We start from the raw sequence: 144,179 nt of genomic DNA on the forward strand, positions 1-144,179 counted from the left end.
ATATATTTCTGGCTCTTGTATGTCATATGACATTTTAACAGAAACAACACTGGTACATGTGAACTGTTTGTGTAATAGCTATACAAATAAAGTAAAAGATTTGCTTGTCTCCAATGACAAGAATGAATAGAACCAGAGGGTACAATGGCACCGTTACTCTTAAGAGAAATGGTCATCCATCCAAAATTACTCTAGGAACTAGACATTAATTATTCCAGAATAACCGCAGCCCTCTGTGACATTGGGTTATGTAAGTAGTCATTAATCCACCATAACAAGAATCAAAAGGAAACTACTATCCCCCCTCCCAAAAAAAAAAAAAAAAAAACGTTTCTGCCTACAGTATGCCGAGATTGTCAGGGACCTCCGGAATGACCCAGAAAGCTGGATAGTATGTTCTCTGGATGTTTTACGGATGCATTTTTCAAAAAGAAATATGTTTGGCAGTGTTGCCGCTCAACAGCAGAACTTCATGCCAAGCATGTGTGATGGTGGGAGTATCGCGGCTTTTGGGCTGATTCACAGGCTCACGACCCAGGCAACTTACAGTCTTGGAGAGACCCTTAACTTCTGCAGGGTACCAGCAGTTTCTGATGTGAAAGTGTCAGCGCATCCGTCCATAAGCTAAAGCTTAGGGGGAAGTGGGTCATACAACACGACAGTGATCCTCAACATATAATCAACAGGATGCATGAAGCAGGAGAAGTTATATATTTTGAAACAGCATCACATTAGAAACAATGTTCTTGTAGTATCTTACGGCATGACCTGCAGTGAGTAAAACAACAAGTATTGATGAATCGAAAATATTGTGGAATGGATATCAAAATGCTTGCAAATTAATATGTGGAATTTAGCGGAATGGGGTGGAGGGGGGGGGGGGTGTAGTGGATTGGCTGGCCCAGCAATCGATTTTGGGAGGACGCTGCCACCCCCCTCCCACTTATAGGCACGCCTTTTATGGGATTTAAAAACAATCACCACAGGTCTTTAATAATGAGAGTGACATCAAGCTATGACCATAATGACTCTTACATTTATCCCAATGGGGAAATTCTCTTTTTGCCTACCCCATCTTACTCTCCATGACACACATGCAGGAGAGAGTAAGCCTGGCTGCAAAGGGCAGCCACTTGCTGCCGCACCCATGGAGCTGGGGGTTAAGGGCCTTGATTAAAGGCCCACAGACATGTGACTATCGTGCTGAAACCAGGCTTGAACCAGCAACCTCTAACTCGCAGGAACAGAGGCTTAGCCCACTGAGCCTCACACTCAGTAGTAAGGACTTTTGGTATATTTCTCTACTTCCACATACTTTTCTAACCAAAAAATGGTGAACGATGGATCAGTAAAAGCTCAAAGGGTCAAAAAGCACACTTCTTTGTAACTCCGTTGTTTAATCATATTCTCTTTATTACGACTTAGATGAAGATCAGATTACATTTCAGGTCAAAATAAAGCAGGAATACCAAATTCTAAAGGGTTCACAAACTTTATAAGTCTTTAGCTTTGTTCATAATCACTGCTGTATGGAAAAGACAAGGAGGCCTGGTGTGACTGTTTCTTTCATGTCAAGCCTTTCGGTTGAAAGCCTTTCTCACACTCTCTGAAGTGGAAACATAAGATTAAATTGCCAAAGATGGAGAACGTGGGCTGTATTTAAACGTTTTCACTTATTTGTGCCCTTGGCAATGACGGACCGTTTTTTACTTCTCCGAGTGCCTCCCCTACTGCAGTGTGGTCCTTATCCTCCTATTATTCTTGTCCCAACACCCCAGGCTCAAGGAAGAGCAATAATCTGAATGTCCTTATATATATATATATATATATATATATATATATATATATATATATATATATATATATATATATATATATATATATATATATCCCATTTCCACATTATTAGCTTTTGCAACTATCTTTTTCTTTGAGGTTATCTTCATATTCTGCATAATATAATTAAGATACCCAAATCTATTAAATCTCTATTTGCAGCACATGTAAAGGTCATCGAAATGAGGGATAATCACCTATTCTTTTTTTTTGTGTTATCAGAGGGATCTCTGATATGCAGAGCTGGGCAAATTATACCTTTCTTCCACTGCTTTCATTAACCAATTAGTTAACATTGACTTTGACTTGTTAAAGAAGCAAATTAAATACACTAAACAATATTTATATTCCGATTCCTCTGAAACCTGCTGAAAATTTAATTACTGTCCGTTTATCATTTTTGTGTCAACTATAAACATAGGCATGTTAAGGAAATGGTAATCTGTTCTTCACTGTGAATATAGACCTATAATTATCGGCACAATCATCGTGAACTGCATGTAACTGTGTTCCGAGCATGAAACTCCTGCAATTATAAAAACGCGTTACAGCATCCGCGAGTCTTCCGAGCGTCATCATACTCTGACTAATGACGTCCACGTCCCCAGAGCCCTCTGACCAGCGCTGGAGCGCCTTTATCAGGTTTGATGGCCGCTTCAGCACTGTGCGCTAGAGGGCGCTGGTCTCGCCGGCGTGTCGGGCGACGCTCCGCGTAGCTCCCAGGCGGACAGTGGGGAACCAGCGGAGCTGATAGCGCTGCGTGATCGGACGCATCTTTGCTGCATTTCCTCTTACTGTTCATCTTGACCCACTTAACGGGCTACAAATGACGTGTTACAAGTTACGCTTTTTAGTATTATCAGAATTATTTACAAAAGTACATTTTGTTTCTTGCAAAAAAGTACCAACTGAATACTGTGGCTTTATTTACTCATTTGTACATGAGTGACTTGTACCTCGTTTATGTATAGCCTACTTCTAATTACATTACAATACATAACTTAGTGTGTTGCGCTGACGGTCTCTGATGTAATATGTCGGTGTTTGATAGGTTATAAACTTCCAGGGATGAGGATGAAATGTAATTTTACGACGCGAAGTGGACTTTTCGCTCATATCAGGTTTAATAGAGAGATCGCTATATATTTTTAAACTTCTTTCTTTCCTATTTCGCCGGGGAAGATGGTGCATATGACATTAAAATTGAATTTATTTCATTTATAGTCATTTACATAGTCATTCTGCAGCTTTTCAAAGGAACACGTTCACGGAGGGCCACATATGGACAAAGTGCAGCTTTTTATGGATACTTAGCGGTTGTTTGGGGCATTTACGCAAACTACTGAACGACAGTCATTGAACGCAATCAATAGAAACTCACTTCCCCCCCACCCATTTTCAATTACCACCATGGCAAAATGCAATACGTACGACACCGCTTTTGTCCAATTCTGTTAAACACCCAGTCGGCGCACTACATACGTCCCCCTCATAACATCTTGAACAAAGACGGATGGGATCAGATTGAAATACAAAGCAAAGCCCGGTCACGGAAGCCTTGCCTTCACTTCTGCTTCTCCCTTCGTGATTAAACTAGAAAAAAAACAGGGGATAAATACAACTGTGGATAGGAGGACGCAGAACTCCCGACGTTTTCCTTCACAACGCACCGTCAATGTAGCGCCCTGTTTTATTTGTTTCCAAGTGCTCGATGATCAAAGGAATGCAAATAGGGCTCTGAGAGCATCGTCGCAACATGCCCATAAAAGTTATGTATCCCCTTGATATAAGAGCGCCGCGGCTGCCTGCTGCTCAGCCCAATGAGCGCGGCGAGGGGCGGGTGTGAGGGAGCCTCCCAGCTCTGACAGCACCAGGCAGCCGTGCCGGGCTCCCAATGCACACACAGGCGTCTTCTGGAGGCTGGCGAACCGCTAGGAATCTCCTACATCCCCCCCCCTTGCCTAACCTTTCTTTGCGGAATTTTCTCTTTTGCTCTCTCCAATTCTTTTTTAACTCCCATCTAAAGGACATGAAGTGAGCGCTGCCCATTTAAAGGTATATCTCTCTTTTTTAAAGGCTTGCGATGATACAAACACCTGGATGCAAGAGAGTAAGTATATCAAAAAAGAAGGAAAACTAACAGGTGAATTGATGTTTGGAGACAGTGGCCTTTAGGTGCGGGTCCGTAAAGTTAGCTTATGCTGTTATTATTGTCATCATCATTATTATTGGTATTATGTGCAGAATTTGAAACGCGGCATCCCTTGTTAACGGGGCTTGTCAGCCAGGACGAGTTTTGCCGTAAGTGACGGGAAAGTCCGTGCTGCTCTTATACTGCGAAGTATTAGTGACTGGCGAGAGTATTGACGGGAATAGACTGGCGTAGTGTATATAATATATAACCCATAATAGAGGAAGGGTAAGAAAGCGCGCTGCACGCTGCAGGTAGCAGCCTGAAAGCCGCCGGCACTATGCGCCGTCTTCAATCCAGCAAAGCGATGCCGATACTTTAACATTTTTTTTAGACGACAGACATACGGAGTGTTGTTGGCTCTTTCTCCTTGGTTCCCGTTGTCGGGGTCGCTTTTTGTAATGCAAGGGGCTGCGCTGTTTGCGCCCGCATGGATACGGAGCGCTTCTGAAATACCGCAAAAGTGCGCCTGTCTGGGGGAGCTGGCCAGTCCGTGTGGTCCTGAAACGGGCTGGGGGGACATGATCGCCTCTAAGAGCCGATTGCCTTGGTCCTGCCCCGGCGACGACTGTGTCAGGTTTCTGAAAGAAAAAAAAATACCATGTTTAGTTGGATTTGTTCTAAAAATGATATATATATATATCATATATATAGCATATATATATATATATATATATATATATATATATGCAATCTAATGAATAAACGTATATTTACGAGCCTTGAATGTGTATACAGTGAAGTAAAAATACATTTAATTTACCGTTTTCTAAATATAGGCTAATTTTTAATACATCAAGATACATTAAGTACTGACGGGAAAAGATGAACACGTTGTAGTTCTACGGTTGTTGCTATGGATTATTTCTTAATAATCCATAAAGCATAAAATAGCATAAAGAGCCGCTGTACATATCGGAGAGGGAATTAAAATGTACTGATGAATTTGTCCGAAAGTGGTTTGCCTGAATGCTTATTCTTTATCAGAGACGCGTTGCTTTGTGTGATTTATGTACTTTTATATGATGCATATTTAATAATCGCTTTCAGCTTCACCTATGGACTAGAACATCGGAGGCAGGTAGAGCCGGTTTCCAACTTGCCATTTGCGCTAATGCATGTCACGGTGGGCAGAAGTTTATTGCGAGCATTAGCCACGCTTGTCTGTTTTTGACTTCACGGTTACATGTTTCAAACACACTCCTGTTGATGTTTGTACGTTTCAGTTATGTTATTAAACTAGACTTCAAAATTATAGTCTGGACTCTTAAATGTACGTTTTGCTAAAGTCTAAGAAGAAAGATGCAATCGTAATATACAACCTTAAAGTTGATGGTCAGTCAAGGTTGTCTAGGGAAGATAGGAATAAAAATAGAAATACAATTAACTAAAATGTTGAATGTGGGACCCGTATATATATGAATTTATTCCTTATAACATCTAAGAGGCCTATTAAGTATCGCTGTCATCGGTATGTTAACAGGATTTGATTTGAACGACTGTGTTTAGCCCAGACATTTATATACAATATACTCATGCGCATTTTACCACCAAAAAGGGCTTTCAAATTGAAGCCTTCAGACCGGCTTGCATGAATGTGATCAGCCATTTTACCTGGCTAATAGATAATAATAATAATAATAATAATAATAATAATAATAATAATAATAATAATAATAATAATAATACTAATAATAATAACAACAATTGTATTTAATAATATATCATTCGGATGGATCTGATTGGATGTTCTCCGATCAAGAGTTGCATCACCACGTTAATTCGAGTGCTGTAGATTTTATTTATTAATTTATTATCATTTTTTTAAGCATGATCTCGTGCAGGCAATACAATCATAATATACTTTTAATGGAAGCCTGGAAGGGGATCGCCATTATTCATAAATATAACAGCGATGGTGATGATTACGATGAGAACTTTTTCAAATAATTCAGTCGTGTTCAATAAAATCGTATTATTGCATCATTGTTAAAGTTTGACATTATGGAGCATCCTATAAATGGAAAATGATACAAATATTTTTAAAGGAAATACAGGCAAATGAAACGGATTGTGCAGCACACATGCATCCTGTTTGTTTAGTTACAAAATGGGATTCAGGGTAAGAGTGACTAGGGAATAATCCCAAAGAAGGTTGTGATTCTCCCGTCTATTAAATGACTCTATGCAGGTTTCTGCACCATTATATTGGATGACAGAAAGTAACATTTATACTACATTATTTAAAATGACTTGCATGTTTTTATTATTTTTTTAATGGATTCTTTGTTTTGATCAATCTCTCCAGTGACTATGATTTCCACAATGAAAGGTGTTTGTATGTCATTAAGAATTGAGGTGTATATTTTTCTTGCTTCTGTCAGAATTCATCCAGCTGTTCTTCTCAATGGTGCCATCTGGCATTCAGCCAAAGCTCTTTTGTCCATTGTTCTTTAGGTCTTGCATGCTGACAAACCAAAAAACTGATGGCCAGTGAGAAGAATGTACCATTTCCGCCACCTCTGGAGACTAACATAGCACAGACGGGATCTTCAGCACGCCATGAACTCTAAGGTTGAGCTCAGACACGGAGAGAAGTAACCAGCTTGTCCACAGGAGAACTGCCCCTCTTTGGAAATGACGCCGAAACGACTGGAGGAGATGCGGACAGATCTTTGGACTTCCATGTTGCTCTTGTGGATTATATGCGTTCCTTGTGCCTTCATGAATCCCTTGGTCAATCGGTCAGAAAGTTTGGATCAGACCGTATCTGCAATGGGCCTGCATGGTCCTGCCGAAGGACACGGACCTCTAACTCGTGCCAAAAGGGGATGGGTTTGGAATCAAATGTTTGTGCTGGAAGAGTTCTCTGGACCAGACCCAATTCTTGTTGGCAGGGTGAGTATTCAGGCATTCAAATTGTCAGGCTGATATTAAAGCTTGCTTATCATGAGGAAACATTAATTCACTCCTTTGAATATTGTCATTTCACTTCTTTTCTTTTTCTTTCTTTCTTTCTTTCTTTCTTCAGTATTTTCTAATAGGGACAGAAGGATGGATAGCTTTTCAGAAAATGTGCGGGGAATCAAGTGTTGGGTAGTTGACGTAATTACCATTGGGTGGTTCAGGAACAGGCATGTGTGTGTGTGTGTGTGTGTGTGTGTATGTGGGGGGGGTTGTATGGTCTCAGCCCAGTGATGAGGACAACCTCAATTTCCCCCAGGTGTGCTGTAGTGATTCATGACCTGTTTGAATGCAATTGAATGAAATCTGCCCTTTTCCCTTGCGCCAAATCTCCCCCTGCCCCTCTGCCAGGGAATATGGATATGGGATCATCTGTCACACAAACAGCTCCGAGTGACACAGGTGGACGAACAGATTGCAATTTTTCAGGCATTTTCTTTTCCATTTTTTACTTTAGGGGATGGTATTATTTATTTAATTTGCTCTTTATTTGTGGTTGAAATGTCAAGAGTGGCCCAGATAAAAGGTGGGCTAGGCTTTTGCGCTTCACGGTTCCGTGTAGGGGAAAGTCTGGACGGGTTTCTGTGTATCTGGGCCAGGGTGGACCGTCTGCGGTACATTGCCAGAAAGTACCCAGGCACGTTTACCCTGAAAGTGATCACCTTTGACCTTTTTCCACCCTTCTGGGGCTATTAAAGCAGTTTGTTTACAGGCTGATGAGAAAACCTCACAGTAGATGGCAGACAGGAGAGCTTATAAGTCTGTAAACGAGCGTGTCAATGCGAAGAGCAGGCTGAACATGTTGTACTTGTTTTAATGTCTTTGGTGTTCAGTAAACTTGAGCTCATCATATTTTATGTATGAACTGTCTGAGGTGCCCAGGTGTGTGTGTGTGTGTGTGTGTGTGTGTATCATCTCGCATACACTCTACTACAGCTCTTTGAATTAATTGTAGGGAAGAATATTAGCAAAAAGTAAATCTGAAAACAAACAGACTTACTATTGAGTGCTCTTGTGTCTTCTTGATGTATTGATGGTTTAAAAGTAATTAACGTACTGATGTACATAACCATCTAGAAGTTATTGACTGGTTACCTGTATTGTTATGTTTTTTTTTTTAACTTAATCTGAAAACGCAATTAATACATTTCTTTGCAGCTGCAACTACTGATTCACCGATTGTGGCTTATCCCTGGCAAATGTATATATCTTTTAGCAATAAACTCTGAACTTCAATTCCCACTGCATATAATCTACTTTCATTAGAAGCCGCACATCATGTTTTTCCATGGAAAATATATTAGAGAAAACAACGCTATAAAGCTTGGCAGCCTGCTTCCTGGATCAGTATCTATGGAATGGATTTGTGCTGGACTATTGCAAATTGTTCACTGATTCTTTCAGCCCGTGACATGGTACTGGGCACAGCACTGCCCCTAGCAAATTGTAGCAGGGCAGCATTTTCATCTGGTGTTATTCAAACATGTCAGTGTTCTGACAAGCTTCTCTATTTCCTGCACGTTTTTGGTGATGCCCCCCTTTTTCTGCTTTCCTGTTTCCGTCTCTTTATTTTTGAGATGGTGCATTTACACATGTGACCTCCAAGGGGCCCCGTCCCATATCACAATTCTGTTTTGGGGTGAGTAGTGGGTCACCAAGGAATTTGGCTCATCCGGGCACGGTGGCACTGATTGAGTTGCACTTCTATTATTTTGCAAGGTTAAATATTTTGCAGGAGAAGCTGCAGGAGCAGAGATAAGTTCTGTGTTGCCCTGTGATAGCAGGCCGCAGAGACAGTTTAGATTGAGAACCCCCTCTCCAAATATTATGCACCCCATCACAGACACCAGAGCTGCAATTTCCTCTCTTGCGCTTAATTAAAAAATGAATCAAGTGGAAGGGGGATGTTTGATTAAAATGGGTCATACGTTTCAGATCTCCATGTTTGTGGGCTGGTGGTTTTGGGTAGATTATTGAGGATCCCGAGGCCAAGATTAGACTCATTCCATCTTGCGCATTTTATTGCTTTACCCTCTGATGTTTAATTATACATACACACCTCCTGTCTTGTCAGTTACCAAGCCCCCCCCCCCCCCCCCCCACCAACGAATTCCGACTGGCAGTAGTTGGATTCCATTAGCATATATGGTAGAGCGTGAGAGGTAGTGTAGGAGAGAAGACAGCAACCGTGCATGACGGTATTCTCTCTGACAATATTTGCCGTCTCAAGCTTTGGTGGTATTGTGGGGGGGCGGGGGGGGGGGGTGACTCAGAAGGCAGCGTATCTGCGTCTTGGAAAGCAGGCGCCTAGAAGCCTCACATCTGTGTGTACCGCTCATCTGCGCAATGGTGCTTAGTGCTCGCGGAAGGTTTGCAGCAGAACCGGGCCCTGTTTACAGAAGCGGGCCCTCGGATTCGGAGGGACCGCCAATGATGCCGTTACGTAACTGTAATCCATTTACACTTCGACATGAAGTCAAGAACACTTCTTTCTTTGAAGGTGCTGTAGCAAAGTTACCGACGAGAGAGAAAGTCTCGGCTAGCTTATTGCTAAGTTCTTTATTTCTTTCAGCCTAACGACATATGTCAGCAAACTTACAACCAGCTTTAATCATGTTAAAATGTCCCACATAAGCTTTCTAAAAAGTATTTCCAGATCCTGACATCTGGGTCATATGTGAAACAATCACCAAAAAAAAAATCATTTAAGCATAATTTGTGGGCCATGACGGATCGCAAAGTCTATTTTTAACCAGTCTGTCCAGCCCTTTGATTTCAAAATTTAGCCCTTAAGCGGTTTTCTTGGAATGCGATTTGAGTGCCTCACTGTTACATAGTGCTGTGTTATTTGTACTGAACAAATAATACTAAATAATAACCAAATAAATCATGAAAGAGGAGAGAACAAACTGCTGTCTAGGTACAGCAAAGAAGAATGAAGATCTGTTTACTTTGTATAATGTCTGTTTGGTTATAATGTATGATGAAATTTTATATCTGGGATGTTACTTTCATTTTCATGTCTTTTGTGTGTCAATTTGTGTAATAATTTATCAGAATGAGTAATGGCACTGCCTATTCTAACACTGAAGTGCTGAAACACACAAATGAAATGAGTTTGTGATTGATCCATCTTCTTATTGTCCATTGCTTTGATTTCAAAGATCATTGTGTATACATTACACAAAGACCATTGATAAGAATCCATAAATATTTAGTAATTCATATTACAGCCCAAGATTACCATGACTGTCAGTGCAAAGGAGAAAATTGCTTTGATTATTTATTCAAAAATGAAATTGATATGACTACAGACTGAAATGTATCAGAAAGACAACTGTTTCCTTTTGTTTGTAGATCTTGTCGAACAGATAAGAAAAAAATTTTGCTGGATACAAGATGATGCTTTTTCTTTGCTACCTGGTATTTGGAAGGGGTCCTTAAATTGGCCTACAGTAAATTTTACTGTCTAAAGAGCACATTTCCACATAATTAACCCTTATTTAGAAATATCTTCCATCATTTGGTCATTTGTATACATTATTGCCTTATAACAGGGGTAGGGAACCTGATCCATGGATCCGGTGTAGGTGCCGGTTTTTGGGATGGCCTCTCAGTCAGGGTTCCCTACCTCTGCCTTATAACATCAATAGTAACTGTGATGAAGCATCAACACATCTTTCAAACATGTCTTACTACAACAATCGCTACCACTACTACTACAGCTATTGCTGCTACTACTACTAATACATAATAAAATAAATAAATAAATAACAACAACAACAATAATAATAATAACCATAATAATAATAATAATAACAATAATAATTTCTTTATTTTAAGTAGGCATCTTTTGTCTTAGAGGAAACTGCTCCAAACTGCTTAGAATTGTGCTGGAAAAATTATTACCAGACAGTGGGACACAGATTCTGAACATCTCACTGAATTGATAATGACAAAGGCTGAAGTATGAATATCATCATCAGAAGGACGTTCCACAAAGAAGGATTTCTCAGTTAGCTGGCTTAACTTAAGCTAGAAGGCATGATTGTCCAATATGAATGCTCCTTACCTAAACTCTCATTGAATGACCATTGCTTCTAACTTAAGTTAACCCAGTTAACTTAGATATTCTGTTTTGAGGAACACCCCCCCCCTACCCCCCCCCCCCCCCCCCCCCCCCGCCAGACCATTCATGAGCAAAAAAAAACAGGATCTCAAAAAAAAAACATGCAATTTACAAAGAAATTGAAATTAAAGCCCTAGCATCTTGCTATGAAGCTGTGAATTTCCTTCTCATGGCGAACGGTGAGGTTACTGCAGTGCTGAGACTTACTTACAGCTTGCATGTCCGTTCCTGTGTTTCCGAGCAGAACACTGGAAGGTTTCCCCCAGCTTCTTTTTTATTAGTATAACAACTCTGCTCAATCCAGTGGTGCCAATTATTTTGTCAAATATAGTTCTTCTTAATACTGCTTCTGTTAGTTTTAGTTTGAAATGCCCAAAACGAAACGCCTTGCAAATATGTAATATCCATATGAGCACATATTTGTTTCAGTGAAATGTGAAATGATCCTCATTTGAAGTGCGATTGGTCTATATCACTGTTTTTCAACCCAGTCTTTGTAGACCCCCAGACAGTCCACAGTTTCGTTCTCTCCCAACTCCTACCACACCTGTACCTGATAGTCGGTGGTCTCCATTTGTTTGGTACAGCTGTGCTGGAGCTGGAAGGGGAGCAAAAATGTGGACTGTCTGGGGGTCCCCGAGGACTGGGTTGAGAAACACTGCTCTATGATAAAAGAAATTACCTGCAGGCTGTGCAACTCGAGGTCTAGTCAGGGAAAAAAAACAGCAGGCTGCTTTCAGTATTGTTGTTGGAATACTCTACTGGACAACCTGGTTGGAGTCAAGCATGGATAACCTTTGATTTCTCCATGGGCAGCTCATGTTGGTGGAGCATGCGTACCCATGTGCGAGGCAGGGTGTGGAGGCCCGGACGTGGTGGCGCGTGCCCTCCGGGGACAATTAGGCAGCAGCGGTGGGGTGCGGGGGGGGCGGCGCCTTCGAGTTGCGGCGCTTCTGCAGACGGCTTCATCCCTGGGTTTGACGAGCATGAGCCGTCTGACGGGGCTTTAGCGGATCAAAGGTCTTCCCTCCCGATCCCTCCTGCCAAGTCACACTCTGATCTGGGGGGATCTCGGGTGTTAATCTGCATTTACCCGGGTTCGAGCTAAGGCTGGGGCAGGGCCTTATGAATATCGAGCATCCGAGTTGATTAAGGTTGCAGGGCGTGTGCAGTTACTATTGCAGGAGAGCAGCATTGCAGACAGAATGATAAATGTGATGTAGTGGGTCATCCACCTCCATCCATCCATCCATCCATCCATCCATCAATCAATCCATCCATCCATCCATCCATCCATCCATCCATCCATCCATCCATCCATCTATCTATCTATCTATCTATCTATCTATCTATCTATCTATCTATCTATCATCTGCCTGTCTGTCTGTCTAATTTGCTAGGTGCTAGGAACCTTATTTTCGACAATGATAAACATTATAACGAGTATCTTGCTATAAATGCTCCCCCCCCACCCAAGGCAGAAATTCTTTTGATTGCATGTCCATGTAAGAGAGATCTCCTCCACAGTGGCTGTAGCGAGTGTCTGCACCGTGCTCACTCCAGTTGTACGGTGACATTAGTGGCATGTGAGACCGCAGGCAGTCTGAGGCTCCCTGTCATCGTTTTCCCACTCTGACAACAGGACGTTTGTTTACATGTTCGTATGATGTCCGAATGAGCTCTCATCCCGTGGATTCACGGGTGTGTGTGTGTGGGGAGCCACCGGAGAAGCAGACTCAAAGCGGCGAGCATCTCCACCAGCTTCTCGCTAACCGTCCTATTCATTAAAAATGCATGCAGTGCCGCAAATATACAGATAAACAAACAGTCAGTTCCTTTTTAATGGCTCTTTTGTTCTGCTTTTGTTTCCCTCCCGCTCCCTTGTTTTGCATCTGCTGATGTATTCACGGTAGATAATGACCCGCTCTTACAGAAGAGAAACAGCAGTCGGACACCTTTGCCTCGCCTCGTGCCACCGCTACCCGTGCGACTGAAGTGGCCCCTGTGCCAGTGTGCGATTCCCCATAGCGATGATTACACAGAGAGGGGCTTTGTTCCGGCACCCCCCAGGCCCGCTCTGGCCCGCGCCCCCTGCTCTGCATGCAGACAGAGGCACGCGACAGCTGGGACCGCCGAATCTGCACAGTGTCAACTGCTATTCATTGTTCTCTTCGGGAATGTTGCAGGAATCCACAATGAAGACTGTGTAAATGTTTTCCATGCGATGCTGGAGAGGAGGTGGGTCAAGGGGTGGGGGGCGAGGGGGAGTTGGGCACAGAGTGTGTGTGTGTGTGTGTGTGTGTGTGTGTGTGTGTGTGTGTGTGTGGGTGGGGGGGGGGTTTGCGCGAACCGTCCCGAGTGGCAAACAGGGACATTTGTGACGCGAAACAACAATGAGAGTCCAGGTCATGGGGCCAGTCAGAGTAAAAAGCACAAAGGAACTGCCTTCTTAATCCAAAAAAAGAACGGATTGCTCTAATGCTTTTAATGTAACACAATCTGAAGACAAAGTCAAGAATGATTACGAGTACTACAACTATTATTAGTATAGTGCAACACAATAGTAATAACAATAGAAGCAGAATACAGAGTGTTGAGGGAGGTGTATTGAATCAGCCTGCCAGGATCCCATCAGCAAGCTTTGCTAAAACTTTGATCATCTGATTAAGCTCTTTAGCTTTGATGTACAGCTTTTCCCAGTCTTATACTGTAAAGGGTATCTAACAGGCACTTAATAGCTACCAAACTATACCAAAGGAGCCTGAATTCAAATGAAGGAAGCCGGTAATATTTGTGCTTGTTGCAACAAGTCCTTGGCAAAGGCTTAAGGCAAGGAAGTGGAATATTGAGTAATTGCGCCTAGCGTGACCCCGGCTGATGTGTGGAGTCCGGGTCACAGAGTGGGCAGACACGCCGCGCTCGCCATGAACAGAAGTGAGCTGTTTTCCATCCTGCGAGCCCTGCTAATTGGCCTCCTGTGCAGCCGGTGTGGGGAAAAAGGTGAGCACGTCGCTCCTCGACGTTTGGATTATCCTCCATCCCTCGCCCACGGATGGCCCTGTCCCTTAAAGCCGCCACGGGCCCCGGCGCCGTCTCCATCCAGCCCGCACGCCAGACCGCGAAAATAATCTCGTTAGAGAGCGGCTGTTGTTATTGTGCTACTTGATGTGCGTTTGACTTCTGGTCCGCTGGGAAGCACACATGGGCTGGCAAACGGCGGCGGAAGCTGGTGGGAGGAATCGCTATTTTTGGAAATTGAAAGAGCGGCCGCTTCTTTCCCGCTTACGTGGTGGAGAAGAGAACAGCGACAACAACATTAGCAGTAACCTTTTGAGGGGGGCTTTCAGAAAACATACCGGAACCAGAATGTTGGTGGTAATCAAGCCACAAGGATAAAATAATGTTTCAGTGGGTCTGTGTTCTATAATTAAATAGAACATTTCAATTGATAATCAATCAAATACACAATTTGCTGTCACTATGTCTCAATGTAAGTATATAGTTCAACAACCTTTGACCTTAAGTAAAAGTAAATAATTCTAGTTAATTGACTCTGTTTCAGCAAGCATACTGTAAATATACCTTGTGATGGACTGGCATCCTACCCCGGATGTACCCCTGCCTTGCGCCCTGTGCTGGCTGGGATAGGCTCCAGGCCTCCCCATTACCCTGTACTGGATAGGTCATTGGAGGATGGATGCAAACTGTTTGTCAGTCAAGTTGGTAAGCAGTTCTAATAATAGGTATAATTGAGTTAAATGGCAGAATCAAATATGAATAGGCAATATGAGCTATAGACAGATTGTACAAGCAAACTCAAGCCCAATAAAGTACTTTACAAAATAATAAAAGTAGTTGTAATTTCCATCATGGATAATGGAACATGACAATTTTAGAGTTATACAGTGCATGATGCAGATGAATCATAAATGCTTAATGAAAATCAGGACTGGACATGCTGGACTTGGATCTGTGCAACTACAGAACACAGTGCTGTTCTTAGCCCTTTATATAATCTTTCTGTGTTTGGGTGCGTCAATTGTTTTATATACGTATACTGAACATGAAAGGAAGGGAGAGACTTGCGAGAAACAGAACTAAATGTGTACAATAGAATTTCAGCCCAGGGCTTTTAAGGAACACCAAATTATCTTTAAATTCCCATACCAGAGGGAACCCGAAAAATCTCCACTTTAATAATAAATTCCGTGCCTGGGAGGCTTTGTCCTCCTCTTGCTTGCTTCTTCATTCTGAGTTCAGTTGGCCCTGGGAATGAACTTCCTGCTTTCTTTTTTTCTTCTTCTTCGGATTGACCGGTAGGTAGCTCTCTTGGCTCATACAGTACCTCCAGGATTTGGGGTGTCTAATCCTGCCCCCCCCTTGTATTAGTGGTGTATGCAGATGCACAACCCCATATCCTGTGGGATTACTCCAGTTTCCTCCTGCGGTCCGAAGTTGGTATCCATTATTTTGACTGTGTGTGTCCTTTGTTGGACTGGCATCCTGTCCAGTGTGCTCCTCTGCCTTGTGTCCTGTGCTGCCTGGAATAGGCTCTAGGTTCCATTTGATCCAGTACTACATTGTTACTACAGTACTACACCTACAGTACTACTGATGATGGTGATTATTATTATTACTAGCAGAAGTAGTAGCAGTAGAATTAGTAACAGCCATATGTGTTACTCATAAAGGGGGTGGGTACACAGCCCACCCAATATTCAATACTATGAATATATTTGTCAGGAGAATTCGGAACTCATGTAGCCTACTGACAGAGGGGAAAAAGCTTTTAGGCAACAAATTCCGTTGCATACGCATAAACGTTTGAACACAATTAATACTGAAATGGACAGGTAGCCTATACATAGGTATACATACGAGGTCATAAAGGATAATGTGAGAGGATGGGTTAAAGTCCCTTAATTGATCTGATCCATCCTCTCCCAATACTGAAAACACTATGAGGCCCTTGGTAGTAGCAGTAGTAGTATGAGAAACCCGAGACCAAACTCCACCTTCTATGTGGAAGTATCTGTTACATAAGAACCTTGTACAGCTGTTTACTGCAACAATTTAAAGCAATTTCAGTAAAACTCATTTCACAGGTTTAAAAGTTGGTCAAAAAATGCTGACAAAAACCTTGGGAAGAGTATCACAGAGATATGTAATACGGTAACCTCGAAAGCAGATTTACGGTCAGGTTTACCCCTCTTTCTATAAGTCAGGACTTTGTTCCTGCTTGTTTTCCACTGTGTGTAGTTATGGACACTCTTCCTTATTTTAGAACAGAATGTCATGTTTCCTTGTCCCGCATTCACAGACGCAGAGAGCATCTGTTAGCGAATGCTAATATCTCCACTGTGTCTATCTGAATGACCTTTTTCGCTTTTGTTAACGCACAATGTTTTTAGCAATATCACCCCAACATCTCAGGCTCTGTAATTACTTGTGGACAGCAAAACGAGTCCTTTTTAATTTGTTTTGACAGTGTCTCACCACACAACTACCATATTTTAGCCCACTTAATGCTAATTTGCGTTTTCATTCAAAAGAAATAATTTCATTCAGTATCATGGGAAGTTATAATATTGTCAGTAGCTCAATTTTTTATTTTATATTCTACCTCTTTCAACATTACAAGGAAAAATGGTTATTTAGTTTGCATTTGATGCACATAGTCATTACATCTGACACCTAAAGCACTAAAGCAGCCCTTGGACGCAGGTTTTTGCAGCATACTCTGTATGTCTACTGCAGGTTTACCACTAGTGCCATGTATGGTTGGCACAAGCAACCTGCTAATGTGATTGGATAGAATGGATGTGGGAGTGTCACATAACTGTAGCCACATGACTATAGCTAAAGTGATTGCTTGCCACTCAGACTGACTTTGATGTCAGTGCACATAACCCACAGCAGTTTGCCCACTCAGGATGATGGAGTGGTGTCTCCACTGTGTGGAGTATAGGGTTGGGGTTGGGGGTTGGGGGGGTGGGGTTTGAAGGGGAAACAAAATTGCCGTTTGCATACCTGAACAGTTACGTAAATCCAGTGCAAAATCCAGAAGAGCTCAACTGGAATAAGATGAGGGTATAGGCAAGATACCTGTTTCAAACCCAGGCTTAAAGGGAAAATAATACAAGATACAAGTAATGCGAGGCACACTGGAGGGATGATTCAACACTGCTGGTTGCCAAAAAAAAAAACATTTTTTCTTCCTGTTTCATTTTCAAGTGACTTTGAGGTTTAGTTCTCAGTAACCATTTTTGTAAAAACCAACAGAAAAGTAATGCATATTTATGAATCAATCCATCCATCCATCCATTTTCCAAACCGCTTATCCTACTGGGTCGCGGGGAGTCCGGAGCCTATCCCAGAAGCAATGGGCACGAGGCAGGGAACAACCCAGGATGGGGGGCCAGCCTATCGCAGGGCACACTCACACACCATTCACTCACACATGCATTCCTACAGGCAGTTTACTCCAAGTAGCCTCAGCATGTTTTTGGACTGTGAGGGGAAATCGGAGTACCCAGAGGAAACCTCATGACGACATGGGGAGAACATGCAAGCTCCACACACATGTGACCCAGGCAGAGACTTGAACCCGGGTCCCAGAGGTGTGAGGCAACAATGCTAACCACTGCACCACCATGCCGCCCTATTTATGAATCATTTTTATATATATATATATATATATATATATATATATATATGTATTATTTTTAATGTAAATAAAGTAATCCATAAAAACGGCCATCATAAATGCAAATGTTAACTAGCACAAACATAAATACTACTTAAATATATTACTAGGAAATGGTATCAATAAACAGAGGAGAAATGGGCACATGTAGTTTTCGACATAGATGATATACAGGTTGATTCTTTGTGTCCTCCCACACACTAGAGGGCAGAAGATTATAGTCTCTGTAATTTTAAGGGATGTATGTCCCATTATTATTATTATTATTATTATTATTATTATTATTATTATTATTATTATTACTATTATTATTTTAATGGTACACAAAATAGCACCCAGAGATATGAATATGTGATTTTTGGATGAGTGCATGAACTAATAATACATTTATATGTAATAAATCAATTTTGTTTTAATTAAATAATTATAATAAATGTATTACTGCATTACTTCACTTTATCTGTTTAGTGTAGTGAAGGTATCATTGCATCCTGGCTCTTTTTACATAAATTATTCTACCCCCAACAGGCAATTAATGTATTGGCTTCAGTGCCGCCACTTTGTGCTCTGTTTCATACAGAAATAAAACATGAAAATTGCATATTACAATATACAAACGTTCTCTGTTTCACTTATTTTACTGAGTTGGGTTGGTTAGTGGAAATTCAAAATCTGAATTTAATAAAATTAGATATTTTGTTTAAATCCAGGAAATGCCATTTTTCTTCTCTGCATGTGGTGCAGCTCTCGGCCCAGGAGATGTTGGCTGCTCAGGGAATTGCCTGTTGATGTAGGTGAGACCTTCTCCATTCCGGCGCTTCCAGAATTTCTGTCCCGATTAGGGCCAATGCTCTCTGTGCATGGAAGCTACATAGATTTGCTGCTTATGAAATGCAATTATAACTAATGAACATTAAAGAGGCCCGTCTCATGAGTTGATTAGTGTAAACAGAGTCCAAATCCTAAATGTTATATAAGCCGAATGGGAACCGTCTTGTGTCACTTAGGGAAGACTGTTGGATACTCCAGAAACTGATCTACCATGAGGGCCAATCCATGCATTCTCCAGAGCTAAATGGATAATTAAATACTGTACATTTTAACATGTTACCTGAACAGAAAAGAATTACTAGGGTAACAACTATTATTTCTTGCTGAGCCTAGTTCATAGGATTGTAAAGGCATGTTGTATTATCTTTTAAGTTTATTGGTTTATTTGTATACATGAAGTGACTTCGGATTTGTACAAGCTGCTCTCTAGCAAAGTAAATGGCAAAATGCATGGCATGTAATTAAATATTGACTGAATAATATTGGAAGAATTATCATATGGTAAAAAAAATGCAAGGATAGGCTGAAAATTCCTCTTTAATCGATATGAGAACAGAGGAAAGTCTGTAAAAGAGCATTTTTCGCGAAGGCTTTGACGTGTATGGATTAGCGATCAGATAATAAGCCTGAGCTCCACGTCCTGGTGAAACAGCCCATTTGCATATTACAGTAAACTTGCCTTTGAAGAGACTCCAGTAATCTTAACCTGTAATGTCCCTAATAAAAACACAGGGCTGATTTCTCTCCTTCAAACTGATTTATCAAGGGATTAAACTGCTACCATTGTGTTATCCTTTTGGCCTTTGAAACCCCTTTTTCATAAAACGCCGTATATAAGATATTAAAAGCTCCCCATATCATCTGTGTCTGTCCAAGGTTTCAAACACTACTGGACAAAATCACACGGTTTAGTTTTATTATGGAAACTGTAAAACATTCAAAGCAGTTAGTGAATACTGGATGTTGCATGTTTTAAAAAAGGGTTCCGGGTTGCAAGGTTATATTGAAAAAATTGTACATAATTAGATCATATTTTTTACTGGCTATATTATTATAGTAATTAATTTCCTTTGGTATAATTGCTCCACATTTTGTGTGGCCTATATAAAGCGTCTCTGTATAAATCTATATTTATGTTAAGTCAGCTTGACATTTTTATTATATAGTATTTTCCTGCTTAAGTTGCTCATTCTATGGGCTTTACACACATTTTAATGTTTGCAGGCATTTTCTTGTTTATTTCATCACATAACATGTTTCTTGTTTATTAGCTCACCTGCTGATATACAGCAGATTAATATCAGGATAGGAATGAGAAAATGGAAAAATGACCTTGTCTTCCTTACTCTCTCTCTCTCTCTCTCTGTCTCTCTCTCTCAAAACACAGATACACATGTGGCCATACACAAACACACAAACACACATACACACACACAGACACACACACACACACACACACACACACACACACATTTGTACTGTATTCATATCTTTGTGGGGACCATCCATACAGTACATTTATATGGGCAAAACCCTAATCCCAACAATGACAACCTTAACCGCTACCCAGCCCTAACCTCAACCATAAGTAACCAAATATAAGGCTTTTGGCATTTTTAGTTTTTTGATTTCAGCCACAGATTTTTAGAAAATTGAGATTTCCCTTCTAGGGACTGAAAAAATGGATCCTGCACTCTCAAAATAACAGGTTTTATATCACATTGTGGGGATATTTGGTCCCTACAATGTAATATATACATGATCCCCCTCACCCACATACAAACATACACACATGTACAAATTCCTATGCATGGAACTTGCTGGAGTCAATAAGCAATTAATATAGTCCATAAAGTTCCTTTATTGTGCCTTTAGCACTGTTGGGCCGCCTGTAATGATGTCATCCATAATCCTCTAGCACACTGACCATTGTCTGATTAAATGTCGGCTCATAAGTGGGAAGCATTTTCTTAGTGCGTGTACCATGTCTGGTCCCTCTTTAATATCTTTCAGCACAGGAATTTGGTTTTCATATAAAAAACATGGCTGCAGATTCTACACAGTAATCAGATCTCTCAAGCAGGTCTTCATTTGTCTTCATCTCTCCGGGACTATATGAACCTATCAGTGGACCTCTGCACCAAAGCAAGGCATCGTGGGAGGCAATTATAATTACAATAAACTCATAGGGAAAATGTAAACAGATAGCTTGCTGTAAACACGTAACCCTTGTTTTCCCAAAAGATGGGTGCTAAAGTAGAATAGATGTAACAGTCAACAGAGGTTTTCATCTCCCTTCTTTTGGAAACGCAGTAGCTGATTGGATTCTGGAAGGGGACTGAAATTGTAGGCTCTTTACAGGAAGGTAGGGCTCGCTATGGTCGTGATATTATTTGTAAACAGACTGTGATATATTTGTTTGGGTAAATGAAAGCAGTGTTTACCAAATCGACATTAATGCTCTTTCATAAATATAGTGGATGATTGTTGTCTAGGGCTCCTTTTCAATGTGGTTGACTTCCCGCGTCTAAAAAAGGGAGCGAACAAAGACTGACCCTCGGGATATTTCTGCAAGAGCAAATTGGTGGCAAACTTTGATTTGTATGAGATCATGTTGTAAATTGGCAAAACTTGAATACTCCGGGCAAGAAAATTTTATATCGTACTGTCCTCCTCTGAATATTCTGTTTGTGGTAATCTACCTGGGGGAGGGGGGGGGGGGTGTTGGTATTTGTTAGATTTTTTTTTATTAGCATTTTTTTTCAAGCTTTATAGTAAAAACAAACAGTGATCTGCTTGTCATCATTTTTCTGGCAGTGTTAATAACTGTATTAAGGATGATGCGCATTGAAAGTAGGCTAACCAATTAGAGTGTGAAGGCCTTTGTAAACGGATACACTGAGTGGTTGAGGCCGTTAATTTCTCCATTTGGGAAGAAGCCCGACTCGGACCAGCATATGGGTCATCTAGCAATATGTATCCCCTCTTTGGCTGCATTATCACCCAGCTCAAACTGTGGAGCAGAGCCTCCGTTTTTTTGTTTTACCCAAACCAAACTAATATGGCTTAAAACCATTACCCAGAAATGGCACTGAATTTAGGAATCGCGATATGCATTTGTGTCCTGTTCCAGTGCACTGTGGGTAATCGCCTTGCAATGTGACACGCCGTATGCGCCAGAATGAGCACGCAGGAATGCGAGCGCGCTTGTAAGCATTCGGGGACCTGTCACGATTGGCAGAGGGAGGTGATCAAGGCCGCAGAGACTGGGCTCGGCGTAATCCATATCCGGTTGGTGAGACTGAGCTGGGGAAAGCGGTTGGAACGTGCTGGCAGTCACTGCGGGCCTGCTTGACGGTCTCCTCAGACAGCGGGGGTGTGTAGGCGACACCAAGCGAGTGCATCCCTCCCAAGCAGCGATTTTCACTCACATCTACGGTTTATACAGGCCTGCTAGGTGACTAACTCAACAGATTGGATTCTTATGGTAAAGGTCAGAATAGTAGATCATTATTATACATAGTCTGTAAAGAGAGTATGTAGCAAGACTATAAAGAGATTTTCTTACCTCTGCAATATGCAGGGTACCTCCTATATAGTCACTGCACATTAGTTGTTAAAGAAGTTGTTAAAAATAACTATATTTTGCTGGTATATTTCTTTCCTAATTGGTATCCATGCATCTCAGTTACGCTCATATATATGTCTCTCTGAGACTAATGCTTACTACCAGGCAACATTAGGATGCATGGAGGATAATAGTGTTTTCAGTGGGACTCATTTATAGTTCATTTAAAAATTAATTTAATGAACTTTTTTACCTATTCATTTTATTCATTGTTCTTTAGTTGAACTGAAGTTGATGTGGGAACATAATTTAAAAGCAGCGTGGGTTCAAGGAGATGTCAGTCACTCTACATAATCTGTAGTGTGTGAAAGTATTCTTATGACATTGATTTGCAAAACTCGAGCCGAAATCACTTTTGTGGCTTATTTTTAATATGCAAACTAAGATAAATTTTATCTGAATTATTAGCTGCTTTCTGGAATCCAATCAGGATCAGTATAACGACGCAGGTTTAGCGATATTTCTGAAAGGACTGAAACCTTCCAGATAAATTACCTGTAAAGGCGTGTTTGAAGATTTCTAGTGTGATTTGATGAAAGCTGTGCGGCCCACTGTCAGAAACGGCATTAAAATGCGCATCGAGAGAATCTGAAACTCAACTCACTCAAAACAATTAAATTTGTCTGGCAGAAACAGGACAAATTTATTTATTTATTTGCACTGTTTGAATAATATTTCCTGCATAGTTGTCCTGAATTTGCACTTATTCAAAACTTGATAAATTAGCCAAGTGGCAATGTCTCCCTCATTAATTGCCTACTCAAAATAACTCTACGTTTAGTGTATAAAATTATAGTACATACAGTACAATTTAATTATGATAAATAAAATACGCATTTGAAGAACCTATTGCAGGTGCCTTATAACGATGGGTTTGCGTGCCAAAAATATATATATTTTTACCCTGATTTTCAACTATAGCGATAATTTTGACTTTGTAATAAACGTTTACTTGTGACTCGTATCCATTAACTCGTCATGAATTTTGCTTCCCCATCTCAGCTTTGCTTATTTACACGGATGCGCAGGTATCACAGGTCAATGGATTCCGCCGATCTTTTTATACACGTAAGCAGTTTTTCTGAAGTGACTAAATGGATATTGGAGGCTGTCGGGGGAGACGGAGCTGACTGGGCCAGACAGAGATTGATGGCGGTTTGAGTGCTCTTCCTGTGACCTCCCAGAGTCTAGCGGGCATGAAGGCGGGCCTCGCTGACAGGCTGCATCCATCTCCAAATCAGGTCTAACAGGATCGGGGCTCACTCTTCTGTGCCAGGACAAACCGCAGCGTAACTGGCCCACTAGCTCCGGCACCAAAGCAGGGAGGATGGCCGAGATCGCTTCCATTTTTCTCTGCGGAGTTGGAACTATCTCGGTGTACCACTTACAGTAGCAGGGTGGTATGCTTTTAGCATATTGGCTAAAAAGGTGGTCTTTCAGAAGATTCAGTCCCAGAGGGGCTCATTCTGTTTGACCTTAAAGCGAGGTGCATGATGGTTAAATACCTGCAGAGAGAAATGAATAAAGTGCTTCTGCAAAGCATACACACTTTAATTGCAATGAGAACTACAGTGAAACAATAGAACAGAGGTTGGCCAGCTTGACCTGGTCCAGCTTCTCTTACACACCTCCTAGAGTTGCGTGTTTCTGCAGAGATAGATGCACTTGGTAATTACTGATAATGGAGGCTGGCTCTGACTTTCGAAGACTTGCTGTAGGTGTCCTTCTTTTAGCAATTAAATTGTTTTCATTTACCCCCTCCACAGATTCATATTAAAATTGTTTCGAAGGTTCTCTGATGAACACCCGAGCTTTGTATAATTATCTCCTGTGGAGCCTCTGTCCAAGTAGTTCGAACGATAGTCATATTAGGACTGTCTGCCTTAATTATTACCAATGCACTCCACTGTGAAAAGGTAATTTAGGCCAGTTCTCCGTATTAGAGTCTAGGCAGCCGAACAGAGCATTTTTGGACTGAAGTAGCAGATTGTGAACCTGGGCTTCACTTTGGACAGACAGTGTAGTCACACAGGGGAGCCCAGAACATCTCCATGCGTACCACAGGTGGCGTCGTTTTTGGTCCAGCTGAGCTCTTGATGAATTTACTGTTTGGCTGTCGGTTAAAGTTAATGCACGAGGAAAACTCTTAACTTAGCTAAAATATTTAAGAGATCCCCAGTTATGCAAAGCTATAATATAATGTTTTTGATGTAAACTTCAAAGCCTTCACCAGAAAAAAAGCAATCTTTTGACAGAAGTCTTGTTTTTGGCTCCGTTTTGCATGGTGAGGTTTTCTCAGTCATCTCAGCGATCAGCACGGCAATGCAGAGAATTCATGGACATCTGAGTCCACTGGACCACCTGAGCAGCAACCCCTTCATTACATCACCGGTTTTGTGAACTTTGTGTTTCTACTGGACGTAAAATGTATGTATCCTTTGTTTAATGGCCCAGAGCATAAAAGCTTGTTTTGCTTCATTAGAATGATGCAGGATGCTGGAATATTAACTCACAGCCACTACAGTATTGGTGGATTTCTATCACGCAGACATTTGAAGAAGAGCACCTGCAGGAGCTTGACCGAGACTTCTCACTGCAGGATGAAGAAGCACTTTTTGCTTTGCCTTTGATGGAAAGGGAATTATGGGGACATAGTGCAGAGCCTTTTGCTGAAGTCTCTACGTTATACGGCGCGAGGAAATGCTAAAGCACTAAAACAAATAAACAAATTTATGTCATCTTAAAAGCAAAGGAGCCAGATAAGGAAATTAAACGCAGAAATTACATTCCGTGTGAAGTGCTGCACTCGAAGAACAATTTAAAGTACACGATTAAACTGCAAATATATTCAATAAAAGTTTGCACCTACTTAATATTGTTTTGCACAGTTCATGAACAATTTATGCATTTATGCTTTATTATTGGGCTGGCAAATTATACAGAACTGCTACTCGAGTATTTCTCCTTATGCGGAGATTTCTGTGCACGATCAGAAGCAAGACATAAGCCATAATTTAGGTTAATACGATAATAATTTGTTCTCCGCAGCCTATCTGCATTGGATTCATTGTCTCCTAAGTGCTGAGGATTGTAAGATGCCATACTTCTTTGAGATATCTTAAAGGTTCTTAGAAGAATTACACAGGCACTAAATTAGGATTACCAGATTACTTTACTTGGAAACTGATTGGAAACACAGGCATTTCTGGTGCGCTGTCATTCGGTGCAGTAACACCAAATGCAGTAACACCAGTCACATCACCTTGGATGGAAGGACACCAGCAGAACATTTATATTAATGTGTCACCTCATCTCCATTCATTTAATTGCAAACTCTATCCAAATGTACACGTGGTGCATAAGCAAACTGGTAATTATCCTTGAATTCTGTCTCTATTCCTTGTAAGGCAGCAGGGTTACCGGGAAGGCTGTTATGCAGAAACCTCCTATATGTTGTAAATATTTACGTGCTATTCGTTTAAATATGGCACAGCGGCAGACCTGCAAAATATGACGGAAAAAAACTGCGTCCGTAAATGTTTCGGTTGTTGTAAATGTCAGGACTCAATTTAACAACAAATGCTGCAAATTTGTTTGGAGAGCTACTCTAATCAGATTAAATTGTCTATTTGTAATAGAGAACAATGGCAGATATAAGAGCAAAATCATAAAAGAAAATGAATAATACCTAAAACAGACTCCAGGGGGAGCAGTGGTTAGAGTAGAGCTGACATATTGTGAACATCGCTGTTACGGTGGGCTTTCGGGATGGCTATTACACCCAATTTTACAGTTTTAATTTCACATAATATAAATGATTTATAAGGGTATGTGCAATGTGATCAAAGCCCCTCTCCGTAAGGCTTTTAACCATGCAAAAGAGATAATGATATGCGATTCCTGTATGATTAGGATCACAACCGAATGAACAAGTAAGGAAAATAACAACACTTGATTTGCATAAAAACAAGAGCCACTGCCCCCCCACACCCCCTCCACCACCCCCCCATCGAGTTTGCCTAGTTCTATTCGAATAGGAGCGCAGGCCATGGGAAGCACAAGGCTCTACAGCTGCCAGCCGCGCTAGACGTGCAACATCAGAAAACACAATGCACCACAATCCCACATTCAGCTAGCTACCTGTTTATGGACCGTTGCTACAAGCAAGGACCTGTTCCCTTCTTCCAGCTCCCGGGGATACTGCAGAGTGGAGCTGCCGAGAACTGTACAGTGAAACTTTATTTTATTATTATTTTTTAAACCCGTGGCTGTCTTTCCTGTTTTTCTGACACAGCCAGAGCGGCTACAGGATGGTGCCGTTATCTCCGTGCCTAATGACAACAGCGGATCCTCTGGGAAGAAGGCTTTAACATGAGCATGACCACGCGGCAATCGGCTTTGAGTTACTGGCTAGGCCCGCAGACAAATTGCTTTCCGATACCTGCATGTGAATCCCCCAGACAGCATGATATTCATGATAAAACAAGTCCAATCAGAATTTCAATGTCCCCCTTCACTCTACATCTCTCTGTCCCCGAGTGGCACATGGTAAACCACGGCGGCTGGTGCTCTAAAACTCAAAGTACGTCTCTTTTCCTGCCAGAGCGAGTGCCTTTTGATTTCCTCGAGCTTATTGTGTACTGCCATTTGTGCCTGTTTGTAATCTGATACCCCTTGTTTTGTCTGCCTTATTGCGTTTTCCCCCGTTCTTCCCTGGAGGCAATCCGATGCCATCTTCCAATATGGTGGAAATGTTGCTATTTACATAATGTTAAATTATTTAAATTAAATGGTGTGAGATGATCAAGTACCAGCTAAATATTTTCAGTCACATATGCGCCTCTCATAACCACGGGTTGCATGCGAATTGGAGCCGAAATGCTTTATAAATATTCTAGACTTCTGTAGTACGAATGTGGCCTCGCATGCGGACATAATGGCACTGTTCGGACATGCCCCCTATTGGCTACTTCCTTCCCCTATGTCAAGCGTACTGCCCATCACAGGAGGTCAAGTGCGTCACTTGGGATTTAAGAGTGATGTTCCGGTTACGTCCCTTGACAGCGGCTTCGGCATTCTGCTTTGTTCTCTTATTGATAATATGTGGTCGTCCTTGAGGTATTTTACATGAGGCTGAGAAGCTCGTTTGCTTGTTCTGTTCTTTCATTCAGTTCATAGGAAAAGAGGAAAAAAAAAGAAACTGAAATATGAATTATAAATACAAGCTGTGCCATCTGGACGAAGATAACACTCCATCATAACGAAATCCAGCATCAAATTAGAAGTGCTACAGGTTCCATCTGTACTTCATGAAATTGCTCTAATTCTGATTTGATTAGGTCAGCTGTGTGAACTCCATTGTACCTCCTATCATGCCTCTGCTGTATGTTCTTTTCTTCTTGGCACTGTATGAAAAATTAGGTATTCAGATAGGGCAATCGTGATGAGGATGAGGTTAAATCGTAATAATTTCTGTTTCACGAGGGCGAGGGCGTTTTCTGGAATCCTTCATTTCAGAGCTCATGTGATGCTTATTGTTTAAATCGCATTGGTCTCTGCTGTGTAAAGGCCCAGGGCAGCAGTGATCAAAGACATCGATAACAGACCACCAGCACCGAACCGAGGTGTTTGCGGTACCCCCATCTTTACCTCTAACACTTTTGAACATATTTTTAATTAACTTCCATTGAACACACCAATAGACAAACATGCACGCGCTTCACTTAAAAGACATTACTATTTTTTTTTTTGATTTTGCAGGCATGCTAGATTTCCGACTTTGTAGGTGCATCCATCGCTCTCGGCAAAACTCAGGTAGCGGTTTTTAAATTAAAAGCTCACAGACACAGTGTGACCCAATATCTGGGAATCATTAGATGCAGTGGCTGGTTTTTTTCCCCTCTTTTTTTCCCCCCTGCTCGTCGCGATTTTTTTTTTTCCATCAGCCGACTGCTCATGCATTTATAATGCCGAGATAAAATGCAGGGACCTGAAACTAAGACCGCGCACTGTTGGCAGGATCCGTGCTTTCTGAAGATGAACTGGAAGGTACATTGTTTCCAAGAATAGCTGAGAATATCATGTTTCATGCAAAGTGCCATTCTTTCTGAGTGTTCGTGCTAGGTAGAATAACATTTTTTATGAGAGCCATAATTAACTATTGTAATATTTATCTTACGGCACTCTCGGAGCATTATTTTATACCTGATTGATTAGTTGCTGTACCCACAAGTGAAAGCCTGGATTCCAGCAAGGTACTCGAGAGAATTTTGGCCAAGATGGGCTTCAGATCTTAATCCCATAGGTTCACAAGCTTTTGTCTTGTGCCAAAACTGCACTCTTGTTAACAATGTGAATGTAACAATATTTAGACCAAAAGAAGGGGCTAATAAGAGGGTCTGTCCTGTACTGCATCCACTAAATTGATCCTCATGGTTAACCCAAAAGAGTAAAGAACCTGTACTAGGTGACCATTCCTTGCTTCAGTCAAAACTCTCTCTCTCTCTCTCTCTCTCTCTCTCTCTCTCTCTATATATATATATATATATATATATATATATATATATATATATATATATATATATATATATATATATATACAGTACTGTATATCATCATGATTATACACGTTGTAATGTCCCACAGTACACTGCTGCGTCATAGACTTGATTTGATTTTAAAAAGACGTCCTGAGGTTAACTTCAGCACCTCTAAAACAGACACTTCTAGAATCTGCACGACCTTCATGTTATGTAATGCATTCTGGATAAATGAGCCTCAGATCAATCCAATCAAAGGGTAGTCACCGCACTGAAATGGCTGTGATTGGCACGCAACGTGATGATGATTACTGCACAAATTACTTGATTTAGAAAACTGTCATTTTATACATATGTGTTTCTTTTTTTCTGTTTTTATTTTTGCATTCAATCAACATCAGAGAAAATCTGTCTCATTAGATTTCAGGATTTTTAGGCCATTTTTCTTCTGGATAATTTCCTACACAGCAGCACCATTCACATTACATGCTAGGACTGCATTTTTACTAAAAATTATATTAATATGGCAAGATAAGTTTACACATTCTGTAGTGCAATGATAAATTGAGTGCGTTCATCCACTGAATAGCTATTTAAAGATTTAAGGTACTGTCCTTGATAAACTGATCTGTGACCTACTGTTAAATCTCAAAGCGCTTTCAGCTTCCCAGACATCTGCAAGAAGTTCATACCCGCTTACAGAACCAAAACCACACTTTTTTACATGCCAGCCATTTAAAATCCATGTGTGGCGTGAACTTTGAGGGTGACAGGGAGACCTTTTTATTGATTTTTTTTAATGGATAACCGTTCTGTAAGTTCCCCCCAACAACCAGCAAACACGCACCGGGAGCTTAACACTGGCCTGTGGTTTTCGGGTTGAGGGGTGCTCATTAAGTCTATAATGACTCCCACAAAGTGCGGCTCAAGCACTGAATTATATATGCACTACAGAGAACACAATACCTTTCCTCTTCACCTGTGATTTAAAGCATTAGGGAATGTGGTATAAAACAGTAAAACAGTCCATTTCTCCCTTGCACAGTGAGATTCATGGACCATTGGTCTACAGTTTTAGGGAACTATGCAATCTGATTTAGGTCTTCTTGGGGTTTACGGCACTAGTAATGAACTAGTGCAGGGGGTAACTGACTTTTTTTATAGACCCTGTGTTCCCTGGTGGTAAATAATCTCTGGGAAGTAGAGCTGATTTCATTAACAGGTGGCCCCATGCTGTGTCGATTCCCGGCACGGTGCCTTCGCTAACATACGACGCAGGACGCCCTGCTTTCGCAAGCCACCATTTAACGCTATATTACCTTAGCGCAGACTATCGCAGTTGGTCCTTTCTGAAGGCCACCTCAATGTTCTTGGATAGTAGCGAAACTGAAGGAAGATCTACAACCCAAGCGTGAGACCTTAATTAAGACTCTACGACTAACTCTTAAGAAAACCTCAGTGGAGTCTTCACATAGAGGTCCATTTAATAAGGGCCCTGCTTATACCCTAAGCAACATTTCATTGTGCGGCTATTGTCTATCCATCCATCCTTTTTCCATAAGCACCTGGAGCGCAGAAGACCCTGGAGCAGAGCCTGGGGTCTACTGCAGGAAGCACTGCACTGGTGCAAGGTGACACCCTGGGCACCAATCAATCACAAGAGATAGTGCTATTGTACATTTGCATATAAGGATTTTTTCCAGCATTTAAAGTAGATTTTGCTTGATTTTTATATGGAAATTTAAAATTATGCAGTGCATTGTCTAAGCAATACTGCGACGAACATGTGTGTTTATTTTCCAGATCTGTTAGTTTATTTTCTAGTACTGTTTCCCCACCAAGCCCAGAGACAGTAGACTTTTCCAGCAAACCTTTTCTCCTCTCCTCTCTCCCTTACTGGCTTTCTTTTACACATAAAGATGACTGGATGACCCTGGAAAGGGGTGCATGACATGTTAGATATACAATTCATCTGCGTCTCCATAGTAGTTACACATAAAATGCCCTTTTTTTTTCAAAGCACTGGTGATCAATGTGAAATTATATACCAGACTCTATTTTCTCTATCCAAGGCCAAGCCTTTCCCTTTACATTGCACCACGTGAGGCTAAGATCGTGCAGAGAATTAAAGGTTAAGAACACACATACACACACATGCAAGCCAGCATCATTAATTTGGTCTCATTTAAGGGATTCCACAGAGTGAAGATGTTGTGAAATAGCGGAGGTAATGGGATAGATCTTTCATGTGGAATAATGGCATAATTAGGCAAACAAAAAGTGCAAGGTGTGACAATTTAACTTGAATGCGCTTTGTCAATGTCTCTGAACAGCACCTTTGAGACAACATATGCATAAAGCCTTGGACGCAGCCACCATAATGTGTTTTGAGGTTTGAATTCATGTGCGTCTGTGTTCTGGCATCAACAGCCCTCGGAAGAGAGTCCCGTAGGATCGCCTCTCCGCGATGGCAACTAAAATGGAATGAAAGGAAATTTCCTAGGGCTGTAAAAGTATATTTGAACGATGAATTATTTCCGGCCACATTGCAGACTTAGTTTTGCCCCCCCCCCCTCCCCCCCAGCCCAAGCTTTTCACCTTGCCAGTGTCGGATTTTTTAAGAGCCATTGCTCTCCATGTTTACCATCTCTGGCCTGGATAAATATTGCCAACGATCTCTTTCACTTTTTTAAAACATTCACATTTTCAGATCACACCAGTCGTAGGGTTTACAGATTTTTTTTTTATAGTTTCCCTGAATGTCGGAGGTGTCGAGTCAGTAGCTGGTGACAAACTCGGAGATCTCCTTCACTCCACTTAGTGTCTCTGCCATCCTTGTAGCTCGGTTAAGGATTCCTGTCAGACAGGGAGGACTGTGATAACAGGTGGCGATAATATAAATATATCGCCTCTGTGTTGTCTTGGTGGTGTTGTTATTTCTGCCTGACTCTCTTGTTAAGCATGCTACAGACATCCGTGCTGTGATTTGGCAAGACAAGTATCCCTCCTTTCATTTTTTTTCCCTTCCTGGGAAGCCAGTTGAAAGGAGAATTTAGAAGACTTGACCCACTTTTGTATGGCAACTCTCCATTCCGCATGTCCGGCTCTGCCGCCAGGCTGCTGAGAAGGGAAGTGGGCGTGGCTTGGACGCCGTCACGACTGGCGTGTGTTTTGGCCTGAGTCCAGTTACTACTCTGACCCCCATTTAAAGAATAAGAAGGAATCTACGTGCCAATAAGTATGCCAGAGTAAACATTAACCACAATCAGCGACAGATTAATCAGCGTAAAGCAGTGTAATTTGATATGAAGTCAATGCTGACGTTTTATCAAAACAGTAATCCCTGCGCTGTTTCTTTGTTATTTTTTTAGCATATTAACCATGGCATTTTGCATTTGTCGTACTTTTTTTCCTTATATATGTTATAAATATTATATTATCCTACAGACTCCTAGTTATATGTCTGCTTTGATGCCTTGTGAGTGGCTTTGTTTAGTTGTACGCTGTCTGATCTTGTTAAACGTTACAGGTTACTGACTGCATGGGGATGGTAGCAATTCTTATGTGAAAAAGGCAAGTAAAGAATCTTAAATCTTGAGGCGTAATCCCTTGGTCTGTCTGCCTTCTCAGTTGCACACAGATTTGGATATCGGCAACAAAAACCTCAAGTACGTTCTGTCAGGTGAGGGTGCCGGCACCATCTTCGCTATTAACGAGAAGACGGGGGACATCCACGCGATGAAGAGGCTGGACCGTGAGGAGAAGGCGGAGTATACACTGACGGCGCAGGTCATCGACCGGGACACCAACGTGCCCCTCGAACCTCCCTCTGAATTCATCATTAAGGTGCAGGACATCAATGACAACGCCCCCGAGTTCAATAACGGCCCCTACCAAGCCACTGTTCCCGAAATGTCCCAAGTGGGTAAGCAGACCTTTCCTTCATCTACATCTATTTCATTTAAATCAGGACCGGTGTGTATGCAGCTCTTTGGGATAACCTTTAGGTCGGCTGGTCAAGCCCAGGTGTGACGACTCTTCCACCCATCAGTCCTCTAATTAGTGATCTAATTAGGGAGCTGCAGTGAAAACCCAGATTCACAACGGCCCCCTTTTTGATAAGATTACCCACCCCGGATTTAGATGCATCGTCAAGCAGACAAAACTCAGACACATCATTGCCTACATGATGGCCACATGACTCAATTTTTCAGATTTCATTTGGGTACATTTCCATTATTAGCTATTAAAATTAAAATAGGTCCGAAAAGAGAGTTAGTGTTTTCTTGTTTTCAACACAACCAAATTTCTACCATATAATAATTCTTTTAAATGTCAAGTTTGAATTCCCAAATACAACGTTGCACATACATTGTATGTTTAGAAAAAATCCTCCTTTTTTTAGTGTGGAAAAGGAATAGAAACCTCAGAACATCGGCAAAGCAGATTATTCAGATTACCTGTTCTAGCCCTTAACAATTTATGGCAGAACATCCACAAGTATGACAGAAACCTAAACAGTTTTCCAAGATGGTCAATAAACCCAGGCACTGACAGCATTATCTCTGAGGTGTTACTTTACAGTGCAACTGCCTCTGTTGCTTTGTGAGACTGTATCTGTGTGTCTTCCCATATGGAGCAGTGTGTATGTCTCTTCTTTTTATGGGAAAATATATCATGTGCAAGTCAAGCCTTGACATTGGATAGGAAGTCATATTTAGAAATACTCACATAGTCCATTGGATGAGAGGGGTTTCAAATCTTTATCCTTTGGTGGTTATGAGGAAAAGCTACTTTTTTTTTTTTTTTTTCTTGCACTGCCGTGTGCTCAATTGAAATGCTTGCAGTACTTATCCAAGGGTTTTGACAGTGAAGTGAGGAAATTGCAGTCAGTGGGGTGAAAAACAAAGTGGTCGTTAAGGGCAGAGTGAGGTTGCCGGTGGGAATAGTGTTGTCTGTTTTCTTTCATCGAAGTCGGCCGGTTTTTGTGATCGCTATTTTCTTCTGTCAGCGCTGATTAATTAAACATCAGGCGATGTTCTCTTGTTTGTTTGAAAGACATCTTCCATGGCTTGTTTTGATCTTGTTAAGTATTTATGTGATGTCTGAGACAGTCATAAAATAAATCAGGAGCTCTCTGGAATAATAAACAAAAAAAAAAACAAACAAACAGACATGCTTTCATTATGACTTTTTTTTCTAGCTTCTGTCTCTTGTCCATAAATCATGGCGATATTTTGTTGGTGCTGAAATTATATTCAACTAGAGTGGCATCATAAAAATAGCTCAACTCTTTTTTTCCCAGGAAGCATTTATTATGGGATGGGCTTCTGGTAATAAAATATCCATCCATCCATCCATCCATCCATCCATCCATCCATTAATCCATCCATCCATCAGTCATCCAGTTTAGATATGCTTTCATTGGGCCCAAATTTTTGGCTGCACCCCAGCTTAAGTCTGTTTCAGGCAGCACAGGGTACATGGGTACACCCTGGGCAGGACGCTAGACGGTAGAATGATTAAGACATGTTTTGGGGATATGTTTTCATTCATGGAAATGACTGAGGATTTGTTGAGGACACCTATCCATCTTCTAACCGCTTCTCCAGGTCAGGGTCATTGGCTGGAGTGCTGGAGCTTCTCCTAGTAATAGTTGGAAGTGGTCATATGAAAATGAGGTCAATTATATATATGGTCACGCCATGTTGCTGAATATTAGATTACAGCATTTTGTCGTTTTTTTTCTTTTTTTTCAATCCCTTTTTTTGGTGTAATTTCCTTTACCTAGTATCTCATCCAATGGATGCTTCCCACGCCTGCTTATGCTGAACTGCAGCGAGTCTCTATTTATTTAAGTAGGTGGAGACCACAAACTTTGCCAAACACTTTCTGTCTCCATTCCTCCAGATTCTGCCTGTGAAAATCCCCCGGAAACCCCTATTATTAGCCTACAATGCGCAGAGCTGTGGCATTGTATTTAAAGCGTGAACCGGTAAACATATAAAGAATGTAAGATACCCTTGATGAGCCTTGCTTTCGACAAAGGAGATGGGATAAAAAGGTATAAGGGCTATAAGAGCAGGGGAAGGAGACCACCGGAAGTACAAGGTGTGAGGCATGCTGTTCATTTGGTGGAATTCCAGTTAGAGAGGTGTGTAAAAACGTAGTTGCACAATTTGGGTTTGGTTTTATCACTTCTTCTGCACTGAATATCTTTGGTCTGTTGCAGGAAATCAAACAGAAAGAATGTAAAGGTAAAAATGTTATGACACGGTTAGAATTGCATGCATCCACTTGGAGATTGGTGTTGCATTCCTGTGTATATCAGGTGGTGTTTGTTCAGTGGAACAGTTATCACCCCTAACACACTTCGGGATGGTTCCTGACCTCCTGGGGTGAGTAGCAGAATATCGCTTTAACGGGCGCTCCAGGAGAGAGATTAGTGGCTTGGGAAACTTCTCAAGCAGAAGCAGAGATTAATGTGCACTGGCCAGTGTTAGGTTTAGGGCCCCACAAATTGTAATTGCACACCTAACGTGACATCGTTATGGAAATGACCTCCAAATGTACAGTATTGACCAATCATTGCCGTTAAATAAACTTATTACTAATGGTACTCTCTTGGTCAAAAACAACAACAACAACAACAATAATAATAATAATAATAATAATAATAATAATAAAAATAATGGGGCATGCTACACATAAGATTATAAGACTATAATCTTCTGCCCTCTAGTGTATGGGAGGACTCAAAGAATCAACCTCTATATCATCGCTGTCGACAAAAATGACATATGTCCACTTTCTGACGATTGTGACGTTTTACTATAGATAGAACATGCCCATTTCTCCTCTGTTTACTGATACTGTTTGACATATTTACCAATAAAAAGATGATTTAAGAAGTCATATATTTAACTAGTATTTTGATGTTTTGATGTTGGATTACTTTATTTTGCTAATTCTGAAAACTTTAAAACATTCGTAGCTAACTAACATCATTGTCAGTGGCAATTATAAAGTATGATTAGTTTGTATCTTGTTGACACTGACATTTGCCTCACTGACAACGATCCATGTAAGTCCATTTAAAACATTGAACCATTCACTGATAGCTGTGTAAAGATAAGCTTTCTGTGTATGGTGCTAAGGGTGTCTCATTACATTCTTTTAGGCTTATTTTCTAAAGCGGTTTCTACGTGTCTTTCATTGGACAGCAACAACACAACAAACATCATTTATTTCCTTACCTGTTGACTTTCTTTTGGGTGTTACTCTGTGTTTTTGGTGTTTCATGTTCTGTATGTTAAATATTTCATGGGTCATTGCGTAAAACACTTAACAGAAATAAATAAATAAATAATTTCATCACATACAATTTATAAATGATAATCACGAGGTCACACTTTCACAGAAAAAGAAAGGTAAAAATCTTCTATTATCCAAATTAAAGCCCTTAAAATATAGTGTTCTATAATTAGTCTTGGAATGAGACCTTGACCTTCCATTATTAAAATGATTGAATTTTCTCTGTTTGTCATTAAAATTTTTACTATGGAAGACTTTCAGGCTATATATATTCATGAGATTATTCTGTATTTTCATTTGACCAAAATTAATTTAAATTTGTCACTTGCCGTCGCAGGTTCAAAGCACAAAGGGGAATTATGGATCATTTGCATGGATTGGACAAATCTCGTAGGATTACCGAGTCTTTTTTTTTTTTGCTAATGGGGTCTTTCACTCTAAGGCCACAACAAGCAGGAATTTCCCTGATCGGCTTCAGCTAACCATATGTGGGCAAGATAACCTACCCCGCTTTCTTGAAGCAATGAGGGGATTCTAAAATATTTGAAGGTCTGCTTAAAGTGAGGATTTGCTTAATTGGAATCAAGCCACCTGCCTTAACCTCAGCCTTGAAACAATTGCTAATGTAGAATAATAGGAAATAAATGCTGTTGTCCGCCATCTCAGATCAGGGGGATACAGGCATGTCTGATCGTCTCTTCTTCTATTCATCCAGTGTATGAAATGATGAAATGTCAGAAGGCGCATCAATTATCTGCCCCTCGAGTGCCCGCCTGCAAAGTAATGTGATTTAAAGCTCGTAAAGAATCCATAGCATTCGTTTAATTTGAGGAACGATACAAAATGAATGACTATAAATAAGCCTATCCATTTTCAATAAGCACTTATCCAATCAGCTTTCCAGCCATAGGGAGGATGTTCCGAGAAGTGTAATGGGCGAGGCCGGATTTGCCTCGCAGGACACACGCGATCGAGCACACACACACACCCAGAGAGATCTGTACTCATATCTTTGTGACAACCAGCCATTCATATCTATGGGCAAAACCCTAATGCGAGAATGACAACCATAACCCCTACCCAGCCCTAACCTTAACTATAAGTAACCAAAGAAAATGCAAGCCATTTGGCATGGTTCAGGGTAATCTAGATGCATACGAAGAATATTTCTGGCAGTTTTGGTGGGCAAGCTGGGCTTTTGTTTAGCCCTGTGCTAAGTAACAGCTGTCTGATTCATTTATTAATCTGCACTTATGTATCCGCTGGATTTGTTTATAAATCTCTATCTCAAAAACTAAAATGCGAAGACAGTCATAGCATTAATATTCAAGTTCCGAGGGCTTTTTATCCTCAAAACAACAGGATAATGTTTCAGAGTCAGTCTGTCCTTATTGTCATCTTCAGCTATGTGATGCATGGGTCATACATTGAGATGAAATTTCAATCTCGTTGGTCGTAGTGCAGGAAACAGTAATAAAGAAAATATAAATATGTAAGACATTTTTCATGCATAAGTGATTTTCCAGTTTACCAAAATGTATTTATATGGTTTTATTCAACAAAAACAAGACAGCTGTTTCAGCATTGGCATGCAGGAAGCGTGCTGGGGAATGAGTCTGCATCAGGTCCTGGGAGCTCATCGAGATGTTGGAATCCTGGTGCTTATTCTGCAGAGCCTGGGAATACAAGGTGATGGGTAGCCTGGCAGAGGTGAAGCCAATGAAGGTTATAATCACTAATGTCACCCAGATGCACCAAACACCTCCGTCACACAGAATCTCAAACGGGGATCTGTGGGGGTGGGGGGGCTGGCCAATTTGCACGAAAGATTGAACCTTTTTGAATTTTACAGACCCTCCCCACCCCCACCTCCCAGCAAATTTTACTGAGCGCCCACTTTCAATCACTGATGATCATGCAAAATTTACCTAGCAGGACCTCTCTAGTCCACACGTGTTATTTGTCATATATACCTGCCCCTCAAAATCTCAGCTCTCAGTCTCAGCTCACAGTCAGCAGTCTCATGCCAAAGCTGATGCCGTATTTACTATGACCCAGCTGAGGTCTGCTTTGCTGAAGACAAAACCAGAAACCTGAAACTCGACCCCCTTGGCCTTTCGGTCACAACTCTGGCTTAATAACCGGTGTGCTGCCTCTGGGACGCTGGTGGAGGAGCTGAGCTCTTAAAGCATGCCAGATGGTCATGTGTGGGTCACCGGCTGCTGGCCCTTTAAATGCCCTCGCTGGCATGTGATTGTGGAGCCACTGCTGCTGTCCAGGTGTGCATCTCCCCGTGCTGGTGCGGGGGGGGGGGGGGGGGGGCACCCAATCTGCCCCTCTGCCCCCTCTCTTCCATTGACTTTGGGGAGATTGGGAGCCCAGGGGGGCAGATGGGGCTTCCAGCAAGATATGTCTCACTTTAAATGACCATTTAGTCTGTTTGCCTTTTTTATTCTTGCTTTTTGTTCTCCATTCCTCCTATTTTGTGCATTTGTCTGTTGGAATGTACATTGATATCCATCCATCCATCCATCCATCCATTTTCCAAACCGCTTATCCTACTGGGTCGCGGGGGGTCCGGAGATTATCCCGGAGGCAATGGGCACGAGGCAGGGAACAACCCAGGATGGGGGGCCAGCCCATCGCAGGGCACACTCACACACCATTCACTCACACATGCACACCTATGGGCAATTTAGTAACTCCAATTAGCCTCAGCATGGTTTTGGACTGTGGGGGGAAACCGGAGTACCTGGAGGAAACCCCACGACGACATGGGGAGAACATGCAAAGTCCACACACATGTGACCCAGGCGGAGACGCGAACCCGGGTCCCAGAGGTGTGAGACAACAGTGCTAACCACTGCACCACCAGGCCGCCCCTTACAGTGCTAACCACTGCACCACCATGCCGCCCCTGTACATTGATATATTTATATATAAAAATAAACATGGACATGCATAAAAGAGCCAAACTGTATGTTGACTCGTTATTAATATGGCTGTTTATAGAGAGAATCATTCAGGCATGCAGATATGCTCAAACCCCAAATGTACCACTGCTCATAATAAACTTCTCCTGCACCGGTGGTAACATTTACTATTTTCGATGCTCCTTATCAAAGTAAATTAAGTTGAGAGTCTTCTTCTGGTACTGGAATGAACATGTTTGAAGCCCGTGTAGGAGGTTCGAGGCGACAAATTGGTACTTATCTCCGAGCTCTAAGAAAAGCATTTTTCCCAGCGTTTCCTGATGGCGGTGTTACTGTATGATTCATGCATCCTCACATGTTTCTGAAATACAGTTTTGGTTCCTTCTGTCTGAAAGTGATGGTGGTGCTTAGGTGTAATTTGCCTGGCTGTATGCAGCAGGGGCTTCTCCTTGTCATACTCCTAAATACCTTGTATTCCTGGGAGAAAAGGAGGTTAAAAAAATAAATTAAAAAAACAGGCTGCCAGGTAATAAAGCCATTCACTGCGTTCTGCTTAAGACTGTCGGCGCAGATGATTGGTAGAGTGCCCAACACAAAGCCTGCTTGTATTGCATTTGAAAAGTCACCCTTTCACTGGCATCCATGGAAAAAAGTGATAAAAGGGAAGCAAATTAATCACTTGAACTATCCCACCCCCCCATGTAGCTTTTACTCTAATGAACATAGTGCACACACACACACACACACACACATATATATATATGTGTGTGTGTGTACTAATGTTATATATACAGTATTTGCATACATTATATAATATCCATCCATCCATTTCCTACTGGCTCGCGGGGGGTCCGGAGCCTATCCCGGAATCAATGGGCACGAGGCAGGGAACAACCCAGGATGGGGGGCCAGCCCATCGCAGGGCACACTCACACACCAGTCACTCACACATGCACACCTACGGGCAATTTAGCAAGTCCAATTAGCCTCAGCATGTTTTTGGACTGTGGGGGGAAACCGGAGAATATAATATAATATAACTCAACTATATATATATATATATATATATATATATATATATATATGTATAATCTAAGACATATATAGTTTAGTTTCTATTAATGATGCAGGCAGCCGCAGAAACGGCTGGAAATGTAAGCTTGATCCTCTGTGATGGTGTGATTATTGCAGAGATCTGCATGTCTCTCACCCAGGCCCCATTCAAAAAGTCCCCCCCCCCCTCCTCCAGGGGGCGTACTTGCAAGGGAAGGTGGAAGAGAATTGGGAATAATTATCCGGAAATGCATGTCAGCACGGCAGCGATGCAGGCGTGTGGGACAGTACCTGTTATAGATGGAATGGGGGGGGGGGGGGGTGCAGCTGTAATGTGTGGCAGCTTGGGTATGTGACACTAGACGGGCTCCAGGCATACAGGGACTACAGCCTGTGTCACCCCCGGCCCCGAGAAGACAGCTACTTACATCTGATAGGATGTCGAGCCGCCCTCCTGCAGCTGCTCTGCAGTCGCAGGAAATCAATTATGTATCGGGGTATTGTGGATATTTAATGGGGTCCTTTTATCCTCTGTTCTTCCCCCAGATCTCGGTAAAACGATGCCCATGTGTATTCGTGGGAGTGTGCGTGAGTGTGTGGGCACACGTGTCGCGGCTCCCGCCACTGCTAATGGGGCCGGTTGTTGTGGAGGCTCACGCTGGAGCCTTGCATCCCCAGCACCCCCCTCCCACCCAGCCAAAATCCTTCCTCTTGAATTATTCATGGGAAGAGTTACACACTGTAGCTGTGTATTCCTATAGGCCTTTGGCAATCCCGGCCCAAATTAAAAGCTCTGATTGCTTTATATTTATTTATTTATCTGTTTGTCTGTCTGTCTGTTTATTTATTTCCCAGATATTTTTGAAGCGCTAGTTTAAACAGAGGTTTAATAAAGTATACATTATTGAGAGAAGGACGGGTACAGATGGTTAACATTTCGGTATCAACCGTCGTATTTTAAAATTTAAGATATCGCCATTGGTCCGATGTGTCGGTCTTGTTCGATATTGCTAGCTGATATTTAGACTTTATCAATAATTAACGTTAGTAGCACCAGAGCTAAATACATAACTACTAAATTACCAGAGATGATTATATTGGGCAAGCCATTTTGTGTAGTAGAGGAGAAGGGATTTTGTCGATTCATTTACCATTTAGAGCTTCACTACGGACTTCCAAGTTGCCATTATATCATTTACGTCTCACTGCTTGCATTACAGTATATGATGTGGCTGCTGCACACAGGATCAAGCGATGTGACTGACTAAAGGTTTGCGAAGCTCAGAGGTTAGACGGTTATTGGCACTGGTTATAAGTATTGGTAATAATGGACAGAAAAATATTGGTATTGGTCAAAATTTTTACATCAATAGTGCATCAATATAAAGATACTAAATGGATCCAACCTTTGGGTCTGGAAATACACTGAGCTTACCACTCCAGAAAGTCTCCGCGGTTGGAGGATTGCGTCGGGGTGAACATCGTTTGAAGGATTTTTTTTTTTGTGAGTGTCTGCATTGCAAGTGTGGACAGCTCTTACAGGAATAAATTGCTTAATGGTGACTGGTTAAACCTGACCTCGGAGCAGTCGTGGAGACCCTCTTCCAGGAGAACCTCACTTATTGCGGCCGTGGGGTTGAAGAGCTTTACTTTGTCTGATTTCATCTGCCTGCAGGCTTCTTGTGCCAGAAAGGCCTCTTTGTAAGAGGCTGAATATCTTTTCAAAGTGGCTATACTGTACACAGCTGTGGCCTGTTGCGTGGTCAAGCACATATGAAGGGTACAAGGGGTTTCCGTCTGTAATTGAATGAACGCACAGAAATTACAGAAGCCACCTTCTCTCCGGACATGTCCTACAGCATCCCAGCGAAGAACCAGAGCGAACGAGAGCAGCTGATCTGCCCTCACAGAAATGCAGAAGGAGGTTATATTGATCATGCAGGCAAGATGCGCGTGCGGACAAATGCGGCCCACGCTGGAAAAAAGGAAGGATAAAGGATTGCAAGGCAAGGTCATCTGAAAATGAAACAAGTACAGCTTCCGCATCTTATAATGCATCTTGTCTGTTAGGCTTCCCTCTGGTCCCATTAGCAGAGGCTTCGAGAGGACCGCGCTGTCAGTCTGCAGGTACGGTCACTACGGTGGCTTTCGCTGTCATGTTTGTATGCAGTATATATACAAAGCTGGTGTAAGATTTGTTGTTTTTGTGGTCGCACTTATGAGTCCCCCCCCCCCCCCCTTCCCGCAGATGTTTCAAAAATTAAATAAACAGCTAGCAAGCAGAGTCAGAAGATAGTGCCTACTGTAGATAGCTGGCTACTAGCTGTTTCCCCCTCTAAAGTCTGTAGTACATAGTCCTTTGAGCAGAGATCTGCCATCTCTCTGCCGTTTAACAGTTGCATCTCAACGTCGGAGTGTTTCATAAGTGTCACGCTGGGAGCGATATATCAGCTGTGGCCTCTTCAGCCCAGCGGCGGGATATAGATTCGCCCGACCTTTGGGTCTGGAAATACACATTGAGGTTACCACTCTGGAAAGTCTCCATCAGCAGTTGGAGGATAGGGTCAGGGTAACCATCGCTTAAAGGATTTTCTTTTGTGAGTCTTTGAATGTGGCTGCAATGCAGGTGTAGACAAATACAGGAAGAACTTGCTTAATGGTGACTGGTTAAGTCTGGAAACCCTCTTCCAGGAGAAACTCACTGAGTTATTGTGGCCGTGAGGTTGAAGAGCTTTACTGCCTTTAAAATAAATAAGAAAAAACTAATAATTTTATCTGGCTACTGATGTCTGGTCTCAGAATACTGCATGCAATATAAACATCAGTAACATACTGTATGGCGTGTCAATCCAGGACAATTGAAACGATATGGATGATCTTTTGGTAGTTTATGGTTGTCTTTCTCTTCTAAATCTAATAATAATTGATACTTTATTGATCCCCGTAGGGAAATTGTCTTTACGCCTCTCACAACTTCCTCTTTTTTCATAGAGGAAGTTGTCTGCGAAGGGCTGCCACCCGTACCACACAAATCTGTGCCTCATTCTGTGTGTGTGTGTGTGTGTGTGTGTGTGTGTGTCTCATTTTATGTTTGGTTATTAATGGTTAACGTTAGGCCTGGGTAGGGGTTAAGGTCTTCATGTTGGGAATAGACTTTTCCCCACAGAAATGAGTGGAGAGTCCCCACAGAGATATAAATACAAACCTTTGTGTGTGTGTGTGTGTGTGTTTATTTTTTTGTTTGGTTATTAAAGGTTAACGTTAGGCCTGGGTAGGGGTTAAGGTCTTCATGTTGGGAATAGAGTTTTCCCCACAGGAATGAGTGGAGAGTCCCCACAGAGATATAATTACAAATCTTTGTGTATGTGTGTGTGTGTTCGTTCTGCATGCCGAATGGCACAAGGCCTCCATGAGCCAGACAGATGCTTTCGTCTGTGTAGCTACAGAGTGTTTGCCCTTTCATTTTGCCACTCTGAGGTGCAAAAATGAAATGGTTAATCCCTCAAATGCCGACAGAAGGCTCTTCCCTTATTTGTTTGCCTGGATCTCTTTTCTGAAGATCCGGACAACGCTTACGTTTTTATACCTGCGCCCATTAATGCAGCAAACCGCCTACAAAAGCAATTCAGATTAAGTACTCCGGTCATGAGTATAGAAAAACGTGTCTCCTGGGCTTTGCTGGTGTAATTCCTCAATATATGCGATGATGCCTCACATTCTCCGGTCTTTATGAGCAGAAACGTCCCCATTATCTTTAGTTGTGTGGAACACACCTCCCCCTCCCCCCCCCCCACCCACCAAGGTGTGCCCTCATTGGCTGGCTTTCCTGACTCAATAAATGTTGGCTCGAGGTTCTGAAAAACACCCTGCGGGGCATGCTGTCCCCAGGTCCGGAGAACGATGCGTCAACGCTGCATTTTATTGGGCCATATATTCTAGGATAGCTTTTCCGGGTGTAATTAGCTTTTATGGTTTCTGTCATATACCGATTCAGCCATTTTTTCTCACCTTGGTTTCACACCGGTATCAGGGGCCATTTTAACATATTGTATATGCTGGATATAATATACTAATGATGATCCCCATCTTTCATCCCTTCTCTTTTTATGCTTGGAGACTGAGATTTATATGCACGGATTATGGGATGTTCTTGTGGTAGTTTTCTATGATTCTCGGGCAGCCTGTGTTGTTGTTTCAAGTTGGATGGGGTCCAACGAAAAACTCTAAAATTATTGTGATTTGTTGCCATTAAGTGTCGACTTCTGGCAGCTACATAGATGGCAATTCTGCGGGATATTCCATCTTTTATCTGGGTCTTTGTGGTTCTCAATGGTACGTTTTCACATTGTCAGAAATTGGACAGGGATAAAAATTAATTTTGAAAATGATAGAGTGCTGTTTTGGATGGAGGTGTACACTAAACCAATAGATAGATACCTATGCACTATGTAGCAACAGTACTCGGACAATTGCTTCATTTTCAATTGCTTTTGTTTTGTTTTTTTCAGAGCAATACTTCATAGCTTGTGTTTAGTATAGCTTTGACCCATAGCCACTGTCGTGGTAATTACGTCAGCTCTTATCATGACCCTGACAGAAAGCCAGCCGCTCAAGCTAGAGCACAAGAATACACCATGCCTTCTATCCCTAAAAAGCCTATGGGAGTTTATTCTGGAATTCCAGAAACAGGAATTACTACCGGCCTTGAAGAGGCCCTTAGACGGGGTGCCTATGTCCCACTTCTCCCGGGGAGCTAATTAAAACGCATTACCGGCACAACAACCGACAAAATGGCGGTTATCTCAGGCTGCCATCAGTAGTTTACAAAGGACACTTTTAATTGTTTGCATTGTGAAGGCAGCTTGTCAGAACCCACACTTCACTGGCTCTCCTTCATGTACCGCTCCATCATCTGTCATCCCTCCCTGCACGCCTCCAACTTCCCGCTCATTTACTTAAGGGCTGCCTCTCTCCCTTATGAGAAGCTATTAATTGATAAACTGACACTGACAGTGTTTTTGTTTCCTTGTTATTGAGGGAGGGATCTGGAGGTGGTGGTGCTTAAACTTAAAATTCCTTTCCGAACACCCACCCGTTTGCGTTGCAAGACACAGGCAACTATTTTGCCTGGAGATTATTTTCATTTCCTTAGCCCACATATCCTACGTAGCTTAGATCCGACGGCATTTTTATTTACCGCGTAAATAGGCCAGATCTGATTGCTGATGGTGAATGTTAACCACTCATCATCTTTTGTGTCCCTTCAGCTGCATTTCACAGCATAAATGCTGGCTTTTACGTACATTTTAGCTCTATTATCAGGAACGATCAGTAGGAAGAGATTCTGCGTCACCATCTTAATGTAGACGTGTGTGAAGGCTGTCACGCTACATGTCAGTTGATAAACCACGCCACGAGAGCATCCTTCTCCGTCGTCGGCCACACGCTAAATCACATTAGCCCGGGTGCCTGAGTGTAAATTGCTGCTCTCTGGATGAAGGATGAAAAAGTTCGCTCGTTAATATCCCTCCATCATGTTGCGGTTTTTGTAGCTAAACCTGCAGCTTGTCCCCGTATCCATAAATATGGCCTAGGAGGGACTTCTTTGACAATATTGTGGCGTATGAGGACACCGTAGGTGCACTTTGACAGCTTTAAAGTACACACTTCATCAGGGCTGCCATCTCCTCTCCCCCCTCTTTTCCCGACAAATGTTCCAGTAATTCAGGTGTGAATATGTTCGTCTTTGTATAAGAATAGACAACACTTGGCTGAAAGGATTTCAAAGCCATTGGTTTACCTCTGTTGTTGAACTCACTATTTCACAAACGTGCACGCACACATATGCATTGCAGGCACTGACTAGTTTGAGGACTTTATATTAACTCAAATCTTAATCAAATATGTTGGCGAGTTCCTTTGGGTGGCACAGTAGTGCAGTGCTTAGCGCTGCTGCCTCATAAGCCCAGAGTTGGGAATTGAGTCCCTGCTCTGTTCTGTGCGTGACCTAACCATGCAGATTGGTTAATTGCCAAAAATCTATGTGCCTTGTGATGGTCTGGCATCCTGTGCAGGTTGTATTGCAGCCCTGTGCTGCCTGGCATAGACTTCAGCCAACAATCCCCCCCCCACCACCACCACCACCACCTCAAATATCCTTACCTGGATGGAAGGATGCTCTTCATTAAAAATTTCCAGTTGATTATTAGTTTGCCTCACTGATTATCATCTTATCTTATTAGTAATAGTTAATTATAGCACAAAAAAGCACAAAAACACAGGATACCTGTTAATATGTTTTTTGCAGTGTTTAACACGCACTGAAATCAACTGAATAACTGCAACAAGGATGGATGAATGTGTAAGAAATTAAACATCCTTCCGTTTGCATTCTTCACTATTTTAGAATAGAGTATGAATCACATTGCAGACTTACTTGAAGAAGAAGGATCACATGTTCAGTGTTTCCCTGGTTTGTATCATTATATATACATATATCTTCTTTTACTCAGTTCTTAAATCCTGAGCATGGGAATGTTTCGTATTTATAATCGGGTAAGTAAGAGGTTCCGCTTGGCGCCGTCACGCCAGCAGTAATAATGACCGTAATCCCGATCTCATTACGGCCAGTGCATCAGGCAGGCTGGGGTCGCAAGATAAGTGCTCACTCGAACGGCATTGGCCTTTGTGCCGGGTGCCCTTTGAGGAAATACTGCGATCTACAGGACGCGGCAAGACAGCAGTGCCACTGTCGTCGCAATTAGCCAGTGGCAGTTTTCTATGGTCATTATTATTTATATCATTTACGTGATTGACGATTATCGATCGGCACTTTCCCGCCAAAGAGAACATTCCAGACATGTGTTGTCCTTCAGCTTAATGATTTTAAAGATAAAGGAACGCCTCTTAATACTTGCAGAAATAAAATGGTACCCCACTCTGCTGTTTAAAGGGATTCATCTCAGGATGTGCATTAAGTAAACACCTTAGCTTCAAACCACTCTGAAGCCCCAGATGGGATTTGCAAACTACTTCACTACAGTTCCTTCCTCGCCGTGGTATAATTGCCGGACAATCCTGACTTGCGTCATCCTGCTGCTGTCGCATAGCTGCAACATTATTGGGATGTTGCGTGTCTGTTTGCTGCAAAGATGATCCGGAGCTCTATAGGGTGGCGGTCTGCTCGTCCACGCTTGGGCGCCCGCATGCATAAACATGAGGCTTGTGCACTGCCCCTGACAGGCGAGCCCCCATAGAGGGGGCCCCGGCTGAGGTCCCGCTGGTACTCCGCTGGGTCCGTCAACTGCACGGTAAACAAGACCGAGCCAGGTAGGATCTCTGAGGCAAAAAGCGCAAGACGAAGGCTTGTCGCGACTGGCGAGGTGTCATCCCTGCAGTCGTTGCACGCGTCTTCTTGAAGTTCTGTATCGATTTCTCCCCCCATAGTCCAGCTTTTTTCCTCTTCGCTCCATCCGGTGGCTCATTGTGAAAGCAAAGAAATACTTGATGATACTAAACGAATCTTACAAACAAACAGGCAAACAAAAGTGTGAGACAAGACTGGGATACCTTGAGAATATCCATGCAGATGCAAGGGGATCATGCAAACTCCACCCATAACCCTGGAAGTGTGAGTCCATGGCTCACTACCTGCATTGTATATGTGCATCTGCCTAATCATGCTTAGGATACTCTCTGCTGGCATTCTCTTTGACAGCCACGGGATTAGGGCATAATGACTGAAAAGCACCTCATCTGGGATTGTAACTGTAATTATGAGGTGCAGGTAACCATTTCACACACAGGAGATTATAATGTGAGAGTGGATTTCCCTGGCTGCAGACTGCTATCATACAAATAAGAAGATGGGGAGATCGTTGACAGCTCGGTTGCTGTCGAACGTTTTAAACAGATCGGGCGACACTGTCGAAGGACTGAGGTGGCCCCGAGGGAACAAATCTTATAAGGCAGAAGGATAAACTAGATTTATTCACCTAACTCAAGATTCTCAAAAACAACCACTTACACATTGTATGCGTGGGGATAAATGTCAGTGAGGTGACTGAGCACATCAGTCGATTCACCTCAGAGATGTCTTACTATGGCACCCCTGAGGTGGACCTAGTCTGTTTAGTGGACCAGAATCTACTTTGGCTGTTGTTCCTAAACCGGTTTTCCCCACTCTAATCTCCAGAACTTTATACCCGCTACACTACTGTCACTGCACCTGCGGTACGAAACATGAAATGCAGCCAGACACAATATTCTGCCAATCGAGTTTTTTCCAAACCATCAAGGCACAGAAGAGCCCATAGTCCCCTCAGCTGAGAGTCCAGGGAACCTCTGTACAATATTGAAGAAGGACAAGCTAATCTGTTCTGATTTGAAACAGTGCCACATGAAGGAGTGTCTGCAATCCCTCATTTTTTAAGGAATTTCACCTCAGAGTGAGGAGAGAGTAAGGAGGATTTAGGTTGGGGGTGAGCTATTTCATGGTTCACTGCTTGCAGGTTCTTTTTTCTATTCTTTTGTTTAGTACTTCTTATTTCACTCCTTATATGCACCACAATAACAGTACCCTTCGTTTTGTTCCAGGTACGCTATTTTACGTTTGGAAACAATTCCATTTCATGTCATGTATTGTTGTCGATTTTCGAGACTCACAGACCATGTGAAATATTTTCTGGTTATTCATCTTGTAGTCCATCAGTTGGAAAAAACACAGACAATCTCTATTGTTATTATTATTAGTAGTCGTAGTGAGTTAACTGCATTTGTTGTACAGTAAGCACGGATGCTTGTGCATATAGTTCTGGAATATTCCGTCCCCTTAGCCCCTTCCTTCTCTCCCCACCTCGTCCTCTGTGCTGTGTTTTCTCCAAGTGCAATTCTGCAGACCTGATTTCCATTTTCTGCCTTTAATTTTCTCCTCTCGCCACCGCACATTGTTTCACACTCTGCTGACTCCAGTCCTGTATGTTTAAATACCAGGCTGCACGCAGGTTAGGTTTTAGTGCCAAAGTCTCCTGCTTTGTCAAATGGTTTGCTAAACTGTAATGGGTCCTCAGCGATGGAGTTTTAATGTAGAAAATGAATAATTGAATCTATTGGCATGAGAGTTCTTGTTTAGTTGTTGAGTTTGGGAATTTGGCTGTATTCTACCTGGGGGAAAAAAGTCAATCTAAGTCACGTGACTAAAAGCACACTGATTAATGCTCAGCAGTACTATGTTGTCTAAGAATCAGTATGATGAACGGGCACGTCATCTAGGGTGTAGCCTTTCCTTATGCCTTATGGTACCTCCAACCTAACCAGAATAAGTGAAAAGAAGGTAGATGATCTATTTTTATATTGGCTGTTTACATTCTTACTCATTTTTATGATGCACGATGGACCAATTAAACTACTTTCTCAAAAGCATGGTGCTACTTGATCTCCTGAAACCATTCAGTGAAAAACCTCTGCGAGATTATGTAATTGTCCTGTTTTAGACCTATCAAAGAGACAGACAATGAACAAACATCGATTTCAGTGTATAGAAGCTTTGCCGATAGATTTTGTGCGTTTAGCAAGTGTTGTAGGTAATGGGAAAAAGCAGGGCGTGCTAGGTCCTCCTGGAATCACATCGAACGCTTTGTCCAATAAGATGAGCTGATTTTCCACCTCAAAGTGTAGCCCTATCTGTGGCAAGCTTCTATTTTCAGGACTAATGTCCACTGTGCTTCTGTGTATTGGTGTCTATTAGTTATTTTATGGATACAGCATATTTTTTTTTTTGCTAAAGAACCGAGCCACTTCATCCCCGCTTTTACTGTCCTGTCGAAGAGAATGTTATGGATGTCAGAGAATGAAAAACAACCACGGTGCAGCCAATTTTACATACAAGCATGTGTTGGCACACGCAGAGCGCACACTCTGCCTGTATGTGGAGCAGATCTGACATCAGATAACAAGCCGGAAGTTGCAAGTCAGAGGTGAATCCCAGCATGATTTAACACTCTGCTTGTCTGCACAGTAAATATGAAGGAATTACTCACAAAAACACATCTCCCTGAAGGGGACTCTTGATGCCATCTCAGTCATAAATAATTGCTCCACTGGTCTACACTAGGTCCACGGGTCAGGATGCGACTGTACTCTGAATGTTGTGGCGGATGGTGTAGCAGAGTTTACACTTGCTACACGTGGGACAGGAGTGATGTTTTTCAGTTTTACAATGAGTTATGTTTTTATTTTGGAAAATTGAGTAAGATGGTGTTCTATTAGGTCAAGGGTTAAAGTGAAATTGTGTTTCTTGGCCCCCTGGACACATGAAGACAATGCCTGTGAGATCTGCATTATTTCTGCATCCTCCCAGCATCTGCCCTCACAAAATCCAGCTTCCGATCCACCGTATCTTCAAAGCCCTTCCAAACCACTTTGCTTGAGGGCTGGAAAGGTGAGTCTATCCCAGAATTGTTGACGCTCGCCTCTTCGCCTGCAAGAGAGGGGCTCTTCAAGGCGACGTGGATGGAATCTGAATAGCCAATAGTCTCGGGAGCTCCAAACTTCTCAGGCTATGGTGAGGCAATCCCACGCCCCTCCAAAATTCCTGCCTTTCTTCATAAAAAGTTTCGGATACCTGCAGCGTAGCTGGGTACATCTTGTGACCGCTTAGCGCTTAGTAGAGCTGTCAGAACAGCAAAGAATATCCTTTATAAACAATTAGCATACCATCTGGACTGTCAGCTCTTTCTGAATTTTTTTCCTACTTCCAGCCATTGGCTGCTGTCGAGGGGTTACAGAGTCATTGAGGTTGGGTTGTTTGTCACGTTCTTCATTTAAAATCTGTTAACTGATTTTTCCCCCCTTTATACAGTTTGGGTTGAAGCCACACAACTCGAACATGGCCCCTTACTCCCTCTCTGCATGCTGCCTAATAAACATACCCCTCTCAGATTGTAATTACGAGCAGTTTTTCAGCTACTGCTGAAGGGCAATCATGTGGAACAAGTAAAAAAAAGAATAAACTGATTAATCCATGGTTGTTTTACAAAAGAACAGAATCAGGAGAGTAATTTATTACCTTGTGTGTTTGGTGACTGCAAACTGTTTATATAGCATCCCACCAAGTAAAACTTTTTAACACAATCTTGTTTTCTTACCACTGCCCATTCCAGATACTGGAATTCCAAATCTGTGTGATAATGCGTAATCAACATGGTGCAATATGAAAAAACTCTAAGTCTGGAATATTTTTAACAGCATGAGAGAATACTTACCGGTCCGTTGATTCATCGTTTGAGAAACAGTAAGTTAACAGATTGTGGTAAATTAGGTTAGGTTGGGGCAAGTTTATGATTTTATTTTTGTGTTATTCAAAGATAAACACTACTAGAGAAAACAGGGAGCCTGACTAAATGAAAGTCATTATATTTATGTCCTTTATCTTGTTAGAAAAAGGTCCCCAGCAGAATCCATGGTTCCTGACGCATCCAGTGATCCCCAAACAATGATGGATCCAGTGCCATGCATGACCATCTGAATGAAGTCCTCACTCTGGAATGTGCTGCTTGGCTTTTGCCGAATATAATCGGCTCCATGCTGGCCATAAAGTTACACTTTTGATTAATCTGTTCAAAGAACATAATTCCATATCTCTTGAGGTGGATTTTGGCTGGAAAGAAGCAGTGATGTATCCAGTTTTTCGCCCAGGGTCTTTCAGATAATGGATTCGCGAACAGTGGGCTCAGCTGAAGTGAGAGATCCCTTAATATTTTTCTGTTGACTTCCTGGATGATGCTTCCCCTCGCTCTTTGATCTCCACTCCTGGGAAGATTTACTGCAGCTCCTGAACATTCTCAGTTATATGGCTTTCGCTAGGGAATGATGGACTTTCCGAGCTTAGACCCTGTATATTGACACCTTCATATTGATGGCAACATTTCAGCAGATTTCTATCAGACAGGCATGACTTACGTGAGTCCTCTCACTTTCAATGTACATGTTTTCCATAAGGGACTCTAAATAGATGAAAGAAACACTAAACTTCAATATCCTTTTGTCTCGGACACTCTCTGTACACTAACTCACTCCCCAAATTCATCTTTTTTCCTACATTACTGTGCGACTGTCCATAGTATCAGGGTTGTTCTGTTTTAACGAGAGTTGAAAGGCCTATAAAAAGTGTAATGTGTTAGGGTCAGGATTTACAGGAAGTACGTCTAGAGAAGGGGTATGTTGTGTGTGCCAAGCAACATATTTACCATAATTATAAATCAATAATGAGCGATTTTATGGGTTCTTGAAAGTCCTTTTGAGTAACTAGAAACACGTTATAATTTTCCCCCTGCATTAAGGGCGCATAGGAGAGTGGCTGGTGTTTGATGTCCAGCTTTTTTTATTTTTATTTTCCTGTCCTTTCATCCACAGGCACGTCCGTAACAAAGGTGACAGCTACAGACGCGGACGACCCAGTGTATGGGAACAGCGCCAGGCTGGTCTACAGCATCTTAGAGGGGCAGCCGTACTTCTCCATCGATCCTAACACAGGTGAGTAAGGTATAACAGTGGGGCCAGTGAAGGCATCTTCAGGAACAGTTCTGGGAGCTTTGCTTTTCTACGATCAAATTACTCCCCTGGAATCCACAGTCTGAGCCAGTCGCACAATAACAAGGGTCTGCTTTGACTGTAGTATCCTGCAGTGGTTGTATTGAAAACTGACAGGGTGTGTAGCTAAGGTCAGCATCTCTAAGAATCCTTTTCATATCAAAGAAGGAATAAAGGAACATGATAAAAATAGCAGTGTGTTCTATAAGGTACACTCTTTTGCAACAGGTTCCTAGATGATAAATGGAAAACAAATAGCAAGAGTTTTCATTTTACACCATCTTATGAAACATAAATTCTACTACTTATTTGCTAGAACCAGATATAGACTAGAGAGAATGGACAGAGATAGGCTTTTCGACCATTGGTATGCTCCTACAATTCTAATAGCCTGATTATCTTTAAATTATATTTGTAGTCTGCCTGCCTCATATTTAACCTTGGCTTCGTTTTTAAATTACATTTTCTGCAGACTTGTTAACTGTGTCTGCAAGCAGCATGATTAAATAATGTAAAATTACATTAACAAGCAATTAAATGGAAATTAAAAGATCGTGATTTGAAAAATAAAAAGAATGGATCAGATCAAGTAACACTAAATATCTTTTCTTTTTTTTACCCTTTCGATACTTGAAAAATAACTTTTTTGTAACATTATTTAGTTTGATTATTCAGCTTGGATGTGTGGAAGCCCTTTGCTGGAAAATGAAATACAAAAGAGTCCTCCTTTAGAAAACATTGTGCATACTTTGCATAATTATTGAATATATGCAGATGGCTCATTCAAATGAGACAGATGTTTTAATGAATGTTAATGAAAGATAAAAGGTAGGGGGGAAAAAAACACCATTAGAACACCCACCCAGAACAATCCATTTGACACCTCCAACCCCATGCAGGAAATTAACCAATGCTGATAATTTAGTAAACATTATACTCAAATTCATCACTTGATAAATGGACAGAAAAAAATCCAAACATCCATGAAAATCAGTGTTTTCTTTTCCCCCCGTCTCTTGGTAATTATTATTTAATGGGAATAACTTATGATTCTTGAGGATTAGGGTGAGGTAATGGATGTGGAGTGAAATGAGAGTGTACTGTATTTACACCCCGCTTCATGCTATTAAAAATTGGCTGGATTATTTTTCCCTGGGCATGCCGAAGCTGGAGTTTCTATGCCGATAATGCCGCCCAAATCCCGCTTTCGCTTTCACGGAAATGGAGAGTGGATTTGAGGAGAGGGGCTGTGGGTCTTCCCCAGCATGACCTCATGTTGGTACGGCTGCTTTTCATATGTCTTGTGATCTCTTAGCTCGGGATGAATACAGTGAGGGGACTTGAGCCTTTGTCAGTGGAGTGGGGGATTCTTGGCTATGCCTACTGTAGGAGAGGAAAAAAAAATGAGAAAACCACTTCTTCTGTGCTCCATCATTAAAATAGAGCTGCACAGATCTACAGTCACCTGTATATGGTAACTGCACTTTCAGAGCAATCAAACAGGAAACCATTTACTGTACGCAGTGAAAGAGACAAACCTTTCATAGCATATTTCCTAAGATAAAAACTGGGATTCAATTAAAAGCTGGGTCTTAGATAACGGCCGGGGGCGTGATCGACATGCGCAAATAATGGCCAGGCCCCAAAAACAGGCCGGGAAAAAAAGGGGGGGGGTAGGTCAGCACCTGGGGGCTCATTTATAAAGGCTTTGTACGAATGGAATAGACAAGAAACATTTCTACGCACAACTATACGAAGAGTTTTGAGATTCATAAAGAAACAACATACAGTAACTGTAAGATAACCTGAAAAAGTCCGCACATTTATGAAAGGTCCATGACAGTCGTACGAACATTCTGGAGGAAGTCAAATCCATATTATGTATGATGTACGTGGCACTAATGAAAAGTTAAGTATTAGAAGGCAATAACTGGTACTGCTAGCTAGCTAGTTCTTAAATCACTCACATATATAATTTGTATTATCAGCGTAAGGCAGTAACACAGGTAATTAGAAATAACAGTCTACTTCTAACACAAGCCTGCCTCAAAGAAAGGCCTGTCACTCCCAGGGCTTAGATAAAACGGCCTGCCTCTAATACAAGCCTGCCTCAAAGAAAGGCCTGTCACTCCCGTGGCTTAGATAAAACGGCCTGCCTCTAATACAAGCCTGCCTCAAAGAAAGGCCTGTCACTCCCGGGGCTTAGATAAATAAAGGCCCCTGCCATTATTTCACAAAAAAATGCCATTCAGTCTATGGTAATAATTTATATAGCTCAGATGTGGAGAGCAGCATGCTTAATTTAACATGAGATTTACCGCAATTTACAGCGAAATACAACGTATTAGTGCAGTTAATCTCTATTCTGAAATCAGCCGTAATGTAATTCGGAAAACGTAGCCCAGCTCACAGTGAATATCACCGAGAGTTTCGCATAATCCAGCACTTCCTCAGTTCTGTCTCAGTTTTGATATTTATTTGATGAACCTGCGAGTGTCTGTGTTTGAAACGGATTTACCCGCATCTGCTGATGAGCTTTATATTCCTGTCCTGTGATGCTGCAGTAATGAGGCTCCTTCCGTCTGAATGCAATATTTAAGATTGTCGCAGGCAGGCAGCATTATTTTCAGCCAATCAGAACTTAAAAACGACCCCAGGCATATAAATTCCATAAACAAACAAGCCAATTTGTAGCACTGATCTAAGTACACAGCAGATGTTATCCACATGACCAAATTTTTTTTTTTATTTATCTGGGAAAGGGGTGCTATTCTTATTGCAGATATTACTAAGCACAGTGGATAGATCCAGAGGGATGTTATTTATATGTTTGCTTTTAAATGCAACTGGTTTAATTGCAAAAAATATGTTACTATATTTTTTTGTGTTTCATATCTAGTTTTATCGATGATATCAAGTCTGTTGCATTATGTTTTCCTGGAACAAACTATAATCAATTATAATCAATTAATTACTCTTATTTTAAATTGACAAACAAAGCAAGGTGTTGGAATAAAATAATCAGTTCCGTTTATTCCTGGATAAGGATCAGAAATAACTTAAGCATGTTTTGATATTGAATACAGGGATATAAGAAACAGAACACGTTTTAGTAAACATAATTTACAATTGGCTGAATCTGACACTGGTGTATTGATGTTGTCTGGTTGTTTTCCACATCAGCTGTTGAGTCATCAGTACAATGTGTTTGTTTGGTTGTTTCATTTCAGCGGTTATTAAAATCGCGCTCCAAGGGATGGATCGAGAGATGAGAGAAGAGTACCTGGTTGTCATCCAAGCAAAGGATATGGGAGGTCACATGGGAGGGTTGTCAGGGACAACCACCGTCACCATCACGCTAACAGATGTCAACGATAACCCGCCAAAATTTGCGAAAAGTAAACACAAGAAAATGTCTTCCTTTTCTTGCCTGGGATTTAAAAATAATGCCTTAGTTATTAACATGTTTTATTTATTGAGAGTGAAAGTATCTTTGTATTCCTTTGTATTAACTTCTAATAGTGGTGCCATGATGAAATTAGTACGCTAAATTGATTCTATCCATGAATTCATGCACTTGGCTAAAGAAAAAAATAACAAGGCCAATAACTGTATCATACACTATGTGTGACTCGTGATTATTTATGGTAGGTCTGTATGAGTTCGTGATACCCGAGGACCTCAGCATCGGCCAGCCTGGGGGAAAAGTGAAAGCAAACGACAGGGATCTGGGGGAGAACGCCAAGTCAAGCTACAACATTATCAGTGGTGATGAGAAGGACATTTTCGAGATCACCACGGATTCTCAGACACAGGAAGGAATCCTCCGATTAAAGAAGGTATAGGACTTTCTCAAACTTTTATTTGGTCTGGATGCTAGTGTGGTGTATAGCTAGCATGGTATATGGTTAGGATAATGTATAGCTGGGAGACATTATAGCAGATATTTTGCGCACTTGATTGTTAATGATTTCATTGTGAAGAAAATATAGCACATGTTGCACATACTGTAATATATTCAGCTTCAATGTTCACAACTTCTTCCTCAACCCAACAGGCTGCTAGTGTATATTTTCAAGTCAGGAAAATTAGTGTCATTGGCAACTTGCAGCTCTTAACTATTATTTCAACAGATTCATTTATATCTGTACATTATATTTATATATTACATTTGTACATTATATATTTGGCTCGTTTATATCTGTCCTATCGATATTCTTGCACCTACGTATAAGCTGTGCATGAACCACGCAATCTGTGGATTTGCTACCCTCTGTACATAAGCATAGCATTCCTTTTACTTCAAGAGCTTAGATTCGACCATTGCGGCTTTACTGATATGCTTCGGACAATCCTGATCTAGATTTAAAAGAATAAAGCAGACGATAAACATAGGCGGCAAAGCTAGCAAGGAAAACAGCTATTAAAACCTTGGCAAAGGAATTTTTACAAAAAAGGAGAGGTGAGGCTGAAGAGCACTTTTGGTAAGACTACTACGGAATCCCAAGTAATCTAGAACTGGTAATCCGACATGAAATAAGAATTGTTAAATACTTATTTTTAATAACAATTCCATTTATCAATATTCCTAATATTTATTCTGGTCAGGGTTGAAGGGGACTGGGGAAGCTAGAACATATTCTTAGCTTCTCAGGGAACAAGTCTGAAGTAGACCCTGTATGGGGTTCCAGGCCTTTGCTGGGCACACACACTCACAATCATACACAGCTGCCAATTTATCCATGCCAGTCAGCCTAACTGTGCGTCTTTGAACTGTGAGGGCAAACTGGAGTACCCAGAGAAAAGCCACGCAGAGCAGGGAGTACAGGCCAGCTCCGCACACGCCATGGAGGTGGGATTCACACCCCATTCCTGGACATATGAGGCAACAGTGCCGCCCCCTAAGCCACCCGGGTGGCAATCTGGGAGGGGGGGGGGTTGTGTGGCTCAGTGGGTTAGGATGCTGTGCCGTGTTCAGAAAGTTGCCGGTTCAAATACTAGCTTCGGCACAGTGATTTCACTGTGGGGCTTCGGAGCAAGACCCTTAACCCCAACTGCTCCAGGAACTGACTGACTCTGCTTTGTTAGTCATATGTTGCTTTGGATAAAAGTGTCCGCAAATGTAAATTTCACACTCTATTTGATATATGCATGCTGCAGCAGTTCAGTGTCGTAAACCAGGGACCAGCAAGACAGCTTCTAGTGCTCGCAGAAGCCTTTTGGTTGCAAGTCAACACTCTTAACCACTACCTGCAGTCACAGTTCCAAGAGGTCCCTGGACCCCGCTGTTGCCGTTCATCGCATGGCCAGTCCCCCGCAGCCGAATGGTAATGGGCTTTGGCCAAGTGGCCCTCCCCCACGGATGGCACGGAGCAAGAGGAGAAGACTTTGCGGTCGGCAGATTTTCCACTCTGTCCCCCTAGGGCGAGGTGTTTGTTTCAGAGGACGTACGAGCAGAAGCCAGGGGAAATCCTCCTCCATGACTGAGCCGTCTGCCCCGTGACCAAACCGGTATCTGGCACCACCAAGACTCTTGTCCACTGTCACCTTTAATGTTCTGACGCACAGTTTTGCGAAACAAGGGATTAAACAGAGCAATTTGACTAACACCCCCCTAACAAATATTGCTGTGTAAAGTGCTGCCAGATATCTAAAGATCCTTTGTGGCAAGGTTAAAATTATTGATCTGTATGAGGCTACAGAGAGCGAGTCTTTGTTGTCGGAGGGTGTAAGCTTTTTATCTCGGGCCCCCTCAGGGCCATTTGGTGAGGGTGAGGGGGCTGTTTCGCTCCCTCTTGTCTTCAGCAGGCAGGGTCGATCTTTGATGTCCCCAAACATGGCTCGCGTTTACATACAGCCCACAAGTAGCCAGGGGGGAGCGGGGGAGGCTGGACCCTGTGGCGGCACTCCAGGGCCAAGGGAACGGTAGCAGAACAGGTCTGATTGTGAAATGGAAACAAGAGGCAGTCTCATTATATGCCACAGACCCAAGAGCATGGTAGCTAAAGTGCTCCAGGATGAAGCAGGTGAAACACCACTCATGGTGAAATTTACACAAGTCTTACTGGTACTGATAACCATTTCCAATATGGCCGATGTCTTTAATAAGGCAGAAGGAAAAAAAAATACATAGTAATGTGCAAAAGTTGTAGGCAGTCTAGGAAAATGATGTTCAACTGGTCTTCATGTTGCTGTGGAACTATATTATGTTATATTCTGTCAAAGTGTGTCAGTTAAGCTGTTTCAAAACCTCACCTAAAGTCACCCCAGTATTTGCAGCAACCATCCAATACACCCGTGTATTTTTGACTCCACCTTATATGGCTATTCAACACCTCATTGACATTTTAAAAATAATTAAATTACTTAATTAAGAGGGATGTGAAATGTAGACATACTTGGGATGGCTAAGGTTCCCCTGAGGAGAAGTTTGGGAATTGAAGTGGAGTTCTTCTACCCATTCAACTAGACATCAGTATTTTTTTGGAGAATGGAGGACATTCTTGTAAGTCTTCGTTGTGTTACTCTTAATTTTTGCATGTTCTAATACTGAACTTTTTTTTGTTCTGAGCACATATACCCTTACTAATCAGATAAATCGCTTTAAAACTTTCCTTTTCCTGCCTAAGACTTTTGCACAGTACTGTATATATACTCTATTACCAACATAAAAAATGTATAACTAAACTTAAACTTAATACATTATTTCCAGTCATTAGTCAGCCCCTTAGCAAGCGGTACTGTAGTTTAGCTGCCTGTGCTGCTACACGAGACAGCGCAGGGTCTGCTAACTTTGTTTACATCGTCCATTGTTTGGGTGTCAACCTACTGTATGTCCACAAACAGATGTGTCTGCAATATTGATGTCTCTCTTTGTTTGTTACTGTACCACTGCTTAGAAAATGGCTGGCAAGAGAAAACGTGAAAGTTCCGGTGTTAGTGCACGCTTGTGATACTTCGTAACGTTCGACGTACGACCAAAAAGACTTACGAACTGTATATCAGAACCTTACTCTCTCAAGTAGGCAGGGAGTGTCTGTATACATCTGCTGTCATCAGTTTTCAAATTTCCAAAAATTGTATTTGAGGTGTTCAAAAGTGCCTCAGAGGTGTTTGCGTATTATCGTTCAAAACAAGCCTTTCGGCATGGTCTTCTCTGTTTTTTATTCACACTGCGGATGGTGTCAGGCCCCTAAGCTTGATCTCCAGAGACAGACAGTGCTCTGCAGTTACCGCCTGCACACCACCTGACCCATGTGTCACAGTGACCTCCCTGCCCTTGGGCTCTGCCTATTAGCCTGGCCTGGAAGGGGACTGGTGCTCGGCAAACTAAAAATGCTGCAATAGGCAATACTCAGGCTGGGGCAGGTGTGTTCAAGACAAGCTAGCTCACCCCAGCATCCCAGTCCCGCTCGTGGGGACTTCAAAGCTCCCCTTTTGGGGGGCGATTCCCAGCTCTGCTGTCTTCACAGCTGGGGCCGCTCCACAGCTCCCCTCTTCCTCATTTTGTTTCTTCCTTCAACACAGACTTTTTTTTTCCTTGCCTCCCGCCTCTTATTCCCAAAGCCGGCCCTTTGCCTCCAGCGACTAGGCCCAGTTTTGATTTTCCTATAAATCCTAGTTATAAAGTAAGGAAGTGACTTGATCCCATTACTCTAGTATTATAGAACCACCCAGAGGTGATTCTGAAGAAAAGGAGCCTGGTCAGGGACTGTCATGGTGTCACCGGCTACTAAAACTGTGACGTTTTTACATGACAAACACTTAACTGAAAGCTACAGATGTATGCGATAAAAAACAATCCTAAAATTTTCTTACGAGACAAGACGTTAAATTACCATATTGTATTTTACTTTGATAGCTGTTTGAAGCAGAAAAATGTGTGCATACCAAATGTAAGCTAGCGGCCATAAAATATGGTTGATCTTGTTTGGTTTTTACTGTAATGATTGGTATATATAAATATATATATATATATATATATATATATATATATATATATATATATATATATATATATAAATATGTATGCTTCAAATTAAATATAGACAGCCTGTTACCTGACATTTCCCTTCCTACCTGTTATTTCTTGGAAGAATCTCATGACTTTGGAATAGCCATGGTAATGCAGGCCAGAATAATTATATTTCTGAAAAGAACAAACATACAAATGACATTTGTGCATGATTGCTTTTCAGTTTACAATAGATGTCCTGTGAAAATATTAGATTAACCTTATTTACAACAATGTCGCTGTCCGGAGCAGATGTCGCCTGTGTACAAATTAATAACACGTTGATTACTTCAGGTGAGATTTTGTATATTGTCAATAAATAACAGAGTTATTTTGTTTTCCTTTATTGCATTTGTGTGTTTTTTTCTTTTTTATCATGAATGCAATACCCTGTGTGGGAGGACAGGAGAAAACACCGACAGTAAAAACTGCTCCTAAGTTTCATCCATCAGCATTAGATCTGTTCATTTTTGCTTCGACAGTCATTAGCTACCAGCATTTTTCTCCATCAATCTCAACAGCCGCTGGACTTCGAGACCAGAAAATCCTATTCCCTGAGGGTGGAGGCAACAAACGTGAACTTTGACCCTCAGTTCAGTACCGGGGTCCCTTTCAAGGACACGGCTACTGTCAAGATCGCCGTAGAGGATGCAGACGAACCTCCAGTGTTTGGTCAACCCAGCTACTTGGTAGAGGTGCATGAAAATACGGCCATCAACACCGTCATCGAGCAGGTGACGGCACACGATCCAGATGTGACCGGCAGTCTTGTCAGGTAAGATTCATGGTTCAATATCATGGTGTCTTATTAACTTTTTTTTTCTAATGCTGTTTCTCTAAATACAGTAACTTAACACACCTGTAATGTTAATTTCATGTGGATCATTGATGCTGATTATTGGCAGTTCATTCACCAGCATAGAGGTTCACCTCCACATTTGGGGGTATGAAGCACCTGAACTGTGTGCTTAAATTTTGGATGCGTTGCTCACAGTCTTGTGGGTTTCTTCTGCAGTCTAAAACTATATCGTTTGATAAATCAAAATCGCTCATTGTATGTTTGTGTGGTCATGTATATATTACACCCTGGTGATCAAATATGATTAAAAAAAAGCTGTGATTTTGACCTTGTGGAGACATTTTTTCAGTCTCAACAAGGGGAAACTCTGCAATCAAAAAACTAAACATGCCAAAAGTCTTGTATTTTGTTTGATTACTAATGGCTAAGGTTAGGGCTGGGTAGGGGTTACAGTTTTCATAGATGGGATTAAGTTGTGGTTAAAATATAGATTCGGTATGCACCTCGGGTTTGAAGTCACGGTTCGGTATATACACTGGTTTTGAAGTTTCAGTTCGGTATGTACCTAGGTTTTCAAGTCACGGTTTGGTACGTTTTCGATACAGCACGGGTAAAAGTAATAAAACATAAATTGCTTCTCAATTTTTAAATTGTGGTTTACAGATCGAAGTACAGATGACTGTCTTTCTTAAGTAAAACAGTTTCATCAATACTGCTGCAACCTACTGATAAAAAAGAATTTACTCAAAAGAAAGTCAAAATAAATATTCTCTCAAGCAGGTAAAAATAAAAGAAACATCCATTAAGGTACCCAACTGTACCTCACTTGTATCGTATTCACATTAGCAGCTTTCAGAGTCATATTAGAACCGTGCAATACAAATGTCTCAAAACATACAACGTATAAGAAAATAAATATCCATCAATGAGCATCAGTGGAAGATCTTCAAGTACTGCTTTACTTGTCTTCACCGTAATTATGCGTGTTTGCATAGTGGTCTGGCTTCATCCGGCCCTTTCTGGATGTGACTTGGGGAAAACACACAAATACACAAAGTATCAACATTTACTGCATTCATGTAGTACATACTGTACTGTACAGTATGAGTACCGAACCGAAGTATGTGTACTGTTACACTTCTAATAGATACCTAATCTGTGTGTGTGTGTGTCCAAGTCTGTATGTCTGTGTAAGTGTCCGCGCTTCACTCCAGACACACTGCAGTCCTGTACTGGATAAGTAGGATGGAAGAAGAATGGATATATTCACCTGACTGGCAAATTCATCCAACAGATTTGATGAATTCGCACAATAAAATCACTGTCTACTGTACTTTATACCTTTAACGGGGCATAAAAGTCCACCTTTACCAGAAGAGAAGGGGTTTCATATTAAAACGATATTTTCCTACTGCAGATATTTTGAAATAATTCAGTTGCTGTCTTTTTCTTCTTACTTTTTTTCTCTTTTGCACTCACTCCCACATAAGAACCGTATTTTGTGGGTACCACTTTTTACATTCACATGCGAAAAGAAATCCTGTTTGGTTGAAAAACGTATGGAACATTATTAAAATTAGTCAATCCTAATTCCTCTTTGTAGCTGGAGAAAAGAATATTTCTCGTAATAAGGTTATTACATAAATTGGGGCGTTTATAAATTGGTGAATTTCTTAAGGATTTAAAAAGTCAGTTTGGCTTTTGCTTTGGAAATTCATACAGTATCCTGTATAATGTAAAAAAAAAAAAAGTGGTTCAGGTCTGTGGTTCTGAATTCCCCTCAGTCTGAGACTCAGTATGTGAATGAGTGTGTCATTGTAAATGAACTGCTCAGTGAAGAAGTACCATTATCTGCAGAATATGACTGAACATCAAGGCCTGTGCTTCTCCAGATGGGCTCCTGTCCACCACAAACCAAATTAGCCAATTGTTTATGGGAAATATATGAATGGGAAAGAACTTGATATCAGCTCCTCATTCTTATTTGTGAATTTACATCTATATGTTTGTGTGAATATGTGTGTGTGAATGTGTGTGTGTGTGTCTGGATTAGGTTTATATTACATGGTGGGGGATATTTGGTGTTCCCTGTAGATATGAATGGAGAGTCCTTGCAAACATGTAACTATCAATCTGTGTATCTGTGTGTGTGTGTGTGTGTGTGTGTGTGTGTGTGTGAGTGGGTATACCTATCCTTATGGGGACACATAAGTTTTTTTCCCTTATGGGGACCGGTTTCCTGGGGAAACTCTATTTTATAAAAATCAGCGACTGCTATGAAAAAACTAAAAATGCAAGACTTTTTTTTTGCTTGGTTACTTATGGTTATGGTTAGGGCAGGGTGGGGGTTAAGGTTTGTCATAGTTAGCGTTAGCAATTTTCCCATACAAGTGAATGAGCCGGCCCCATAAGGATAGGTATACCCTACATGCGCGTGTGTGTGTGTGTGTGTGTGCGTGAGAGAGAGTGTGTAGGATTTCATTATTTGTCAGGATTGTGAGATCTATCCTGACAAAATAGTTGAAATTGCTGGACTGATTAATAATTCCAGTGTTCCCGATTCACCAACCATTTAGAGGGCGACAAGGTATTCTGACATTCACGCTGGCTGTGTTAACGCATGTGCGGCCTGTGACTGGGGTAGCACGATTTATTTCGCATAATTGCTTTGTTGAGTTATATCACTTCAACATGGGGAATAAATCAGCTAGGAAAACGAAGGACCATACGTTGTCTAACCTAAAAATACCATGAAACAACATCCAAACATGTAGCTAAATTCAACATTCACAAGAAGACCAGTTGACTCTGATTACAGACACATGCATCAGGAAAAACATTTATTTTCTATAGCAATTAATATATAGGTGGTGTTCCAGATGAAACACATTTGAAAGATGAAGACACCACATATAAAACAAAATGAATAAAACGTAACAGATTAACCTTAAAATCCATCTCAAAGAATCTTACAGTACCATCACCTAAGGACAGGAATACACTCCCACTATATCAAGCTCTGTCAAACCTTTGTATTGTTGCAAGGGATCATCTTTTTTGCATTTGTAACAATATTATGTATGTGTTATATACTTAAATGGGTTGGTGAATTCTTATGCAGTACTATACCACTACTACAACTTACATTCTGTGACTACTACTACTACTACTACTACTACTACTACTAATAATAATAATAAAAATAATAATAATCATAAATAATAGTGTGATTCCGCAGCGATGTCTTCTTGAGATCCTCCTTTTATTGCTTGCTCCAGAAAATACCACAAGGGCACCTTCACCATAGGTTATAAAGGTAATTTCTCTCCATGCACTCCCGCATTTCATTAAGTCTCCTGTGGCCTCTTTTGTTCTATGCCACACTCAACAGGTTCTTTAATTATATAGTGGGCCGAGAGCAGGTGAAATTACAGACGGGGTGTTTTTCTGCTGCAGCGTAGTTCGCAGTGGTTATACGTCTTCATCCTATAAATTTATTTATTTACTTATTTACTAGCTTTTTTAGTGTTTGCATTGCAGCTAGGTGCCGTCCTTTAGGAAACCCGCTGACTTCACATTTCCTTCTCCATTTTGTAGTTTGCAGATTCATGTTTATTCATCATTTTTGTATTTTATGTGGTTGTAGAAGTAACACTGTTAGTTCGAGTACACTTGCGGCCTACTTAAAGACTGTGTTCACTCCTTACACAAAATATTAAACGCCATTTTTGTTTTTTACTGTATCACCGTCTGCTGGTTCATTGTGTCAGAGTTCAGGAACACAGTAACCAAATGAATTAGCTCATTAGATACATTAAAATTCTTCACACGATCACTAATAATAATAATAATAAGAAGGAGAAGACGAAAATTAATTATTATTTTTATTATTGTTGTTGTTATAAGTGAGTGGACTCACGTGGCATTTATAACTTCCTAGAAAACATTGAGGGTTGAAGGCCAGCAGCAAATAGACAGATATGGGGTTTTAAGGGAAGCTACATTAGGAGATTCCTTGTTAGAGAATTTTTTTTTTTTTTTTTTTAACTTTGACATTTTAGGAAAGGGAAAGCTGCAGGACACCAAAGAGTTTCTACAACAAAGTGGTCTATGTCGTATTACTTCCCCTATCTGCCAAAAAAATAAATAAAAAAACAGAAGGGTGTCCAACAGGAAGAGCAGGCGACTTAAGGCACGCCATGACTTTGAAGCTAATGGCTGTGCCTCGACCTGACATTTCCTTGCAATCTTGTGTGGTTTTCCAGCAGAGATAAATTGTCCCAATACAGCATGCGGTGTTTCTTTCAGTTAACAGACATCCATTATCCCTCCTTGAATACAATTTCCTCCCGCTGAATGACATAAATAGACATATAATATGGCATGCTACTTCCTTAGCCTGGTGGCCTCATTAAACAGAACACCAGACTAGAAAAAGGATGGATGGATGGACAGATAGATGGATGGATGTATTGGTGGACTGGTGAATTGTGAACATATGTTTTTTTTTTTGTTGTAATTTGAGCAAATCATTTGGTATAATTCAAAATAATTTCCCTGTCTCGGGGGGAGTGCAAGGAGATCTTTTGCATTTAATTGGTTTCCTTTCCTATTTTGCATGAAAACTTTGACGGTGACTGTAAAGAGACTGACTGTGCCGATGGAGGGACACGGCATGCTGTGATCCTCCGCCTGCTTTCTCGCGTTACCTTGTACCTGTGGTGCTCTCTTTCTTTCTCTGCCTTTCCTTGCTCTATCTCCCTCGCTGTGCTTAATGTACTTAGGCAAATGTGATTTCGGGAATGCTCCTTATAGTGTAGTGCTGATCCCACGGCCGCATCAGTGCATATAAGCCTGTGCAGAAATGCATTGTCTGTGATGGATGGTCACTCCTTTCTCCCCTTCTGGCTTCAGGCATTCAGGATATACATGCCTTTTGACATTGCATGCTGTTAGGCAGTTTTATTGTGATAAGGGTGCGAGCCCAATTTTTACGTGTGTGTGTTTGCGAGTGGGTATACCTATCCTTACAGAGACACAATGTCCCCATAATGTGATAAATGTCCTTTTGTCCCTTATGGGGACCGGTTTCCTGGCTGTCAGAGTTAGCAGGCCCCATAAGGATAGGTATTCCCAACATGTGCGTGTGTGTGTGTCTGTGGGTCTGCATAGATCACATTTGGGGACCAAAATGTCCCAGAAGTACAGTAAATCCTGAAACTTCCTTACTTTTGGGGACACTTCTTCGGGTCTCCATTTGGACAATCAAAAAAGTAAAAGTGCCAAAAGTCTTGTATTTTGGTTGGCTACTTACGGTTAAGGTTAGGGATGGGTAGGGGTTAAGGGTGTCGTGAATGGGATTAGTGTTTTTCCCATAGAAATGAATGGACGGTCCCCATTTAGATAGCAAGACCAACTTGTGTGTGTGTGTGTGCGTATGTGTGTGTGTTATTTTATTTTTTAATATGCTGGTTGAAGGAGTCAATGGTTCTTTTAACCTTCCCTGTAAGCAACCCTCACAGCACATACATTCATCATGTTGTCTGACGTCTTGTGTGCCTTGTAACACGGGGGACTGTCTTGTAAATGAGATTGCATGAGATGGATTTGCAACGCGAATGTCAGGTTAACCAATCTATTAAGTATGTTATACTCGGGATTCATTATTGTTGTTGTTGGTGGTGTTGTTGATGCTGCTGCTGTTGCTACTACTGTATTATCAATATTATCCTTTTTACAAGACCAATCTTAGTAAGACAAACACTGTACTTTTGTATGGAAAACCTACAGTAAAGAAAAAAAAAGTAAAACAGTAGAATGTGGAACAGGGGAAACATGAATGCAGAACATTTCAGTGTTAAAGCTCTTTTAGAAACTCGGATGCAGAGAATTTCAATCTTGAAGCCTTTGATGAGAATAGTAGAAACCTGGATGCAGAAAATTTCAGTCTTGAAAGCTTTTATGAGAGCAGTAGAAACCTGGATGCAGAGAATTTCAGCCTGAAAGCCTTTGATGAGGACACTAGAAACCTGGATGCATGATAATCTCAGTCTGAATGCCTTTCATGAGAACAATAGAATCTTCGATGCATAGATTTTCAGTCTTGAAGTCTTTGATGAGGACACTAGAATCTTAGAAGCAAAGAATTTCATTCTTAAAGCCTTTATTGAAAATAGTACCTTCTGATGGTGTTCTTTCTAGAATGTGTGGAAGATAAAGTGACATTGAATAACATTTCTGTTCTTCTCCACATTTAATACTTATGACTGTTTGTCTGTTATACATCCCAGCTCCATATATATATAGACTGATAAGAAGCTGACAGAGACTTCTGCTATGGATGGTATATGCACAGGGTGTGTATATATACAGTGTGTTGATATATACAACAAGAATACGCATCAGAAATTATAGTGGTTTTTCTTTTAGCTCCTTAATCACTGAACACAGGGTGTCAAATCGAGTTTAGGAGCCTATTTCATGGTGTGATGCCCAAATGTGCTCTATAAAAAGTGTTTTATACTCAATGATATAGGCCTAGAATTAAGTAAAGACAGCCATACAGAGTTTCTCCATCGCACTAGTTATGGATTTTTTCTTGTTTTAATAAAATCCTTTGCATGCACTTTTAGGAATAGCTTGGCAGTTAAAGATTAAAGTTTACATTTACATCATTGTGTGCCCAAATGTGTGAGCATGAGGAACATTGGAGCTAGTTTGGTGTCAGTACAGAATAATCTTTGCACTATCAATAATTTCATGCACAGCGGCATTCACTTTAATACTTTAAAACTGTAAAAATGGACAAATGGAGAGGCAATATAGAATTACAGACATTTGACATGATAATCACTTGTTAGCGCCAGGATACTCCATTAGTGATAGTACAGTTATAATACTTTCCTTCTCACTGCTTCACTGCTGTCTACAGTGTTCTTTCGTATTTCATATAAACATCAGTGTTTCATACCCACCCATCCATCCATCCACCCATCCATCCATCTTCCAATCACTTATTCAGGGTCCAAGGTAGCATAGGGCACAAGGCTGGGAAGCACATTAGACAGGATGCCAGTGAGTTCTCACAAACAGGATTGCACAGTTTACAATACGAAATCGCACACTGAGTGTAAATTAGAGATATCAGTTTTCTTGACCGCATGGTTTTGGACTGGGGGAAGTCAACGGAGTGTCTGGAGGTAACCCACAATCCCCGAGCATGGAGCGAGGGTGGGATGCGAGCAGCCAAACCTGCTGCCCATGATCCAACTCTCTTTTCCAGTTTTAAGATGATGAGTAATTCAGTTCATTTCATTGTACTGGCTTTTCTCAGACTCCCAGCGTGTGCTGTGCAGCTCCTAGGCATGAGCAGATGCGCAGGTAGGCAGACGTAGGTGGACCGGCTGCCCAGGGAGGAGCTGTAGGGATGGGGTAGCTGCCACGGCAGCCGAGAAGCTGAGAGAGGAACATTAGCAAAACAATGCTTAGGGGACAACCCTGGTCTTCCTTCTTCATAACTTTTTTTAGGGCTTCCTAAACCTTACAGCCACTTAATGTCTCCCCTTTCAAGTCCGAAGAGGGGTAATTCATCCTTAGGTGATAATTATTGAGTTCTTGCTGGTTTAAAACATATATTAATCTACAGGACGCTCCTGATGAATAAGGGTCTTTTAGGGAGATACCAAAGGCTTCATTTAAAGCTCCATGTCTTAAATGCATATGATGCTTACAACACTGATGAAGGTGTTTTTGTTCTTTTTTCGCACCCCCCGCCCCCACCCCCCCCAGGTATTTTATCGACCGGCACACAGACCTCGAGAGACAGTTCAATATTAACGTGGACGACGGCAGGATAACACTGGCCAAGCCTCTCGATAGGGAGACTGATATGTGGCATAATATTACAGTGACAGCTACAGAAGTCAGTAAGTATCACGTCTACTCATGGCTTTAGTATATTGAATATTTACTGCTTTTTATACCAAAGTATTTTTTTATTTAATTGCACACACAAGCCCACATTGTTACTTCATTTTAGTATTACCTACTTTGCTACCACTTTAGGTTTGTATGTTGCTACGCAATTAGTAGCTGAATTGAAGCGGAAAGTGAAAATACGTTAATCCATTGCATTCTGTTAAATTTGAGTTAAACAGTTCAGTAGTTTAATCTGAGGTAGTGAAGCGAGTTTAGATTCCTCTAATACACTCACACTGGACTCTACGCCAGGAAGATAAAATCATGTGTAGCACAGAGTCGGAACACATGCACAGTGTGTACAATGTGTACAGTGTGTGTGTGATGTGTCTTCACTGGCAGATGTTGCATGGGAGGGTAACACCAACATTGGAAGACAATGTGTCTATTTGCTAAACAGATTTTCCACATTTGTTTTTTGAAAATATACACAAAAGCACCATTGTCACTTAATTAAAATGAACAGAGTAGTCTGGATGTTTCAATCCTCTGTTTGAAAAAGGGGGAGATGTTGGCACTCAAAGAAATTGAGTACAAGGAATTTCCCTGTCTTTGAGTAGGTTCCTCATTGTTTATATACCTTGGAGTAAAGTGTTTTTGAGTCACAAAAGAGGCTGCAGTAAGTTTGCTTAAAAAATTTAAACCTGGTCATATTTGGAGTCCTTTAAGCTATAAGAATCTAACTAAAAAATTGACTCTGACAATGGGAAGAATCACAAAATCCTGCCACCGTTTGCCACTCAAGTGAAGCCGTGTAACACTATTTGCACACAAGGACATCTGGTTAATCAGTTCGAATCCCCAGCCGCTGAAGAGAGAAAAGGCATTTCCGGCAGGCAGCACCGGCGCGGGGAGCTGCTCCGAGCCTCCTTGACTTTTTGACTCGGAATCACTGGCATTTGAACATTCCTCTCACTGATACCTTCATAGTTCTAAGACAATACTCCTGGTGGGTGATTTAGGGTCTTCCTCAAATCATACTTGTGGGACCATGTGACCCAAAAGTTGTACTTTATAATGTTCTGTCCTGCATTCTGCTTCTGCATGCTGGTACCTGGCAGTGTCTGTCCTACATCTCATTCTGGCACCTGGACTAGGTCATGATAAGCACGTCTCTCTCGTTCCCAACAGTGACATCTGAGATACCGTCTTCCGTATTCTCTCAGCCCAGGTCTTTGCACTTGGGGTAGGGCTTCCATTGATTGTCCCGTGTCCCAAACAAACATCGCTCTGGCAAAATGACACTGTGACCTCAAGGACTACCGCTTTGAGTATTGATTAGAAGATTTTAGGCAGCTTACATCTAAGAAAGAGCCTCTATAGGTGATACGGAAAAGCACTGTGTGATTCAATACAGCAATTGATCACTGGAAGCTGCTATTAAAAGACAGATTTCAGGGGCATGACTTTCCCCACAAAACAGAGCACAGAGGTGTAACATCACTGTACCCCGATATCAAAATATCTTATCCAAATAGACTGATTATATAGCTTATTTATTCCACCAACTTAGTAAATGATTGTGACTTTCAATAACAACGTTAATTTATAAGGGTCTCAAAAGGGAACACAAATTATAAGCAATGAGCAGGATTCGATTGCCCTTTATCGTCTTTTACACTTCAATTGCCGTCAGTTCGTTAATATGCATTTAATAAAAAAATAAAAAGGATGGGTCATGTATAAAACATGAATTTTGTGCAGGGAATCTCAAAAGCACTTTCCCTGTGATAATGTCTAGTATATTTTTCATCTTGTTTTTCCCCTCACTTAACAAGGACAAAAAGTTGCAGTTGATGTGGCTTCCACTTTGTCCTATATCATCTTTCAGGGTTTCAGGGAACTAACTGGCATAGCATGGAGACTCCTTACCTGGTACAAAAGCTTATGTAAGGTTTTTCTCCCATTTTTTTTTCCCAACAGGAAATCACAGTCAGATCTCCCGCGCCATAGTCGGCATTAAGGTGCTGGACATAAACGACAACGCCCCGGAATTTGCCGCGAACTACGAGACTTTCCTGTGTGAGAACGGAAAACCTGGCCAGGTAGGGGCATCAATCAAAGCTGCCAGCATCTGTGCTGCATCGCCTTGGTAATGATCAGCCGTCATGAATTATAGCCTGTTTATTTCACTGAGAAAAGACCAGGACCATAGTTGATGCACTATTCCCTGGCACGGACTGAGGCCTAACAAAGGGAGCTGAATCCATCAGAACTCATCATTATAATTCATAATTCTGCTACATCACCAGTATTTATTTGGGTTCTTCTCAGGCCAGGCTAACTGATTTACGGGGCCATTTGTTAGCATCAAAAAGTGGATGCTAATCGTGGCCCTTGTCAGTGTTTTCTGTCAATCATTAATCAAGCGCGTCCCTTTTGCTAGGCCATGCTTAAAAATACCGCACTATTCAAATGCAGTGACATGGCAGCTTTACTGCAATTATCTACTGTCAAATCAGCACAAACGCGAAAAATACCTGACAATCGTAAATTACACTCAGCCTTTTTGATATGTGGTGTTTAACTGTGGAGAAAAACAAAATCACAGCAGCGACGAATTCCGCACTGATTTCACAAAGGAGAAATTTCAAATGCAAATTTTTTTCATTTTATTTTCTGTGACATTTACTGGTTCCTTACTATGACAAAAATTAATACGGTTCAATAGAATCAGAACCGGAATTAGACCGAGGTTCATTCTCCCTTGCAGGTTATACAGACAATCAGCGCTGTGGACAAGGACGACCCGAAGAACGGACACTTTTTCATCTACAGCCTGGTGCCGGAAATGCTTAACAACCCCAATTTCACAATAACAGACAACAAAGGTAGGAAATCGCCTCTCTTAATAAGATTAAGAGTAATATTAGGATTGAGATATTTAGTAATTTCACAAAGGGAAATTCCGGCATTACAGCAGCAGTTATAGACAGGATCAGAAAATGCACACAACATAAGCATGAAGTGCTATAAATGAAAGTAAGCAAAATGGCAGCCGAAAGTCTCAAAATAACTAAAGATTCATTCATTTAAGTGATGCTAATAAAATAAGAAAGTGCAGCAGTAGAATCATAACACCAGTGTCCCCTTCACTGCACAATGCAAGAAAGCAAACGAACGATGCCCAAACTGAAATTATCTCGCGACTCAATGCAGGGTGACTGTTCGAGTCGTCGCAGTGTAACAGATGGCGCTAAATTTGTTTGCTAAATACAGTGATCGGTTTAGCAAGCTATCTGGATTTCTTCTTTTCCCCCCCATCACACTCGCTGAGGAGCTGGTGTTCAGTCTGATGTTACATAATATTGTCAAAGAGCTTGGAGCGAAGAATCTTCATCTGGTTCCTTCCGTCTGTTCGGGTGTAAACGCTGCGGGCAAGAGGAATTGCTGTTTGGTAGAAAATCATGCTTGTTTTGCTGGAATAATACAATCAAATGTCAGAGCCTGCGAAGTTCAAGAGAATAACAATGGCAGAATTTGATATATTTACTTAGTTATTTGGAAACATATATGTATAAATATGCATATATTCTGTCATTGCATATCAAAATGAAAACTGAAAGGAAAATAAAAAACATCAAAAGGATGGTTTTTTCTCAGAGCACTTTTTTCCGGATCCCACAGGTAGCGAAATAAGCTTTTAACATACATTTTAACGTGCTAGTTCCATTGACAGAATGTGTTTTGAACATCTTCACACAAAGCATGTGTAAAATGAGACACTGAATACAGGGGTTCTACCAAATATCACTAAAAGCTGTATTCACAGAATTTTGCTGTAATTTAATTAATATAATATATTACACTGGAAGGTCTAGCTGTTTTTTTCGGAACAGAATCCCAAGACAAAGAGTCTTTGGGACGGACACGAGTTTTATTTGAGATTTCCTCTTCGGGGTGAACAGCAGTAGGAGCGAATAAGGACACCGTCCAATTCAACTCGGTGGAAGGGAAATAAAAAACGAAAACGTCACATGTAAGCTTCACTCTGCTGGGACGTTCAGAACCAAGATAAAAGGAGCTCAGGTCCGGGTTACTGGTGAAACAAATCAGGACACATAAACAGGTACAGAGGAAGAAGAAGGTACAGGGAGAAAAAGCGACTGTGAGTAACTGTAGATGCCGTCGCAAAATGGATGGTATTTAATTACAAAAGGCCTGCATGATTTCTTTAGTGCTGTTAATTGGAAAAAAAAAAGTTTTCTCAGTTCAAGAAATAAAACATTTGTTTTTTTTGAGTTCTTGTTTGTTATTCAATATAATAGCTACAGCAATATTATTATTATTATTATTAATAATAATAATAATCACATGCAAAAATGTATATTGTAGTGCATAATTAAAGAGCAGAGCCTTATACTAGCACACGCAGCTGATGTTGAAGGTCACAGCAAAATCATATTAATGGAGACCAGTATATATAATCATCATCATCATCATCCTCATCCTCATCATCGTCCTCATCATCATCATCATCATCATCATCATCGTATGCACGAAGTGTACAGAGCTATACTGCATAATGAAAGAGCAGTCCCTCATACCAGCACACACAGCCGATCTTGAGGGTCACGGCTAAATCAGATTAATGGAGACCCCATGTCAGGTAATCCCTTCAAACACAGAGTGGGACTGAAATGTAGCACGCATGCAGAGTGCCAGTTTAGCTGAGGAAACTGGATTAAAATATTTCCTAAAGTGGCCCGGTCACTGGTAAAGCAGATTATCGATGTCCGCTCATAGAGACCCTGCAATCCCACCGTCTTCAGCTCACCAGCATGGGGGCACGACCTCTATTTACGATACTGGCATCTACCCTGACGAGACCATAGACCCACATGACTAAAAAGTAGGTCATAAGATTCTGAATGCTGCAGACTAACCAATCAGAGGCCATACGGGACAGCACCTCAGAAACGTTAATTCTGCTTAAGGATTTTATTAAAAATGCAAATCTATCCTTTGCTGTGATGATAATTGATTGAGAATGATGATATATTATGATCGCATTATGATTATATACAGTATTATGAATCGAGAGCGAGTGAGTGATAAACCCTAAACACATACACAGATTTAGTTAATTTTCTAAATATAAAAGCTTTAAGCTGATTGTCGTCTCAGGTTCTGTTCCCGCAGCTCAGCCAGCCACAGCTAGTTCCTCTCCCCCCTTCTCCCCTTACGTTTTTATCAGACTCCCTGTATTTATGGCCAAAGTGACGCCACCTGCAGCTCCTCCACGGTACTTCAATAAGGCACCTACCTTCAGATCTGGTGTGACCCGCTGGGAATTTCGATAGCTTCTAAGGAGGAACGCTGCCCAGAGTCCGGGGGGAGCCAGCGGCGGGCTGATTGACAGCAGCAATATAGTGGATCGGTGTCATTTTGAAAAGGGCAAGGGAGGCGCATTTTAAGACTCTACCTTCAGGTCCTCCCTAATACAATAGACCTATCACGATGCGTGTGTGATACTACATAAAGAAAACGACAATGAAACGCATATGAATAGAGAATGTACAGAATTACAGTAAACTCGTGATGACAGGTTCAAAGGAATATAATTGCATTTTAAATTTTGAAGTAATTGTGTGTATGTCTCCCTAAGTACTCTACCATATTTGCACACGGTCATAACAGATCAGCATTTTTCTTGTTTTTTTTTTTTTTTATTGTCTGTATTACATTCCAGGAACCAAATCGACCTTCACCAGCTAAATTATTCATAAGCAATATAGGGTATAAATTAATTCGTTTTTTTATTAAAGTCCTAAAATACACTAATGATAATATAATTTATTTCAATAAATGGATTGAATCGAACATAATCACTGCCTTAAGCATGGACGTGGCTCCCGAATGGCTGAGAAAGGTACAGGAGAAGGGCTTTTAAACAAGGAAAACACCTTTCACACACGAAACAGAAAAGCAAAACAGGCACAGGGTCCCTTTAAGAGACACGTCCGTTTGAAAATGCTCACCTGAAAGCTCCTAAACTTCTTTTCTTCTTAAAGGATAAAATATTTGCTTTTTCCGACCAGCTAATAAGAGCATTTACTGTGTACTGTATGCGCATCTGCCAAAATAGTCCATGCATTAGGATTTTAAAGGAAGTCAGGTAAAATGTAAGCCTTCTTTTAGGACTTCAAGAGTCTTTTGTGGGTTTTGTGAGTATTTTCATGAATATTGTTATTATAAATATTCATGAATCGCTCTTTAAGTGATCACTGGCATAGTTTGCTGAACAGATCCTTACCCATAGCAGTTGTATATTAACAATGCTGAATAAATGAAGAACGGGTGGATTTTTATCCATGCCTCCATTTTGCATAAATGCAGGGTTACAGTAAAGCTGAAGTTTATGCAAGGCAACATAGGGTGGGGGCACCCTGAGCAGAATGCTAGCCCATCTCAGGGTGCCCCTAAATATTTATTAAATGTGGAATACAGGGTATTTGTTTGGCAACACAAACATCTCTCATAGCATTGCCTTAAAATTCTATTTTCATTTTCATTTCGTAGTGCACAGTTTATTTTAACAAAGAGCTTTACCTTTACTTACCGCATCATTAGCTACTATGCTACCTACAGAAGTTTGTTAAAAGCATTGCCACTAAGCTGTCTTGTTCGCTAAAAGTCATTTATCCATTTTAAATACTTTATTGCATATTTCCTGTGTGATATTACATGGAATATATCTCAGTCTGATGTGACACAGCACTGAAGTCAAACATTTGACTTCTTAATTACAAAGATCCTTTTAAAAGTAATTTATGCTACATTGTGATGGGCCTCACCTTTCTCGAACTATTAATAATAAAAAAAATATGTCTTACACTATTACAATACATCAGCTATGAGTACTGTATCTGCAAATAATTGCTTTTGCGACCCAGAAAAGAAGTGTGTGAAACGTTATTAACGTATTTTAACTGCAGTGTTGAAAGATGGAAACACACATCCATCTCGAAAATTTTTTCAAAAATCATTTCGAGGTATCAACTTTTCCAGGATGTTCTGCAGTGACTGAGCTCATACCAATCATCATTTACGAGGTGTTAAAAAATGGCTTCAATCCCTGTCACTTTGGTATAATAATTATCCATTGTAGAGTGTCCGCCCTAGCAGAGTATAAATTTACCTCTCTCTACTTTCTTATCCTCTGTCTCCTCAACTTACATCTTAAAATGCTAGCTCGGCATACTGCTATATAGTACACCATGGTCTGAAATTAATTTCCGAATCCAGTTCCCACACGTCAGCTATATTTGTTAATGTGAGACTCTAAAGTTTACAATTATATTGTAAGCATAAATGATGAACACAGGCCTGCTCACTAGTATCAGCACACATTTTATCAATCTATGCCACAGCGTTGCAGCTTTTTCTATTTATTTTATTTTGCATTTGTAACACAAACACTTTCCATCTTTCGGGGAGAAAGCGCGTTTCTAAATATATCTGCTGAAAGCAGCGGTGCAATTGAGAAATGGAAACTATAGAAACGTGACGTTAATGGGGGAATTTCCCATATGTTCATTTCAAGTTCTAGAATTGTGTTTCTAATATGCACTACTACACCGAAGCACAGCACGTCAGTCTAAAGCCCTACAGATATGTATGGACATAGTGTTGACGTTTCTCTTCCTGTGTCCTTCCAGCAAACAACTCTATCAACATTCTAGCCAAGCACGACACCTTCCGGCGTCAGAAGCAGGAGATGTACTTCTTGCCAATCGTGGTCAGTGACAATGGAAACCCCCCCATGAGCAGCACCAACACGCTCACCATCCGTGTGTGTGGCTGCAGCAAGGAGGGGGCCATCCAGTCCTGCAACGTGGAGGCCTACGTTCTGCCCATTGGACTCAGCATGGGGGCACTTATAGCTATCCTAGCCTGCATCATCTTACTCCTAGGTAGGATTCCTTACAACTTATTTCAGACGATTTTATATGCACGCATTCTATGTGTTTTACATATTCCGAATTTTTAATTCTGCTGTTTCCTTATGCTTAATGGCCAGTCATCGTGGTGCTGTTCGTGACTCTCCGGAGGCACAAAAACGAGCCGCTGATCATCAAGGATGACGAGGACGTGAGGGAGAACATCATCCGCTATGACGACGAGGGCGGCGGCGAGGAGGATACGGAGGCCTTCGACATCGCCACCCTGCAGAATCCAGACGGGATAAACGGCTACCTTCCTCGGAAGGATATCAAGCCTGACTTGCAGTTTATGCCGAGACAGGCCCAGCACTCTGGGCCAAACGGTGTGGACGTGGATGAGTTTATCAACGTGCGACTTCACGAGGCAGATAATGACCCCACGGCGCCCCCTTATGACTCCATCCAGATCTACGGCTATGAAGGGCGAGGCTCAGTAGCTGGGTCCCTCAGCTCTCTGGAGACAGCTTCCTCTGACTCAGATCAGAACTATGACTACCTCAGAGAGTGGGGTCCACGTTTCAGAAGACTCGGGGAGCTCTACTCAGTGGGTGAAAGTGATAAGGAACCTTGACTATGGACCCACTAAGAACGTTCAGTTTTGTCCACATACTTGTGTATAACGCTAGGGTTGCCAGATATTAGAAAACCCTGTCGAAGAGGAGGAGCGAGACACACTTTTTCAATTCTTAGGAGAAAGCATAGCGTTTGTCATCAAGAGTACTGCATCAAATGCATTGTGATGTTGAGCAAACTAAACAATGTCTATTTTAGGAGGTCTATGATTCTTGTGGAGTGTGAATTAGATTCTGTCAAGTGTCTAGAAGTATTTTGGGTATTTGTCATTCACTGTGACCGCCAGAAACTCCGGGATCTCAGTTTCGTGAGAGACGCTTGAAGAACCAAGAGGGAATCACCCCTGGAAGGAGTGCTGTCGCTTTGGACTGGTTGGGTGCTGGGCTGATAAAGCCACAATGTTCTGGTTGTAATTGACCGGGTTTGCTACACTTAACCGTCATCCAATCAGAAAGAAAATACAGCAGTAGATTAATGAGCAAAAAAAGCAATATATGGTCTTCATTGCATTGCTGAATGTAAGTATGATTAAAACGTACATACCCATCCCAAAATTGGCATTAAGATTTATTAGTTTTGATTCCAAGAGGCTAAGACAATATGAACTGAATAAGCCTGTTGGCTTACTTTCTATGATTCTTTATATCTACCTGTTTGAGGTTGGGTACACACTCAAAAATAGTTAGCCTAAAACAAATAACTGAGGAAAAAAGACACTTCTGAGATATACCGAGGCCTTTTTTATAAAAGCAAGCTTCATATTCAATTGTACTCAGATGTTTTTGAAAAGGTCATGTTGTTTCATCATTATAGCTAGTATACTTTTATATCATCACTGGCTGTTTTGTGCTACTGATATTAAATGGATGTTATTTAAGTTTCCTGTTTCCTTTCTCACCAAATTAGCTGTTTTATTAATTCTAAACCAGATGTTCAGAAAATGACGTTTAAGCAATTTTAGGCAGATGTTAACGTGTGAAAACACAGACTGTATATTTTAGACATACAGGTGAGTCATTTCAACACATACTTTGTATATATAAACAGTTACCAATAATAGTTTAAGCACAATAGCTTTGATCTAGTTCATGTGGATATTTGACCATCGACCATTCAAGTGATTACATTTATAAAACTAGTTGATTAATTTAGTCCATCAACCAATAAAAATGAATAAAAAAAAACGATTGCTTATTGTGCTACATTGTATGATATTAGACAAGATACATGTACATAGAATTACGACTGACGTGGTTAGCTTTTCTTTGAGATGATGGGGTTTTGTCTATGCACGTTAGCCCTTGCACATGAGATTCTGGAAAAGCGGCGTGCATTCCCAATTTGTACTGCAGTCGTTCGTAGACTCGGCAGCGTATATGAGGTAGTCTTAAAGGCGAAACATATTTTCTACTGTGCATTAATGCTTATAAACTTGTATGTTTAATTATTTACTCTATGTATTGTAATCAAAGATACCCCTGTATTGTTTCCTACTTTGTGAAATATATTTTTATAAATACTGCAGCTGTGGTCTTTTTACCAACCAATGGTGGCTGAGGTAAGATTTTTCGCCCACCGTTATGTAGTCCAAACTACTCCTGTGACACTTCACAGCACTGCGGCATAACACGGGTCGGCTAATAACCAGGAGCATTTCAGTAAAGCACCTGACCATGAGGCGCTGCCCTATTGCAAACAGGAAGTGAGATCAGTGCCCTATTGCAAACAGGAAGTGAGATCAGTGCCCTATTGCAAACAGGAAGTAAAAAACTATAACTGCGCTTTAACTATAGTACAATTACTTGCTGCTAAATCTGTCATCTGTAAAAGAGAAGCTGTTTTTCCAGCCCTTTCCTCTCGTCACAAGACAGATAAAAGCGTAACTGTATAACACATATAAGTTACGCTCATTCTGGTCAGTCGCTCTCAGGCGTTAAAGATATACGCACCTGTTAGAAAAGGTAGAAAATGTTTTGTCGATGTCTTATGTCTTTCGTCTTGTTTTCTTTCCACGCTATTTTGGTCAAATCCTGAAAGCACTTTGGAACAAGCCATACTGTATTCCCATGGAGCGAGATTAAGCTATTGTTCCTGCTCAACGCTATCTGAACAAACTGCTACTTTATCAGTTTGGCGGTACAGAATTGGGACACATCAACTGTGAAATTGCACACTGCACATTGCTCATGGATTCAGTGGCACCGAGTGTACTGAAAGGACCGGCAGACAGCTAATGTGCAGCACTCGTAATATGTTCTCTGAGTAGATAGACACAATAAACAGCAAAGTGACACGGACAAACCAAGATAAGTTTTCACTTTTCCCGAAATGCAATCGTCCGCTGATCTTTTAGAGTGAATTCCCGGAATTTCATACTTTACTACCTTTTCAAAGCCCAAATATTACTTGACAAGATTTAACTTCCCCAAGGAAACCTCCGTTCGCACAGCTGTCAATAGATGCAGCTGTGTTTTTCTGAAAGTAATATTGCTGCAAGAATATAAGTCTATTGGTAATTATTTGCAAATATTTGTGCTAAATGCTTAACTTCAAATATGTACGTCTGAGGCCTTGTGCTAACAATATGTATAAATCGCAAAAGGGCCTCACAAAGCAGGCTGTTCTGTTCCCTTCCAAGCTACATCTTTTGTATAATAATTTGATGGAGTTTGCATTATCTGCCCCTTATCATGTTGCCAAACAAAGGACAGGCTTGAAGGCATCGCCATCCTCTCTTTGTCTCTCTGTGTCTTTTAAATGAGTGATATTATCTGCTCCTGCTAGTTTCAGCTCCTCCTTGTGTTAATCCTTCTAAAATATTAGAATTGTGCTTTAGTCTTATCTGATATTATATTGCTTTCATTAGGGACAAAAGCTTTCATTCTTGTCTTTCAGGGTGCATCCAACAGAGAAAAATGATATGCTACACAAACAATGTTTCTGTCATATCATTCATTATCGTTTTAGTACAGAAACCAATGAACTAAAGTAAAATACTGACAGTCTTAGCCAAACAATTTGTATTGAGCATACAATTACAAGTGAATTACCCCACGATTGTAGGTTATCTTTATGCGTCTGCGCTGAAGTTGGGGTTTCTATCATATCAAGCATGTTAGAAATTTGCTCTGCAAAGCATTTGTGAAGTTAGCTTTAGTACCCTAGAATTATTGTGTTGAGTCAAATAATGACACTAAATACAACACACCTTAAAACTTAAAGAAAGAACGTTGAATGATTTTATGTAGAGTTTTGCATGTTCACTCCTTGCTTTATGTGGGTTTCTTGTTGGTTTACCAGCATATCGCTCCTGCATTTCAAAGATGTTTCTCAGGTAAACACTCTAATACTGTAAGTACCTCTAAGCGTGTGACTGTACGTCCAAATGCACATGTACCCTGGTACAGAATGGTATTTCATCCACTTCTGTCAGCTCCAGATTGGCATTTTTGCTAGTGGTATTCTTCCATGATTATTAGATAGATAGAGTATCTAATGAAACTCTGATGCATTAACATTCCAAACAAGAATTTGACTCATCTGCACAACACCCGCACTCCTGCTAGCAATAAACCTGCAATATTGCAGTCAGTCTTTCATTATTCTACATCCTGACACTCCCTATTATCCACCAGGACAGCAGCTTATAAGATTTTTCCAGATGGTGTATCCCTTTAGTCTCAGTGTGAGGTGCTAAATATTTGTATATTCTGGCAAATTCTGCTTGCACCCGATTACAATTTCCCTCCTCATCCTTCTCCTATATCAGATATTCAAACTTCCTGTTGCCTGAGGCAACTCCAGAACCCTGATAGCACAGTGTTAGTGTACACTCCGGGTATCCTTAAAATGAACATGTTTCTTCATTAATTCATTCTTCCAACAATACGCACCTATCCACAGGAGTCCACAGGTAAGTTGATTCATGCAGCCAGTTGTTAACTTACACTGGTGTATGTTTATCTCAAAGTCCAGAATAATTTGTTAAACTAAACAGAAAATTAAATTATTCACACACTTAATGTCAACTAACGTAATTGCCTGTATGCTGACAGCTCATGTAGGTTTGCTGCCAAATCCCTAAAGATTTAAATCTATGCTAGGGCTGCTTTTCCATGAGTAGGAATTATTACAGCCTAATGCAAACCACATAAAAAAATCACATAATTTAATGTGAGGAAGATTCTGATAAATCTATTTTAATATAGCTTGATGTGATGCGCTTCTGCTTGTACTGCTTATTATTGTTATCTTTATTTTACGAACTATCCACACTATTGGGTCTACATTGTTTCAGATACTTCAGCGGCATGTATAATTTTAATTTCTGCTATCAGTGGTATGTGTACATTTTAGTTTCTGCTATCAAATCCATGCAGAGACAGTTTGCTGCTCTGCTGAATTGTGTTTTTTTTTCATAATTTTCATGAAAAAAAAAACGTAGAATATAAAATGTCAATCAATCAATCATGTTTTCTGTCTGATGTTCTTTATTTAATGTAAATACCACCAGCACTCCCCACCCACCTTACAATGTGTTTCAGATTTTTGTCTGTAAAGTCTTTATTCATTGCATCATTCACTAATTTCCGATGCCCTCTTATCCGGGAAACAACGGGCAGGTAATGGCCCAGGATGTGACGCCAACCCATCACAGGGCGCTAGCACCATTCACACACACATTCACACCTACGGGCAATTTGGCAACTCCAGTTCATCTTAGTATTCACCTTAGAAACCCCAGGGTTACACCGGGAGAATGTAAAAGCTCCGTACACATCGAGCCGGAGACTGAGACCCAGGCATCCGGCCTGACCGCTCTGCCACTGCACCTCCCCTGCAACCGCATCATTGTCTAGAATTTGACTTTTCTTTGACTTTATGTTATTACAATAACGAGGCATTTCACCTTTTTATTTAACGCAGGTAAACATTTTCATGATGATGCCCACAGGGCATTAAGATAGTCTGCTCTATTTGCTGAATAAACTGATACCAGTTTTTAAATCAGTTTCAGTATTCCCAGCTCATGGCCTTTCATAAATCTTCTGAGCTTGGTTATTGGAAAATGCTAATCTGATAATTCAATTCATTGACGTTGATTGTTTTTATTTAGCAAGTTAAGTACGACCGATTCTGCCTCCTTAAAAAACATTTTTGGACCCATATTTGGAATCAAAATGAAATGATCCTTTATTTGGACAAGTACATTGAAATGCTTCTTTGAACATACCCCATCTTGCTCTCCTTCGAGCCATTTTTCCAGCACCCAGAGAGCATTGAGGGGGGTTAAGAGCCTTACCCACAGGCCCAAAAGAGAGGTGACTGTCCTGCAGAGGACTGGATTCAAACCAGTGACCTTCTGGTTACAGGCACAGAGACACAACCCGCTGAGCTGCACACTCTGCCTGGACATGAAATCAATGACTGCAGGATTTTTGGGGCTAGAAGTGCCAGTTTTTTTTCAGTTCTGTGTGAGTTTTCAGCAGTCGGATGTGTGTTGAAGTGAGAAAGTCCACCATCGAGAATCATGGAGCAGCAAAACAACATTAGGACAGAGCCACCATATTTCAGCACTGGTGGACTTGACAATTTTGATCCTTGTGAACCCCCAGGAGGAGGAAGGCTGCCCCGCCACGCCAGACGATGGTGCCACGCATGGCCTGAGAATGGGCGTCTGCTGGTGCAGAATGAACCCAGCTTCTCCAAAACAAGACAGAAGAACCATGACTTTGAAATGGAGTGTCTGATCAGACTGAACATATGGAGAGATCTGTTTCATGTCAAAAAGTAAAAGAAAAGAAAAGTTTTTAGTTAATTATTTAGAATAATCTACTTTTTTTTTTTTTAAAAAAAAAAGAAAAAATCTGATTTATCAACTCAGCAATGTACATTACTCTTATATTTACAATGTAATTTCTCATTTCAGTATTCATTACTTTTTATACCATTTAATAAAGACTCCAAATTGTAAATATATAAGAAAAGTTAGCGTAAGTACAATAAGTGTTGTAATCTTTCCACAGATATCTTCCTTGGTTTGTTCATTTTTAATGAACGTCTCTTCTCCTATATACCACAGCAATCTATATTCCATTAAATTCGGTGGCTCAGCTAATAACCATGTTTACAAATTAATAAAGTAAAACTGAAAAAGGAATAAGAAATGGGAAGTGATCTGTAGGAGTACTGTAACTCTGTGAGCCTGACTAGGGTATACGAACAGATTAAGGATGGATGGATGGATGGATGGATGGATGGAGGGTGTAGACATTGGGAACAGAGGAGCTACATAGAAAAAGTAAAGGGATGTTCAGGGATGGGAACATTTGTGCAAGAAATTCCAGAAATTACAATTTCACTGTAAGATAAATGCTGTGAACGTCACACCTGGAAATAAAAGCGGAGGAGACAGAGACATATTGAGCAAGAGGCAGACAAAAAGGAACAGCCTTCTCAGATTGGATAGAGCAGAATGAACAATGCTGTCATCTTTTTGTGTGGAATGCAGCATAGACTGGGAATAAAGAGATACAGGAGAGAAATCTGGCAAAACAGTCAGACCTGCAAATATACTCTGAATGCTTGGAAATTGTGTTTATTTGGAAAAGTGTGTCTTGTAACATTGTTCCTTTCCACCTGTTCCAATGACTGAAATATTAATATTATTGTTATATTTACTTTTTTACTCAACAGGATTCGCTATAATATTGTGGCTATTAAATTGTGCCACCCAAACCAAATGAGGATCTTTTAACTTCCCGAACGACATAGCAGATATATTTCGACAGTCAGGTTTTCTTCATGCACTATATAAAGACTTCCAGGACGCACGGTTGCTCTCTCATTTAAATCCACAAACATGGCTCTTTCTCACTTCAAGGCCACCGCTCTCTCTTTGCCGCAGGCATGAACCAGTAAAGCGACGTCAGACAAACAGGATTGTGCCTCAAACTTATCAGAAATGCATCACCTTTTGGCAGAGACTGAAAGCATTCCTGACTAGGATAACTGCAGGGATTTCCTGAAATGTTTCTTCCAGGTGGTACAACGAACTTCAGTCCCTGTTGACAACATTCTTGCCACTACTTATATAAATAAGATTTTTTATATATATATATTTGACGTGTGTTAAGAGAAGAGTTCTACCCTTACGTTTCTAGTTTCTTACTATCAACTTGCATCAACTTTAGTAACAAAATTTTCTTAACATGTCTTGATGATGGGAAAAAGGAACTCAGCTCAAATTATATGCCTATTCCTAATATATCAAAGTGTTTGGTAGTTTTTGCCTGATCTCTAAAAGTTTCTTGCTTGAATCATCTGCCTCTTTGTCTAACACCCAAAAATAGATGTGAGATTTTAGTTTATCTCAAATTCTTTTCAGTGGTTATAAGTTTATTCAGTGTTTCCGTTGTAGGCTTGCTGCCTCATAAGTTCTAATATTGAGAAATAACTAATCCGTAAGCTAATCAACCACTGCCCTTAAATATTCGGGACAGTGTCTTTGTAAAAAGTAGTTAGAGGTTATTATTTTTCCAGAGGAACGGCATTAGACAAATGTATTACTGGATTAAGAAATTAATTTTAAATAGAATCCACTGCCTCCCATGACATGTAGTGTGTGGCTACTAAAATGCTTGTTAAAAGTCTATAATTAACAACTGACATCTCTTTACATAAGCAGTAAGCGATGTGTCAGACGTTGTTTGACTTTTGTACAATGCTAGCCTCCAAGCCCAAAAAATAAAACATCAATCGCTGATTATTAATGCACAGCGTAAATGGTTATTTCTTTTGATGCACAGACGACACCAAGGCAGGCGGCCAGAATAAATCAACTTGCTGTTTGCAGATTGGAGTTAATGCTGGTTTTGAAGACGCTGGCATTCGGTAGCATGAATTCAGCTGCTACAGCGTTACTTTACATCACTGTCTCATTTCCATTTATTCATACACTGCATATGTCAGAACAAATTTCATCCCATGCCTCTGAAACAAGCCCTCGCACTATACGCTTGTTTGTCTGTTGTGTGTTTTCTGACTTTCAGAAGGAATGAAATAAAGAGAAGCAGTTGCTACATGAACTTGTCAAACCCAGGCATGGAGGATTAATCAGTACTTTAGTTAACATTTTTGCATGGTACCAAAGCGTCGTATTACTACAAATTCCTGTACATATTGTTACACATACTGTAGCTGTAGATTTATAAAGAAATATGACGCGGCATTTCATTAGCTGGAGACTAATTGGGATTTTTACCAATTGGTGTTTTTTATTTCACAAATAAAATGTCTCAGCGTAGCTCCATCTGCTCTGGGAAATGAACCCAAACTTGCCTACAGCGATGCAGCACAGGATGCCTCGATGTCCACCCCTCTTCTCTCACACACCTTTCCAGCCCCCAGGGGAAGGGACGGCTGGTCATTGCTTGAGCCGTCTGCGTCTGTTCAAATTTCCCTCGTTCACACTTCATTTTGGCAGTAATAACTGGCCCTTTTGCTGCGACTGTGCATCAGGAATTGGCATGGGGGTTGGGGGCTGGGGGGGTGGAGGATATGCATGCCCCACCCTTCACATGAACCAGACTGAGTTCCCTGCTTTTCTCCCCCTACTGGCTGTTATTGATTATACATTACATGGATCATCAAAACAGTTATTTCCATCTGCTTTGATGTACTCTCCTGGACATATTTGTGAGACGAATCGGTAGTGGGGACTTGTCATAGAGAATCTGCTTGACTCCCAGAACCAATCCGAAGATTATAGGTACAGCTGGGCTTCTTATTTAGCTGGGTAGATGGGGATCAATGGTTTATTAATGTATGACTGCCCATTTACTCACATCTTTCTTAAATCACTCAAGCCAAATCCTGCCATACCTACAAAGTCAGTGTACTATATTTGGGCCAATTGAAGTGGATCCTCATTCATTCATTCATAAAAACAATGATCTCAGATCATAACTTGATAGTATGTAAGGCCAGTAACTCTCAACTTTTTGTCATCCCTGAGTTGATGTACCATCCAGCTGTTATCGTTTAGTGTGGGGATGCAACATCAAGTGAGGGATTCTCCTTCCAGTTCCAGCAAGCTTGTTTCTCTGTACACTTTGATAGCATCATACATAATTTAATAGCACTGTAATGTCAATGATTTCATATGAAACCTTTTCACTGGGTAGGAAAAGGCTTTACATCTAGTCAGATGAACATAAGCAGAAAATGGGGAAAAAGGCACCTCGTTCAAAGAGTTGAGTCTCAACACATTCTGTCTCGGGTACTGCCGATTTTTGGGTGGGGGGGTGGGGGGGGTGTTGGTGCAGAATGAAAAAGAGAGAGACTCACAGGGATTGTGCTTCCTGTTACTCCCTCCCACTATTTATGGCCAGAGAACATTCAGGAACAGAGAGACATTGAAAGCCGTGGGCTCAGTATTCAATCGATTGTGGAACCACCTGTTCAAGAATAATAACACCTCCCAGAAATGCCTATAACTGTAGTAATATCCATTTCTTCTCCTTTTATCCTTCTTTTCCAAGCTAAAAAACATCCTATACTTACCAATACTTGACAGATCAACAACATGCTGATTTGGGAGAAGAAAGTGATAAATATCTGTTATAATCCCGCTATACCTGCATCTGAACTCTTTCTATTCAATAAAACAAGCATGCAAACAAATGACAATATTCATGACAATGTATTTCAGATCACATAAATGTATATCAGCTGTCAAACTCGTGCAAGCTTCAAGACGCTACATTCAGTGCATTATGGCTTCACTGGTGTCGTGGGCTATTTGGCAGGATTGTCATCAAATATGAAAATAAACACCGATGTCAAGGACCCCTGATTACGACATGCATGTGAGAGCTTATTCAGGTCAGGATAGCAGAACAGCTCATGGGGCATTCGGGACGTTTACATGCACATACATATAACAAAATAGAATTATCGTGTTAGTCCAACTAAAACCGGACTTTACAAGTACATGTAAACACATGTATAGCATGTTTGGTCGGACTCAAACTGGCCTTGGCACTCTGGACATGCTCCACAGACTCTCTCCCCGGCTTTGACCTGGAAGTATGCTGTCCTGAACTTGTTGTATATGTTTTTCCGACCATATCGCAATTAAAGCTCATATCACTTAATTTGTCCATGCACCCATTATTTTGAATTTCATAAAAAAATTTTAACGTCTGTGACGTAATAGGTGATCCGGAAAAAGGCTAATGCTAACAAGCTGAAAAGAGCCATATCGCCACCTATTGTAGCGGAGTCAAACAAACTTCGATCAATAAATCGATTCCCCTCCTGATGCGTGCGTACTGGGACAAGGACAGTAGTCCGATTAAATAGCATAGTAGAGCTATAATTGTAGCTTGTCTTAGCTGTGCATGTAAACATACTGAGTGATTAATGGGTGAATTTATAATATGTTCCCTTTTTAGGATTAAATAGGGAAAGTATGGAGTTGGGGATAATGTGAGTAAAAAATATAAATAAAAAGAAAGGGACTCGGAAGAGATTCGTCAGGACAAAAGGTGACTGGAATGACCAGGCTTCGGAACTGGCTTAAACCCTGTGGTTCAGGTTACTGTGGGCAAACCAAGAGAGAACAGACTGATATGCTAAAAACCGCTGAGAGTGAAGAGGAGGTGAGGAAAAAAAACACTAAAAAACAAAAAAACAATCGATATTAATAAGCACTGTCACCCGAATCTCCCTCCCCAGATAACTGGGGTGCCCCATTCCCAGACAAGATCATTAAACAGAAGGCAATATGTCCAAGGAAATCAGCATTTTCAATTACTTTGCTTTCTCTTGCCTGTTGATACAAAATAAAACCTCTCTGAACAGCAGGCTAATTACCCTCATGTTCTGCTCTGCTACTCACAGAGTCGCCTCACATGGGCTGCAAATAACTTATTGAATTCTGTAAAATGCTTATCAACCTATCACCCGAATCCTTTCATATCCCTTGTATGTCTGTTAAGTAGCAATGGAATCAGTTTAAAATGTATGATAACATAGATGCATATACATCAACAGAGTGGGAAAGGAGGACACAGCAAAGTTCATCTAAATGTGTTTCTTTGAATATCCCATTGATCGGCAGTGATGGAAATGGATGGCAACAGAACACAGGAACCTCATTCACTGATATTTATGACAAGAAATAGATTTTGTGAAAAACAGCACTTCCAAAAGAAAAGCATGTGTGCTAACTGACCAAGTATCACCAGCTGTCCCGCACTGTCCAATGCGTTCCGGTGTGTTACTCCGCAAGGCCGAACCTCAACAGGGAATGATGCCTCATTTGCCATTTATACTAGTATAGATACATGGGGATGCTTTTCTTCACATATACCATCAGTTACAACCTGTGTTTGTTAGTTAGATTCTTGAGAGAGTGATTGTCTTTTTGTTCCGTCTTTGTTTTCTGCAAGGTAACAATTTCTGTGGTTCTTCAAGAACCACGTGCACAAAGAATTCCTCTTGGTGCCAATGTCAATGTAATGTCAATGCCAGTTTTTTTTTTGTTTTGAAAAAGGATAAGAATTAAAAACACAAAGTACAAGATATAAGACATACAAAATATAGTATATGCAATGTAACAAGTTAAATGATTATATAGCAAGTAAAAGGATGTGCAATGTAACAGTGCAATGTGTTGAAGTGCAACTGTGCATATAAGTGCTGACTGCAATGGTGTAACTGGGAATGTTTCTTGACTCAGAAGGATTGTGGCATGACATGGGATAGACAGTAGCAGCGTGTAATGAAGGGGGTGTGCAGCAGTTTGAACCAGAGGGATGTCAGAGGACATGTGTAGATGGATGATGATCTGAGGACAGAAGCAGTGGAGATGGCGGTTGGTCGGAGTCTTTAGGGCTCTCACTCCTGATCTCCACTGAGATGGAAGCCGCTGGCTGAGTGATCAGAGTGTGAGGGGTCCGGCCTGATTTTCCCTGCCCTTTTCAAATGTAGAATGTCATTTATTTAGCCTGCGTTGTTGTTGTTATTTTGGCCTAAGTCACTTCTAAAGTCTACCACCGGTGTGTTTGTAATATGTCCATTTGTTGTTGGGTATGTTTCATTATACAGCACATAATGACACCACCAAAAAAAAATCTATCGTTTTGTTGTCATCTGATTCACCTCTGATTCAGCTGAGAGTGAAGCTTGGGGTCCGAACACAAGGTCAGGCAATTTATCCAGCACCCCTGGGGCATTTTGGGGCATTTCGGGGCATTAAGGGCCTTGCTTAAGGGCCTAAAGGAGATGTGACTATTCTGCGAAGGCCAGGGCTCGAACTGGGGATCATTTCAGCAATGAAACTGCATGTAAGTGAACCACCCGAGCAGGAACGAAATTGCATATAAGTGAACAGGCGATTTGCATTATATGTAAAATATAATATTGCAGTATATGTAAAATATGTTTTGGAAACTCGCGCAATAGAGACCAATCCCAGTTCTTGTTTATTATTATTGTTATTATTAGTATTATTATTATTATTATTATTATTATTATTATTATTATCTTACTGATCCCTGTCACAAAGCTGACATTTAAACTATATAAATGCCTAAAACAACAGGGGGTCTGTTTTGACCTCTGGAGCTGCCTGAGACTGGAGAGCGAGGCAGTGGGAGGATGCCCTAGCCCACAGGGTTGCATCTGTAATGTGGAGACATCTGCCACCACTTCTTCCCTCAAACCCACAAACCTCTGCTTCAGCAGTTTTTTCCTCTCCCCTGTCGACCTCTCTCCAAAGCGCAAGGACAATTGATTATTGACACCCAGCGATTCCCATTCCGGAGACCGGCGCCGGAAGAATGCCGCATTATGGGATGAAGGAATCTACTTCACAAACAATGATTAGTCTTCCAGCGCCTAATTGTCCCCCCGGGGAGAGATGGAACTTCCTTTGGACTGTAAATTGCAGCCTGCCCTCCACATTCAGACCTGGACTGACAGGCACTGACAGGTCTACTGATATGGATTATGCTGTCCGCTGCCTGCTTCCTTTCCCGGTAGATTTTTGCTCCTGTGCAAAGATGTGAATATGAGATCCTTATTTCATAAAATATCGTTATTTTACTTCCTATTGCCTGCCTCTGCATCCATCCTCAGAAATAATTTGCAAATAAAATTTGCCTTTTATATATATTTAGATATTTACCTGACCTGCATTGGCTTATTATCCAATATGGTTCATAATGTGATCATGCACTGTGGATCGGCCAGCCTCCATTAGATTAAAATACACGCTATGCATCTAACTGTGTTATTGTAATATCTGCCTGCATGATTGACGTATTATAAATACATGCTACTTCATACAGATATTTACACTTTCTAATTTCTACTGTATATGCACTGGCCACTTTAATAAGTACACATAGCTAGTACCAGGTAGGGCCCACTTTTCAAAGGTAGGCAATTTGTGCATTCAGGGCAGCCATTCTGCACAGCAGTGCTGCACGAAGCTGTTATTTGTGCCCTTGTGGCCTTCCTGTTAGCGTTAATGAGCCTGGCAATTCTCTCATTTGTGTCCTTTTTTTTGTTTCGTGCACCATTCTATGTAAACTCTAAACATTCTTATGTGTGAAAATCCCCGGAGGGCGTTTATGAGATGCTGGAATTCTTACATCTGGCACCAACAATCACGCCGCATTCAAAAAAGCAAATCACAGAGCTCAGCTATTCATATGCATTGCCAAACGGTACCTGCGCTCTGTGTTTAATTGCAGCCATGTGATTCATTGTTTACATAAACAAGCAGGCGTGCCTAATAAATTGACCACATATATATTATACATATATATTCTTCAATACATAAAAATTCTAACCCTCAGTAATTTAGCGGATATTCACATTATGCTATTGTTGTCATTCATTGCGGTTTGATAAACATTGAACACATTCATATAGATTATTCATTCATAAGATTGTAAGTTACACATTATTTTACCAAATAATGATAAAATCATGATAATTGAGAATAGGGCAGTTAGGTTCTGTGGAATTACTCCACGTTTTTGTTATACATTGTGATAAATGTAAAGAATTTAATTTCAGTTCTGTACATGTCAGCATCACTGCAGTTATTCTGCCAATCCAAAGGAAAGCAATATCTAGGATGCACTGTTAAAGCTCAAGGTCAAACGACTTGGCTGTCGTTTTATTGTCGGAATTAATATACTTGACCAAAACTCAGAATACAGCACAAAATACTGGGAGCTGATTGAAAATATAGCAGCATTTCTTTCTTTCGTTTTTTGACGTGCTTCATGTTTTACTCGGCATCAGATGGGCCGTAACTGTCAGAATTATATACAAAGGCGTTATTTTTTACATTAAAAGTTGATGACAACTGAATAAAACAGGCCCCTCCATCTGTTTCACCATCATTTTTGCTTATACCGAGTCTCTGAAATGTGCCCTGAAGTGTCTTTATGTTAGACACTCAAAATATTGATAGGAGATAGCAAGGAGTTTTCTGTTTTACGTTTTATTTTAGCTAAATTAATTCAAGCAGTTACATCAAGCACCGTCCACATTATTCCGCTTAGCCGATACTGTCATCCAGAGTGGTGTGCTAAGTAATTGAGCCAAAATGGCTACGCAGGCAGTATCAGGGGATGACTGTGAATCCACAACGCGTCTCTTAGTAAGTGTTGGCAGTGAAAATATTGCAGAAATATTGCAGCCCAAAAGCATTTGCAGACTACAAAAATAATTAAATTGTTTTCTTATATATTTTTAGAAAACAATGATGCCTGTGTTAGAGTAAATTAATTAATCTAACACATATAATTACTTACATGTGTTTGGTAAGATTCACCTTGGTGAAATAAACACCCCTACACTTTGGTCAAGGCTATCAATTATTTTTGTGTTTATACAGAAACCTGATGATGACAATTAAGGCATCGATGAAAACAAAAGCTACTAGGATGCAGACGCAGTGCTGGTCCACACCATCCATCCATCCATTTTCCAAACCTCTTATCCTACTGGGTCGCGGGGGGTCCGGAGCCTATCCCGGAAGGAATGGGCACGAGGCAGGGAACAACCCAGGATGGGGGGCTAGCCCATCGCAGGGCACACTCACACACCATTCACACACACATGCACACCTATGGGCAATTTAGCAACTCCAATTAGCCTCAGCATGTTTTTGGACTGTGGGGGGAAACCGGAGTACCCGGAGGAAACCCCACGACGACATGGGGAGAACATGCAAACTCCACACACATGTAACCCAGGCGGAGACTCGAACCCGGGTTCCAGAGGTGTGAGGCAACAGTGGTAACCACTGCACCACCATGCCACCATGGTCCACACCAGTTGGTACAAAATATCAAATGAGTATTAAAAAATAACAAATAAACGTGAGCAGATACTGTAGGTGTGCAGGTGTCACTTTGCAGCTGGGAGCTGGGATGCAATTATATGCTTTTTTCCCCATATTTTTTTTTCAACAAGAACGATTAAAATACAAAGAACAATGCCACAATTGCAATTAAAATAGAAATTTAGCTGCATTTATGGAGTATATCGGCAATTATATCAAGATTACCTTGTTGATGGCTGCAGTACTTCTGCAACTCACAGGTCAAATTTTTAGATTTTTTACAAATTTCATGATTAACAACTGAGTTATTTTTTTATAAACAAATAACTAAATAATTCTTGGCATGAAAAAGTTATAATTTTTAGCATTTGAGAATAAAATCTTCATATGATAAATTAAGATTAAATATCTACCACAGCAAAAAAAAAAATTAAAGGGGCAGTGTCAGTTATATGTTCCAGTCAATGGGATAGCAATTAGCAATACATTATGCTAAAAGAGTGAGTTACATAGTGCAACAGCGATCATAAACAGGAAAAAAGAGGATAAAATTTGAAAATGCATAGCTATACACAAAGACAAAAATATTGATGAGTTGTTGCATCTTTCTTTGGGTATGTGGGGGTGGGGGGCAAAGTACCACTAAGCCAATATAGGACATTGATCAACTGGTACTTAGAGTCTTTGGCTGAAGATATATGTTAGACCAGAAGCTGCTAAATGAAAAGGTTCAATTGTTCTCCAGCAAAGTGGGTGGATGCTGAATCATTTCTCTTATATGCTTAATGACATTCTCGGGACTGATGAAGATAAGCTCACCTTTTACAATAACGCAGAAGTCTGCATTATTCAAAACGGTTCAGCACTGTGTTACACGGCCTTCACTGCAGCATGCTTAGCGCGCTAGCACACCCATTCCCTTACCGGCTGTCAGTTCACTTTTGCAGCCCAAGCAATCAAGCTTTTGATTCAGGTGCAAGTGCAGAACAATTAGCACTGTCATCGACCGTGGCAGCTACTTTCCGGTAAAGCCGGCAAGAAGAGTGTGGAAAAAAACAAACAAATCTCCATCAACAATCCTTGATTGCATTTACCGAAATTGTTATACTTAATTGAAAATCATGAAGTATTCATAATAAAATATCGATCCATCTGCCGGCACTAAAACACTTTTAATGCTCTATGCTTTACTCAGCTATCCTATTAGAAGCAAGAATGGGTGTCTTGTTTACAAGCAGCAGCGAGGAAATGAATTTCACTATTGACTGACACTATCAACAGGGCAGATAGACATTATAGCAAGGTAAGCTGCTTCATTCGTGTCAATGTCTGCCAGAGTTGAAGAGAGAAACGGATATGGGTTAGATAGTACCCCAAGCATCACGAGGAAATGGATTTCGAAATCCTGATACCTTTTAAATGACTTCAGATCAATATTTTCCAGAATACAATATGTAAAACAGTCTAATGGGTAAAAAAGATTTTTTTTGTCTGTTTTGCAACATTTCTATTTTAATGAAATATCAGATAAAATGTTGTACTTTATGTACAAGCATAAATATAAATCCAGCTGCTTATCTTGGCCGTGGGTTCCAGGGTAAACACACATATTATAAATTACAAATGAAAAAAAAAAAGATAATTATTAATCTGGATAATAAAGGCCTTGCTAATTTATGTAAATATATATTAATTTGTGTATCATTAGTGCTCATTAAATGCTTTGCGTTACAACTCTGGCCCTGGGGATGAAGGGCTGTGTAAAGATGGAGGACTGAGACGGAGGTTGGATGCTTATCACCTGACAGGGCCCTTGCTGTCTTCGTATCAGAGCAGTGAAAACACTGACAACCTTATCGCTCCATTACTCTCCAGTGAGGGCTGGGCGTTTGACTTCCAGAAAGAAAAGAATCTTAACGCCCCCCCCCCCCCCCCCCCCCCCCCCCCCATATCACCAGCTTGATGCCTGTTGTGGTGGGCGCCTCTGACTGATGGACCATAAACATCAAGCTCCGGTTTGGAAAGAGAACCTGGAGAGGTGGGGGAAGTCAGTGGGGGAGGGGGGTCTGTGGCAGTTGGCTGCCAAGGTGATCTCCCGGTCTCGTTTGTCAGCTGCCGCATATCAGTGCGGAGGTGGACAAACCGAACCATCCATTAAAAACGACATTCATCGTGCCCCGGGAACTCGAAAACTGACCGGCCCCTTTCAGTCTGGGCCAAATCGTTACACAGATGGAAGGCTAAAAGTTCCACGCTCAATGTCAAAGCCGATAGCTCGGGCGGCCCGTATTGGCTGCAACGTTTTCACTCTCGGAGCTTATCTGTGGCTTGAGAGATGGGTGCCTGATATAACACGTCGCCGGGCAAATGGAGGCAGTGAAATAGTAACAGCGCAGCAAGTCTAATTCCTCTATTCTGCGAGGCAATGCAAGCACCTTCATTTGCAGCCAGAGCCCTTGATCAGGCATCAATTCCTCACTATTTCTGAGGTGCAGATACTATAGAAGCGAAAGCGATGCCATTTCACTCCCATCTAAATTTAAATAAAATGGATTCAAGCTATAGATTTCAAAGCTGTTCTTGGTAAAAGAACAACATTAGTAGGACTTTGAAACAGCCAAACATGATCCATTTATGAGGTAAAAGCTCTCTCCTTTCCAGGACATGAGAAGACAAAAGGGTTAATGCAATTTCAACAAATAATAAAGATTGTTTGACTTGTGATACAATGAGGACCAGCAGAGGCCCCAAAGACCCCCTATTTTTTGTTCCAGTGGCAATATGGACTTAATACTATTTCAACTATGGAGTATAAGATCAATAAAACGTCACAGCTAAAGAATTGAAAGGGTTGCCAACACTCCACTGCAAGTTAATATAGCTGATGCCGTCTGAAATGTCCTTTTACTATTGTAACCAGATATCATGTGATCTTTGTCTCGGTCTTTTAGTTCTGAAAGACTAGCTTTATGATGTCCACTAAGTCACATCTCCAATCCCTATACGTTTCAAGCTCTTTTCAGGTAATTGATGATGAAACCCTTGATTCATTGCCTCGCTGGTAATGAATAGAGTGTTCTACATTTTTGAGGGGAAAGAAAGCACACCCGATTACTGTCAGGCTCCTTTGTTAGTAATAAATTGGAGAAACCTTAGTAACTGACAAAAGCCCGCAGCCGAACCTGTTTGATTAAATGAGGGTATTACATCCATCTCACCAGCGAGGGCTGATTTTGACGAGAGGTGTTTCGGAGACTCACACTCTTCACCATTCAACAGCAATTAAGTGTGGTGTTGACATCTTTATAAAGTCCGCAGTAATATTTTCACCAGCGGGACCCAGGGGGAAAGAACAAGAGACGATCAGCATCGCATGGAGCCAACACAAGCAGTACTAACAGAAAAAACCAGCAGGTGTCTTCCGGAAAATTTTTTATCGTCAGCTATGCCAATATCAATGTCACCTACTTGCTTTAAAGTCTATAGTACGACAAGACTTAAGTCTGGTGGAATATTCTACGAGAATTTGAAACAGTGCTGCATAGATTTTGCCAGTATCATGTAAACATCTTTCCCCAAAGCTCTCGCTGCCAACGGAGCAAAGAATTACCTGTAATGGATGCTTTAGGCACCTCCCACAGGACCATTAAATATAATTTTTCCAAGTGTGATGTCTTGGAGTTCTAGACTGGCCTGAGACAGGATGAAGTATCATTACTGCGTGAAATTTTACATACGTTGGAATTACTTGCATCGTCTGATTAGATCATTATTATGCAAAGTGGCCGTCTGTCTTTAGCCTGCGTTTCCACGGCCCCTTCAACTCGAATAACTGGTCTTATGGAGAAAAAAGAAAATAGCTCAGGCCAAACTCAGACTTGATTAGGCTGACATGGATACTCACATCTGGTCTCATTAAAAAGCAACAAACTAAAAAAGAAAATGACGCCAGTACTCAGAAGTTAAAAAGCACCACACAACGACTTTACCTATGTGCTCTAGGTAGTGATGAAATAATGTATTCTGTGACCATTGAGTGAAAATCGTTGCTGCTGCTGTGATGATGTAAACTGTTTGATACTGACAGACTGAAATTTTGGTCACAGTACTCATGCTAAAGGGAACTTGACAGGTGAAATGGTTTGAAGGTAAAGTGTGGGCACTGAAGTAATATTCGGTATAATACTCAATATTTGCATGAATAGACCAGAGAAATCCAGCATTGTGTGTTACTGACTGATATGTTTCACCACTAACATTTTACTTATTTTACACTGAAACTTCATACTAGGTACCAGACACTAAGTAACAGATCCTGCAAGTGTTGCAAGTGAATCATCTGTCTATTGAATGACTCTATTAACAATTCCATTCTTCCATCCATCCATCTTCATGGCTGCCCTGAACATGGCATGCCTATGCTACTCACATAGCTTCCACGCTGCACTGCAGCCCCTGCTCCTGTCGCTGAGGCCAGCAAATGCTTATCTGAAGAAACAAGGGGCTGAAGGTTACACAGAAGTACATTATTATCGCCCTTATTATTACCTAATCATCATTATAATATTATTATCTGTCCATCTCCCATAGCTACTTATCCAGCGCAGGGTGATGGTGAGTCTGCAGCTGTCACAGGAAGCACATAGACCGAGGCAAGGGGACACCATGGATATGATGCAAGTACGTGACAAGACAATAACCGAACACTCAAATCTGACGGTGGGAAAACAGCAACACTCACCACTGAGCTATGGTGCCACCTGCCCAGCTAAAAAAACAATAATCATTCTGCCAACTGTCATGCCCGGCTCGTCCGGTCCTCGTGTGTGCCACGCCCCCTGATTATCCTCGTGTGTGCCACGCCCCCTGATTATCCTCGTGTGTGTCACGCCCCCTGATTATCCTCGTGTGTGCCACGCCCCCTGATTATCCTCGTGTGTGCCACGCCCCCTGATTATCCTCGTGTGTGCCACGCCCCCTGATTATCCTCGTGTGTGCCACGCCCCCTGATTATCCTCGTGTGTGCCACGCCCCCTGATTATCCACGTGTGTGCCACGCCCCCTGATTATCCACGTGTGCTTCCCTGATCTTGCCCAGCTGTGTCCGATTATTTTCGCCCAGTCTTGTCTATTTCAGTCCGTGTCTTGCCTTGGTTTTGGTCCATCATTGATGTTAGATGTCTGTATCGTCGACCTATCCTGCCCGTAGCTTCTTTCCCCTAATAAATCCCCAGTTTTTCCTGAATTTCGCCTCCTTGCTGGCTTCCTGCCCGCTTGCCTGCCGTGCACTCACCCGCTTACCCGGCAAATCCTGACACCAACTTTGAGAAGACCTTTATATAATAGCTGGGTCTTTAGGTAATTATTTTTAATCATTAATTAATAAACATAACTATACGATTGAAAATAGTTCATAAACAAAGTTTGTATGTGCAAATTTAAATTAATACAACCACTGAAATATATAGATACAGTTCATCCACTGATTCAGAACCTTCATTCAAAAGCAGCCAAACAGACAAATGAAACCCTCTACTGTACCAGTTCATACAAAGGCCAAAATAACTTGAAATAATTGCCAGCCTCTTTTAGTGGCCTATATTACTTCAGTGATGCCAGTTGTGGCTAATGGTTTAGCAACAATGTAGCATGGTCACCTTCATTTACCTTTTTTTATAGAAAGTGAGAACATCGACACCATGAGTGCACATACACTGAGTAGATGAAGGAAGGACTTTACAGTGAGGAGCAGGTTAGTTTGGTTGCCCTTTTTAGGGTTAGATGGGAGTCTGGCCAGGTTGGGCTAATGTGACACAAACATAAAAATAGCACAACATGGGTCATGGAACAGCAGATAGTCAAATGGGGGCTGGGGTGGAGGGGGTGGTTTTGGTGGGGGTTTTGCAAACAACACAAATATGAACACTTTTTATTAAAAAGGTGGCACTAACCCAGTGGTCGCCAACAGGTCAATCACCCCCCCCCCCATCCTATCCCCCTAAGCGTCAGCAAAACCTTCCTTCATGACTGACTAGCTGACCAGATAATTTTCTTTGCAAAAGTAGCTCTCACTGTAAAAAAAAAAAAAGTTGCCGACTGCTGCATTGATCAGTAGGAAAAACCATGGTCATGTGACCCTCTAGTGAAATGGCAAGGGCGACACCCCCACTGTCATAAAGAGAAAGCGAAGACTGTATCTTAAAAACAGGTCATTCAGTAGCATATTTAATTACAAGAACTATTACATTACACTGTAGTTTCCAGGCACTCGTGATTTAATTTTGGTGCAATGCCTCCATTAATATATCAGTGTAGAAATGGAAGTGGAGCAAATAAATAAACAAATAAATAGATACATAGATAAATAAAAGAAAAAAGAAATCAATAATAGCCTTTTAAAAGAAGGCTTTACTGTTATCAGTTCCAGTAAGTTTGCCTTCCATTAAACTTCAAATGCATTGTCATTCTGCGATATTGTAAAATGATATGGCCAATTTCTAATTGACACCATACGTATTCTATTTAGAGAAAATTGCCTGTTGTCTTTAAAGCACATGTCGGAAAGTCCTGCTGTGGTTCTTAATCCCTGTGTAAGTCACTTCGGCAGCTCTGCATATCTATAATTATAATAATCATAATTCATCCATCCATCTTTTTTATCCTGTGACCATGTATTGGATAAGCCATTGGAGAATGCATGGATGGATGGATTGATATTATAATTATTATAATCTTTATCTATCATCAGATTGATTCTCCTGGTCCTGAGCTTTCAAACTGCATGTGGGTATTTTCAGCAATCATGCAGCATACCCAAGGCTGAACAACGCTGAAATTTCCCAACCCACATACCTGTTTCCATACATAGTGAGGATACCAAGTTATCCAGCAAAACAGCGGTAAAATTCTTTGTTTCTATGAAAATGCACAATAATTTGATAAAGTTCCATTTTCAGTATATAAACCACATATACTGTAAAAGTTTATTGGTGTTCGCAGTAGTGGTGTACTGCCCGAGACCGGTCTTGAGACCACTTTTAGGGGTCTTGGTCTCGTCTCGGAATCGACTTTATTTTGACTCAGTCTTGTCTCTGTCTTGGACATAAAGAACTTTTAAGAAGTTTTATTTAAAGACCAGTCAAGACCACTTACCAAAAAGTCATAAGCCATTATAGTCATGTGTATATATCATGAATGCTATACTGTATGAAGGTCTAACAATGCTGCACAAAGCATCCTTAATTGTTATCCTGACCAGTATAATTCACGATGAAGGTATTCATAGTGCATGACATGCATTCATAATGCACTATAAACATGGCAAATATTATGTCTTTTTATAAATATTTATATCCCTGTCTTTAATACTTTATGAATGTTACAATGGATTATAAGAACAGCTTTATGAATATGAGATTCATAGGCAGTGTTACCAAAATATTTATTTTATAATGTATTTATTTTAAGCCTATAAATTAACACTCAAAAAAGCACTAGAATTCAAGCACAAATAACAACAAAACACAGCATTCGATTTATTGACAATTGCTTGAAATTTTCACAATATATTCACAAATTTTGCAAATTATTCACAAAAGCTTGTACATGTACAGTATGTTTGATGTTGAGCTCCGTCAAAAAAGCTGAAATTGAAAGCACCCATAGTGTACTGTAAGTGGAACACTTCCTGCATGTAAGCACAATGACGTGCTACAGCGTTGGTTTGTTGTTTGAGGCTAAATTTCAGACTCAAAGTTACATTCTGAAATTTAACTTAACCAATCATAGCGTAAACTGTATAGGCAGAAAAATGATAGTAATAAACATTCAGCACACTAAAACCATCTGTTATGTCTGTGTTTATTCAGTGGTGGACCATAAACTAAACAATACTTTTCTATTTCAATTGCTTTCTGATGTCATAAAGTAATACATTATACTGTATATATATATATATATATATATATATATATATATATATATATATATATATATATATATATATATATATATATATATAAATTCATGCATTGCTGTTTGTCAGATAACTTCAACGAGATACTATTAAAGATATTTATTTCCACCTGCGCTTACCATGTATTCCTTCATAATACTAAAGCCATGTAAATGTTCCCAAATGAAACCCCTACATTCCCACATCATAGAGACTCTAATCTCAACATTTATAAGATTATATTTGTAGTGCCTGCAAATTTTTATATTAGATGAGACTACAAATTGAGAAATTTCAATAGTCGCAAGTACTTCTTCCTCATAACAAGTATGATTTCAAGACTGTGTCAGCATTTACAAATCCAATTATGACATAACTGAGTAGAATGTCCTGAAAATAAAACCATAAACCATACTGTATGTGGCTAACTCATAAGCATACAATGTAATAAGCCTAAAATCAAAGGTATAGAAAAACCATATACCATATACCAACTGTATATGGTAGAAAGGGCATACAATAAGGCAACCAATAAGGTGCATCTTATTTGAAAAAAATGTTACATTTAAACAGAACTGCTTATATTTAAATTTTAAAGTAAACAAATCCCTGGTTCAAATTATACTATGACATGGATTTTAGGCCATACTGCGTAGCCCCAAGATGGTGTCTATGCTCCACATTTTATAATGTGTTGTGTTATGTAGAATGTTAATAATCTTGACTTGATCTAGCTCTGCTTTGGTCTTGGTCTTGTCTCGGTCTCACCCAGCCTTGATCTTGGTCTTGTCTTAGACTACATCACTAATTTGCAGAACTTGTTTTGTACCATTGTTCCTCAGAGGTGGAACGGGACAACCACCAAAAGCTGTCAGTCAATGAAAATTTCACGACGATGCAAGAAAAAGCATTTTTCACATTGTCCCAGAATCCAAAAAGCCAAAATAGAGCACTTTGAGGTTATCACTATTACCATATCTATGTTAGGCAGTATTATATATTATATAGACTTGTTAAGCTGCTATTAAATTTTGGCTAAAAAAAATTAGCACACAATGGACGCACAATGTGGGGGGGGGGGGGGGGGGGGGGGTTCCAAAGGAAATTACATTAATAATGTTGTTGGATACACAATTATAGAGATATTGTTTAAAGTAACTATACATAAACAAAGCAATTAAACCACAGTATCTTTGTATTTCTGCAACCAACCGCAAATGGTTTATTATACCAACGTCTTTCCATAATCTCAACAAAGAAAGAGATCAGTCTGTTTTACACGACTGCTTGCTCTCTCTAATTAAATGGAGTGAAAACGGGCTGGTGCTGCAGTTTTATGGATTTCAATTTTGTCAGCAAGATTCCATATGCACCCATCTGAATTTCAAATGATAAATGTAAATAAAAATCCCACTTTTAAAGAAACCAATTACATTAAAGCCTGCATTATGGAAATAAAGACAAAAACCTACAAGCCATGATTTAATTTACTGTTTTTACTTTCACATAGAAATGTTAAGAAAAGACTGTATTTGATTTGCTAACATTTAAGTGCTTAGTCTTCAGTTAAATTCAGATTAAATCACATTTAAGGGACATATTTGTACAGTGTCAGTCCATAGAATGATTTACAATAACTTATAATAATAAAACATTGCTGGGCAATTCAAGCTCTTTGCAAAGAGTAATATATTTTTAATAAAATGGAGCATATTGCAAGAAATATATTATTCCAAAAGATTTTTGACCCTTTATAAAACATACATACAGACTTACACACATAAGTGTTTGATTAAATGACATGGCACATAGGGCACATAGCTGGGGTATACCCTGGATGGGACAGCAGTTGTATCTTTTATCCAATATGATTTGTCAAGGCAATAAGTCCCCTACCATCTTACATTTTATGTACCAATTATAATCATAATTGTCATAGGATATATGACATTATCAAACTGAGTTTGCTAAACGACAGTAAGTGGCAGATCAATTGAAAAATGTAACAGCTTGTAAATAACAATAATATTTGATATGTAACTGCAATGTATTGCCTGAAAACCCATCTGGTTCATATTCTTGTCACAAATAAACATGCATGCATTTAAATGAATAAATTTTACTTTTACTTTTGTCAGTTAACAAGTAAAAGCAAAGCAATCAAATGGCATTATTTAGCAGTATATTTATCAAAGTCATTCTGGTTAAGTACCCCCCGATTGTGAGCCCAACAATGCTTCCGATTTAAAAAGCTATTTCATCATGTTATTTGTTAGTTGAAATTGTCACCAAAAGGCTGCCAACTCCAGCAGGAGATCTAACTTTATACCTATTTATAAGTGAGGAACTTAAAATGAATTGATTCAGTAAAACGGGCAGTTGTGTAATGAGCGTAAATCCCTAAGCTGCATGCATTAGTTCTCATCTGCTACATCTCATGGAGGTTTTAGCTTTCTGCCTCTGACCATGCCGAAGCTGGCTGAAGTGCACACTGGCTATTGCGACAGTGTTACTGAAACCGCATCTCTGGATTGCGATTACAAATGGACGCAGGCTGGTTATAAATAGGCTTGTATGGCTCCGTGGCTGAACGCTATTTGTTCCCAAAGTAGCCTATTTGTCTTCTTGATTGGGATCCTCGTAGCAGAATTAAGTCATATCTCTGTGCCGACGCTGTTTTACAGGTGAAAACCTCTGCTGCCGAAAATAGCTGACAGTATTACCGTTAAGTAGCAATTTGTTAACTAATAATATGCTATTAAAGATAATAATAATAAATGTGGATCATTGATAAATTATATTATCCATTTTGTCTAGTTTAATGTCATAACATATTATATGTTGCACTGTCTTCCCTCTGATTCATGTATCATTATTGCCATTTTATTCAAAAGTAGCATTTCTGCCAAATAAGAAGCACTAAACTAAGCAGGAAATTGTTTTTTTTTTTTTTTGGGGGGGGGGGGGTGTTATTAATTATTCTATATCCCACCATAGCTTCAACTTTTGGTTTAAAGTATCTCTATACTGTATATTTTCCCTTTTTCTCTTTATGACCATAATGGCAGATTTAGATACCTGTATATACAGTATGTAGCAGGGCAGAAATGTGACCCTTACTATGGAAACACCTAATCATTATTTTCTGACTGCCACTTGCTGGTCTACATTCTTACTTTTGGATTAAAAAAAACCTGTATGCCTCCATGTAATGATCAAAAGAGCTGTTTATGTCACGTCCTGTTCAGAATCACGAGTTTCAGGAGTCACGTGTCACAGGTGACTGCAGCTCATTTGCCAGGAACACACCCACCCTCAGATGCTTCCAATCAATAGTCATTCACACCTGCAGTCAGTCTTCCTATGCAAAGCCTCCCTAATGCTCCCTGCTTGGTCCTGCTCTGTCTGAGTCAGCTGCATACCCTGCAATCGGCACTTCCAGTCCTGTCAGGGCTCAGTACTCTGAGGCTTGGCTGCTGAGGAGGAAAAGAACGGCAAGCAGAGGACCCCCCCCCCATGAGTCTGCGCAGTTTGGGGTGCCAGTGTTTTCCTGTGTCATTATACCATGCTCTGTACCTTGTCAATAAAGTTATATTTTATTTTACCTTGTTACAGTGACAATTTCTGTGTCACAAATGGTTAATTGTGTGTAAAACAATCCAAAAAAATAATGAGTTCTCCTAATGTATTTATCGACGGTAATCACAGTCTTGGTTCTCTACATAGAAATGATCAATAAATCTCCCAGTATTTCCATCATTTTACATATTATTTACATATGTAGTATGATTATACATATATATTGTTTTTTTTTATTTTTAGTAATTGATGCAGGGAATTCAAGTGGAAATGAGAAATGTATTGATTCATGTGTTCCGTTTACCCTTAACATTCATGACCTATTTTGAAAGTGCTTCAGTTTTCTCGGGAATCATTATGCTTTGTAAGAACGTCATCTTTTTCTAGGACTGAGTTAATATCAAAATGTGAATCACTGTACAATTATCAAAAAAATATCTATTAACAAAATATATTACAACACAGTAGCTATTTAGCTACAGTATGTCCATGAGAGATTTGCAGAGTCCAAATATTTAAGAGGGAAAAAATAATGACTAAAAAAAAAGGAGCTAATGGCTGCCAGGCAAGCAATTCCAAGACTTGGATGCGTGGTATAGTGTAATGACAGGTATATAATAAGCATTTCTACAGGACGTTTGAGGAGTTTTGTCAAACAGCTTAAAGAAACTGGCCTTTATTTATTTATCCATGCATATTCAGTGCGGATATTATAAATTCTTAAAAAATTGTACATGAAAGTGATAACACACTGCTGGGACCGGCTGCTTGTCATTCGTTTCTACAGTTAATCAGGAACGTGGCTTGAAGGACAGTCAAAAGGATAATGATTTTATCCAGCAGGCACATGCAAACATGGATTAATTGATCATGAAATCCTGTCCAGAATGCAATTGGATTGTTTTTCAGCACACCCAAGCTGCCCAGGGATTTCCCAATAGATTTTTCTTTTCAACAGCAATTTTGATCGCATTTAATTGCAGACATAGACAAAATTATTGGACTCCTTTGATGTGATATAGCGGGTTGTTTGCCGAGGCCAACATACACTCAAAATGTCTTCTACTTTAAATGTAGAGGTGAACAGCAAAATCAATGGACATATTTCTTTTTTCCTATCCCTTTGGGGAATGGCATGAGAAAAAAAGAGATAACATCTTAATATCATAAAGTATAAGTCAATAAAATGACAGCAGACAAATAATTAATGCACGTTGGAGGAAAAAGCAATTAAAAACCTCTGACTAGATAAAGCATTTTATTACTTGTATTGATAATTCCACTCTGGAGTGCAAAAGATAATTTAATAATTTTATCTTCACGTTCTTTTTATCGATACACTGTGTATCTCAAGGGCTTGTATGCAATGCAGAATTAATCTAAGGTGCTTTGCCTTTAGAGATGCCAAATATAGTATTTTAATTGTTTGTTTAAGAGTTGTCACTAGATAAATAATGTCCTTGAGGTAATGTAACTCAACATAAGCAAGGATGTATTGATTTGGCTATTAAACACGCATTAAGCGCAAGCAAATGCAAATAATATCTTTTTTAGCTTTTCTGGTAGTAAAACTACAAAAAGGTTTTATATAAATGTAATTACTAGTGTTCCGCAGTTATTTTTTCTTCTTCACAGACAGAGAGATGCAGTATTAGGGAATGAGCACAGTGCAGGCAATTTAACTTAAACTTATCAAAAAAGATGCACTATATGTACAAAGTGACTTTCCCCAAAGGCTATATGTCAACTTCTAATAATTTTTTTTATAATTATGGTTTATGCTGCAATAAACCCTAGTATTTGTATTCCAATTATTCATCAACGATGTGCATGTTTTATGTTTATTTATGTTTATTATGCAAATAATACACTCAGTAACCATTTTATTAGGTACACTTGATGGTCAAGACGGTGCTGGATACTTCCCTTATGGGAATTGCTCCATGACTCTGCACTTGTTTCTCTCCTGTTGGCTTTCAAGAGCCATTGCCCTCTGATTTCTCTCAATAACCAAGTGTTTTTGCCCGAAACTCGACCTAAATCGCCCAGTCCCCATTAAACACGAGACACTGCACTGTGTGAAGATCCCAGGATGCTGGCTGCTTCCAAGATGCTGGAACCCATACATCTAGCACCAACAATGATAACACTTTCAAATTTGTGTTAATGAAACGTGTTTCCCATTCTAAAGCTCTGTTGAAGAGTAACTGAAGCTCTTCACCCTCTCCGTGTGTGTGATATGGCAGCCACACAATTCACTGTTTGTAAAAGCAGGCTGTTGGCGAGCAGGTCAACCTAATAAGGTAAATGTTCAGTGTAATTTCATTATTAGTATGTGCAATCCTATATATTTTTCCACTTTTTTTAAATTTATTTATCGTATTTACAGACAGCTCTTTGCCCGATCTGCTTCAGTATTAAGATTACTGTCTGATATTAGGACCACAATTTCTTTCAACGACCTATGATTTTCATACAATTGTTAGTTGTTATTGTTAGTATTTTGTTGCAGTGGATTGAATATATCCATAGTGGAAAATAAATGCCAGAAAGATTGTTCCAGCCGTGTGCAGTTTAACAGAGGAACAAAGCAAACGACTCCAAGTTCATCCATTTTGCTTTACTTCACTGTCGCATGATGACCATATCTACGTTTGTCTAGTTTTGTAAGACTCCAAAGGGAAGATAAAAAGACGCACAGATCCCAATCTGACAGAAGAAGCAGCACTGTGTCCCAGTTGAAGTGGTAAACATATAGTAGATGTTTTGAACAGCCACCAGCCGGACTTTTCCTCCAAGACCAACAAGAGGCACAATGGTAGCTGAGGATCAGACTGACCTTTTAAAACGCTCCCCTTACTGTGGATGCCTCATAGCCTCAGTTCTTCTGCTATTTACATTAGCATTTCAATGCATCTGGCCTGGTCAGGAATAAAATATTCATTTGACCTTTAAGAAAAAGCAAACCTAAATGCTGTCATGTCATTTAACCTCAGGAATGTACATGTACAGTAAAGTTATGAATGAATGAAAAGAAAAACTCATTACAAACATGTTTTTTTTTTCCGGGGAAAAAGATTGATCTTGCTAAAACAACAGAGATGGCAAAGGGTGAGCGGCACTCGTGTGAGGTCCCAGTCTGCCATCACGTTTGGTTATTTCGGTAGGTGCACACAGCAATAAACAAGGTGCGTTCAATTAAGCCCACTGGCCACATCTGCCCTGAACCATAATGAAATGGATGTGTGCCCTTTGAAAGCCCTGCAAAATGAATACTGTTGACAGAACAATTAGCATTTAAAAGGAAGAATAACCTTTACTCAATACATAATTTTTACTGCTCAGGAGCTGCACTGCACTTCCATGGCGGTCAGACTAAGTTGAGTGCAGCACTTCATAGATTCTAGGATGGAACAGAGGCGTGGTCTGGTGGAATCTGAGCCAATCAAACCAAAGTACTGACAAGTCACAGATCATGTTAGCCAATGGCTTGCTAGGTCAACAGCATGGGCTGTGTGAAAGAGACAGTCAGGACTGATGTGATGGCATGGCATTTTAAATAACAAGCCGGCCCACAGTGGAAGGGCACCTATAACCTCTGAATTGGCAATGGGAGTGCACAAGATCATGAGATATACCACAGAGTGAACATAATAATCTGCACTGAGACTCCTGATCCTAAAAATCATATACTGTATAGTGTCAGGGAATATCAGAGATGAAATAACAGGATGGAATTAAAAACAAAGTAAGCTACAGACCTCGCTGCCCACTCCTTTAGAAATCCCTGCTGAATATCTCACACAAGGTGCCCACACGTCAGACAGAGATGAGACACAGAATAAGAGCATGTCTGGATGTTACTTTTTACTCTGTGGCCACTTTCCCTGCTCTGTACCTCCAGGCAGTTCACCTAACTGTCGAAATGCCACTGGTGCCAGACAGCAGGCCCTGAAACTGCTCGACCTCAGGATTTCTCCATATTTCATGATTTAAAAAAATATAATAATGATGAAGATGGATTTCCACCGAGCCCTGTGTAGTGTGTTGTTTATGTGTGCGTCAAAGGGGTGTATAACTCATTACATTCACGCTTAACACTCTACAGCTGCTATGTCTGTAAGTTTGTAGATTAACTTAGAAGGCTGTAACTCATGGGCACCAAGTACAGCAAACAAGACATGAGGTAACCAGCAGAAAGGAAGGCGATGTGGAAAGAAAGATTTTTTCCCCCTTCAAAAGATGAAGATGAAACCTACTATTAAATAGTGCAGACTGCTTAATTTTTCAAGGTCTGCTGCATTGATTTTATTATTCTGTTATCTGTCTCATAATTCTTAGATATTCAGGCATGTTTTGCATATTGAGCTTTTAGAAGAAAAACACATCGACATTGTTGTTAGATTTAAGTGTACTGCAATTGCATTTTCCAGAACAGACTGCTAGCTTCTATTTAAAATGTACTTTATGGTTTATTGTTACATTTCTAATGACAAATGAATGAGATTGATTGAGCTGCCATTGAACATAGCGTAATAAATGTTTTCCTAGACTTTCAATTTTTACTGTTTCAAACAAACGCACCTTTTACTGTCCAGAATCCCTCCTCACATTCATCCTTTCCTCTTGGGGAAACTGGAAGATTATCCTTTCTTGGCTGTCAAGGAGGTATGTCCCAGCAGAGCCAACTTTGAAACTATATCTCTCATACAACCCATTTTACACAAAAGGTGTAATCACCCAGACATGAAATGTCATAAACCTATTTTGCGATATACATTTTAACAGACCATGCCATAAAGTAGTCAGTAAATAAGGTCAGGATAAATCCTTGGGACTGCAAATCTGTCCTTTCTGGTGTTTTTAATTTCACACATATTTGCACAGGAAAATTACGTTTTACTTATCTAATATAGTTGAGAATCCTGGGAAAATATCGAGCTCAAGGACTGGACTTGGAAATTCTACTGTAAACATGACCCATCACGATTTGGATAAATTCACACAAAGAAATAAACTTCTAAATGACAAATCAATGTCTTGCTTAGTGTTTTCCATTGTGATTTCTTTGCTCGTCCATTTGTGTTTTGCTTCACAGGAGGAACACGAGCATTAGTTTCCTGAAAACCTGGTTCGAAGGAAAATAAATATCATTGAGAACACAAATAAATAAATATCACCGAGTTGTTTTCAGTTCCTCAAGAAAAAGAGAAAAAAACAGAACAAAATAATAGCATTCAGCGAATGCATACAAACTAAGGCTCACATAATTGTCAATTAATGGTAGGTCCAGTGGCATTTATGACAAAACTATTTATCAATATTACCACATTGGGCTCATTCTCTGCTTCAGCTTTACGTGTAATGGGAAATATGAGCACGCCGCAAGGGGTCCCGACTGCGCTTTCAGCTGCGTGCTGCGGTGCTTCTGTTGCAGGGCTGCAAGGTTTTTTAAAGTAACATTCATTCATTTGCTCTCTTAGGTCATTAAGTTTTGGCGGAGGTCTGGACGGGGCACACTCACACATGATGGTTCCTCTCCTAAGTAATATTAAGCCCCCAAGTTAAGTGCAGTTGACCCTCTGTCTTGTAGAAGAAAAAAGAGCCTTTGAATTAAAGGATCTCTAATCACCAGTATCTGCAGCAACACTTCAATGCACGCATGTATTTTTTGACTCAAGCATTACCACACCTCCTGCGGCTAATCAACATCTCACTGACTTTTTAAACTAATTTAACTAATAAATTAACTGACTAATTAATTGAGTGATAGATTTTTATTTGATATTTATTTTATTAATTCATTAATTAAGTGACCTGGCGGGGGAGACCTAGTGAATAAATGGAGGGGGGGGGGGGGCGAGGTGTCCCTGAGAAGAGTGTCTGATATGGTCTTGTTCCAGCCATCCAGCAAAACTTTCTGGAGAATGGAAGATATTCTTGCTAGTTTTTATTGTGTTATGCTTAATCTGCATATGCCCTGATGTTAAATTATACCTTTTCCCTGAGGAAATATATATTTACAACCCAGATAAATAGCTTTAAATGTTTTTTTCACAGTATTGTATATAAATACAAAATATGCATTACTGGTCAGATACATAAAACCTGTTTCTTGCCCTTTAAATTGAAGAGAGAGGCCAGACTTCTGTATCCTACAAAGCTCTGCTTAGATATGAACCTCTGCCCTGCATACCTTACCATAATAAAGTCTCTCTTCCTTCTGGGCTTTCACAAGCAATTACCCAGGCAGGATAAGGATAATACATTTAGGTAATTGTTGGATGGACTCAATGAAATCTTTTCATCTTTACTTTGTAATGGTATTATTATTATTTTTTTCCTTTTTAGGCAATGTTTTAGAAGAAGAAGAAGAAGAAGAAGATGATGATGATGATGGCGATTATCTATTATTAGTATTACTGTTGTTGCTGTTGTTATTAACAACAAATGAAAGACGAGCATGTGTTTTGATGTTAAAATTAAGTTAATACTGCCCGAGCTCCTATTCTCTATCTCATGGGCAGGCATCACAGATAACAAAGGCCAGAACAACGTGCAGTTATCGCTGAATAAAACAAGAAAACAGATACAGCAACTATGCATAACTTCAAGGGAGAAAGCAAGAGAAGACAGATAAAGGCACCGGGGAGCAGTGAAATTCCCAGCCACACAGCACAGCAATGTCTGCAATTGTACTTGTATCACATGTTTCACGAGTGACTTCATCGTGATGGGATATCAATATGTTTAATCACGCTGGGAAATATTTGATATCTTCACAGCAGATAGAAACAGTCAGTAGGTCAAGCCATAGTACCAGTGGAGACCATGATTGAAAAGCACACTGGGGGCTCTGCTGAAGGGGATCCCTTGACCTCACAACCACATAGGACTGAAGATCTGGGGATGCATCCAGCCAAAATATGGTTCCTCTGGCACAAACAAAACACCCTAAATAAACAGCGCATGCATCCTTTCAGTTGCCGTCGAGCATGTCTTCTCTAACTAGTATGCTGGCACTCTAAATATTTCACCGCGGTTCAAGAAGTTTCTGCTTCTACAAGAAGATTCGCCCCAAAGCTGCTGCTGAAACCAACTTAAAAAAAGGGAAAAACTACAACAAATGCTAATAAGAAAAATGGATAGCAATCAAAACCGGATTGCATACCAAATTTCACTTTACTCCTCCTCTATGTTTACTCTCTCTTTTTTCTATAACACAGTGACATTTATGTAGTGGGTGACAGTGTCAGGGATGTCCTAAAGGAAAAATAAGCCCCATTCCCCTGTGACATTTCATACTGTCTTTGGCAAGAGTGCATTGTCCATTCAATTGTCTGTTTTTTGTCACAATTACACTGCAGGCAGGACGTGACTCTTTCTAGTTTTGAAAATAAATAGAATAACAGGAGGAAAAAACAAACTATATATACCTCTTGGTGACTAGATTTGAATATTTGACCTTCACTCTGGCAAACTGCCACCACGTTGACATTGCTGCACACTGACCTTCATGACACATCATACACACACCCACTGGTGAACTGCTTTGGGGAAAAGGCTTTTCAGTCATGTGACCAAACATATCTGTCTTTTTATGAATGTTGCTTGTGTGACCAATTTTACTGCTTTACCGCTTAGTGAGTCTATGTATTATGTATACACCCACACACACACACACACACACACATGTCGGGTAAATATATTTTTACATGTATGTGGACTGCTCATTCATTTCTATGGGAAAAATGCTAACACTAACCATGACAACCATAACCTCTACCCAGACGTAACCATAACCATAAGTAACCAAGCAAAATGCAAGAGTTTATGCACTTTTTGCACAATAAGGGAAACAACAGGTTTTCATCACATTGTGGTGGCATATATATATATATATATTTGGTATGTATGAAATACATCTCAAAAACTATATATATGCTGTTTTTGACATATTTCCTAAAGTCGACAAAAATAGAGAAGACTGGATTACCTCCTACTGAAATAAAAATGTTAAAAAAGAATGTTTTTAATTTAATAAATTCAGTTTCTTGAAAGAAAATCCACCCTAGCAAAAGAATGTTACCCCTGTTTTGATTAAATATAAATACCAGGAGTATGCATATATTTAAATTTAAATTTAAATACCAGGAGGTGCATATAACATTTTTTTTTTTCCCATGTAAAATCAACATAAATGAAATGAATGTATCTGCTGAGGTAATCTCCAATGGTTTCAGAAGTATTCTGGAAATGCTGAAATATTTAACAGGATGATGACAGACAAAACCAGTAGGTCAAGTCATAGTATTGCAGGAGCAAAAATATAACTCTGAAACAAATAAAACACCGTAAAATAAACAGTGCATGCTCTCAATTGCCGTCAAGCATGTGTTTTCTTCTAAATGTACTAAGACTTTAAATATTTCACTTTTGTTCCAGAAGGTCTTTCTGGTCCTCTGACGTTCTGTATGCCGGCCAAAGCTGCTCAAAGTTTAAAAGTTCACCCCCCAACTGAAATATTCTTGGTACCACAGCACTGACCAGAGACCTAAAGAATCAGGAGAGCAAGAGGATACGGCAAAGTTTTGGAGAACAAGTACTTACAAGTCCTGTTTCACAATAAAACTGATGGAGCAGCAGCACTCACAGACCGACACTGTCTCACATGCACCCTCTCCCGCACACACACACAAACACGGAGAAACCATTGATTTCTATGGGCGAAATGCTAATCCCACTAATGACAACCTTAACGCCTTCCCACAATAACCTTAAACATGAAACAAAATACAAGGCTTTCAGCTGTTTTTAGTTTTTTGGTTGTAGTCTCATATTTTCATAAAGTTGAATTTCTCATAGTGGGGAACAAGGTAGTATGTACATGTATATAACCCTACTACACACACACACACACAAAGAAGGAGATTGACAAAGTGGAGGCAATTCGGAGCCCGCAAACGATGCAGTGGATTTTGCATGACTCACTTGACCTTTACAAAATGCCTACCTTGAAGGAATGTTCTTCCACCAAGGTCACAAGAGGAACAGTTAAGCCTTAAATGGGGGTGCTGATGAAGGGACAAGGGTGGCATGGAATGTTTTTAATTATTGTTTAGTTGCCCATCGGACCTCTTCTGGTTAAATGCTTTTTATTTAAACGTTTCAAAATTTTTCCCTAATCAATTCAGGTTAAGCACTTTGGTCTCTATTCATGCTCTACTTGCTCCTGACTGATATGCGGCAGCAGTAATGTGTGAATGTGCTGCATCTGGGTCTCCTCAGAGGAGATGCTTTCCTTCTGCCCCCTTCCTGCTCCTTTGCTTCAGCTTGACCCACACATCTCACCCAGAATGCCTCACTGCCTGCCTCCCCAGACTCCTCTGCCATCTGGCTTTGGACACATCCACCATGACGCCCAGAGGAGCTATGACAAAGTCAAGGAACAGTCAAATGTAATAGGCAAAAGAAGAAAAATAAATGAGGGATGAGGTTCCTTGATCAGTTTACTTTACAAAAGCAATCATGTACATTCCACATGACTGATAACTTATTCACAGATCACAGTTAAAACAGTGTGACACAGTAACAATTTTTCACAGCAGTGATGGATATGTCCATGCACCTTATCCTTAAACAGATACCATAGAGTACATCAAGATAATCATATATGTTCTATGATTTATGTATCCATCCATCCATCCATGCATCATGCATCCATCCATCCATCCTCAAACAACTTACCCATTACTTAATTGCAGATTCAACAAATATTTTTTTTCACAAATTACAGATATTGACAACATTTGTGAAAATCACTGTAAATCACTAGATTTGCTTTATCTAACTTTTGAGTGCTTTAGTGTTATGTAAACATAAAGGTGGAGACAACCATACAAAAAGAATAAAAATGAAAAAGGTTGAAATATCATAAACTAAACTAATGTTGTGAGCTGATTTACTACCTTTAACAAATTATAAAATCAATAGAGCTGTGTAGTCCAGTCGCTTTGCTGATAAAACTGAACTTAAAACACCTAAAAATAATAAATATAGCACACTCCATTTTTCACAAACATAGTCAATTGGCAAAACATACTAAAATCGCTGTTTAGCTATTATCTTAAAGTTTGTGGGGAATAGTATTAGGGTCCCTATGTGACCCCCCTCTCCTTTTACAAATACATTTACTTTCTGGTAGCATAACTCCTTGGCACCACACACAAGCTCGCTCTCACTGGCCAGTGCGGTGGTTCAGTGGGTGGTACGGTTGCCTCATGCCTCTCGGTTTTGTGTTTTGAAGCTGACCCTTGTTTGTGCTTTGGGGAGTGTGCAGGTTGACCAAGTGTAACAGATTTCCTGAAAGCCTGGGCTTCAGTGACTTGATCATTCACTGCGGTTGCAGTCTGTGATAGACTGGCATCCCACACATGGTGTTCCAGTGCCCTGGGACAGGCTTACCGAGACCTGTCACTGGAGAAGCAATTGGAAGATGAATGCCTAAATGGATATGAAATGGCTTTATTTAAAGCACACACACAAACACAGACCTGTAGTGTGGACCGTCCATTCATTTCTATGAGCAAAACCCTAATCCCAACAATGTTAACCTTAACCCCTACCCAGCCATAACCTTAACCATACTGTAAGTAACCAAACACAAGTCTTTTGGCAAACACGCACACACGCACACACACACACACACACACACACACACACGCATATATAGGGTATACATATCCTTATGGGGCCCGCCCATTCACTTCTCTGGGAAAAATGTTAACACTAACTACAGTATGACAACCGTAACCACCACCCTGCCCTAACCATAACCATAAGTAACCAAGCAAAGTACAAGAGTTTTTGCATTTTTAATTTTTTCATAGCAGTCACTGATTTTTATAAAATAGAGTTTTCCCTTATGGTCCCCATAAGGGAAAAAAATTTATATTTATCACGTTGTGGGGACATTGTGTCCCCATAAGGATAGGTATACCCGCTCGCACACACACACACACACACACACACACACACACACACACAACAACAACAAAGTATAATGCCAAATATTCACTGAAATGGAACTCAAACATTGCCCAACTTTTTAAATTGTACAGCTTTTATACTATATTAATAATAAAAAAAATAATGGACAGCATCGTAATTGTCATGGTTTACAAAGCTATTATAATGTGTGGGTAGGCAGAGAATCAAGACTCCTCCTTTACAGTATTACTGCAAAATGTGTCAGGAGCTTAATGGAGAATGAAATCTCAAAATTTCTTTATATGCAAATGTCTTCAGTGTCAACAAATGCAGCTCTGCAATGGACTGGCAGACAATCCAAGGTGCTTCCTGGGATAGGCTCCAACACCCCCCCTACCCTATCGCCGCCCCGGGGATAACCGACTGGACACTGCATAACAGACTGGAAAATGGATATATGGAAACGAATATTACATCACAATATCCATATTGCAGCCGTGAGCCTGCATTTCCACGAGCAGTGAAATGCACCTAATTCCTAAAGTGCTGAATATCATGGACTCCAATACAATAAAATCATTTAATGAATATAGCTGTGTACATTTACCATAGAATAGAAGTTTAATCAATTGTAGATACAGCTAATACCTATCTATAATACCTACGCATATCTATAATACCTATCTCTAAATGATATCTTGATATCCATGTTGAAAACAGGAAACCCACCAATGTCGTTCAAAAAAAAAAAGTTATCCATTTTCTTTGGTTCAGGCACTTCCAGAGTATCTCATCAGCCCAGACTGAGCTGCTCATGAAAGCAAAATTGAAAAGCTTTCATCCACCATGTATTACTGTAGATGCTGGTCTGCTGTGGTCAGGTTCGAGGCAGCACAGGTGTGTGTGCCGTGCAATTACGAGGCTCTGAAGAGTCCATTATCACCAGTGTGTTTTTAACGCTACTTTTCCAACACCTCGACTCTCAGCATCGGTGCATAAATAATTTCTTTTGACTAAAAATTTGGAGGGGGAAAAAAATGAAGAATTTTTTTTGACCCTATATAAATAATCAACACAACACATTTTTTTTTTTATTCTAAATCTTTATTTGAGTATTTGTCATTGTTATGTGCTGGGCATACTGCATCGATGGTATTTTGTACTCACACAAGCATGAATTTGTATAGTTATTATACTGTGATATATGTGAGTTAATATGCAAAATGTTTGTCAACAAACAACAGCAAGAATGTCAATTAATCGTCAGGAATTTTTTTCGCAGTAAACCATGCTGCTTATTTTCTTCTCCAGAAAAGCACAATTGCTGCCAGAAAGAAAAACAAAACACAGTAACACATATAGCCTGGATTCATTTTTGGAGTTAAGAATTTTTCTAGTTTAATTGTGTTTTGCCATCATGCTTGACAAAGTTAGAGGGCAAAAGAAGCAGATCAAAAGACTTTCTAAATGAATGCTTCTTCGAGCATAGACTCGCTGATGGTCACTCTACGATAATGATGATGGATAGTCCAGGGCCGTTTATTGTGATTCAAGATTTGCATTGTGATAAACTGTCTAAATGCTATTTACATGAAGTAAAGGTCGGCTGTCTGTGAATGGCTTTGTTTGAAGCTCAAGACTACCGCACTCTCAAAGCACTCTCAAAAGTCGAGGCAGAGTAATTTGGGGCTGTACACACAGCACTGGGTTCAATAAACAATCCACCGCTGTACACTCTGCATAAATAACCGCCTTTCATCCTCTGTCAGTCTTCATCCTGCATTCAGGCTGCTGAGTGTCTATAGCGGGAAGGGGCTGCTGAATCTAGGACTCCGACAAAGAATCAAACTATTAGAACATATAGGTCTACAATATTATCAGAGAACACCAAATATAGTGATACACAATGCTATATATTGAATGCATATCATATCACATTTTTTTTCCATCAGCTGCAATGACTGCAGTAATGTGAAAGGTCAAACTGGTGCACTGAAACACACTGGATGGTAATTAAAATGCACTGGATGTCACTGGGAGGATACCGAGTTTCATGTAGGACAAAGGTACGGCAATAAATCCATGATGCCTCTAAAATCATAGGAGAAATGAAATCCCCTGCCCAACACAAGGCAAATTGCTGGTGCATTTTGGGTATTAAAAAAAAAAAAAACAAACAGCATGTCCATTTCAAACAGCTGTGATGTTTCTGCAGTGCATTATGTTAAAAGGCTGACGCTTGTGAAATGAGATATTAAATGGAGGCACCTGAAGCATAGCAAAGGCACAAGATGAGAAGGAGACCAAGAGATTGCTCTGATACGCCTCCCCTGAGCGATTAGCACATCACGCCTGTATTTAGCATTTCATGAATAATAACCATTCACTAATTAAACAAATTGCTTATGTGGTACTGTATAAAGAGCCAGATGTAATATATGAATTAGAAGTAAGCTTTAAAAAGAAGTAAACAGGGAACTACTTAAACAAATTACCAGATAGATAGATAGATAGATAGATAGATAGATAGATAGATAGATAGATAGATAGATAGATAGATAGATAACAATGGTACTAATAATAATGTTGAATAAATGCAAAGTTCAGTTAAACTACTGACAGCAGACATGGCTTATTTTGTATAATTTTAGTCTATAGACTTAAGGAGTGTGGGAGCTGGTAGCTTTGCGTCTGATATGCCTCTCAAATGTACTCTGTCATGTCGATTCCCGTCTCAGGCAAAAACGATCAGAAAGAAAGAGAACAATGCCCACATCACACTCATTTCTGGGTGTATTTCAGCATGATGTGAGGCTCAGTACACATCAAACGTCCAGAGCGTTTATATAAAATGGACCTATTTTGTCCTGAAACATTAGGCTGTAAATCATAGATATCAAACCGTAATGTGATGTAACTATTTAATCATGCCACATGAAAGCTAAGGGGAAGCAACCTGTAAAATTGCAATATGTCTGTGATTGTTATAAGTGTGCACTGGGGGGGGTGTGCGTATGTTTGGTGCATAGCAGTTAGAATGTGGTGGTAGAGTAGCCATCGACTACATGTGTGCCAGCTCTCCCCAAATGAGCACGACGCTCCTGGCTGTTTGCTAGAGGCCTACGTGCACACCTCCGTGGCCAGGCTGCCACCGGAGATATCCCGAGCATGACATTTATCCAGAGGAGGACACTGACGGATGCTTCAAAGCTGCTTTGTGCTGCAGCCAAGAAAGGCCCCCTAGTCGCTCTAGATAAGACTGTTTTATCTCTTAACCTGCGTGTGGCGCAGCCATTTTTCGAAAGCACACAGAGCCCCCACGTGATTTACCTGCAGCAGCCAGCCCGGTGCACAAGACGTTGAAAATAAAGCCGACTATTACAAAAGATGGAGGGAGAAACCCCAGCACAATACAGACCTTATTTCTCAGAGGAGACTGTTGGCAGCACGGCCTCGTTGTTCTTCTTAACTGATATTTGTTTTAACAGGAAAGATGTATTAGATAGTGATGTGATCCAAGAAGAGCATTTTGTACACATCTCCAGATCGTGCTTGGCAGTTATCTGCTGTCAACTGCTCATGCCTTTTATGAGAAGAAAAAAAAAGGATGTGGTTTCCGGAAAAGGGGTCTCCCATTTATTCCGTGTAGTTAAGCTCCTCAATAAAAGGGCATGTTTTATGATAACATTTATAATCAAAGCTCTCAAATTAATCAGCAGGAAAGTTATCTGTCAAGGTGGCAAGACTTGTGCCATCCCCTGATCTCTTTTGGGTAGGACACTCATGGCGGAGGTCACAGAGTTGCCAATTCTCTTGAAATTTTGTTGGCTTTTTCGTCTTGGCTCAGTGTCATACAATCCCATTTGGATTATGCCGTCAAAAGTCTTCTCTATCCTAATTTGCACATCAACAATTTTATGTCAGTGAATACATCTTATTAATATTTACAGCTCTGATTTGATAGTTGACCGTGGTTCTACATATAATTGCATACTACTTTATTTGTAAGTTGTATTGGGAGATACAGAATAATATGGAATTGTGCAATGACAACAGTATTAGTTTGAAGGATTTGCAATTTAAAAATTAAAGTAAAATCAATACTCAATATTATTATTTTTTTTCTTTTAGCTTTATTCCTATGTTTTTTATTACAGTAATTATGATCCACAGTAATAGGTATCATGTTAACTAGTAATATAAGCTGATCATTATTAAGGAATTGGATGCTTCTTTAAATTTCCGGCTCATTCTAGGCATTTTTTTAATCTCTGCTAATTTACTTTTATTGAATTAAAGCATTTAATGAAGAGGGGAACTGAAAGTAAGCATATCATGTTCAGAGCTATATTGCCATATTTTGCATGATGCAGCGTACACAAGGTAGCCGATCCATCCATCCGTAATCTCCCAAAAATGTATCTGATACAGGGTGATGTCTCAGGTGAAATCGGTCAGAGAGTAGGAGAACACTTGGGATGAGATACCAGTCCATCACTGGGCACTGATTTGCCTAAATGCACACACTGGCCCAGCAGCAGGAAATCAGAGTACCTAGAGGAAACTCAGCCAAACATGGAGAGAACATACAGATTCTACATCAGGACCGTCCAGCTCCAGTCCTGGAGAGCTACTGTCCAGAAGGTTTTCTATCCTACCTGACTTCTGATGAGCCACACCTGTTCTCAGGTGAAGGCCAGGTAGGTAGGATAGAAAACCTTCTGGATAGTAGCTCTCCAGGACCGGAGCTGGATATCCCCGTTCTAACACAATAAAAGTAGGGGGGGCAGGGTGGGTGAGTTTTGCCACTGTGGAGGTGGGCAAATGTTGTGCGAATGCTGGTCATTGGAAACCGATACTTAGAACAGCAAAACAGGGCACTCATTTGGGCAAAAGGGCCAGGTACTCAAGCACTCTCAGCTCTCCCCAGGAAGTGTCCGTTTCCCTGTGTGCTTAAATAATATCCATCTACCCATCCGCCTGTCCATCCCTCCATCCATCCATCCAACCATCCATCTGTCCGTCCATCCATCCGTCCTTATTCCAACCATTTCTCCTGGGTCAGAGAACTAAAATCTTTCTTCTGTCTTGCTATAGCTCAATGGAGTCATAGAACCCAGCTTTTTGCAACAAAATCTATGGATTTCTATAGATTTCTGATGAGAAGCTTGAAAGCTGCATACAATTTTATGGGATGGTGATGCTTTGGTTGAGTTACATGTAAACAAAAATGCTAACTGCCACACCTGGAACCATCCAAACTTTGACAGGCTGCTCATGCTCCACCTCTATGGATTACTTCCCATCCCCGGTAACTTGCTTTACTGGTGGTTTATATTAGGAGCTTGATTCATTCACCTATTTCTGAGGTCATCACACTGTGCAGCTGTTTGTGTCTTTCCTGGTGATACGTGCAGCCTCACGCTAGTTTTTACCTCTTGTGATAGATTTAGTTTTCCATGTGTGTTATCGGCTCATTGATCCAGCTCCCGTGTTTCAGATTGTGCTTTTTGCACTGTGATTTGAAAGTAAACCCACTGCCCCTGCAGTTGGATCTCTTCTAATCACTGGGCAAGTACGCAATAGATCTGGTGGGATATTAGTTCTCTGCAAAGCACTCTGAAATTCAGCTTTTAGGCAGATTTATTTTATCAAGGTTAAAAACGGTTGAAGTAGTAGTGTACCCTTGAGCTTTTAGACACCATCATCCTGGGAAAGTTAAGAAGGTTATTTTAGAATTTATCGTACTGAGCTATTTTACCTACTTTGAGTTTCCATTCTCTTTGACTGTTGTGTTAAGAGTTCCAGGTGTTTTTTTTCCAGAGTACTAATTAAACTGTAATGGTTTCTTTATCACAGAGACAACCAAAATGATTCTATGTAACACTTGTGCAGTGTGAGCTTTTCATTTATTTATTCAGAGTTGTTCCTCCACTATCAGTGGCCACTTGAAATCTTCTTGCCTATACGTTTGAAGATATTGATTTCGCAAACTTATTTTCATAACATGTCCTGCAGCACTACGTAGAGCCATTGGATGACTGGTGCAAAACAATTATATGACCTTTTTATGTACAGGACCAGAAGATTTAAACGGGAAACCAAGTAGCCAAAAGGACACAAAATTGATTTCTTTAAAATGGAAGAACAAAATAAATAAATAATGTAATATCACGTTTGAAATGCGAGCAGTGGGACTCAGTGTAAATTTAGTAGATGCATTTATATTTGAATGTATTTGTTTCTTCCAAATGAGGTTTCGATTATATTGGCAGGGTGAATAAGAGTCATTTACTGTTATTGTATTTTATTACCCCCAAAATGGAACAAGCATTTTGTAATTACTGGTTAACGCACTTGTAGATTTTGGGAACACTTTTTAGAATGAGTCGCAGGTAAAATGTTAATTATTTATTCCTAGTAACCTTGAGGGTTTAAGGAGGCAACTTCTCCTGTATTACAGACTGTTTAGTTTTAACAAGAGTCATTATGTCGTAGTTAAAAGTCAATGAAATGTCACAATATCTTAAGCTATTGGCTAAATGTCTTTTTACAGGCATCCCAAAGGAGTGATGCGTTTTGATTTATACTGCGAAGTGGCATGGCAGTGCAGCCCTGAAGCTATCAATAATAAGATCAAGCAGAGAGGTAAATTTAGCAGTGTACAATAAAGGAACATGCCAGTTTTACTCGTAGCGGCATAAGGTGGGTTGCTAATCATTGCATTATGTCTGTTTTTGTTACTGAAATATTATGAGAAACAACACTAGGGCCGTGATAGACTAGATGTGATCCTTAATATGGGAAATAGTTCCATTGTTTCCAATCATGTCGCCTAAATTGGATGCAATGCAAGAAATACAAAAACAGATAAAGGTTAATTAGCACGATAAGCTTCAGATACATTTAGAGCTTTGGAAATGATTTTCATACATCTTAAAAATGGTTAGCAGACATTTTTGAAGGATAACATGATTCACCATACAGAGTGGCATGAGTTACTTAGTTATAATGAGCTCTAGTACAACTCCAATATTAGTGATTAGCAGGTTAATCTATAACTGAACTTTACATAAAACATTTATATTTACCTTGCAGTGCTAATACTCAATGGCACTGGCGTTAGAGAAAGTATCATAACTGGTATAACTAACTATGCAGGTATTTGTATTCAGCAAATGGCAGATCGTTGTCTAAAAGGCACCAAGCTAGCTAACCAAGGTCATTTAAATGCAAATGTGAGAGAAAGTGGATAGTGCTTCATAAATGTAAAAATGGTGAAAATGGCTATTATGTTCTGACTGGATAATAGGACTGGAGGTGGGACGTACACAACTGATATATAGAGGCCTTGCAATGGCCTTGGGGGATGGAACTAGGCGGAGCATTTGGAGAGAGATCCGTCAGTCATGCAACAGTTGAGAAACCTTTATTTTAAAAGTTTTATGTTTAACTTTAATTAGCCTTCATATATTCATTCATCCTGTTAATATTTTTTTTTCCTTTCCATTTTGAGAATATCTTGGCATAAAATAATTGAAAAAGACTTATATTTTTATATTTTTACTTTTTTGGTGTGTGTGTGTGTATATAAACACACATACAATGTGTGGTTCTGTGTATATATATATTTGTATACATGCAGTAATATAGTGTGGAAGGGAGTCATACGGCCCTTGTATCCTCTCCTGCTGCAAGATGGCCCACAGCTGCAACTAGCCCTAAAGATCCTGCAGACTGCCATAACTGAGTTTACGTCTGAGCTGATCCCACACATGTTCGATTGGGGAAAGATCGGGGGACCTGGCCTTAGCGTGACGCAGGCAGTCATACACGTGTCATGTCTGTACGGGCATTGTCTTGTTGGCAAAGGATGTCACTGACGTAGCGTTGTGCCATCAGGGTCCCCTGAATCACCACCAGAGATGACGTGAAGTCATATCCTATGGCTCCCCACACCATGATGCCAGGAGTAATGCTGGTATGTCTCTTCACAGCATTGGTAGGATTGGTCCTCTCCCCTCATTGGCAGGATTGGTCCTCTCCCCTCACTGGCAGGATTGGTCCTCTACGCTCATTGGCAGGATTGGTCCTCTCCCCTCATTGGCGGGATTGGTCCTCTCCCCTCATTGGCGGGATTGGTCCTCTCCGCTCATTGGCGGGATTGGTCCTCTCCCCTCATTGGCAGGATTGGTCCTCTCCGCTCATTGGCAGGATTGGTCCTCTCCCCTCATTGGCAGGATTGGTCCTCTCCCCTCATTGGCAGGATTGGTCCTCTCTGCTCATTGGCTGGATTGGGCCTCTCCGCTCATTGGCAGGATTGGTCCTCTCCCCACATTGGCAGGATTGGTCCTCTCCCCTCATTGGCAGGATTGGTCCTCTCCCCTCATTGGCAGGATTGGTCCTCTACGCTCATTGGCAGGATTGGTGCTCTCCCCTCATTGGCAGGATTGGTCCTCTCCGCTCATTGGCAGGATTGGTCCTCTCCCCTCATTGGCAGGATTGGTTCTCTGTGCCGCCATATGCACACACGACGGTCATCCATGGTAATTGATTGATTGATCACTGAACACGGCACAACGCCTCTCGTCATCAGTCCATGCCTCCCAGTTACGGCACCACTGCCTATGCATGGGATGGTGAACCCATAATGCGGCTGATGCCAGTCGTCGAGGCACGGCGCGGGACGACACAGGGTGTTGTAGAGAGTCCAGTACCTGTATCTGGATGGCAGGTGCAGATGTCATGGGGTTCTGTAATGTTTGCCGCACAATACAACAATCCTCCCTTGGTGTGGTCTGTCTTGGGCGACCAGAACCTTCACGACGTGTGTTGGTGCCCTCACGTACCAATCGGTTCCAACATCAGGCAACTGTGACATCTGCATGCCCCACATACCGGGTAATTGCATGCACCGACCACCCGGCCTCATGCAAACCCACAATGCGACCCCTATCAAACTCCGTCAAGTGCTAGTAATGCTGTCTAATGCGTCTAAGAGGCATCCTGTGTCTGGTGACTAGACGTGCCAGCTCTTTGCAAATTGCATCATTTACATACCCATCGCTGGTCTGCATATGTACCAAATTACATCCATATCGGACCATTACTTCTGGGTGCTTAACTTTTTTTGTCACGGAGTGTCTGTTTTTATATATATATATATATATATATCCATGTGGACACACTTTGGATGTCGAGGCAGATTCAGCAAATGTTAATGTATGCTCTCAAAATGGAAGGTAGTGAAGGGCAGTTATATATACAATTTTACTAAGTGCACATATGCCATCTGCTGATGGAAAGGAAGTCAGGGGTCCCTCTGCCACCTTGTCTGCCTGGATAGCAGTGTGAGGAAAGGTTGCTGCACTCAGATATATCCTGGTCTTTTGAGCATATAAATAAAATGATATAAAGTTGCACTACATTAGCCATATGCATTGCATTGGTATGAACTATTTGTAGATACTTTTTAAACATTTACAAGCATTACTCTCAAAGTTGGGACAGCAACGCTCAAATGAACCTGCTGGAAATGGAAATGTATTCAACATCTCATATCAGCAATGATCTGCGGTGCCTTAACATAAGGACTCAATGACTTTCGACTTCCGTATTTCTCTATCATAGGGCACCCCCTTTCTCCAAGCAAACAATAACATTGGGTTTCACCACTGTCGAAGCTGCCTGCATAACCAGTGACATCATCCCGTGCTTGGGAAGTGTGCCCCCTCCTGGCTCAGCAACTCCAGAATGCCAGTTTTCTCATCTAAATCAATTAAATTGCTATACAGTGAGGGATAGATGTGATGTAAAAAAGACACCACAGTGGAAATCATAAGAACTCTGTTGCTGTTTTTTTTTTCTATGAATCATACCACCCAGACAATGTAGGAATTCACTGCCTCAAAACGGCTAGACAACATGTCTCCTTTATGTGTCTCTGTCAACCAACCCCTGCCCGCCGCCTCCAACACACAGCCTTATTTTCACTAATCAGGTCCTTTATGCCCTTAAAGAGGTGGGAGTAGAGGAGGCTGGGGATTACCTATAGCCTGTACCTGCTAAGGTGTTATTACAATATATTAACGAGTTCACTGCTCCTTCTATTGCCAGTCCCTCATATGGAACACCCTTTAGAAGTAGATGTTTAGGACCCAGCTGATTCATTTGCTTTCCTCTCAGAAATTATTATATAATCAATATTATTGTGGCAGCAGAAATAAAAAGGCTACAGCACACCACAAATTCAAGGTGGAGGCATGAGAACCAAGACATAATCATTTTTAAAAAAGGGAACACAGCTCATCTTTCCATCCCTGTTCTTTCTCAGAAATACCGTCTCTTTTTCTGCTGCGACTGTGGGATGTTACGTGGAATTTGAATTACGGCAACAGACTCCTTAGACCCCCTGGGCAAAACATGGATTCTTATCGCCTCTCTTGAATCTGATGACAAACCAGTGCCTGACAAACGTAGGACCTCCTTCCCCCCTCCCCTCATTGCTGGGCTTCTGTCACGGCTTCGGCGGGACTCCGAGTCCAATTTGGACGAAAATCGCCCGCAGCGCCACTAGACAAAATTGCGGCACTTCTGCGGGATCGGACTGTTAAAGAATAAATCGAGGAAGATATGAAGCGGGCAAGCAATTGGCTATCAAAGCAACAGAGACAACCGAGAGACCTGGAGAACTCGGGTTTTCCTAGAATGCGAAAATTCTGACCCACTTGGTGCCACGAAGTCAATCAAAAAAATCAATGCTGCTGGGTGTGACCAAGCTTCACCCTGTGTAACCAGGATGGTTTCTCCCTCCCAATTAGTTTGGACAGCATTCCTCCACTGTATCCTAATGATTCCCCCGCAGCTAGCGAGCAATGTCAAAGGTTGCCTTGCCTTGCACTTACGATTGCTACACGATGTATGCCTTCACCTCCACAGATATGCATGCTAATTGGGATTTTGAGCACAGTGCCAGTGGGCAGATATCGATGGCCGCACGAGGAATAATGTTGACAGAAAGAGTACTTACAGTAGCTGATTTTCTTACAGTAACATGTCATTATGTAAAAGCATTGCATTGCTTGCCTACAGTAGCTTGCCACCCAGAGTGCACAACTATTAATATTGTTCGGAGGCTTTACCCCAACGCCTTCAGTCCAGTTGCTTAACTGTCACACCACCTGGTGATTCTAAAAGCAACAATGGTGTTTAATCAGTAATGCAACACGCAGGACGCATATTAAAGGTAAGGAAAAAAAAAACTCCTTTGTCAGTCATGACCGGAGTCTCAAATTGCAGCTTGACACGGTTTTGCCGGTCGCGCCTTGCCACCGGCGCGGTAATGGTGTCTGACTCTCGGTGGTGCCATGCGCGACTGCCCCCTGACTGACAGCGGCACTGCCTGAAGTACAGAGGGTAATTGGCATTCCAGATCGCTGCGCAGATAAGGAGTTTTTTTTTTCTTTCTATTTAACAGCATATTCCCGAGCCATCGCCTCTCTTTCATCCCGCGCCACAAAGTTTCCTTACCTACGTACCCCAGTGCACTGCTGTTTTGCATGCGGCAAGTTGGCAGTGCAGCCCCGTGGGAGACCTGAGGTATTTTTCCTATGCATGAGAAAAATGTCCTTCTGTGTGTGTGTGTGTGTTTTCCCCTCTCCCCCACCTTTGCATTTCCACAGGGATTGATGACCCTGTCACCCAAGAACGTGCTGGGGGGGTAATCCTTCAGGGCCGCTCTCACCTCCCTGCCAATCGCGGGAGGGTTTTTACTGGCTATGCGATTCCATCAACAAAAACTTCTGAGCTGACAGGCGATGGGCAGAGGAGGCACTGTCACACCCAGCATGAGATATCCCGACATCCATAACGGCCGTGTGAGGCCAGACTGGCGTTTACTGCCAGCGTGAGCAATAACAGTTTTTGTTTCTAGCTTCAGTAGAAGCTGCCGGTGTTTGTGTTGGATAGGTTGTCAGGATGTGACACCTTTACAACCAACAGCTTTATAACAATGTTATGACAGTAACTAGTGGCGATGTAACTAGCGGTTAGGGAAGTTGATATATAGAAGAAGTGCTTCACACAGTGCTCATCTGTTTTTCCGAGTGACCCAGTCCATACTTGACATGCTGTATATTGGATGTCTGGAGGTATTCTGCATGCATTCACCTGCTTGGATTGTGAGGGCAGCTTCAATTATTGTACATGATCTGTAAAAAGCAAATATCCACATACGCTGCGGAAAGCAGGGGAAGATGACACCATGTATCAGCAGGAAGGTGCCCATTGATTACCGAACTCAAGCCTTGCTCCACAAACCTCGCAGCCACCTACTGGATTCGCTGGCTGCCTGACAAAAGGAGGATGCTTGGGAAAGTGCAGGATCTGGAATTTAACCAGGTATGTGGCTTGCACCTGGGACAAAGCCGGGCTGGCTGAAGGGGAAGAAGTCAAACAGACTCAAAGGGCAGGCGGGTAGGTGCGAATCACTAATGAAATCACAGGGAGGCAGCAGCCAAGATAAGAGCTGCATCTGCTCAGGCGGTCAGACACAACCTCCCGTGCTCTACTGCTCATCAGCTGTCCCACAATGTGGGGCAGTGGAGTGTGACACTCCCTGGAATGAAAACAATATAGTGGCAGATTGGAGGTGCGGTAAAGACATTAACCACTTCATGACCAGTTCTGAGACGTAAACAGCGAGACAGGGCACATTAGAGAAGAATGGGAAAATTTTAAATACAGATAGATAGATAGATAGATAGATAGATAGATAGATAGATAGATAGATAGATAGATAGATAGATAGATAGATAGATAGATAGATAGATAGATAGATAGATAGATAGATAGAAAGAAATGCGATGAAATAAGTCCAAATGTCAATAATAAAAAGACTGAGGCATGAAGCCAGTGTTCCATAACAGCTCCAGGTTAAATAACTTTTAGTCAGTTGCATAGAAAAATTTTGAATTTTCTGAACTACCCATTTCCTTTGTGTGCGATACAATTCAATTTAAAATGAGTCTTGTAAAACAACAAAAGAGAAAAGACTGATGTTCTCAGACATAAATAGCAGACACAAAAAAAAAAAACTTAATTTATGACCTGAATAACTTTAGCAGATAATACTGTTACTCTGATAGTTCTGTCACACAGAAAACGGCATAACTGGAGGTGCGGTTTTATATTTTTTGGCATTTAAAATTGAAAAAAGATGTGACATACCTGACCAGTTAACATGTATATTTAATGATAAAATGTATAGTTCTGAATATATTTGGCGTATCCTTTAGACGTCAGAATACAGCCAGTATTGATTGACAAGGGTGGTTCTCCATTTCTGAAGCCAGCTCACAACGTTGCATTTTGTTTTGCTGGAATGCAAAACCACTGATGGTGAGGGATCTATGTGAATGATGGAACCTACACAGGAAAGTGAATTCCCTCCCAAACCTCCCCAGCGCACCTCTAAATCAACCAGGAGAAGCAGATAACACATGACAAACATACAACTGTCAAAGAGCCAACTTAAAAACAAATACTCAGCAAAGTTTCCAATGTGTGACCAAGGTAGTTAGGGGAACAAGAGCTATACAAAAGTCTACAGGACCTAATGCCAGAAAGGATATTCAAATTAGTTAAATCAATAGTCTCAGTGGAACTAAGGTGAAGTGATAAATGGAGCATCCAGTAATACCAACTGAAACCATTACAATGGGACATTCATGAAGACAGAGAGTCAGGAGATTCAGTGCTAGATTGAAGTTAGCTGAGGTTTTCCCCAGAAGCTATCGGTCTTAAGATGTTTCTTGAAAGTTGTGAGGGGTTCTGCAGTTGGGTAGCTACCAGTCAATTTTAATGCATCTCTGTGACTTCCAGTGGCACCAAATAGATGTGGTTTTCCCTTCCCAAGTTATGGGTGACCCATCTATAGATCCATTCCATGTATTGCCACAATTCCAGTTTAGCAGCGGTCTTTGCAGACACCTCTAAAGCAACCGGTACAGTCAGTCACCTCTCTTGGAGGGAGACTGAAGCCCATCTCATTGGCTCCTTACACCTGAGTGTACCCTGTTTCTATCTCTTCTCTTTCAATCCCTCTCTCTTACTCTTTGTTCAATAGCTGTCAGCCGAAGGAGAAAGGCTTCCTAGGGGAGGAGTATGCAGCCAGCTATAATGGTGGTTATGTTTGCAAATTCTCCAGTTACATGGGGCACATCATGCAGTGGGAAAGGTGACAAACCATATAAATAGAAAGACAGACAGCTAGTAATAGATAGATAGATAGATAGATAGATAGATAGATAGATAGATAGATAGATAGATAGATAGATAGATAGATAGATAGATAGATAGATAGATAGATGGATGGATGGATGTGTGGTCAATGTCGTGATATGGCATGACATATGAGGTCAAACACCAGTACAAGTACAGTTATGCCAGTGTACAAATTACGACAATAAATATGTAAACACATATTTCAGCATTTCTGCAATGTATTTCTGTAAATAAATATAGATAGATAGATAGATAGATAGATAGATAGATAGATAGATAGATAGATAGATAGATAGATAGATTGATTTTCAGTAAGACAAGTAGACAAGGTCAAACTATTTTCTAAAATACTATGGCACGCTTCGTGTGGATGTTCATCACCAACTGGTATCTTATTATGAATTGCAGAATCTTATTTATAATCATATATGATGTTCCAGATGACTGTGGGGACTCCATGTCCCAAACCATATATACAAAATACATCAGTACCTTTATAATACATAATATTCAATAATTTCCTGTGTTGGGCTGGATCCCCATCCTGTTTTATTCTCTGCCTTGCGCTCGTTGATTCCGGGATAGACTCTGTATCCAAGCGAGCCTGTGTAGGACAAGCCGGTATGGAAAATGAAGGATTGAACGAATAACTTTAATTTGCTGCTCTGACATACTGGCCCATAATTATTCAGGAACCAGATAAGAATCATATTTATATGATAGCCTAATAGAAATATTTTAAAGGTTAAATGAAGTGCAGTATTCTGATTTCATAATCAATCTGTCTTACATGCAGCTTCCATATGAGTAAACCTTCGCAGTAAATTCTAGCAGCGCTCTATCTAATTCACCGATGCATATTTGTATTATTGGAATGCATGCTGATTATGCCGTTTTGCATGTCCACACTGTTTGCATTTCATAGAAAAATCAGTACGACAGAACAATGGGCAAATATGCATCGTCCAGGGTAAAACTGTCAGGCAGGTGAATTAAAAACTATAATAATCACATGACAATGTCGTGTTTTCCTATGAGAACCGATGATAAAAACCAGCTGCTAGGCTGCTAGATGGACACGTTGGGCATCTTCAAAATGCTCTGTAATGGAGAGTTAAAATGACACCTGAAAGCAAGCAGGAAAGCACTTTCCCCGCACTGAAGTATCCTTCCTTATCACCAATCAGCAGTTTCCAACAGCACCATAAATAACTGAGAAGTAATACATAACATGATCTTGCTTGTAGGCTTGATACCTCTCCTGCCCACTGCCTGCATGAGCCTTCTATCATCTACTTTCTGCTGGGGAACATGCTTTATTTAGATTCACAGTAATTTGCCTTTGATTAGTCTTTCCCTCTGAATGGCTTTTCTACATTTGTATAGATATGTCTGTCTGCTCTCTGCCGTTTCTCTTTATTTCAAGCCAAGTTACGCTTCAAGCAGCCAACTGCTTGAGTGCAACAATAGAATTTGGGCTGAAAAAATACAGTATTCGAATTATATCTGAGCTGACATTGCCGCTGTTCAGAAGCTAAACTGTATTAGAGATGGTTTACTGGCCACATTATACCACCAGCGTTTCCAGGTTTCACGTGGCAGTGAAATATCTCAGCAGTTCAAATTATGTTATTTTTATGCTTTCAATTCCCCTGTTTTCTTTCTTTCTTGTGCAGGCAACAATGTCCCTCTTTGTTAGCTTGTCATTCTCTATTTTAGCATCTGCTGATAGCTTGAAAAGAGAACGAGATGGGAGTGGAAGACATGGGGGCAGAACAGCTGAGATTAGTACATGTTTAGAGGGGGCCTGATTGAGAGCCCCCCCCCCCATGACAAATCTCACGTTTCTTGATTGTGTCTCACAGAAGCAGTGGCTTCTTTCATGTTTAAGGTTAGGGCTGTACCATCTGTCACTGTAAACACTACATGCGTTAACAACATTCAGGAAAAAAAAATAAGCCAATACCTTGAAAACTAATGGCTGTAAACGTAGTACATGCAGTCACTAAGTATGCAAAATAGCCTGCAGTATTTGGTTCTACAGATCCTGGAAAACTGTCTTCTGCTGTGCGTTACAGGAATGGATCTGTCTTATTACCCGTGTTTTAATTTAGAATCAATGTGTTTAAGACCAGAGTCTGAATAACAATGAACATTAAGTACGACGAGGAACATCACATTGCTTTTTCTGCCAAACTCCAGGACTTTGGAGGGAATTCTAAGGTCTGGAGCTTTTCAAAATAAGCGGGAGAAGTTTAAGCTGATGACTGGTGACAGTGCTTCCTAAAAAAACTGTAAAAAGCATGGCTGCACCACTGACTCTCCATATTGCGCGGCTTCTGGAGCCTACGTCAGATTCTCGCCATGGTAACCTCAGACTTAGGGTGGGGGGGTAGGGGGGACACCTGGCGGGGGCTAGAAATAGAGTGGTCAAGGTGTGCCCATATGTCCCCAATCCGAGGCGGAAAAGATCCGGCGGGAGCCTCCATTGCCGTTTGCTCAGCGGAAGGAGCGACTGGCCGGATGATGCCGTGTGAGCAGCGATTCATCATCATTTACCGTCAGAGCTGCCTCACTTAAGCCTGTCTACGCCTCCCCCTCCCCCGCCACACGCCGGCACTGCTATCGAAGGCCTCCTTCGCAATAAAGCAAAGAGAATGCATCCATCTCCGAAACGTACGCGATAGTCAGCTGTGCCGATACACAAAGGTGAAGCGGACAGAGATTGCCACACTGTGTCCCTCCTGTATGTTCAGAACATTTTGTGAGTCCTGACAACCACCTTTCTTTTTCGGAGGTGTAAAAAGAATAACCAGACACTACGGTGATAGGAGTTCTGTCAGACGCACTGATGGACAGTAATAATGTAAGTTGATAATGAGTTCTTCTGAAAGGTAATTTCAAGGTGCAAGGTAATGGCAGAGAATTAAAGCTAACTGTGACATACACATCAGACCGAACATAAAAAAAGTCATTTTTCTGAAAGCTTGTGAACGTAAAGATATTTCTTTTATACCCTAGTAAATTTGCTCAGAGACAAGTGACATATCTAAGATCACAAGAGAGATTAGATGAAAAGGCAAACAGAAAGATTAAATATTTGCTGGTGGACAGATTTAATCCTATCCACAGAAAATAATATCATAGCCTGATGCTCAGTTTAAAAGCCTCTTGTTTTTTTTTTATTGCTGTTTCACTTTAGTTGAGTTGGAACATATGAAAGGAATTATTCTCAGCCCCCAGCAAAATCTGACATTCTTTAACATTGTGCTTATTATGAAGAAAGTGCCCTGTTGTTTTGTACCTGTAGTGCAGTTAATCTAATTTGTGTTATAACAAGGTTGTGTTGTTAGCTAACAAAACAATATATCTAAAGGGCATGCGTAGGCATGTAAAGGTAACATCACTTACCGTTAACCTTTGAACCTTCACCCAAACTCCTCCTTAATCACTTATCATGTAAATCATACATTTTTTCTACATTATAATACCTAAATGAGCTATATTGACTATTTTGTAGAATTAAAAAAAGAAGTCACAAATTACCTCAAACGCAGAGGTCCATGGAGAGAGAATCAGCGTCACAGTATAATTTTAGCTCAGATCACCAGGGACTGCTTTCTTTATCTCTTTTCTCACTTTTTTATTACACCACATTCAGAACATCGAACATCTAAATTATGAAAGCTGAGTATTTGGGGTGGAGTGGGGGGGCAGACTCCTCAAACTAATGCAAATCAGTGATTGTGAATTTGCTTGCAGGTATAACCTACTTCATCTGCAAATGAGTGCGGTAACCCACTTAGAATGTAATGAGGAGTGTAACATTTAACAGCACTGTTTGCAATCATCAGACAAAAGTGAGGGAGCCTCCTTTTCTCCACCCAAAGTATCACTTGTTCTTAATAAGGGGCCATAGTGCTCAGAACATGTCTCTTGTAATGAGATTAAACAAACAGCACATACCTACAGCAGTGCCTGAATCTTCAAAGAACTGCGGTGAATTTTTAGTGCCTAGAACTCGACAGGAACTATGTGATTTGTGTTTTTTTTAGCTCACTTTTGAGTAAAAATAAATAAATAATAAGTTCCTGTTTTTTCCAGCAACGGTTAGGCTTTTTTTGTCTTTAATGAGGTGTAATTGTTGCACATTGCAGCTGATGAGACTGACAGATTAGTTTGCCACAGAGGTCTGAAGCTTCAATTAAGGAGCAATTATTGATATTTACTTCCTTTGTCTTTTTTGAATGATGGCATGTACATAATTTTAAAGAAATTACCAAAGAATTGAATGGAGGTGCTCAAATGTAATAACCGCTGCCAAAATGTAAATGGCCATTGTTCAAATGCTAAATTAAAAAATAAACCACACCATGGGGGGAAAAAAATAACATTGCTTGTCATAGGCAATAAAACCAGTCTTTTTCATTTTCACAAACATCAGAGGTAGTCCTGTCTTTCATATCTCTGCAGCAATAGATGATTGATTACATTTCAATGTTCAATTAGCACAACATTACGCAGCATGCAGTTCCCTCAGAAAAGGAGAAGCATTTTCATCATTAGTCAGAATCACTTTAAGGAGGCAAATGAAAGTTGTTCAGGCTCCAAATTTCAGCGTCACCTTTAATGCACATTTAGCGGTCAATCACTTCTAAAACGGATGCTGGCTGGTGTTCCGCTTTAATTAATCCATCCAACTACGAAGATTATATATGTTCTTAATAATTCTGCTTTCTGCAGTCACAGAGCTCCACTTGACTAAATATGGGGTGTTCTATCCACAGGTCTTTGCAGTGCTGTCACACATTCGTTCAACCTAAGGTGAATGAGAGGTTATGGGTGTGATGGCTTACATTATGTCAGAATGGAGATCATGAAAATTCATGAATAAAGGTGCTTTTTGTTAATGCCATATGTGTGCTTTTCCATCAAACCTTGCTACCATAAAAAATGCTAGGCGTTTATTTTTATAGCTGTTACATATCATTTAGGAAACAGGATATAAACCAAGAGATGTCTGTCTTATTATTATAAAGATATGTTAACTTTAAAAAGCACAGGATTTGTGTGAACCGATGTGAAATAATCTGTCTGTAATACTGAGACCCCTCAGTAATAAATGGAACTGCATCTCTGACGCTTAAACGACATTTTAATTTTATACATTGCATTCAGATCCAGTATCTATGCCCAGTGTTTAAGGAGGCGGTGGACAGTGTCTGAAGGAATATGCATACAGTAACCATCATTAAAACAGCACATTTATTCAAGACATTAACAGTTTGCTTGTTATTCAGTGAATGTGTATTTTTACGATGGAAATATTAAACTGACTTGGGATCACTGTAATATAGCACAGTCTGAAGTACATATATGTATACTTAGCAAAGCACAGCTGGGAAGAAGTCTGCCTGCCAGTTACTTAATACAACAGATGGAGCACTTTACAATATTAACTTTCCTGAGTGAAAAAGCAGGGCAATCTGGCATAACCTTAAATTGCTTATGAGTGGACTCGTGAAGTTGTTTTCTTACAAAATGCCCAGATGCCTCATTTGGCTTTGCTTAATATTCACTGTGAGGAAACATAAATACACACACAGACAAAGACACAGACACACACACACAGACACACACACACACAAGAGAGAGTCCTGTATCATATCTTTGGAGGGACCATCCATTCATTTCCATGGGCAAATCCATAATCCCAGCAATGACATCAATAATCCCTAACCCAGCCCTAACCTTAACCGTACAGTGAGTAACAAAACAAAATACTAATCACAGATTTTTATAAAACTGAATTTCCCCTTGTGGAGAGCAAAAAATGTCCCCATAATGTAATATATATCTGGACCATACACACATACACACACACACACGCATTTTTTCTTATATATTTTAAAGTCAGATAAACAGTAAACCTTCAAGTATAGTATCTTTATAAGCAAGAATGGGAGAACTCAATTTGCAGATGTATTCAGGATACAGAGAATGGTGGGTCCATTTCCAATGAGTTCAGCATAACTGTATATGCAAACCGCTGAATGTTGGACATGGAATAATTAGAGGCCACACCCACTAGGGGAATTTACCAGACAGTCAGCCACGAAACCAGGTTGCATTAAAAGAGATCGGACTCCTCTCCCAGAAACTCAAGTGGAGCTGCCCCGCTAAGATCTACGTCAGCAGGCTCTGACAGGGCAGCACGGCTGCTAAATGACCTGAAAGTGTCCCTCGACGCTACCTTAGCACACATGGAGAGACATAGTCTGGCAGGGCCCCGTCTGAACATCGAGCAAGCCAATCTCTGAGAGCCTAAATTATCCCATTTATCATTCCTGCTTAAAGTCCCAAGGCTTTTATTTTTTGAGTAGTGAGAGAAAGAATCGGGTGTGTAACCCTAAAGCCACCCCCCCCCACTCCCCTTCCCCCCGCCTTTAGATAGCTTGTGTTAGTAGACTAGTTCGCCGTATACTCATTTTCGGGTCACATAACAATCAGGCTTGCACAAAAAAGTGAAAATTCAATGACATTTACAAACTGGAAATTCTTTTTGGGTGCTTTGAACACCAAAAAGGAATTTTCTTCCACACTACAATAGCATCTTGACCTGGAACAAAAGCAAAACACTCAAATTAAATAATGAGAAATTTTAAAATAAGAAACATCTGAGTCTTGTAGTTTGACGGATACTGTAATTTAATCTTAGAAGCTGGTCTCACATGGGGTGCAGAGTAAACCGGAGCCAAAGTGAGTAGGTATACAAATCGTTTATCCAAAGATACCTGTGGTGCTTTTTTTGTGTGCGTTTTACAGCTCACTGTTTACTGAAGCAATTTAGGTTATGAACCTTCCTCAAGAGTAAAATATCAGGGCTCGTTAACAATTTTTTGATTACAAGTTCATGTACATGTGTAACATAAGGGAAAAATTCACATAATCACTGCAAAAGCCTGGCCTCTATGGTCTGAAACAGGGGGCAGATTCCCCCTCCTCCTCTCATCCTGATTAAAAACATTCTCACTTTGCCCACTGGGTCAATAAAGGATAATAAGCAAGACTCAGGTGTTAAGAGAGACAATGCCTGAACCGCAAGTGGGTGTTGACTATCAACTATCCAGTAAAACCAATAAAAATCATTCCCATACTACTCAGGAGATCTGTGCTAATTGTTAATGTGAGAAGGCATCATTGTCCTTGATTACTCAAAGAAACACATCATTTCAACATGGTATAAAGAATATCCATCCATCTTCTGTAACTGTTTTTCCAATCCAGGGTCGTGGGGGGCCCAGAGCCTATTGGTGCAAGGCAGGGAACAACCCAGGATGGGGCACTATGCATTTCAGGGCACAACATTCAATCATACATACATGCCAATGGGCAATTTGGTAACTCTACTCAGCATGTTTTTGGAATGTGGGACGGTGCGGGGCGGGGGCGGGGGGGGCAGAGTACCTGAAGGAAACCCCACAATGACACAGAGAGAACATGCAAACTCCACACACATGAAGCCAAGGTAGATACTCAAGCCAAGTCCCAGCGGTGTGAGGCAGTAGGGCTAACCACAGTGCCAGCATGCCCCCCCCCCCACCGCACAAAGATTAAAAACTATAAAAGCCTTGTTTTTTTACGTTCTTTTTTTGCCATTTTCTCTAGAGTTTAACTTGGTTGTTCATGTCCTCTTCCTCTTCGTTTTCTATTGTTCTTCTTATTGCATATCGATTAACATGATGCATCCCATACATTAACTCTTATTTGTGTCACTTTTAAATAGACATAAAATTTAGGCTCCATTTAGACTACATTATTAGGAGTAAAAAAATTGCCATCTGAAAGAGCGATATGAAATGACAGAATGGTTTTTGCCTTCAAAAGCAGAGTTTAAAGCTTTTTTAACCTATATGAATAGCCTCATATAGATTTATATAAGCGTATTTCAGGTTCACTTTAAATGCTAGAATACGCTTTTTCCAGCATCATTTCCAGTGTCATTTTAGTTGTACAGTATCTCCTTTCTCATCTTCCAAGCCTGGGAAGCAGAGAAGGAACTATGGAACAAAAGAAACATTTCCCAGTAAGATGTGTATAATACATAACATTACATTGGGTTTTTTTTGCACTCACTTTTGCCCAAAGTACCATAAGCATAAGTGAGTCTGATCATACATCGGAACCAATCAGCTGTCAAGGAGTCAATTAGGTATAAATGCGGTTCGGCTGATCTTTCCGTTATACGTGAATGTGTGTATGCGTATTAATAACGTTATAGGCTATAACATTTATGATTCAGAACAACTTTTAATCCATTTCATATATACTTGTAATTATTTGCACAAAGGAATAGCTAAAGTGCTGCCTGCTTTCACGTAACGGGGTGGTAAACGTACCGCGGTGGTAAACGTACCCACGTACCTGGGTGGTTCACGTACCGGGGTGGTAAACATACCGGGGTGGTTCACGTACCGGGGTGGTAAACGTACCGGGGTGGTAAACGTACCTGGGTGGTTCACGTACCGGGGTGGTTCATGTACCTGGGTGGTTCACGTACCGGGGTGGTTCACGTACCTGGGTGGTTCACGTACCGGGGTGGTAAACGTACCTGGGTGGTTCACGTACCGGGGTGGTTCACGTACCGGGGTGGTTCACGTACCGGGGTGGTAAACATACCGGGGAGGTTCATGTACCTGGGTGGTTCACGTACCGGGGTGGTAAACGTACCAGGGTGGTAAACGTACCGGGGTGGTAAACGTACCGGGGTGGTTCACGTACCGGGGTGGTTCACGTACCTGGGCCCGACATGCTCCGCCATACTGTGAGGCCTTGCCTCTTTGCTGATAAACGATCCCGTTGCGCAGCTCACCTCCCTAGCTTGCTTTAGAATGTTTACAGGTATTTTTTTCCCTGAACAACTAAAAGACGGGATAAGGAAGGCGAACTCTGGGTTTCTTTCCTGCTTTGCTTGGGTCACGTCCACATTGCGTCGTCATTTCAGGCGATTAACCGTAGTAGTGTTATGTACTGAAGTTCTGCATAAGAGCGTCGCCTTTCTTTCAGAAACCAAAAGGACCCGAATCATTTCTCACTCGGCCTGAGAGTCACGGTTAGCACGTCCGTTAGATTCCTGCCTGTGAGCTCAGCTGAGCGCCACTCGCACTGGCTGGTTCTATGTCACAGAGGGGACCCGCGTGCTCTTTGGTCAGTTGGGTGACATTTTTTATTCGAGTCCACATGCACATTTACATGTATGTAAGAGTTTTATTATTTTGTAAAACGCCTGCAGGGTTTGCAAACTACCCCGACACTTTTGATGTCACTAATTTTAGTTTATAATAGAATAACAGATTCGCCGTACAGTAAGTTCTCTTGCTTGAGCGTCAGTCTGAAGGTGGCAACCCTGCATATATACAGCATATGTATATGTTGTCGTCATACGTGCGCACACAACATGCACAGACACATTTCACATCCCTATATATACAGCATATGTATATGTTGTCATCATACGTGCACAGACAACATGCACAGACACATTTCACATCCCTGTATATACAGATACCCCCCCATGTTTCATTTGACTTCATTCATCCTCCCCCCTCAATAAATAGACGTATGTATATTAAGTGCTTCCGCCCCCCGCCCCCCATATCAGGCATTCTCCTATATGCATACACACACACACACACACACACACACACACACACACACACACACACACACATACACTCACATAAAATCAATTGAATCAATGAATACAATATGGGGGAGGGTGATTTTTTTATTAACTTTTGCGGTCTAGGAGCACATTATACATACCTTCACAAGTTAATTAACTGAAAACTCGTATGTTACACAATGAAATGCAAATCAAGTAAATTAATCAACTGAAGTAACTTATGGAATGCAAGAAAAAAGTTTTCAACCTTCTTTTTTTCTGCATATTTTTAATATAATTAGTTTATAAATAGCTCATGCAGAACATTGTAATTCTAGGTTGTAATACCTTTGAGCATTTGTAAAAATTACTTAATCAACCTGTGTCTGAGTGAGTACCAGAAGTCAGTATTTTTCTCCTAAATAAAATTCAGGCTGGTTATTAAAATGTTAAGTGAATGTATTTTTTATGTAAAGTTCATCTTGTGTTTCCCGGAAGATCATGACTAAAAGGATTGTATTAACCTGCAATTCTATAAATTACAGGGACACACTTCATATTAAGTAGATGGTACCTCCACTGCAAACAACATATTAAGGTGCTGTAATAATAATAGTTTTGTGGTCTGAATTTTTAGCACTTCCACCAAGTGCAAAAACTTGGGGAGAAGCAGGCCCACAACCCAGCTGGGTGATGCAGAAGATACAGTATGGAATTAGTGGATAGTGGATATGAATGATGGAAGTATTTATATAAAATTAAATTACACAGGATCTGTAATTACCTCGAGAGTCTTTAGTAAGATAGGTGTGTTTGGGTGGTATAGTCAATCACTACACTAAAAGTTCACCACCCATTATAAATGGGAAAAAAAATTAGCTAGATATTTTGCACAGTATCGTGACAGAGAAATATGGCAGCATAGATGCATTAACTAACGCTACCCAGTATTTTTTGGAAATAAGTACCTTCCCGAAGTGTATCTAGTTCTTCAATGTTTTACTGTCATATAAGGCATTATGATACTTTAGCATTTGAGGTAGTGTGTTAAAAATGCTATTTCATGTTACAGAGTGAAACATCTGAACGTTGAATAGCATTAAAAGAAAAAAAAAGGTCTCATACTGCTTCAGAAGCATATGGCAGATTCTACAAATCTTCTTTCCTGCTGCTACTTATCATCATCCATCTTCACCTGCCTTTTTAACAATTAAGAGCCGTTTTGATCTGCGAAGGCACTTTTATCATTAACAGCCTGTCTGCTACTTGAGTAGACTGGCAAGGCTCCTAGAAAACACAGATGACCCGAGCTGTCGGAAGAAGAATAGATTAAGAAAAGGCATACGGAGTACAGTTACAGTGAAAGACGATAAGCGCAGGAATCCTCTGTTTTGGGCGCACAATCACACCGATCAGAAGAGCCTCCTCGTAGCTTGTCTCGATGTTGCTGCCGTGGATTTCTTGCAGTTTTGCAGTTTGGAGAATTCACTTGGGGGCCCACAGCATCCCATCCAGGATGTAACTTGGTCTTATGCCCAATACTGCCTGAGATGGGCTCCAGCCCCATTTGACTCTGGCAAAGATACACTACAGTATGTGGCCAAAAGTATGTCGACACCCCTACCAGCTAAAGGAGTTTTCTAATTAAGTCGCACCCATTGCTCACACAGGTGTAAAATTAAACATGGAGTCATGGAATCTCCTGCAACAGACATTAGCAGAATGGGTGGTTTTACAGAAGAGTTTAGTGACTTTCTGCTTGGCACCATCGTTGGATGCCATCTTTCCAACAAGTCATTTCCCTGCATTTCTGCCCTGAAAGCTGTGCAGGTCAACTGCAAGTGAAGCGATTGTGAAAGTCTGGGAAAAAGTGCTCAGCCACAGAAGCTCCCAGAAGGTACTTGATCACCGGGTATCAATAGCCACCCTTAATGGCAGCCACCAGCAATGTTCCAGCATCTAAGGGTAAGCCATTCCAGATGAACAAAGGCTATTACAGCAACAATGGGGCGATCAACTTCATAGTAATACCCTTGGCTTCAGAATGAGGTGTTGGATAAGCTGCTGTCCAATCTGTCCACATGCTATTGGCCATAGAGTGTAAGAGGACAGAAGATGATGGATGAATGGGTTATTAGGATGGTATGGTGTCGCTGTGAGTTGCACTAAGGCCTCACTTTTCCAGGACTGCTGCTTCCACCCCCCCCCCCCCCCCCCCCAACCCCGACCCACCCATCCATCCTTGTGTGTATATATAACAATATTTTCTATGTCCTAAAACATAAAATTAGACATCTATGTCTGTCCGGTCTTGTGCTGTACTGGCATCCCATCCTCACCAAGTGTGATCCTGTACAGGATGAGTAGTTATGGAAGATGAATCCATGTATCTGTATTATTCCATTATTATTTTAAGCATTTCTTTCACAGAGATAGCTGCACTATCACGAAAAGATTAACTTGTAAGTGTGAATTTTGCTTCACTAAACCACCTGATAAAATGTAGTCACTGCACTGTCCCCAGTGGTGGAGTGTAATTAATTCAGATTTGTAGTAGCAGTTCATGTCATTAGCATTTTCCTGTGGCAGCATCATGTTCCTGTGTCCCCCAAGTGGTCTAGCTGTCAGTTTTCAAATGACAGCAAATGATGCAAAGGGGAATGAGAAAAAGGAATGATGGTGTACAGATTTGTTTTCATTTTCAGACGGTTTATTTTAGGTAATCAGCTTACATCCAGAACTAATGTAGGAAGGGAATTCCTCTTTTTAACCTAAAAAATAGTGATCTGAGACCATTACATGCCACATCTAAAATCTGTTCTTATACATATTTATAAATGACTGCAAATGTTTCATTTAAATATGTCTACATGTGTGCAGGTGCAGGGCTGGGCAGTATAAAGGAAACTCCTTCTATACAAGGGCAATCATAAAGAAAAGCAGCTACTGTATAAGGGGCTCAAAACTGGTAACCCTGTGTTGTATAAGAGTAAAATGGTCTTCTAACCTGCATTTGGATGGTTTACATTAGGAAAAGAAACAACAAAGCATTCCTCCAAAATACGTATGATGTCTGTTGGGCAGCCATCTTGTAAGTCATTAAGGTACAATGATTGCTCTGCGTGGAACTGTAACAGCCAAAGAATATGCATATGGCCCCATATTCCAAGATGATAACATCCTCATGCACATTGCTAAACAATTTCAGCAATGTTTCTTAAATACCAAGATGAATTTTCCTCCGTAGCCTCTCCAATCATAAGAGAACCTTTATGGGAGGTGCTGGAGTACAGACAGAGTAGAGAGCCGATATTCATCTACTTACATTATTCCTATGAATGTTCTATGAATGCATCATAAATAAATTATGAAGATGCACTAGATGAATTATAAATGCATGGCGAAGGTGCGCTGAATGATCTATGAAAGCATTATAAAGACATTATGAAGCGGCACTTAATATAAAGCATTATCAGATCCACTAACATTGAAATTCCGATTAACGCGGGTTTTAGGTGCATACAAATAAGGAAATATTCCTTGTAATATATACTCCATAAATAGTAGCAACAAAATAAATGAACAAATAATCAACACAAACTTGAATAAAACAGACCTTCCCATCTGCTCTATAATAAACAAAAATGAATCGAGCATCACTGTTTGAAAGCATGTCAGATTGTTGATCTAAAAATAATTATGCTGAATATTTAGCAGAAGCATGCATGTACAGTATGCACCTTCTGCTTTTGAGGTACAGCATTTAAATGCAGAAGTTTTTGTACTGACATTTACAGCTCCTGCAGATTTTCTGTTTTTTAGAAATGTGTGAAGGATGAGGAAAGGCTGCTGCGATTCAGCTTTAGAGAGAAGACCGAACCTTTTTGTAGGAAATGATGGAGGCAGGTGGTCGCCCGATAGCTCTCCTCCTTTCTCTCAATTATCTGCAGGGTATGAGCACTCGAAGGGTACCTGTTTACACGGCAACATCTCTGCATGCGCTAACTGCCCTGGAAACCCCCGATCCACACCACAAAGGCATCGGCGGAGCGCAGAAACTATTTAGTGACGGAACTGTTGTGAGACAAATTGACACCCATGCTGAACGGCACACGGGGAGACCAGAGCACTTTAAGTGGCATTTCCGTGTAATTGCAGTGTCTGCAAATAGAAATTGCAAATGAAATCTGGAACTGCAAATCCCAAAATGGTCATATATGCAAATCTGACAGAGAAAATGAAAAAGGCAATATGTATAACAATGTCAGCCTAGGCCAGGGTTTCAACATCGTGCCATTGAGCTGGCATCACCATGG

The 144,179-nt window shown here is 40.7% G+C and overlaps 1 protein-coding gene across 5 annotated transcripts; it reads left to right on the top strand.

The window, feature by feature from the left end:
- The first annotated feature begins 3,302 nt into the window (after positions 1–3,302).
- On the top strand, positions 3,303–79,543 carry cdh8 (cadherin 8). Of its 5 annotated transcripts, none has more exons than XM_049030739.1 (12): positions 3,303–3,979; positions 6,485–6,925; positions 32,455–32,749; positions 52,536–52,655; positions 55,943–56,110; positions 56,364–56,551; positions 61,248–61,501; positions 69,314–69,450; positions 71,426–71,547; positions 72,216–72,333; positions 77,164–77,418; positions 77,526–79,543. In XM_049030739.1, exons 2-12 carry the CDS (start codon positions 6,665–6,667, stop codon positions 78,017–78,019), a joined length of 2,412 nt encoding a protein of 803 aa, XP_048886696.1. In that variant the 5' UTR covers positions 3,303–3,979; positions 6,485–6,664; the 3' UTR covers positions 78,020–79,543. The 5 variants fall into 5 exon arrangements, with proteins under 5 accessions (XP_048886696.1, XP_048886695.1, XP_048886692.1 ...); XM_049030738.1 differs by having other exon boundaries at positions 3,303–3,946; positions 6,462–6,925; XM_049030735.1 differs by having other exon boundaries at positions 3,303–3,946.
- Positions 79,544–144,179: the final 64,636 nt, after the last annotated feature.

Source organism: Brienomyrus brachyistius, chromosome 11, assembly GCF_023856365.1.
Source record: "Brienomyrus brachyistius isolate T26 chromosome 11, BBRACH_0.4, whole genome shotgun sequence".
In the NCBI taxonomy this organism is placed as follows: domain Eukaryota; kingdom Metazoa; phylum Chordata; class Actinopteri; order Osteoglossiformes; family Mormyridae; genus Brienomyrus; species Brienomyrus brachyistius.

What these genes read in the sequence shown, in the direction of transcription:
- cdh8 (XM_049030739.1), top strand. Translation starts at nt 6,665, where the DNA reads ATGACGCCGAAACGACTGGAGGAGATGCGGACAGATCTTTGGACTTCC. An exon ending in ACCCAATTCTTGTTGGCAGG is followed by an intron (nt 6,926 to 32,454) that starts GTGAGTATTCAG and finishes CTGCCTTCTCAG; the next exon opens with TTGCACACAGATTTGGATAT. An exon ending in AGAACGGAAAACCTGGCCAG is followed by an intron (nt 71,548 to 72,215) that starts GTAGGGGCATCA and finishes TCTCCCTTGCAG; the next exon opens with GTTATACAGACAATCAGCGC.